The sequence below is a fragment of the Zalophus californianus genome, chromosome 2, assembly GCF_009762305.2.
Source record: "Zalophus californianus isolate mZalCal1 chromosome 2, mZalCal1.pri.v2, whole genome shotgun sequence".
NCBI lineage: Eukaryota > Metazoa > Chordata > Mammalia > Carnivora > Otariidae > Zalophus > Zalophus californianus.
In genome coordinates this window covers 7887244-8031422 of record NC_045596.1, presented here as the reverse complement: position 1 = coordinate 8031422, position 144179 = coordinate 7887244, and the positions used below count along the sequence as shown (strand labels likewise).

General features: G+C 43.6%; 1 protein-coding gene and 1 non-coding gene across 7 annotated transcripts; one reads left to right on the top strand and one right to left on the bottom strand.

The window, feature by feature from the left end:
- Positions 1–32906: 32906 nt before the first annotated feature.
- HS3ST1 (heparan sulfate-glucosamine 3-sulfotransferase 1) lies at positions 32907–95984 on the top strand. Of its 6 annotated transcripts, XR_003520792.2 has the most exons (4): positions 39252–39453; positions 67443–68521; positions 95407–95722; positions 95883–95945. XR_003520792.2 is itself a non-coding variant. In XM_027598930.2 (3 exons), the coding sequence occupies exon 2, from the start codon at positions 67540–67542 to the stop codon at positions 68485–68487; it is 948 nt and encodes a 315-aa protein (XP_027454731.2). In that variant the 5' UTR covers positions 39252–39453; positions 67443–67539; the 3' UTR covers positions 68488–68521; positions 95407–95984. The 6 variants fall into 6 exon arrangements, 5 of the variants coding, with proteins under 5 accessions (XP_035582055.1, XP_035582056.1, XP_027454731.2 ...); XM_027598930.2 differs by having other exon boundaries at positions 95407–95984; XM_035726162.1 differs by lacking the exons at positions 39252–39453; positions 95407–95722; positions 95883–95945 and adding an exon at positions 32907–33021 and having other exon boundaries at positions 67443–68545.
- A 4775-nt stretch (positions 95985–100759) lies between these two features.
- TRNAK-UUU lies at positions 100760–100832 on the bottom strand. The gene has a single exon. It is a non-coding gene; the product is annotated as a tRNA-Lys (tRNA).
- Between the last annotated feature and the right edge of the window lie 43347 nt (positions 100833–144179).

Genomic DNA, 144179 nt, shown 5'->3' with positions numbered 1-144179 from the left:
CTCTAATCAGGCTGTATCTCATTAGCTGTGATTCCTTTCTTTTAGATTCTGATGTTTGCCGAAGCTTTTTTGTGGGAGCATTATTTAAAACATGTCCTCCCCAGTGTACACCTGCTTCTTCCTGCAGATTATTCTTCCTCGATCTTTCTGAGTTGAAGGAGATTCTTTTATTCAACTTAATCTAAATCTCAATGAAGAAATTTTTCTTTTCATCCTTCCCTTTTCAAAAGAACACGACAAGCTAGATTTGCCTAGACACAATTATAGAGGCCATGCCATTCAGTTTTCATGTTGACAATGGTAAGAGGATCACCTAGCTTCCTTGGCACCCCAAATAGTGAGGTTCTTACACCTCCCAAGATAACTAGTCACTGAAAAGGATTCACTCTTGTATCAGTCAGGGTAGGTTAGGTTGTGCTGTGATAACAACCAAGCATTGCGGTCATGGTGGCTTCGCAGAACAGAAGTTAATTGCTTCCACACACAGAGTCTAACGTGGTTTGTCCAGGATGCTTCTCCATCCAGTGACTCAGGGATCCAAGTTCTCTTCATATTACAATACAGCTACCTTCACATGTCATTTTCTTATATCAAGTCTTTATTTAAATTTCAGTTCATTAACATAGAGTGTAAGATTAATTTCAGGAATGGATTACATACAACAGCCAACCCATCCCGCTGCCCACCTCCCTCAATCAACCCTCAGTTTGTTCTCTCTTGTTAAGAGTCTGTTTTATGGTTTGCCCTCTCTCTTTTTCCCCCTTTTGTTCATCCGTTCTGCTTCTTAAATTCCACATATGAGTGAAATCATATGGTATTTGTCTTTCTCTGACTGACTTAGTTCACTTAACATAATGCACTCTAGCTCCATCCACATCCTTGAAAATGGCAAGATGCCATTCTCGTTGATGGCTGAGTCATATTCCACTGTGTGTATATACTACAACTTCTTTATCCATTCACCAGTCGATGGACATTTGGGCTCTTTCCATAATTTGGCTATTGTGGACATTGCTGCTATAAACAATGGGGTGCATGTGTCCCTTTGAATCAGTATTTTTGTATCCTTTGGGTACATACCTAGCCATGCAATTGCAGGATTGTAGGGTAATTCTACCTTTAACTTTTTGAGGAACCTCCATCTTGTTTTCCAGAGAGTCTTCACATGTCATTTCTAAGGTCGCTTCAGCACAGTGAGAGAAGAAGGGAGTGTACCAGCTTGTAATTGCCCCTGGAAGTAACATGTGTCATTCTGCTTCTGATTCTTTGTCCAAGAGGACTCGTGTGGCTTCCACTGAACTGCAAGGGAGAGTGGGGAATGAGGAGGGATGCATGAAATAGTTGGTGAGCAATAACAGTCTCTGCCTCAATTACACGACTGATTCAATGCGGTGCTGAGCCAAGTTCAGAAGAAGCACATGGGGACCATGGAATTTTCAGCACGTTGAAACCGTTGTCCAGAAAGAATCTGGAGTGTAAAGTATACGTGTTCTGAAGATAGTACACATACTGCCTGGCTTTGACCATTCTCACAGATACTCTGAGCCTCAGAGTCTTCATCTGTAAAATGGGGAGAATACTGACACAGCAAGGCAGATTGGGAGGAGTAGAGTATTGATTGCAAAACATCTAGAAAAGGCCAAATACGCATCTAGCTTTAAAAGTAGCAATTATTTTTGTATTATAGTGATAATGATAAAATGGCAATATTATCATTATTCAAAACAATTAGTTATATTTAATTTAACAAAAATAATGAAAACAATTTTGAAACAGAAGCATCCCTGAGACTCCCTAGTTGAGTTCAGAATCAGCTTTGACCCTACATTTAATTTACTTTTAGCAGAAAAGGTAGTATATTATTACCTTTAGAATTTCTCATTTCAGATGGAAAAAAAAAATAAGCTTTTAGAGTAATTGCAAAATTTTTAAAGGGACCTCAGTGAAAGCAGAGAGGGACGTTTCCATGGCAATATCTGAACAACACAAAGAGAAAGGAAGAAGAGAAGGGGGAGCATTTAATGAACACTTACATGATGTTAAGTGGTGTGCTTGGCATTTTACATCCAGTGTCTGTCTAAAACAAGGGGAAAAGCTATGAGATCAGTATGATGGTCACAGTTTTATAAGAGAACAAACAGACCAAAAGGTAGAAAGACTTTTCTCAGTCAACTGTTTAGAACATGGCCTGAGTGGGATAGGAGCCCGCCGTTGCCTGCAGCTGGCGCTCAGGCTCTCTCAGCACCACTGGGCCTCCTGCAACTGGATCCTCTTTCCACTTCCCCTGCTAAATGTCCCCCGTTTCCCTGGACTTATTTCTCTCTTTGTTCCCAGCCTTTCTTAGGGCTTCTCCATGGTTAACGTACAAAGCTATCTCCAACCTGACCTCTCACCAGCACACCAGGCTCCCATTTCCTTCCGACGATGGGTTTCCTTAGGTCCATTGCCCTGCCTACTCAGAGCTCCTCCTTCTAGGAAGAAGCCTATGAGACAAATGGACAGAGCAGCGGGGTTAATGCAGTCTCCACAGGCAACCATCCTAGCAAGGATCCCTTGGGCAAGAATTATCAATGACGCCCAACCCAGGAGAAAATGTGATGAGGAGGAGAACACTTCCCTGGTCTCAAAGGGTCTCCCCACAGATTGATTATTAGTTGAAAGGGGAAAAACAGTAACTGTGCAGTAGAGAAAGTAGATGGCATTTTGTGTGATCAAAATTAATGTTAGCAATGAGGAGCAGATGGCTATCACATGCCTCTGGGTGTGACGTGTTGAGAAGGAAAGACCATCGCATATGAGTATTGCTGTCGGGAGGCATAACATGTATCTAACCACAGGGAAACGGCCGACAAACCCACACTGGCCCGAATTCTTTCAAAATGTCCATTTGTGAAAATGAGATGGACTAAGGAAGCTTCCAGATTGAAGGAGACAAAGCAGATGTGACCACTAGATGGACCAGATCCTGTACTGGAAGAGGAAGGGCTTTAAGGACATTTTTGGGACAGCTGACAAATATGGGATATTGGAATGTTGTAGCAATGTTACATTTTCAAAATGTAACAAAATTATGGTTAAGAGAATTTTCTTATTCTTAGGAAGTACACACTGAGATATCTGGCGTAAAAGGGTGGAATGTATGTAACCTATTTTCAAATGGTTCAGAAAAACAATCATTTTGGAATTTATAATTTGCACACACATTGCGTATGTATATGCAGACGTGTGTGTATATGTATGGGGGGAGGGAGAGAGAATGAGACAGACGAGTTGATACAACAAATGTAGCAAAATGTTAAAAATTGCTAAATCTGGGAAAAGTACATTGAGAGGAAAAGACTGTATTCCCAGCAATTATGAGCTTTCCAAGTTTAAACAAATTGAAGTTTCTATTAATAGCAAGCAATTCCTATGTGCCCATCGTATGCTATGGATTGTCTCAGGCAGGTCACTGGCATTCCTTCTAAACTAATTTTTAGTGGTTCTGGATGTAGAAATTATGTCTTTATTTTCATGTTTAGACATGAGCAAATTGAAACAGGCTACTCACTGCAGGACGTGCCAGGGTCCCAGATTTGAATTCAGGTCGGGTTTATTCCTTGTCACTGCATCAGGGGACAGTTCATGCGATGTCAGGCAGGAAGAGGTAAGGCTCCAGCCTTCAGCTCACAGCCCATTGAGAAGGTAGAGAAGGAAGGTAGATAAGTAGCTAGATTCCATAGTGTGCTATGGCAAGTGCTGTTAAATTCTTCCACCCAGTATTTATTTGGACACCTACTATGTGCCAGGTGTTCTGCTAAGCCCTCTGGGACCAGAGCTGTGCACAACAGAGAGCCAGGCTCCACCCTCCCAGAATTTCCGTAGCAGTGGACAGACATGGCTGACACTGGTCAGCACAGGTGCTGGGGGCTTTCAGGAGGGGCACCTAGTCCAGACCAGGAGGTTAAGGCAGGCTTCCCAGAGGGTATCTGACTGCTGTCTTAATAGATTTTCAGAGATGGAAAAACCTGGGAAATCTTGCCCATTCCTGTGGTCTAAAAGCCTGGCACACCGGGAATCCACTTTTGGGGAATCTGGAAAAAGGATCTACAAGTGTTCTCAATTGTGTGCGGGCTATACTGGTCCTGATTGCATGAATGAATGAATGGATGGAGGGATGGATGAGTGGGTGAACGAGTGAATCCCCACCTGTGACTGCAAGGAGCCTAGTAGGATCAGCTTTCCTAGGAGATTAGCCTCCCTGTCATTCTTCCAGGCCTCCAGATCAAGTAGGTACGTGCTAGCAAGCTTGTCCTCCCCTGACCCAGCAGTGAGTGGCCGTGGTGCAGAGAGCAGTGTGGTAACTAAGCACAGAAACAGGGGCTCCTGCTCTCCCTGGCTTCTGTGTTTTGCTTTTCGATGAGAGGAAATGCTTTATTAAGAAAAGCCATTCAGATCTCTCTCTTTCTCTCCCCCCACTCTTTTTTTTTTCCTGAGTTGCTCAACACTTTTTTAGGCTCTTGTGTTCACAGAAGAGAACAAGGCCACCTTCCCGGAACTGTACCTTGGGTTTCATTCTTGCCAATGCCAGACAAAGCCAGCGACCCACACGCCTTTGTAGGCGAGAAACAAGTGCCCTCCAGCTCCATCCAAAAAGTCAGAATCAGCTCAGGAACGACACAATGTGCTTTCGGTTTTACTTAGTGCTTTCCCTGGCATGATCTCATTTCATTTACAGAGTAGACGTACACAATGTTAAAGAATCTCGCGGATAAAATATTCTGGGATTTTCACACTCCTTTGGGTGATGCCCCAGGAACCTGGGAAGGAGCCTCGGGCCTGCTCCCCAGGGGCAGAGGAGGCCTCCTCAAGGCAGGAAGCCCAGCTGGCTCCTTTCTCTGTCCTTTGCTCAGACAATCATGCCAACTGGAGCCAGAGCTTGTTCTTGTTCTGTACGCTGGAGTTCCCGGATACATTCCATTTGAAAACTACATCTCGCAGCTGGGGGAATTAAAAAAAAAAAAAAAAAAAAAAAAAAGGTTTGGAGACTATCGATCAGTTTAAACATCTTCACAAACAAATTCAGGCCAAGAAAGGGAATCATTTGCGAAAATCACAAAGCTAATTAGTGATAGAGCAAGCAGGGAAGCACTCATCCTGGGTCTCATTCTGTTTTCTACTCGAGGGCATGAAATTGCTGGATCTGCCTAAACCAATTACGGTGAGTGGAAAGACCCAATGATTTGGCCCAAGAGGGGAGAAAAATAATAATTAATAATAATGATAATGATAATAATAAATGTTTCTAAAAATCCCTGAAAGCTGACGTTTCTGGCATGCCCCCTGCTGTCCCCCCCCCACACACCCCATGTGCTTTATGGGATCTGAGCTCCCTGACTCTGGAGGTTGTAGACAGCCTAGCCCATGCACCTGTCCCTCCAGGAGAGAGGGAGCAATATCACTTTCCCTTCCAGAAACTGCTCTGGGCACAGTAGCTCACCACCACCTCTCTTGGTTGCTGAATATTCTTGCAGGTCGATAATGATTAGCAGCATTTAGCCCTGTCCTCACTCACTAAAAGACTGAACCTGAGGTGTAACTGAAACCACAGATGGGAACACTTTCTTTCTAACATAAAGTGACAAGTGTTCATCATTTTCAAGCTGCTCCAAGCTGCCCTGCTGGGGCCACAGAAGGACAACCAGCTTCCAGGGGAGGGGATCGAGCCTCTTCCGCAACTTTCAAAAACCACAGAAGAGAGCGAGTCCCCAAGCTGCACAAAGTTCCTTTGAGAAGGAAAATGTGGGTTTATTTCAGGTCCTTCCCGAGAAGGAATCGTGGGCTGGGAGACGCTGCCCGAGGGCACGGCCACCAGGGCGTTACTCTGGGCCATCTAGAGGTGCTGGGGCAGGAGGGGGGAGGCCAGGTGGTGGCTGCACTGAACCAGCAGCTCTGGGACCAGGAAGGGACATCAGGCAAACCTAACCCACCTAAACACGCTTCCTCCTCCCATAGAGACGATGTCTGATCGTTTCCTCACTTAGAACTTCTTGGAGTGGTTTTCATACTGTTTATTCTTTCCTTCCTTCCCAGTGATCTCTCCCTCTCCCTTTCTCTCTCTCCTCTGTCTCTGTCTGTCTCTCTCCCTGCCCCCTCCCTCTCTCTGTCTGTCTCTGCCTCTCTCTTCCTCTCTCTCTTTGTCTCTCTCTCTCTCCCTCCTTCCCTTTGTCTCTCTGTGTCTGTCTCTGTCTCTGTCTCTCTCTTCCTCTCTCTATCACTCTGTCTGTCTCGTCCCCTCTCTCTCTGCCTTTCTCTCTCTCTGTTACCAAAACTTACCACTTTTTCCTGCTCAATCCCTGCAGAGAGCACCAATTTTATTTATTTATAAAACAGTAACAACAATGAAATTACTGAGAACCATAAAAAGCAGTTAAAAAGTAAAAGCTTGAAGTGTTGATGCTCTCTGAAATTATCCTGATTTGATAGATTCTAGAGCTGGCATTGCCTTCCTCTGTCATGTGAGTAAAACATTATCTTTTTGTTTTTAAAGAAGGGGTTATATTGGTGTCTCTTTGATGATGTCTAAAGATTGTTTCCTTTCCGTTAAGATAGAAAGTTCATTTTTGTACTCACAAAAGAAATTAAGGAATATCTACTCAATGTTTGCAGCTCAGGATCTGTACTAATACTCCTTGTTACTTTTCTGCTCTGACTGACCAGCTGAGCAGAAGATAAACACATTTTGTTATTTGTTATATTGCAAGTTGATAATATTAACGAAACAAACAAATGGAATGACCTGTCCAATTCTCCGCATGAACCGGAGATTAGAGTTGACCCAAACATCTTACTTCCTTTTTTCTTTTTTCTCCAAATCACCTGTTTTGGAATTAACCCAGGTTTGACTCTCCTTTCTTACACTTGCTGAATTTGTGAAGCAAGCATGTTGCCTTACTCCTCAGAGCCTCGCTTTCTGAACACGGAGAACAGAGGTAATACTAGTACTTCCAAGTGTTGTGGGCCGGACTGAACAAGAAAATATATATTTTAGCATGATATTTTGCATATAATAAGCCTTCAATAAATGTAATGTCCTTTAATTTCATAGAGCTACTGATAAGGTTTATGGTACCCGGGCCAAGTTGCAAGTCCTGCTCCACAGAGCAGGTCACGGAGCTCAGAGGAAGACAATGAACTGATCAAGATCACATAAATGGTAGGCATCAGCGGAAAGCACTGGTTCACAATCAGGGGTCTTTTTGCCTCCAGGGGACCTTGGGCCAGGTTTGGACATCTGGGGCTGTCACCACGGACGAATTACAGTATTGGCATCCAGTGGGCAGAGGTCAGGGATGCTGCTAAACACCCCATGATGCCTAGAACGGCCCCTATAGCAAAGATGTGTCTGCACTAAGATGTTAATAGTGCCAAGGTTGAGCCACCCTGGTTTCAGATCTATGTATTCTGACACCAAATCAAGAGTTATTTTAATTCACCTCATATGTCCCAAAGTACCTCAAAGCACATTGTAGGACTAAAGCACTATTTTTGTTATTTGAATGGCAGTATAATATGATAGAAAACTTTAAGGTTTGACATATTGACATATTTGGGTCTATTCTCAGTTCTGCCACTTATTAACATTTAATCTGAGTGACCTCAGGCAAAAATTAACTCATCCGAGCCCTGGTGTCTCTGTTTGTGAAATGTAACAGGATGCTTCAAAAATTAGAAAGAATATAAGTGACTGAGTACGGTGCCAGTACACAGCACAGGTCCCTTTGTGGCAGCTATGACAAAACTATTATTCTAGATGACCTATCATTTATGGATGTGGGTGTAGATACATGGGTTAAAGTCCATTTTTGTCAACAAATATTTACGAGTACCTACTATGTGATAAGCACCGAAGATGCAAAAATGAACCAAATGGAAACGTTCCTGTCATGATGCAAGTTACATTATAGATGAAGGGAAATGGATGAGACATAAGGATAAAAGAAAGAAATCTCAGATAATTATAGATAGTGGTCAGGGCTGTCTTCTGGAAGGAGGCAAGTGGAGTAGAGATCTCAAGGGGGGAAAGGCACAAGAGTGAAGGGAAAGGAAGACCACCCAAGAGAGAAGGACTAACAAAGACAAATGCACCAGGAAAGAGGCATTTGGGGAAGGAAAGCAAGGATGTGGGAGCATGGAGCCGCCAGAGGAAGGCTGTAGAGCAAGGTCTTTCACCCTTCCGAGAACGATGGGAGGAGTGTAAGAGGAATAATGAATTGTTGCTTGGCCCCAAATAATGCCCTTTGCAGGTTTCCACCTCCAAGAATAAACCATGAGGTTTATCACCCCAGAATCCTGCCTTGAAGAGAAACCATCAATTGACTTGAGTTCTGGTGCTGGATCTCTATAGTCAGGCTTTGTTACAAAGAAACATACTGTTCTGAGTTCCCGTAGGTTTTGTGGAGATTGAGAGCGAAGTGGGACCTACTTTTTAATTACTGAGGTAGACAGAACTCAGGGCATGGTATAGTGAAGGTTGAAATGTGCCTCTTTGGACCCCAGCAAATTTTGGAGAATTGATCAGTGGCAGAAGTAGACCGAGCAACTAAGATGGAGTGGTCTTCATTTGGTCCCAGCAAGAGTGAGGGCTTGAAACACATTCAGGAAGGTTTGGGGGAACTCAATATAATGAGGAACCAATGACATGGTTCTCCAGGGAAAGCTTCAGAAAGCAGCCAGCCCCCAGGAGAAACACTCTCCATGGCCACACTGCATGAGCAGAGGTGGGTGAGGCTGAACAGAAGTGGAGGGAGAAGGCTAGACAGCTGGCTCCAAGGAGCTAGTGACAGTATCCAGAAGTTCCCCACCGACACGAAGAGGGAATGGAACATTACTGAGAGCACAGATGGTCCAGCAGATGCTGAGAGTCATTCCCTGAAAGAGGTTGCAGTGTGAGAGGATGCTTGTCTCTCAGTAGAAAAGCCAGGATCTGGAACTCCAGGCATGAGGTTCACATGCTGACCCCTGGGCAGTCTTCAGTTCAGGGAGCCCCCCAGACTGGTTATTGGTTCTTACCAGCGCAGACTCATGGATCTATGAGCCCCTCTTCTACATCTTGGTGAAAAATAGGGATATGGGGAAAATACTCTGAAAGACAATTTAATGCTGAAAACATTTAACACTAAAGAAATGTGTTATTACAAAAAGATCACTTCAATTATTAGATAGGACTTAGCTTTCCAGATTGGACTAAATTTAGATTCTCTTCCAGGACCCACTGGAGTAGAAAGACTAAATAAGAAATAGAAATAGAAAGGTATTTTTTTTGTTTTTGCATATTTTAGTGTACTACGAATGCATGTGACCCCACAACAAGGGAAAAAAAAAAAAATAAAGAGTTGAGCTGATAGCAACCTAGAAGTTTCCCAAATTTGAGTTGAGCAGAAAAGCAAAATTGTCTGTTTTTCTAAATAAAAGAAGAAAATCAGGTCAACATCAGATAGGAAAAGAAACTATCCTTTTTGTTAGAGGGCCAACTCCTCTATGAACACTGGAGATGTTTAATCTTGTCCTTTGTAACTGGTACCTGTCTTTTCCTTTTCTTTGTCTTTGGGGCAGTCACTGAGGGTCAGCCTGGCCCTCTGTCTACTGGCCTATTCATATCTGATGTGTCAGTTCCCTGTTAGGAAGAGCCTATCTGTGGTGAGAGCTGCCAATTCTAGACCCAGGGCTTATGATCAGGGTTGCTAGATAGAATAGAAGATGTCCACTTATATTTGAATTTCAAATAAATAATTTTTTTATAAGTATGCCCCAATGTTCCCTACAAATATTACATGAGACATAATTTTACTTAAAAAACATTGTTTACCTGTTTTAAATGTAACTGGAATCTCTATATTTGTATTTGTTAATCTGGCAACCCTACTCTGAGCAATGGCAAACCTAGACCCTGATACTGAGCCGAGTGGAAGGGTAAATGGGTGCCCACCTCACTGTCCATCCACACTCTGCCCCAAATTGAGAGACAGGCCAATCTTACCTCTAGTATTTATAGATGTGTAAATACCAATGTAAATATAATTGTAAACACAAATATATGTAAAACCAGGTTTTTGGGACATAGTAGCCTGGAAGTTTGAAAATGCCCAGCCACCCTGAATTTCACCATGGAAAGAGGAGTGTCTTTTCTTCATATCAATGTCATTGGATGCACAAGGATCTCCTGGTAGGTATCATTATGATTATTTCACCAAAAGGAAACTTAGATTCAAGGGGTAAAACGACAGTGAATCATTGTAAAAAGTGAACTAGATTTATAGTGAATAGATTTATAGCTTATAAGACCAAAATTCAAATTTCAACTCTACCCAGATATTACTACGAGAACTAGCTTGACATTTTTAAGTCTCTAATTGTCATCTTCAGGAAAATAAGCCATGGAACACTGGGTAGAGGGAGTATTTCATGTCCTGATGTACACAAAGTACCAAATAGCACTTATGGAGGTACTCAAAACATGATAGCTACTGGCATTAATTTCTATGTGGTTAAGTTTCCCATAAATAGTGATGCCATGACTGAAACCAGGAACCTGGTACATAGCATAATCATGGGCACATGAATATATTTTGAAAAGCTGATTTGAACTCATGTCCAGTATTCAGATAACTCTTTCAGATTAAGCATGTGCTTTCTTTATAGCCCTATTTTGAAATGCAAATAGTAATGGGGTACTCTAGTAATATCTTGAATCATGGACACTTTTAATGAATTAAATTTATTAAATCAATTTTCTCATCAACAGCAGACTCTGGGCCAGAGAAATTTCCTGGGTATACTATTAATGTCTTCTTGTAGGGTGAACCCAAGCTTTGGGTCACCTCTGAGTAAAGATGGATGGAGAAAGTACTAGAAGAGGGGGTAGTGACATGAGCAAAGTTAAGGGTGTGGGAAAACCTGGAGCACAAATGGGGCTGTTGAAAGTCAGTGAGTGATTGTAGGAACAATTTTATTCAAACCACTTTGATGGCAAATTATCTTCCCCAATCCCCACCCCTTTAAGAAATACAGGGATAGCCACAGTAATTCCTAGTGAGGCAGGATCAAAGGAGTAAAGTTAGTGAAATATATATTTGAGTGAAACTCAGCCTCTTTTTTTACACTGGAATTAACAGCCAAGAGTCCTGGGAAGTGGGAAGGGGAGGACTGGGTGTGAGGGCCACGAGTTCACACCACATACCCCTCTGTGCCAAGGACTGTTGACATCACACCTATTTCCAGCTCCAAACCACCTCTGGACTCCTGCTAGGGGAATTACCTCTGAAGGGCTTTCTGTGTATGTAGAAAATCAAATATGTTACCTGCACTTTCTTTAGTGTTCAATGTAATTATACTTATAAGTATATTAAGTGAAATTTCTCTAAACATTTAAGCTTACGCAACTAATAAATCAAAGTGTAAACTTTATTAATCTTCTTACACATTTAAAAGTTAATTACAAACCTTAGTCAAATTCCTGTGTCAATAAAAGCATAAGCCTAATGTGCCACATTCCCTTAAGTGCTTCAGACACCTTAAAATAGGCATGATATTCACAAATTATCACAACAATTATAAAACATTTATATTTATACTCAACCTATGGGAAAATTAGTAATTTTGTAGATTTAGCTAATTTCTTATTTATTTATGTACCTTAATATATTTTAATGCATCTTTCCAAGTTACAGTCCCCGACCAAACAGAATGATTACAGTAGACCTACTGAACTTGTAGAGTTATCTGTGAATTGATTATTGACCAGAACAAGGGACACCATTGGGACTTCAAGGTGACTCAAACCCTAGCAGCTATTTCTTACCTGGGTTCCTCTTAGAATCATGTTTGACTTATTATGTCAATACGAATGTCCCCAGACATGTCTGTTCCTTCAACCTGATGTCTTTGTACTCTTCCTTCATTACATCTGTGATATAGAATATGTTATAGGCCAAATTGTACCCTTCCCTGAATTCATTTGGAAGGCCCAACCCCCCAGGACCTCATAATACAACTGTATTTGGAGATAGGATCTTCAAAGGAGTAACTAAATTTAAGTGAGGTCATTAAGGTGGACCCTAATCCAAATGACTGGTGTTCTTTTTTTTTTTAATTTTTTAATAAGATTTTATTTATTTATTTGACAGAGAGACAGCGAGAGAGGGCACACAAGCAGGGGGAGTGGGAGAGGGAGAAGCAGGCTTCCTGCTGAGCAGGGAGCTCGATGCAGGGCTCAATCCCAAGACGGTGGGATCATGACCTGAGCCAAAGGCAGACGTTTAACGACTGAGCTATCCAGCCATCCCATGACTGGTGTTCTTATAAGAGCAGGAAATTGATCTTGATGGGGCTCAGGGCAAGCTTCCCCAAAACACACCAAAGTGGCATATTGATTACTTTGACTCAAGTTACTTGAGAAACAACCGGTGCAAGAAGGACATTCTGACTCTCCTCTCTGTCCCCGAGAAAGCAAGAATAAATCTCTTATGTTAAGGTTCACCTCCCTGCACCAGGAGGTAGAGAGATATCCTTATCACCAGAAACAGAGAATTCAGGGCCCAGACACTGCATAAATAAACTCTGCTTAGTTTCTTCACTAATTAGCACTAATTAGTACCCAAGCCTAAATGTTTTGTCTTGTAAGTTCTACAAATTTATTGTTTCTTTGTCTAAAAAGTATAAAAACTGCCTGCTTTGGTCACTTCTTTGGGTCTCATATTTCTATGACCTCCCATAAGTGTGAAGTAAATTTGCTTTTCTCCTGTTAATCTGTCTTATGCTACTTTAATTATTAGACCAGCCAAAAGAACCAAAAGGGGTAGGGGTAAATTTTCCTCTCCCTGATGGTCTCCAAGGAGTGTTGGTTCTCTTTAGTTCAAGAACTACCTAGGACTGTAGAATGAGATGTGGTTGTTCAGTGTCCTTGCCATGCTTTCCACGTGAGTGCTGCAGCACGGGAAGACACCACTGCCAGACCACTCTAGGGACAGAAGGGAAAAAACCTATTTCTAGTCAAGGTTATGAAGTTCACAATTACATCTCTAATTTAACTTTAGGATTAATAAGTTATTTCAATTTATTTCCACTTCAGTATGGCTAACTTGAATTTTAACCCACCACCCCAACTGAAATTGTGTCTCCTTTTATTTTTATTTTCTCTTTATGTTCCATTAGCCACCATTTGTATGACATTATTGGCCCTAAAGAATTCAAAGCACCTCATAAATTGCCTCCATTTATTCTTTCTCAATTGTTAGTATAGATACAAAGTAATTCAGCATCTTACACAGATGTTATGAACACCATCCATATAGTACTGGGTCCCCTAGCATTGTATTTCCCAAGCCTGTGGCCTAACTTTCTAAGGATGCAATTTACAGGTTGAATGACCTTTACCCATTCTCGTCTCTGGACCTCACTTAACTCATCTTAATTTTTTTTTATATATATTTTATTAATTTAACAGAGAGAGAGAGACAGCGAGAGAGGGAACACAAGAGGGGGAGTGGGAGAGGGAGAAGCAGGCTTCCCGCCGAGCAGAAAGCCCAATGTGGGGCTCGATCCCAGGACCCTGGGATCATGACCTGAGCCGAAGGCAGATGCTTAACGACTGAGCCACCCAGGCGCCCCTATAATGTATTTTTTTTTTTAACAAACAAACAAACAAGAAAGAGAGAAAAGAAAAGAAAAAGAAAAAGGCAGATCCCAAATTCTGTGGTTTGGGAATGAGCTAAGTCTGGGATCAAATCTGCTTCATTAACTAAAAGATCTTGAGAGAGTGAATATAGAGCTGAGACATCCCCCCTCCTATAAAACCAAACACTGAATGGCACTCAGCCATTCTTTCCCCATCTGAACCTGAAGTTTAAAAGGATTAAACTGTGTGAAAGCACTTTATAAACTTAAACCATGTGTAAATTGTCTGCATTTTTATGACGAATTGCCCCTCATGAGTTATTTCAGGCATTAAAGTGTTAAGTTTCTCACCTAAGTACGGGCAGCGAGGTCCTCGTCCTCACAAAGTCTGCGTATCCTGGATTTCCGATTCAGTGCTCTATCCACCCCCAGATTATGCGGCATTTCAAATATGAAAATGAATTCCATGGATGAGAAGCAATCATTCACCCATGGGCCAGGCTCTCATCTTTCCCTGCGCACCTGTCAGGAAGAAATCCAACTGGACAGGCCCCACTTACCTGAGATAAAGGCCAGTCCACGAAAGACTGTGATGCCTGGTGCTCTGCCCTTAAGCTGTGCAGCAGACAGCTGCATTAAGGTTGTAAGGCACGCAAGCCTTCCTGGTCTATTTTATTCATGCCGGTTCCCAAGGATGACACTCCAAACTCTGAATGAGAGGCACACCTTTGTTTCCATTCCAGTATAACCAAAGAAAGAAAGCTCATGCTACAGCAGTTTAATTAGAGTATGCAAATCACTATGCTCCCATTTCCCTCCTGTGTGTTCCAGGTCCTGCCTTCTTTACAAGAGAAGAACACAGCTCAGAAAAGGGGAGGCTGGAAACAAATAAAGCGAGCAGTCTGCACGCCTCCACAGCAGTGTGGCGGAAAGGTGGTGAAGGGTGAAGGGCTACAGACTCGCTGCCACAGGGTGCCGTCCCGTGACATCAGTCACCTGTTGAGCTTGTGAGGTGTCTCTGGCGTGGCTGAAAAGTGAAAAGCATGCCCTGCAAACAATATGTGACTTTTGTAAATTTATTTTTAATAAGCATACATTACAGTATTCTCTTTTATGTACAGTTTTATGAGACTGGACATAGGCCGGTGTAACCACCACCACAATCAGGATAGCAGACAGCTCCATTAACACACAGCAACTGCTTTCTATTCAAACCCTTTGTATTCAGATACTCCACCTACCCTGTAACCCTGGCGACCACCCTTAGTTCTTCATCCCTATAGATTTGCCTTTTACACAATGTCATATAAATGGAAATCCGGCTTTGTTCATTTGCATAATGTGTGATGTATTTGAGCTTCATCCCTATTGTTGTGTGTATCAGTAATTTGCTCTTGTTTGTGGCCCTGGGGCATTCTATTGTATGGGTACACCAGTGCTTGTTCATCCATTCATCAGTTAAAGGACATTTGGGTTGTTCCCAGGTTTTGGTGATTATCAATGAAACTGCTATATATATTTACATACATGTTTCTATGTGACCTAAGTTTTGGTCCTTAGGTAAATACGTAGAAGTGGAATTGCTGAATCATGGGATGAGTACATGTCTAACTTTGTAAGACATTGTGAAGCTATTTTCCAAAGTGATTGTACCATTTTGCATCCCCACCTGCAATGTGTCACAGTACTAGTCTACCACCTCACCAAACTTAGTATTGTCAGGCATTATTATTGTTGTTGTAGTTATAGCAATTCTAGAGAGTGTTGAGTGGCATTTCGTTCTGGATTTAATCCGCATTCTCCTTATGACTGATGATGTTGAGCATCTTGCTTACTTGTGATCATCATCTTACTTGCCATCATCTATTTTCTTTAGTGAAATGTATATTCAAACCTCTTGTCCGATTTTACTTTTTTGCTCTTTTTTTTTTTTTAGATTTTATTTATTTATTTGAGAGAGACAGAGATAGTGAGAGAGTGCACAAGTGGGGAGGAGAGGGAGAAAGCAGGCTCCCCGCGGAGCAAGGAGCCCGATGCGGGGCTCAATCCCAGGACCCCGGGATCATGACCTGAGCGGAAGGCAAACGCTTAACCGACTGAGCCACCAAGGTGCCCCTATTTTTGCCTGATTTTAAATGAGTTATTTTCTTATTCCCAATTTCAATAAATATTTCTAAGCTTACATTTTTATTAACTAATTTTTATTAAGTAAAAGCCGAAGAGTCACAATTATTATAAACATAATTTAAATCACTGAGAGCAAGAGAAAGCTAGATTTTAAGAAACCAAAATATTTATAGTTCTAGAACAATGCTTCAGAAAGTTTAGTGTGCAAATGAATCGCCTAGGGATCTTGTTAAAAATGTAGATTCTGACTCAGTGGGTCAGGGCTTGAGCCTGAAAAACTGTATTTCTAATAAGCTTGCAGGTGACACTGATATCCATGATGCCTACATCACATTTTAGCTAACAAGTGTCTAAAAGATCTTGGTTCAAATCCCCTTTTATAACCCCAAAACTGGCCAACACTGATCATGTCACTGAATCTTCCTTTACTTTTGGAAGAAAAAGGAATATGAAATTAATGAAGATCTCTAGATGTACTGCTAGAACTTGAATAGGTATGTCACAGAGTTCCTGTGCCAAATATCTGTCCAAAATTATGCTGTCATATTGGTTGATTTTGCCAATAAAGAATAGAGGGATGTCCTCATTGAAGTTACTCCAATAAAGAAATAATTATCTATGTCCCTTATTAGAATCGATTATTTTTTTAACCTCAGAATACCTTGTTGTAGTCACTGGTTGAAGTAAAAACTTTTTTTATTTTTCTCCCCCTTACGTGGAAGCAGGTGGGCTGTGTTCAACTAGGACCTTGTTTTATTGTCCAAGTCTTTTTGAGGTCTGGAATTTCTGTCTAATTTTAATTTTAAAAGAATTGGAATCCTACTAGCCAAAGGAAAAAAGTATTTATGATTTTGAGAAATCCAAACACTTATTGTGAAAGGGGTTATATACACTTTAGTGGGTAACCAAGATGAGCCATTGAGATTTAGGAAGAAAATATTGAAACTTCTATTTTCATTCATTTTTAAATTAAAAAAAATAGGAAAATTGCATTTCACTGTTGTTGAGTATATCAATGGACACATGGGTCTTCATTCTGTCTCTATGCCATAAAGTAGAAGATAAAGAATTCAATTTTGGACCTAAGTTTTAAATATCTGAGAGATATTTTAATGGAGATGTTGAGTAAACAGACTAGCAGTCACAAGAGAAGGAAGGCTGGACACATAAACCAACAAGGAGCCATAATGGAGAGAGAGTAGGTAGGATTGCTTCAGTCACAAAAGAAGGCATTCATGGGAGGAAGTTCTAACACTTAGAGTTTCAGTAGAAGAGAAGGAACAATCAAGAAAAACTGAGGAAGAGGCAAAGAAGTCAAGAATGGCAGGGGGAAGCAAGCAGGCTCCCGGGAGAATGGTATTTCAGAGAATATTAGACAGATGGGGTGCCTGGATGGCTCAGTCAGTTAAGCTACGCGTCCAATTCTTGATTTCGGCTCAGGTCATGATCTCAGGGTCATGGGATTGAGCCCCCCCCCACCACCACCACCAGGCTCTGCACTCAGCACAGAGCCGGCTTGGGATTCTTTCCCTCTGCCCTTTTCCCCACTTGAGTGCTCTCTCTCTCTCTAAAATGGATAAAAGCTTCAAAAAATTAAAAGAAAATAGTAGACAAAGTGTCAAGAAAGACTGATTAACCCTGTGAATTACTGTTGGAGGGCTTAGTAAAATGAGGGCAGAACATGCCTATTGGATTTGGTTACTGGGACCAATGCTACTGGTGACTTCAGCAAGAGGGGGGCTATCTCTAAAGATCCCACATGCAAAGTGGAAGCACATTTATGGTTGTTGTAAACAAAGTTTGTTTTATTTGTGTGTAAATAAATACATCCATGCTCCAAGTAAAATTTGGGGGAATTAAAGAATTGCAAAAGGTGACAAGCAGAAATGTGCTTTAAATTGATTACCAATAACCCTATCATCTAAAGGCAATCTCTGTCATAATGTTGTGTATCTAACTCCTGGGTCTTCTTACTTGGTACGTTTTTTGTTTTTTAAAATCTCTTCCAAATAATTGCGAGTATATTTAATGCCCTGATTTTTCACTTCACTTTTTAACAAACACATTTTAAATGCTTTGTAAGCATAGCATACCGTGAAGTGAACATACCATATAGATACTCATCCCATTTAGGTTGTTTCCAATTTGAAGGCTATTATAAATAAAGCTGAATGAGCATCTTTCTGTACAAACCTCCCCCCCCCAATTATTTTGGATTATTTTCTCACAGACGAAAATCCATCAGGTAATTTTTAAGTCCTATGTTATGAGGACCTTCAAACTCTAAGGAAGGACCAACTTTAAACGAATATTTGTGTGCTATGGATGAAGAGAAGGATCCCAAATTGACCCTAATCCTTGGCGGTTTTAATTCAGCAACTTCCATGAATACAACTTCTAATTTCCTTTTTCTCATGATTTGGAATATTACATTTCCATCTCTTCCTCCAAAGGTCTAAAATTTCCCTAGTACTGAGAAAGAGAGCATCACTTCCAAGATAAATGAGAAGGGAAAGTCCAAGACAAGAAGAAAGAAGAGAAGGCTGTTTGCTGTCATTAATTTTAAGAAAGTCTTTGAGTTTTATATAAACTTCTCTTTTTCTCCAAATATTTGTATTGTCAAAAGCTGGAGCACTGGCATGGTAGACACTTATCGGTTGTAGCTTCTCTGACAACTGACCCTCCCTGCCTGCTCTCTGCAGTCTCCCGCTTGGGAAACCTCTATTAATAGAGTCTTAGGGAGAAGCACACGCCCCTCCCTAGAAAAGGAAAAGCAACCAGAGTTCTTCTAGTCCTGGCTTGAGTCACCAGGGGGTTAGTACATGGATTGGGCCCAGCAAGTGGACAATCAATGCTAGGGTTTTGCTCTTGAGAGAGCAATGCAATCATATGGGAACAGAGGTCAATCATCATGGCCATGGTGGTCTGAGCAGACCAGCTCATGCCTGTGTTTGATCTCTGCTGCAGTCCTTGATGGTCAGCTCTTCCTGGTGATTACCCATCTCCACATCTGGTCCTCCTTGTTGTTCTATGAACCCTGAGAATCCTTCAATAATCCCTCGCCTATGTTAGCATGAGTCAGTCTTCATTGCTTGTAAGGAAGTCTCTGCTTAGTCCCAATAAGCAGAGTCAGGCCACATGTAGGATTTTGGACTTTGTCTTTAGAACAGTAGAAAACCACTAATGGGTAAGAATTCTTTCAGCACAGGACAAATTATCTGTGGCTAGGGGAGGAGGAATGAATGAGCATTAGGTAGAAAGAGTGTCAGCAGGAACAAAAGGCATACATAGGTGAAGTCTTCCAGTCTGCAAGGAGCAGAAAGTAGGCTACTTACCAGGAGCAAGGGCACTCTCACTTCTGCCTCATTCAGAGGCTCTGGAGACCAGGGAAGGAATGTCAGGGGACAACATGTGTCTGGAAGCAGTTACAAGGACAAATGAGGATGCCTGGAAAGGCTTTTTATGCAGCTCCTGTGTAGACTCATGCAGCTGTGTTTCATCCACTTCACTGGGCCAAACATAATGAATAATTTCATAATAATCTGTTCTTCTGACAGCTTTCAACCCCTCAATACTCATCTCTGACATGGTGGATAGAAATAGGCCACACCAGCCACCTCTCCCACCTTCAAGAAGAGTTTCCTAAGTTTCACTGATAAGATTCATCTGCAATTCTGATTAAAAAATTAACTTCCCAGGCTCTTCTTTCAAAAGTTCTGATTCAGGGGGACATGGGTGGAAACGGAGAATGATTTATAACGAGTTCTGTCACATGATACTTGTCATCATGGAAGTTTGAGAAATATCCTGTGAAGTCTCTTACCTGATGAAGGTATGGAATAGACACCTCGCAGGGATTTCCCTGGTCATCTGTAGTTTCATCCCACAAAGTGGTGATTTGAAGCCCAGAGTAAGTGTTCTTGATTTTTCATGCACCAGCATCTCTTGGAGACTTGTAACAATGCACAGTGCTGGTCACACCCTCAGAGTTTCTGATTCAGAAGGTCTTGGTTGATATCTGAGGATTGCTAGGTCTAAAAAACTCTCAGGTGCAGCTGAGGCTTCTGGTCCTGGACCACATTTTGAGAACTACTGACGTAGAAAGAATACAACATGCCCAGGTGCTCAACACAAAATTATTACTTACCGATTCCTCCAGAGGAAACCCCGTCCCAATCAACAACCCCTCAGAACAGGACAGGGGATCCTCTCTACAGAGTTACAAACCCCGAGGCCCCAGAGACCTAGATCTCCTTCTCCACAATACATCAGAAAACAAAACCTGAAATTCCCAGTGTGGTCAACAAGGAGACAAAGAGATGCAGTTCCAGCCCTAACCCTTTATGGAATAAATGAAAGCAAAGCAGGAGATCAAAGGGAGATGTATATCTGTAGAGAGGTGATGTTTCTACAGTACAGCTTTGGGAGACCATGGCAGAGTTAAATTGATTTAATTCTGATTGGGATTCTTTCCCTCTGCCCAAGGAAACTGAGGCAAAACTACCATAGCCGTGAGACACATCTGTGCATGTTAGGGAGAGGATAGCTGAGATGTAGGGAAGGTTATGCTGAATGTGGTGTCAGGGTCGGGGCCGGGGAGTGTTGACAGATTCAGGTTGGAGCTCCCTACTCTCCCAGGCCATATGCCACACTCTGGTGGGACACAGAGCGTCATGCACAGAGTTAGGACCACAGGGTCCGAAGGATCTAACTTCGGGAGGGCTTTGGGTAAATGCGAGACAGTGCAATGTTCTAAGCACTTTTCATGAAATAACTCTCTTAATACGCTAACCCAACAAGTAGATACAACAAACATCACGTTCTTCAGATTAAGAAACAGGGTCACAGAGAAGCCACGTATCCTGGTGGAAGTCACAAGGTGAGCGCTCAGTGGAGCCACACTTCAAATCCAGGTTGCTTGACTTCAGAGACTACAGGCCTAACTCAACATACTGCTGTTGCTTCTTAACAGAACACATATTTCTTGATCACCTGCTACCTTCAAGTCATTATTTTAGCTGCTGTGGATGGGGGCTAGAGGAGGGGCAAATAAAATAGATACTTCCCTTGCCTTGAAAAGAGTAAAATCTGGTAGGATGGACAGACCCACTTACAGCGAACTCTGAAACAAGGCAGATTGCAAGTGTAGGCTTCTATGTTCCGTTAAAAGCTACAGGGATACCGGGGAACAGAGAGAGAACCATGGGGCGGGGGGGTGATAAGTCGTGGAGACCCTGGGGATCCTTTAATCTAGGCCCTAAGTGGATTGTAAGGGAAAAAAAAAAAAATAAAAACCAGTCCCTCCAGTGTTGACGCTCGAAAGAGGATATCTGGGAGGAAGGGCCAGCTGATTCTGAGGCTCTGACCTCATTTTTCAGATTCTCCGTTCCTTTGCACCCTTCTTTGGTTCCCGCTATCACCATCCTACTGGATTCAGGGGGTAGTAATCTTTTTCAAACACTCTGGCCCAGACAAAAACACTTTTCTATTAACTCCCCACTGTACAGCTGAGGCCAGGCTGGAATTAACAATAATGAAAATCAATAAGCCCTTCACTAAATGCTTAGGCACAGAAACAAGAAAATAAACTGTCTTACACTATCAAAACTCTGTCTAAGAAGACTGCTCTGTCCACACAGAACCCCCCTGGGGGAAGGACATGATGCCTGCAATGATACCTGCTCTTCTTGGACCCTGGAATCCTTGAGTTCACAAATGCTATTCTCGTCCCTGTCTGTTATCTGGACTCCTCAACGTCTAGACGAGGAGATGGAGAATTGTCTTTCTTGGATCTGGTGCCTGCGCTCTCAGGTCCAACCTCCCATGTTCTAACTCACCTCTGCTCCAAGCAATTGGAAGTAATGGACTTTCTCCTCCAGACTTTTCTTTATGGCCTTTCAAAGAACACCATGGCTACCTTGCCTGAAATCAAGTCTAGACGCTGGTTAATTAACTGCCTGAGTTTGGTCCAGGTACTTCATCTTCCTGAGTTACTATTTTTCTGTTGGTGAACTTAGGGGTGTGAATTAATGGTTAACGCAGTCCCATTTCTGACCTTTCTGTAATTCTAGGCCCATTTGTGGCATGACTCAAGTTGCTCATTGCATATATTTTGCCTCAGCAGTAATACATTAAGGAAAATTGCCTGAACCTGAAAGGTCAAGTCTGTGAGGAGGACCCATGTGCCTAAGCTCAAAGATCCATTGCTTTTAGAGAACTAGACTGGGTGAGTGGGACCCGGGCTCCTGGATTCTCTATGTTTACAAACATAGTATTGAAGGTGCATTAGGACTAAGGGAATCCAGGGGCCCTTTCCATCTCTGGCAAGCTCAGCCACATGTAAAAATAGTGTGGACGGTACAAATACAAAGGCTGAGTCATCAGCTTTTCCCTCAGGCCCCAGCGTTCAGTCTGTGAGCCATCAGAAATGACAAGCAGGATTCAAGCTAGTGCTTTCCTATGTTCTACAAACCATTGCCCTGGCCATTCACCACAGGGCCATTAGCACATGTATGGAAGTGACAGAATTTTATTTTATTTATTTTTTAAAGATTTTATTTATTTGACAGAGAGACACACAGCGAGAGAGGGAACACAAGCTCGGAGAGTGAGAGAGGGAGAAGCAGGCCTCCCGCTGAGCAGGGAGCCCGATGCGGGGCTTGAACCCAGGACCCTGGGATCATGACCTGAGCCGAAGGCGGACGCTCAATGACTGAGCCACCCAGGCGCCCCAAAAGGCACTTGGGTTGGGCGCCTGGGTGGCTCAGTTGGTTGGGCGACTGCCTTCAGCTCAGGTCATGATCCTGGAGTCCCTGGATCGAGTCCCGCATCGGGCTCCCTGCTCGGCAGGGAGTCTGCTTCTCCCTCTGACCCTCCCCCCGTCTCATGTGCTTTCTCTCTCTCTCATTCTCTCTCTCTCAAATAAATAAATAAAATCTAAAAAAAAAAAAAAAAGCACTTGGGTGACTCGGTTAAGTGAGTGACTTTTTTTTTAAGATTTTATTTGGAAGTGACAGAATTTTAATATGAGGATGATGATGATGATGATGATAAGGCTCAAGCTCAAAGAGGATAGAGCCCCAGTGGAAATACAAAGTGGCCTGAGGTGACATTATTGACCTCACTGTCATCATATCTACTATGTGTTGAAGGCCACACTATTGGCTGGAGGTATTTCACCAGTAAGGGGCCTAGAATAATGCATACTTCCTCTTTGGCAGGGGGTCTGGGAGAGCCAGACCTGGAAGATAACAGAACCAACGTGGAAATGTCCCTCAATGAGAATAAAGGTGGGCTCAAAGCCAGAATCCAAGTTAGGAGACCAGGACGGCAGGAAACAAATATTGAGACCTGGGCGTAGAACCAAAGCATCCAGAAAGTAGAAGAAGAGGGCGAGCCGGGACCATTGGATGAGATAGATGAGCAGAAGGTTATTCTGGGCAAATACTAAACAAAACAAAACAAAACAAAACAAAACAAAACAAAACAAAAAACAAAAAACAACTCTATTTCTGAGATTGGATATCAAGGTGCTTTTTACATCCTGGTGGAATAGTACATGGGAATCATGAAAGTCTCTGTAAGTCAATCCAGCTCATCAAAAAGAGACAATGGGCTTGTGTTTTCTGGGTTTCATGGTGCATTGGCTTCTAACTGAATTTGGTTTCTTTCTTTTTTTTAATGATTTTTATTGATTTATTTGAGAGAGAGAAAGAGAGAACAAACACGAGCTGGAGAGGGGCAGTGGGAGAGGGAGAAGCAGGCTCCCCGCTGAGCAAGGAACCCAATGTGGCGCTTGATCCCAGGACCCTGGGATCCTGATCTGAGCTGAAGGCAGATGCTCAACCGTCTGAGACACCCAGGCATCCCTGAATTTGGTTTCTACCACATAATTGCATGGTATATTAGCTACATATCACTGAGTAACAATTTACAACAAACTTAACAGCTAAAAACAACACACATCTCTTTTATCAGTTTCTGGGGATCAAGAGTCCAGTCCCAGCTTCTCTTGGTTCTCTGCTTCAGAGTCTCCCCTAAAAGCTACAATCAAGGCGTTGGGCCAAGGCTGCAGCCTCACTTCAAGGTGTGACTGGGGAAAAAGTCCTCTTCTGGCCCCACGTGATTGTTGGAAGCATTCTGTTTCTTGCAGGCCATAAGAGAGAGAACCTGAGCGTCTTGCTGACTATCAGTTAGAGGTTACTCTCATTTCCTTGCCATGTGGCTTTCCCTGAAGGGCAGCTCACAACATGTGTGGCTTCTTTGTAGCCAGCAAGACAGTCTCCTAGCAAGGCAATTATAATCTCATGTAACATAATTGTGTGCAGGCAATCACCTCTATTCGATCACCTTTGCCATATTCTAGTGTTTGGAAACAAATTAGAGGACACATCACACTCAAGCAGAAGGAATTATGCAAAGGCTTGAATACTAGGAGGTAGAGATTATGGGAACCATCTTAGCCTCTGTCATACGTAAATAGACCTGCTAGTTGGGACTGGATCTCAATGCTACTCTACTGTTCTCCTTGAGAAATTAAACAAAGACACCATAATATGTGATACAGTTAAGCACAGGCTCCTGAACCAGACAGCAGATCTCACTAGGTGGGCCAGAGTTGATGGGATAAGGTTGTTTCTCCTTCCTGTTGGCTCGTAGGTGAATTTCCATCCCCAGGAATAAATCCTTCCTTTTCCCAAATAGACAGGAACCATGGACCAGATGAAATGAGGCAGAGAACTGAACAAGGACAAGTACTAGGAGCTATATAGGGGTCCCCTAAACCTACTGCACGAGTTGAAGCAAATTTTGGTAATAAAGGCTTGTGAATAAAGCTTAAGGGATTTGGTTGACTCAGTATGAGTCAGCAGTGTGATGTGGCTGCCAAGAATAGCAAAGGCTGTGTTAGACTCAGTGTAATTAGTCCAGATGGAGGATTCGTCCAGAGGAGATGACCCTTTCTCACTTTGTGCTGCTGTGGCCCACACATGAAAGCTGATGCTAATTCCAGATTCCACATTCTGGGAGGGACATGGTCAAACTAGTGTACCTGCAAAAGGGAGTCCTTTGGTTAAAGGTTAAAGAGGTTGAAACCACGGAAGATAACAAAAAGAATGAGGACTGGGAATATTTAATCTGCAAAGGTAAGCTCCTGAACTGGATAAGAGTGTTGTTTTAAAACACTAGAGGGCTGTCTTAGGGACAAGATATTGGGGGAGGAGGGACTTATATGAGCCCAAGGGATAGAACCAATGTCCATAGTGGAAGTCTTGGAGTATCAGATGTCTGCTCAGAGTGAGAAACATTTCCCAGTGGGCACAGCTGCCATAGCAGAGGACAGATGCTTCTCACTGGAGGTCTTCATTGTGTCATTCAGTCATTCAACAAACGCTTCTTAGTGCCAACTGACTGCCAGGGACCAAATTTATGCAGATGCCCAACAAAGAAAATGCATCCCCTGTTTTCAAGGACTGTACCTTGAAGACAAGAAAACAAACCATTTCAAAGAAAGACTGAAAGTAACCCCCAACCCCCAACCCTCAGACATGTATTTCTTGGTCATGTCATATGCAGGAGGCCACAGCTAGCTTCCTGTGGCTCTATGCACCCTCTCATTCTGGGACTTGGGACAGAAGAACAAAAGTGCTAGTGGAAACTTGTGATGCCTTTGAAAGTTTCCGCTCCAGGGAGGCTAATTGATCTGAGGCTCACATTGGCACCGGCCACAGCGTGTCAATGCCAAATCTTGCCACAGGGGGCACTGTGAGCCACACAGCAATAGGCATGTATGCTCCACAGGGAAAAGGAAGCAAAAGATCAGCAAAAACAGCAGTCTCCTACAGCGCCCTAGGAGTCATTCTGAGGGTGTTGAGAGGACAAGATTTTGTGGAAGACGCAACTATTTAGAAGGTCTTCAAGGAAGAGGGAGATCACTCTTGACTGTGTTGGGCCAATCCCTCTCTCTTTCTAAAATCTCTCTATGCTCACACTTTTATGCGGTATGATCCATATCAGTGTGAGTGTTCATAAATTAGTTAGCTCTGGTCTGAGCGGGATAGTTTCCTTGCCTGGGGAGAGAAGTGAAAAAATAAACAAACTTTCCACTCGGGGAGCAAAATCTACAGAAATTTAAATGAGGTAAATGAAATTTAATAGTTGAGAAATTACAACTGTGAAGAAGTAGATTAATCCAGGGACGAAAGGGAATGAATCAAGAGAAACATATAAGAAGCTGAATTTAATTAAGGGACCTAGAAAGAAGACATTAGTAGCCATTCTCCATGAGGAATAATAAATGAAAGATTGCATGTCGTTTTGGGTTGTAAAGGCCTAAATTATGGTCCTCCTCACGCTCCACTCCAGAAAAAAAATATTTATTTAATCTGTCTGTGAGAATTTCACAGATGGAGGGAGCAAAGCAGGCTGATTACAGTGTGTTTATTTGTTTGCTTATAAGGAATTCTTATTGCCTTGGCCACCAGGAGCAAAACAATTCCCAGTACAGGAGAAGAGAAAAATGGTCCTTTTTTTCCTAAGTGTGGCTGGTGAACCAAAGGAAGTTGGATGAGGTAGGAATGGGCACGTTGCCCAAAATACTTCATTGCTCACGTTGCACGTCCTTTAATTTTTAATACATTTTATTTCTGTGTTCGGCAAGGTTTTGTTTTTTTAACCTCCTGGTGCAAAATCATTCTGTTAAAACTTCTGGAATTAACATGCCAAACGCCAACTGCAATGTGTAAGGGCTGTGAGATGCTTCTTCAGTAATTTTCAATTTGAAAACTTGAAAACCTGTTCTCCTCAGAGGAAAAGCACGAATTTAATATTTTAAAAATAGTGTGGTGAGGGTCATAAAATGATAGCAGTGTTTCCCTCCATAGCTACCTTTGGGGTCCTGGGTGGGCCCAGTGAGGGGTGAAGGTGGTGAGTGCCAGTCCTTCTGGCCATGCTAGACAAAGTCACATAAATATAAGCGACCACCAAGAAAAGAGGCAGATCTGAAGTAAGACAAAAGCATTTATTTGGAGTTCTCAGAATCACAATTTGGGGAGCAGAGATTTGGGTAGCAACCCAAGTCGTGTCCACTAGGGAACAAAAGTCAAGGGTTTTTAGAGACAAAAAGGAATGCTTGTATGCATTGCTTACAAAGAATTTGGATTGATGTTGGTGGCAGAAAACTAATCTTGGCTACCTGTAATTGGTTGCTAAGGCTTTCATTCACTAAGGAAAAGGCTATTACTGTGGCAACTTGCAAGTTTTTGTGCAGAGTCCTTGGATTACTTGCCATTTGGTGCAGTTCAAAAGTTCGTGGTTCCATCCAATGAGAACATGCATAAGGCCCACCCCCTTAATGATTTCCTGGCTCCATCTTAAACATTTTGACATAAGTAACTCTATTTTATTTCAACTCTCACAGAAGGAGGAAGGCCTCTTTGGAGTTCTGTGTCCACAACCTGCTAGCAGTGGTCTTGGCTAATAAGAATAATAAATATGTATTACACATGCTGAGTGCCACATATGGTTCTAAACTTTTACATGGATTCACTCATATAATCCTGGTGACGATATCATGTGAGATAGATATTCTTTTCTTCCCCATTTTCTAGATGAGAAAACTGAGGCCCAATAACTTGTCCCAAATATGTAAAGATCTTCTATAAGTTGATAACAAAAAGATAAACAATGCAATAGGGGAAAAACATGGGCAAAAGATATGAATTGGCACTTCATAAAAGGGGATATCCAAATAGTCTTTAAATGCAGGAAAATGTGATTGACCTCACTGGTCATCACAAAAATCCAAATTAAAACCAGAGTGACACACCACTGCATACAACTGAGTGCCTACAATTAAATAGACTGATGGCACAAAGTGCTTGAGAAGAAGCAGAGCAATGGAAACTCACACACTCCTGTGGGGAAGGAGTTGGCCCAACCTCTCTGGAAAACAGATATTAACCACTCAAGTCCTACATTTGCAAGTCCTGTGATACAGCAATTCCATTCCCAAGTGTGGAGCAATGTGCACCAAAAAAATCATGCACTAGAGTGTTCATAGAAGCATGATCTGAAAAGTCCTAAATTGGAAACAACCCAAATACCATCAACAGTAGGATGACTAAGAACATTCAGTATTCACATACAGTATAATGCTTTTCAACAGTAACAATGAACTTCAGCTCCATGAAACAGCATGGATGACTCTCATAAACATCATTGAACAAAAGATTGAAACACAGAAGAATACTGTATGATTGCATTTAAGTAAAGTTCCAAAGTTTGCAAAATTAGTCTCCAGTTTTAAAAGTCGGGAGAGTCATGACCTTGGGGGAAGACAGAAAGAGTAATGATGAGGACAGGCACTGGCGTCTTGAGGAATGATCTCAGTGTTCTTTGCCTTGACCTGAGTGGTAAAAGAAAACCTCTCCATGTGCCTTGAACCACTTCTTTATTTCTGGTTCAAGAATTAGGTTAGGGGTACCTGGGTGGCTCAGTCAGTTAGCATCTCACTCCTGATTTCAGCTCAGGTCATGATCTCAGGGTTGTGAGATTGAGCCCTGCCTCAGGCTCTGCACTGGGCATGGAACCTGCTTAAGATTCTCTTTCTCCCTCTTCCTTTGCCCCGCCCCCCGAAAAAACAAGTAATAATTGGGTTACAGGTCTACTTGACCTTCTTCAGAATTCCATGCACAATCAGACAAGATTTTTTTTCCCTCACTAAGAAAATACTGAAGAATTATACAGTAATTGAATTTTTTAAATCAGACACCTTGCCCCTGCTTGCACCTGTTTCTAAGAAACTGGGCACCTAAATGTACAAGAAATGTTATGCTTAATAAAGTTAAACTTAGAAATTCTAAGTACAACAAACTGGCAGTTTCAATTTCATTTTTTATTTCCCTTATCATTTACCCAGTCTTAATCCAGGAATTGCCTTTGGTTGGCTAGTGATATTATTGTCTTGTTTTGTTTTTTCCTCCTTTCTCGTTTTCTGTGATTTTCCAAATTAGCTATAATGAACAAATATTACTTTTGCTAAAACAAGTGAAAAGTGTACTTTAAAATGTAGTTTAACCCCTGAATAGAGAGAGGTGGAGGTATAAATGTACCTAGTATAAATGTCTCTAGTGATTCACTCTGTGTCGGCAAATGCTTCTTTTTCTCCTCACTTCTGCGGTAAAGTCAGTAGAGAATTTTGCCATTTCAAACTCCTCTGCTGAAACCAAGCCCATGATCCCGGGACTCCGGCCCAGGTCCCACCTCTTTGTGAGGTTTTCCTTCCCTGACCGGCCAGCTGGAAGCTGAAAGTCCCTAATGGTCAAGTTAAAATGATCTTCTTTCTCCGAACACATCAAACATTTTGAAGGTTGGTACACATTCCTAGGAGATAGCAGTGTCCATCTCTTGACTGATGGGATGACTTACCAATCAACAGGTGCCTCAAAATTTGATTTTGTGTTTTTTACTTTCTTTATTCTCTATTATAACATGTAATTAGAAAGGTCATGTGGAAGTTATAGGAAAAAAGTGTTATAAAACACGACTTAAAGGTGATGTTCCCAGGATCTAAGAAATAACATATTGTATTTCATTGGCTTTAAGATTTTTTTTCTTTTTACATTTTATATATATATGGAATTGGATTATCTCACGATGGACCACATCTGACTGTTATTGTTGGCCATGCTTCTGTCATGACTCTGATTGCCTGCTCATGGATGGACTGGCCTCCATGCTTCCAAGCTGGCCTCCATGATCTCTGCTTCCTGAAGTTCATCTTCCCGGTGAATTCAACCCCTTCAGTGTGGGCTGGACTTACTGACTTGCTTCCAGCAAATAGAATATGACAAATGTGGCAGGATGTTGCTTCTGAGATTAGGTTATAGAAAGATAATGCTTTCCATTTTGAGTGCCTTCTTAGGTTGTCTCACTTGTTCAGCAGGAGGAAGCTGACTGCTATGTTATGAGCATCCCTACGGATGCCAAGGAACTGAGGGAGGTCCCTGGAATGGCCGGGGAGGACTGGCGCTCAGTCTAACAGCCTGCAAGGAACCAGATCCTGCAGACAGCTGAATAAGTGAGTGATCCTCCCTCATTGAGCCTCCACATAACAACAGTACTGACACACACACACACACACACACACACACACACCTTGCCTAGAACCTGAGCTACTCTGAGCCAGAGAACCCAGGTCAGCCATGACTGGATTCCTGACCCACAGGCATCATGAGATAATAAATGTGTGTTGTGTTAAGGCATGAACTTTGGGGGCAATTTGTTATGCATCAGTGTATAATTAATGCATCCACTTGCTGTCCCTTCCATTGAGATATTAGCGTTATTTGATGTACATGTGGTAAATATGATTATTTTTAAATGTCTTGAAAAAAATACTAAGAATTAACACTTGGAATAAAGAGTAACATATATGCAAAAGAAACAGAAACAGAGCATTGGGGTAATATGACTGTAGGGAGACAATATCCTTATTTGTAAGATTGACCCAGAGTTCTACATTCTCTTACAGAGCAACAACCAAATACTTTATGAGACTACATTAGTTGTCTAGGGCTACCCTAACATGGTACTACAGACTGGGTAGCCTAAACTACAGAAATGTATGTCCTCATTATTCTGGAACTTAGAAGTCTGAGATCAAGGTCAGATGGTAGGGTGGATTTCCCCTGAGGGTTTCTCTCCTTAGCTTGTAGATGACCTCCTTCTCCATGTGACTTCATATGGCTATTCCTCTGTGCATGTCTGAGCCCTAATCTCCTCTTCTTATAAAGACACCAGTCCTTGGATTAGGGCCCACACTAGTGACCTCATTTTCACTTAATTACCTCTGTAAAGTCTCTAATTTAAAATGCAGTCACATTCTGAGGTCCTGGGACTTAGGACTTTACCGCTTGAATTTTGGCATGGACACCAGTCAACTCATAACACAACACAAGGTAACATATTCACCTTCTAGGTATTAAGATACAGACATCTTTGGGGGTCATTATTCTACCTCCATTTGGATGCATGTTGGATGAAAAAGCATGGAAAATTTCCTACATGCCCCAGCATGAATGTCATATCCCACCTGTGAGGGGACTAACACCGGCCAAATCAAAGGTAGAGTGATATGCTCTGTGCAAGAAACAGCTCCAATTCTCAATTATTCCAAAGGAGAGAAGCTAGTTGCTTGATTTTCCGTGGGGCTCTCTTCCTCTTGCTCCACTGTGCTCGTTCAGCATCACTTGCTTTTCAGGTGAATGTAAGTCAGCTCAGGCAACATCAACACTCTGGTTAATGGCATTATTTAAAATCAGGCACAGAATGAATATTTTCCGTATTCAGCCACTCAATATATATTGTTGACCTGCTATGTGCCGCAGAGTAGCTGTGTCGTCTTACCTCAACCTCAAAGTACTGCATTCTGCATAAGTACCATTGCATTTGTTTATTTTATTTTTTTAAAGATTTATTTATTTAGTTTAGAGAGAGAGAGTGTGCAAGCGAACACGAGCAGCGGTGGGGTGTAGGGGGAGAGGGAGAGAGAGAATCCTCAAGCAGACTCCCCAATGAGTGCAGAGGCCAGGCCTGGCTGGATCCCAGAACCCTAAGTTGAAACCAAGAGTCAGACACTTAACTGACTGAGCCACCCAGGCGCACCACATCTGTTTGTTTTCTAAAGGAAAAAATGAGCTCTGAGCGGATATGCAAATGGACAGGAATGGCAGAGATTCATACTCAGCTTTGTCTGAACGCAACTCTTTAGAACTTGCCTTCTTTTCTCCTCTGTGATTTTTCAAGCAACAATGACTTCTAGGCAGATGTTGTCTGTTCACGAGAAGAACTGTTCCCTTAAAGGGCCTGTACTCCAGAGCTCATTCAGGTTCTTATTAGGAAAGTAGATGGGTTTTGTTGTACTGTTTCTTGCTAAGAAAGCAAAGACTATCTGATTTAATTCCTTTTTCTTAAAAGATTTTATTTATTTATTTGACAGAGAGAGAGAGCACAAGTAGGCAGAGCTGCAGGCAGAGGGAGAGGGAGAAGCAGGCTTCCCACTGAGCAGGGAGCCTAATGCAAGGGCTCAATCCCAGGACCCTGGGAACATGACCTGAGCCGAAGGCAAACATGTAACTGACTGAGCCACCCAGAGGCCCCTGTTTTAATTCCCTTTTATAATAACAGTGCACATGTCTTCAGTGTGCAGTATGCGCCAGGTGCTTTACAAGAGAAGGGTGTCATTATTTCCCCCCTTTATACAGGAAGAAATGGAAGCTAAGGAGCTCGGGTGAAATCATAGAGCTAATACTGCACCACCCCAGCAATCTGATTCTGGAATCTGCCCTCTTAGGATTTGTGATATCTACTCAATTCTGGGGGAGTTCACTTCATGTTCTTTTTCAAAGCCTGAATAGGGCGGAAAGACAGACTATGAACACAATAGATTTATAACCAGGAAAAGACCATGGCCATGGTAACAATTAGAGAATAGGACAGGGCATAATGAGCTTTGATTGTTGGCACGGGGTCCATGAATTAGCAGCCAAGAAAGAAAGGGATCAAGGGAGTTAATCAGTTTTGGGGTTTTAAACTGGCCTCAAAAATGGCCCCCCTCTTCCCTGCCCATGCAACAAAGACTAAGACAGATGAGAGCTGAGGAAGTCTGGTCTCACAGATAGAAGCTAGGTTGGAGAATGTAACCCTGCGAGAGCCAGGAGGCCCAGCTGGCTCAACTCCAGAACGAACAGGGCACACTTCCCCAGGGAGGAAGAGACACCCCCAGACCAGAGTTGACCTCTCTCCCACAGCAAGGACCCGGGAGGAGAAGTGAAGCCTTGCAGGTTGGATGCTCCCTGCAAGGAGCTTGCTCCCAAGAGGAAGAAGGGCAGAGCTGATGAAGCATCTACACTTTTTCTCCCCAAGTTTGCCAATAGGTTAGTCCATCTGTCTCCCTAGGCAGGCAGAGATTTCCTGCCAAACACGGCAGCTTCCAGAAAGAGGTAAATCCATAAAGGCAGGCTAAGGGTACATAAGGAATAAGAGCTAGGTAGGGTATTACAGCCGCCGCAGGATACCCCGACACCTTTCTGATTTCCAGCTGCATGGGGACTGTGTCCAGCTCACTTCTGATCTCCAGGGCTGGCAGAGAATAAGAGCTAAAGAACTTGGTGACGCTGGAATGAATGAGCAGCGACGGCAGCGCTGAGATCTGAGGCACCACATGCAATCGAAGGCCCCAAGGTGAGAGAAAGTTTTCCGGGAGGTTGCATCTCCATAGCAGCTTTTATTTTTAAGGGCTGATCATATGTGGGGAGAGGAAGAAACAATTATACCGAGAACTGAGTTTTGTAAGCTTGGCATTTCACTTTGTCAATGAGTTTACTAAATGCAATTATAACAATATCATGAATATTGGATTTAAATACCTTATGGATAGTTACATTTCTAGAATGTAAGTACCTTTTTCAAGGCATGAAGAGGAACCCAGATCTTTGTTCCTTCATTGAGAGATAAAATATAAAATACACTGGAGACCTCTTTCTAGTTGTATAAAGTGAACACACGCAGGAAGGAAAGAGGAAAGAGAAAATTATATCATGAGACAGAAAGAAAGCATAGAAGGATTTGATTTTGACCTGGTTCTAAATCTAGCATTGCTAGCTGTGTGAACCTCAGGAAGGGTTTTATTTAACTTCTCTGTATTCATATGAAAAATGGGGATAAAAAAGAGAATGCATTCAAATCGCCTAGCATAAAGCTAATCAATAAATATCATGATTTTTATTTACCTCTACATACCTCTTCCTTGTTTCCCATACTGTGTGATGGATTTTCCTAACTTTTTACAAGTTATCCAACTTTACAGTAGTTTACAACAAATATTTCTCCAAATAGACTGAGATATTCTAACTTGATCATTTAAAATATGAAATGCTGGTTGTTTTTTTTTTTTTTATTTAAGAATTAGGTTGTCTGAGCTTCAAAGCATGCTACAAAATACTACCACCATAAAGGAGAAAATATTTATATATATACACACATAGAGCTATCTCCTATGAATGTCATTTAAACCTTTTCATAGGAACAGTATTCCAAAAATCTGGGGAAAGAGCACTCTAGTTAATCTTTCAAGAGATGCTTGCTTTGGCTCTGTCTTAAATCTGGAATCAAAACAAAGCTTAGAAAAGAGAAGGCAACACTTTCAGTTTTCAGGGACAATAGGGTCACCCTGGAGAACTTCAGGGAGTACTCCCAAAAGAGAGAGCTGCTAGAAAGGTGTGCTGCTTGAAGCTGAGCACGGGGAGGATGTGAGGGTTTGATAGTCACAGTCCAAATGTTCCTTGGATCTTCCTAGTGTTCAGAGAACCAGGAGCTCATGAGAATTATCCAACTGAATTGTAATTCTTCTGTTCATGCGTGTCTGTGAGCACCTTCAGGTAAGGGATTAAATTTAATTCCTCTCCATAAATATACCCACTAAAGGGCCGTGATGCTGGACGGACTTAGCCAGCATGTAGTAGAGGTTTCAACTCAACTGATGGGGCTGGCGGGCTGGAGAGAAAGGAAAAGATCTTATTATTATTATTATTATTATTATTATTATTATTATTATTATTACTATTATTATTTTGAGAGTTGAACTTTCCAGCATCCTTGAATAAGTCCTAAAAGAGAAAATCAGCAAGACCTGCTCATCAAAGCATTGGTCGGCTTTGGTCCCCACAAATCTAAAATCAAAGGGAGTGCCACAATTTCCCAGGGCCCTGAAGGCATTCCAGCACTCAGCGGGTCCTAATAATTTGAACAAGGGGACCACTTCAGGCCTGCAATATTGCAATTTTTGCAGCGCTGATGCGTGTGATTTGGGGCAAAATTTGACACAGGATCAGAAATAAAAGCAATATGTCGTCTAGGGTTGTTTATCCAATACAACAAATGGGCTGTAAGATAGGTGTGGGCAACTGTGTTTATCATGTATACTTTACCTGAATCAATTAAGCATTCGTTCTGTACAATATCATCTGCATAGAGCCCATTTCTTCCCCAGAAGTCACAGGAGCCCAAGGTACTTTCAGAGCCTCTCAAAAATGTTTTAATTTCTTTTAGAGCTTCTAGGCCTCAACAAATATGGAAATACATAGGAATAATATATTCATTTTTATGCCAGTGCAGTCATGGAATTTAATTTTTAATTTTTAATTAATTAATTAATTTTGAAGGCTAGGTCCCACAAAGGTCAAAGTTATAACTTAACCCTGCAGCCACACAGGCAGAGACTAAATCTGGTGTCATGAAGGGATAAACATCTTGTTTTCAGAAAAACATCAAATGATCTCTTAATCATAGGTGGGTGGATTGTTTTTGAGGACCTTGGTAAAGTTGGGGGTTAGGCTGGTGGGGGAGGCACGTGATGGGTGAGGTGAATCAGAAGGAACCTTGATCCTACATGTTCTCTGGATATGACCCTCCTTCTCTCTCTCCCAAGCCTGCTGCTCTAGCTAATTAGCAAATCAAAAGAAATGGAAACAATTCTAGACCTAAGTGCAATCAAATTAGCTGGAGTTATTTGAGGATACCATTTTCACACAGTGTAATCATGCTCTCTTTGTTTTGGTCAAACGAGTGAAAATCATCTTTCAAACCCAATGACCGCCCCCCCCCCACCTCTGCCCAGCCAGTTCTCTGGACGGCGGCCTTACATATCTCTTCTCATCAGTTTTGCACACGATCTTTTCTCTAAAGACAGGAATGCACAATGTACAATTAGACAATACCCATCAAGCTTCCCCTACAACAAGAACCTATTAAAAATATACCTGACTTTTCAGGTGATTCAGCAGTAAGAACCATTACTGTACCATCTAAATCAGGACTTGGAAAGTTTATTAAAATTGGATTTTTAACCTGATCCCAATTTCCTCTGCTTAAAAAGAATCCCACTGGACTCCTTAATATTCATGCTATTAACCTGAAAGATTCAAACTGTCATTATGGGAGGAAAGACAATACAGGATACGTAGCTCCACAGGCAGGAGTTACAGATAAAATCACACTGAGCCCAGGCAGGTGGAAGGAGAAGCAAACTCTGTCTTTTTCTCTCTCCCCTTCTTCTAAACTCTCTAGTCCATGACATATTTGGGGGAAAGAAAGCAAACAGAAATAACAAAAGCAAACATAAGCAAACCATTTAATTACAGAGAACACTAGACTAGGAGTCTAGTTTTTATTGGAAGGGTAGCTGCCTTGGATAAATCACCTCCACCCCTGGTGCCCTAATTACTCCCACTCACGCCTATCATGACTTTAAACTTCTGTGCTTTTGTTTTTGTAAAATGAGGAAATCACAGAGGCGCCTGGGTGGCTCAGTCAGTTAAGCCTCTGCCTTCGGCTCAGGTCACGATCCCAGGGTCCTGGGATGGAGCTCCGCATCAGGCTCCCTGCTCAGCGGGGAGTCTGCTTTTCCTTCTCCCTCTCTCCCTGCTTGTGCTCTCTCTCTCTCTCAAATAAATAAAGAAAATCTTTAAAAAAATGAGGAAATCATAATTTCTAAGAGGTCTGGTACAAGGACAAAATGTACACACCCTGTAATTCCTCTTGCCCAAGTACCTGGCCCAAAAGCCTTGGATGAATCCCAGCCAGTATTATTACTAATTATTGGTTGAAGTCATAGCTCATTTGCTTTTGTTTCCATTTTATTCCCTCAGCCTCTGTCTTCTGCAGAACATAGTTTGCAGCTTAACTGATGCCAGTGAGTTTTGGTAAAGCTGGGTGTTGGGGGTCAGTCTGGTTTCTCCTTGAGATAAGATTTTCTGCTCCCAGAGGGCTGTGGTTGTGTCTTCACTGTCCACTTCTTGCTCAGTATCTGGCATAGTGTTGAACACATACTAGGTGCTCAACAAAGACTCTGGTATCTTATGATATTAGCAGCTTACCGATCACCTATTAAAACCCTCTCATTTTCTAGTTGATGACAGTGAGTAAGAGGGTCTTGGGCCACACATGTAGGAATGGCAGCCAATCTTCAAGTGGACCACGACTGTGTCTCCTGTGACCCTCCATTCTGAAACTCACAGCTCTGAGAGGGAAGCACATCTGACCTAACCCAGCAGTCCTTGAGGGAATATACTATGTTTCAGACACCATGCAAGGTCCTGGGGAGACAACACAGAGTTCTCTGTGGTTCCCAGCATGGTCCCCACACTCAAAGCATTTCTAATCTATGGGTAAGCAAAATCTCTAAGCTGATATTTTAAATACAATATTTGTGTTGTTACAGCAGAACTGAGTTCTGGTAGTATATAAATGCCTGGTTAGGAAACTTAACTCATGCCCAGAAGAGGTCAGAGGAGGCTGTTTAAGAGAAATGACAAATGTCTTGGCAGAGACATAAAGCTAACTAAGAACAAAAGAGCCAAATATTACTCTCTTACTTATCTAAACACAAGAACGCTAATCATTGATCAATGAACATTGGCCGAAATTTTTTTAAAAAATGAGAGAAACTAAAAATCCAGTCCTCAAATTCTTAATCACTTGCCAGATCCACCTGGAGTTGCTTCCAGCAAGTGAAGTTTCTAGCAGAGACTCAGGGCTGGGGCCTAAGGTTCTCATTCCTTTTCAGGACTTGTAGTAGGGAACCAAGCAGATCAGTTAACCTGCCTTTGGCTCCCAGCATGCGAATGGAGTCACTACCAGCTTCCCTTTGCATCTGGCAAATGAGTAGTGAGATTCAGACTATGTAACAGAAGCACTTTGAACTCTCAAGGAAAAGTAATCATTCCAACTTAGAACATCAAAGCCGCTCCCTATTTTGAAGGACCCATGATCTGCACAAGGTTTAGCTGCTGGTAGGAGCTTAAGGATACCAGTAATTGGCAAGGGTTTATCTCAGACTACCTTTTGACCTGCACAACCTCCTACGTGATTTTACACAGCTTCATAGGATTTGGGGGGAGGGGGAACTCCTTTTAAAGATAATATAAATTTAAATGCTGAGGCTTTTCAAAGTGGGGCTTTAAAGTGACTTAAAAATTATATATATATATATATATATATATATATATATATATATATATATATATATATACCTAAAATACACATATCAACATTAGTCTGGCTCAGATAAGTAGCCAGGGTCACAAAAACCCCTAAAAGCTTATTTTCCAAAAACGTCTTGGTCTTGGCCTCCCAGATGCTCTTGGATTTATCAGATAGCCAGAAATGCTGGTCATTGCTTTGCTCCCTTAAAGGGCAATAGGTAACAACACATGAGTGAAGGGGTCAATTTCCTATGGCAACCATTCCATAAATGGGAAAGTATTTTTAAACCAAGCAAAATTAATGACAGATTTTTTAAACTAATGACAGATTAAATGACAAAGTCAAATGCTTCCAAATATTTATCTTCCAATATTTAAGATATGGAAGCTCTACTGAAACCTCACCTAAAATCAATTACTTTGATGTTCATTTGGCAGTTTTCTTTTCTCCTTCCTTCCTTCTTTCTAACATGTTTGCTGACCTGCCTTTGAGGGCAGCTTCCTTTGGCTCAGGTAAGCAGGTAAGCAGGCCATCCAGCCTCTGCAAGGAGATTCCAATCCCACGCCCCTGGAAATCTTAAATCTGAAGTTGAACTACTTGGATGCTGGTGGAGTTCTCCCCCAAAACCTCCAGCTACAGGATAGGGAGATGGGACAGAGGAAACCTGCTTCATTTCAGAGCTGGCGTTTACCACCCTGGGGTGCTAACAAAAGCAGAGGTGAATTCTCCGCGCTCTCCCGGTAAATCTGCATCCACTCCAGGGCGCGAAACCAAAGTGGGCGGGTGTGTTCAATGGCGACCCGGGACGCTCCGGAGCCGGCTTCCCCGGCGGATTCCGGCTCCAGCGGCCTGGCTGCTGGCGTCTGGGCCCAGCAGCGGTGTGAGCTGCAGGGCATGGCTCCTTTGGCCTCCAGGGCGGCGCGGGGAGCACCAGCACCTAAGGTGGGTCACCTGCCGGGAAGGAAACTGACGGTGCGGACGCACGTGGGAGGGGAGCAGCCCCGGGGACCCTGATGTGGGAAGAGGTGGGCTCGAGTTCGCACCTGGTCTTCCCCCTGCAGGGGAGAGGGAGTAGACAGGACGTCCCAGGTTCGCTGCGAAGGCAGCATCACCCAAACCCACAACCGGCCCCACCCGCTCGGCCGCGCTGGTCCCCTCCCCCAGGACTGAAACCCGAGGAGCCGCCGGACAGTTGGGCCAGATCAACTCGTGCGAGACCTGTCCGCGGGAGGCGAGAACCCGGCGCGGCCACACCGAGCCGGCCCGACTCAGGGCAGCACCGGAGCGGGCCGGGCAGCAGTGGGCGCTCGCGATCCTCCTCCGCCCGGCGCGCTCTCCCTCGGGGCCCGGCCTCCTCCGTCCCCTCCTCCTGCTCCGGCTCCTCCTCCTGCTCCTCCCCTCCGCGGGACTGATCGCCGAGCCTCCCGCCCGCAAAGTCCCCGGCGCGCGGGCAGCTACCAGCCGCCGCCACTGCTGGGTCTCCGTGGGGGTCCGCATCCCCTGCCTCGCCCGCCTGCGCCGAGGCGCTCCGAAGCTCGCTCCGCGGGCCGCCGGTGCTCCGCGGCGCTGCCCATGGCTCAGCCCGAGAGCCGACTTCGGGCGCCGGACCGGCTCGACCGCGGCGCTGCCCAGGTGAGAGCCGCGCGCTTGGGGCGGGGGCCGCCCAGCCTGGGGAGTAGCAAGACGAGGGACCGTCGGGGTGCCCTCACCTAGCGTCCCTGATTTAGGGAGAGCGCAGAGCCCAAGGTGAGTCGAGGCTGGAGCAAGTGAGTGGATGTAAGGGGAACAAGGAAGGAGAGACCCGGGGTTTTCCATCCTTCTCACCTCCTGCTTTGCCCTCTCAGCTCTGCAAATCCCGAGGGACTCTGTGTGTGTGTGTGTGTGTGTGTGTGTGTGTGTGTGTGTGTGTGTGTGTGTGTGTGTGTGTGTGTGTGTGTGTGTGTGTGTGTGTATTTAATGGACAGGTAGGTATTCGGGTTTCTGACTTTGTGGATTGGATCCTCCCCAGCAAAATCGGGCTCGCTCCTGCCTGCCGCATCTCCCTAGGACGGTACGGGGCAGCCGGAGCGCAGCGCACAGCGAAGCCCGGGTACCACTCTGGCTGGAAACTGGGGCAGGGATACAGTCAGCAGAAGTCAGTGGGTCGAGAGAGCATCCCGGGTGGGGAAACCTAGGTCTAGACTGCCTTTGCATTTTGTCGGAGTGGAGAAGACTTGGGACATCTCCCGAGGGGTGGGGATGCTCGGGAGGAGAGAGAATAAGGCAATGAACTGTAGGTAGCCTCTTTTCCGAATGCCAATTCTACACCGTCCTGCTTTTTCATTTTACTTTTTACCTATTTTTTTTTTTCTGCCTCTGTTTCTATTTCGAGCACCTTGGGTGGTGGCGGTAGATGAGGGTGCGGGGAGGCGGGGCGCCCACCCGCGGAGGGAGCTAGTAGACCCCCTCTCCGATCCCGGAGCAGACTCGGCAAGCCTGACGTCTTCAGGTGCGCTCTCCGAGCCAGACCGCGGACCGCGCGCTGCTCCCCCTTCTGGCCCCGGCCTGTCCCGGGAGCCGGAGGGCCGGCTTCCAGAACCCGGAATAGGATGGAGAAGCCGGCGAGAGCAGGAGCGGGGATTCAGGACGCGGGTGTGTGGGGTGTGCTTTGCTTCGCTCCGCTGTTGTGTGCCGGTGCTGTGCGCCTTCCATTTCATCTCCTCCGCGGGCGGGCGTCCGCGCTTCCTCGCACACCCAGGCCCCTCTTTTGGGAGTGGGGTTGCATCGCTCCTCCGGTCTCCACTGTGCAGGACCAGACGTTGCCTTGCCTTGCCTTGCCTTGCCTTGCCTTGCCTTGCCTTGCCTTGCCTTGCCTTGCCTTGCCTTGAGCGCGTCTCGCTCCTCCGCCAGCATTATCCGCCGGCTATTTTTATCCACTACTTGCAGGAAGATGCTTTTGGGGGGATTCTGGGGAGGCGACTCCAAATCCACTCTTCACACTGCGCTCCCAAAAGCGGTACCCTGCTAAGAGAGAGCAGCTGCAAGGAATGGCCAAGGGATTGGGGATGGAGTGTACCTGCTCCTCCTCCCGCAGTCAGAGCTCTCGAGACCTCGGCACCACGGGCTCAGCTGCGCCGCCCGCTGCTCTCCCGGGGAGCGGGTCCCCGGAGGAGTCCCTGGCGTCCGGGGCGCCTTCCTTGGCCGGCTTTTGTGGCTACAGCAGGAGCGCACGCATGATCCTTTGGGTCCTAACTCGTGCGTTCGCGCTTTGCAGCCAAATCTCACTTTATTTTATTGAAATGCAATTACCAACTTCCACTCAAGGGTTAATTCCAGGAATTCCGTCTTAAAAGGGGGGAGGGGGGACATAACCTAACTTCTGCCTGCCTATATTTCTAAAGCCCATCCTTTGGCATTTGGAAGTATTCTTGCTTTCAGCGTTTTCACTAAAGACTGGGCGCAATTAGAATAAGCCTGACCTCCTGAAATGCCAGGAGATGGACGCTTCAGCTGCAAATCCCCGCTTTACTCTTTGTACTTCCAGGGCTTACATTCTTTTACTCCCGTAGGATTGCAGAAGTAACATGTTCAAATGGACCATTGTGTTACATAAGGTTTTCTCCAGAGCTAGGAAGAAAGAGATCAGCTTCTCAAGGAGACTTTCGGGGCTTCCATGGGTCCCTCTAACTCTCAGCTGAGTTCGGGGTGGGGGCATCAACAACTTCGTGACTAAGCATTCCTAAGTCCTAGCAGTTAATTAGGACAGTAGCACTGAGTGAGGATTGGTGAAGCTGCCTGGTGTAGGATGCACTGTAGCTTTAAGATGGGAATTTCCCCCCCCTCAGGAAACTGGTGAGAAAGTGGTACCTTGAACTTGTAAATGGGATTGAGAAAAGCCCAGGGCTCTCAGCTCTGTCATTGGTACCCCTCCTATGAAGCCAGAAGTCCTCCAGCTTAAAGTCCTGCTTTCCACAGTGTAGATGTTCAGGAACCCTTTACTTGGACTCCACAATACAGTTGAGACTTGCACTTTTGTTGTCAAAAGAGGGAACTCCCTCACTGGAGAAGCCCTGAAAGAGCTCTTTGAAGGGAAAACAATGTGAAAGATTTTCTTACTTTAAATCACCATTTGATGGTGCCCGGAAGGGGCTGGAAATATGGACTGCCTTTCCCCTCCACCAGGGCCTCTACCCAGGGTAGCACGTGCCCACCATGAGTACTGAGTCCTGTTCTCTCTGTTGAGGCTAGAGGTTGGGGAGAGCAACACTAAAATGGATTGATGCCCTGACGGCGAGGAGCCCATAGCCAGGGTCAAGGCTCAGGCAGCAAGTTGCAGGGCTTGTCTCCAAGCCAGAGTCCTTGCAGTCTTGGAGGGGGTGAAGGCGAAGCTGGAGAGTAATAATGTTCTAGCGGCTATGTAGGAAATAGTAACTTTTCAGTGGGCATTGGGAAAAAAGGCGGCTGTTCCCCATCACTTTGGTTTATCTTCCTTCAACTCCAGCAATGACCTAGTGCTTCCTGTGAAGCTGCCCTTTCTAAGTGTGGAGGCTGGGGAGCCTGCTAGCCAGATTTGGAGCCAGCTTCTTGCCCCAGGCCTGAAGCAAAAGGGAAAGAATCTCTCAGCTTCTTCCTCTGAAAAATAGAGACTAAAAGGTTATTATGAGACAGTAAGAAAATGTATGTGAAGAGCATTTTGGCAATTCTAAAACCCTGGTGGAAAATGTGCAGGGCTACTGAATATGCTTTCCCTGCAAAGTTCATTTGGTCTATTTTAATGTTAATTTTAATTAGAATTTGTGTATGTCTGTGTGAATTGCATATGCTAAACATTAAATAGGGGAGAGGATTTCATACAATGGGCCAGTATCTCCTTGTGATCACCTGAAATCCATCAGTATCAGGCCTCAATGCTTCTCAGAACGATTAGTTTTTTGTTTTCAGGATCAGAGTTAATTTTTTAGAGTTTTTTTTTCTTTTTAACTTCATGGATTTTATATGTCCTAAATTGTATCTATCTATCTATCTATTTATATCTATTTGGAGAAAGGGCCCTGATACTGATTAATCAGGAAAGGAAGAAAGTTGCAGAGGAGTGTATCAGTTGGGGAAAAGTGATACATGCTCAGCTGTAGGAGATGCCCTTGGTCTCCCGTGTCTAAATCTGTAATCAGCATAAAGCAGGGGCTCTCTGTTGCATTTTCAGCATTCCAAATTTGCCCCCAGGACCTAGCTAAGTGCCTGGTCACTTAGTAAAGGCTCCGTAAGTATTTTTGAAATAAGTGAATGAATGATTGAACAGAATCTTCACAGCCACCCTGTGTTGTGCACGGGCAGATGGCATGATTTCTATTTTAAAGATTTGGAATCTGCAGATCAGAAAAAAAGTTAACTGATTTTCTGAAGGTAACAGAGGATTCCAGATTGGAGTTTTGGTCTGTCTGTTCTCATTCTGCTCCGCTGCACTGTTTGCCTTCCCCTATTCCTCCCATCACCACCTGAAATCCTCCTCATCCATAGTAGACTTTTGCGTTTTGGAAGGTGCCCATGGAGGGACTTCTCAGTGGGAGGTGGAGCTTTCTCTCTGCTTGTTCATCTCTCTGGGCCCTGAACTGAAGCTCAGGATGATCCAACCTGGGACCTGGCATCTTGAGGGACTAGCTAAAGGACGCAAGGACAGCTAAGTGTTCATTTACCACCGTGAGTCATGAATCAAGTGGCTTGAGCAACAGCATGAATCTGTCAGGATTTCCCCTGGGTTCTATTCCCATGGCATGATCCTGCCATGCTTCCTGACCCTAAGGTTCCCTTCATCCCTTCCCTTTTAACAAGCCTGGATTTTCAGCTTCTCCTCAATTCCTAGAGGTCACCCTTAGTCTTCAAGTAAACTCCTTTTTCTCTTTGAGTTAGCCAGAATTGTAACCAGCTGATGTACATCCTCTCCCAATCCATCTTCAGGCCTGCCTCTGGCATGAAGCTTTCTCAGCTTCCTCTACCGACAGGGAATTAAGCTCATAGCTTTTTCAGGCCGTTAGAATATTTACTGGGCCATAGTTTGTCAATAGTTATGTGGTACCACCAGAGTTCTAGAAAAAAATGAATACATATTCTTCCAAGGAATAGCTTGAACATAACAGAAATAGATCCCAGTTGGCATCTTTACTTTTTTTTTTTCTCTCTCCTCCATGCCGCCTGCTTTTTGGTAGCTTTCCAGCAGGGGTCGCACACCGAAATGCCTTCAGTGGCCAGGCAAGTCACTGCCTGAGTGAAACAGGCCTTAGGGCCTGTGCCTGGATAAGAAGAGGGGCTGGGACCCAACATCTGGTTGCCAGGAGGACCTCTGGCCCCGTCCTGCCACATCTGTTTCTTTCTTTCTTTCTTTCTTTCTTTCTTTCTTTCTTTCTTTCTTTCTTTCTTTCTTTCTTTCTTTCTTTCTTTCTTTTTCTTTCTTTCTTTCTTTCTTTCTTTTCTTTTTCTTTCTTTTCTTTCTTTCTTTCTTTCTTTCTTTCTTTTTCTTTCTTTTTTTCTTTCTTTCTTTCCTTCCTTCTTTCCTTCCTTCCTTCCTTTTTTCTTTTTCTTTCTTTCTTTCTTTCTTTCTTTCTTTTCTTCTTTTTTTTTCTTTCCTTCCTTCCTTCCTTCCTTCCTTCCTTCCTTCCTTCCTTCCTTCCTTCCTTCCTTCTTTCTTTCTTTCCAAGGTGGGCTGTAAGTTCACAAATTTATGTAGAATGTACTGAATTTTAAGTGCCAGCAGCTAAGTCAGTATTTTGAAATAATACCATGTGGGCCAAGCAGAACACTTCTGTAGGTAGGCCTTCTGTGCGTCCCTCAGGCCTCCAGTATATGGTCTCTGGTTTCTGGGGGTAGGAGAGAAATGGGTGAGAATATGAGACTCAGTGAAATCAGTTCCCGGGAATGTTGGGACAAGGGTGTATTAGGTGTGCTGCGTAGACAGCAGTCCAGTGAGTTGACCTTCATGTGTATGGAGTGTTTGCTTGGACTGTTCTTCCCTGTTTTAGGAGGCAGTTGCAATGATCACATTTGGATCTTTAACACAGGGGTACTGAGTGCCGACCATGGACCGAGGATTGTGTCACTCACTGGTGACACCGTAGCGAATAACACAGATGGAAATGCTTGCCATCATACTTAGCTTTTAGCAGACAGGACAGATGAAAGCAAAATAAATAAGTACGACCTGTCCTACCTTGGAGAGTGATGTGCTAAGGATAAAGCAGGGGAAGGGCGTCTGGAAATCCAGGGTTCTGGGGTAAAACCTCAGGCAAGTAGCCAGGGGTCTCAGAGTTCAGTCTCTGACTCAGCATATTCAAAGTGAAATGTCACCGTCTGACATAAAAGATTTCTGCATGTGGGCGTCTGGACCCTTGATTATATTCTCAGAGTTGCTATTTAGGTAAACCTCTGATAATAGACTGCTCTCTTAATTTTAATGAAATCGACTACTGAGCCCATTTATTGAGTGTCTACCATATGCCAGACCCTGGATTAAGTGGCTGGAATCCCTTAATGTACAAAACCCATCAAGGACCAGTCCTCAAGGAAATTGTAGACCAGCATGGAGGACATTAATAAATGATCCTGACAGAGTAGGTAACTAAGGTAAGCAAGCATCCTGGGGTGGGGGTGGGGGGTGGGGCTGTCTTCACTATTGAATTTGGGCACACAGAACTCGGACCTTCGGCACCTTTTTAATCGAGCATCTGATATGTGGTATGAAGAGTTTCCATCTGTGCTGCTCTACCTAGTTGAAACGAGGACCCCATCACCAGTAAGATATTTTGAAGCTTTAATTTCTTTACCTGGCAATGACATTTTGTATTATTACAAAAGTCCATTTTGCATCACAAAAATGAAGTATTTAAAAAATTGATTCTATGTGTGAAATGTACTTGTGCCCTTTGAAACTCTGATACACCCTCCCCCAAATTGTCCCAGGCTTTGATGTTGACTCGTGTCACCGGGGGTGGTTGTGCTGAAGAAACAACAAAATAGGTCTTGTTCTTAAGGAGCTTATCGTTAGTGTGGCAGTCAGATAAATTAGTATGTTTTTGCGTATGAGGTGGTGAAAGCATAGTGCTTGGGCCTCTGCCTGGGTCAGTGTCAGCCTTTCCTGGAGAACACCTCCCTGAATCACTATGTTTCTTCCTCTCATTGCAGTTCTTTCTCTCATAGCAGGATTTGTGGCCATAATGATTCTCCGGAGTCTTCTTGTTACTTAACCTGTCTGACTCCCCGTCAGAACCCGTGCCCTAGCCGAGCAGACATCTGGACCCACACCAGTGTTTCTCCCACCAGCTCCTAGAACAATGTGCCTCCTTCCAAGTGGTTGCTCAGAATAGAAACAAGAGGCATCGTTTCTGTCCGGGGGAACTAGGGAAGGCTTCATGGGGGAAGAAATATTTAAGGAAAGAGAGAGGCATGAAGAGAAGAGCCAAAGAAGGATGATAAGACATAGTCAACATGTGTATAGCCCCCACCAAGCCCTCGCTGAGGCTTCATTTGTCCCAGTCAGGGATTCCCCATGTGGTCAGCGCAGGTGAGTAACTAGCATATTTACACACGTCCCCCTTCACCGAGCAGATTTTGGCTATGCAAAAGCACTCTGGCATGCAAAGAATGAAAAAGATTTCAGAAGAATTTTTAAAAAGTTAAAGAAAAAAAGAAAAGAATGAAACTGATAATTCCCTATTTCTATTTACTGTGATAATATCCATGTTCTCCTTTTAATACCCAGCCCTTCAAGGGAGATGGGGCACGCTTAGCATCTTCATTTCCACATTTAAAGAAACTGAGGTCTGGGCAACTTTTCTTCGATCCTCAGAAAGAGGGCGGCAGACCCCAGATCCACAGATTCTCCACCTGCCGTGAGCCGATGGCTCAAGGTGGAGACTCCTTAAGTCCCTGGAGGACCGAGGAGCCCGTATTTTCTATAAACGAAGAAGTACATTTAGATTTAAAACATTCGCATCTCCTTTAATTCGTCAAGAACTTCCATGTCAGCACTTTCCGAGGTGCATTTTGTGTCCCGTTGAATTTCCCCTAGAATTCCTGCAGATTAGGTACACCCTGCAGTAAGCTGTTTTATGTAAATGTCTCCACTCCTTAGTTGAGGAGAGTAAATCAGAGTCCTGTATCAGCAGTTAAATACAGCGGGAGAAAGGTGATTGCAGATGCAGCTGAAATGAAAAGCATGCTTGCCTCGCTGTGCTCAGAAAAATAAATACTCCAGTGGCGAGGAGTGAGCGCAGGCTGGGTGCCTCCTCCGGGAAAAGGAAACGCGCTAGCACTTTATTTAAATTATGTCTTACACCAGGTTTTTCCCAGCGTCCTGGATAGGAAGGAGGAAGAAGATGACAGTGACAGATTTCTGGGATTAGATTTTGGAGTTATTCTTGTGGCGGAGAGAGCACGGCTTTTGAAGTCACATCTGTTTGCATTTCTGATCTCCCCCTTACTAACTGTGTCATCCTGAGAAATAAGACAGTTTTCTGGGCTTCAGTCTTGTCAACATTCTAATGAGAAGTATAGGAGATTGCCAATATAAAATGCTTAGCATAATGCTCAAGAAAACGTATATTCTTGGGTAGCGTTGCCAGATTTTATAAGTAAAAGTACAGGACATCCAGTTAAATTTGAATTTCAGAGAAACGACATGTAATGTTTTAGTACAGGTGTATCCCAGATACCGAATGTTAAGAAATTATTCATTGTTTTATGATATTTAAATTTAACTGGAAGTCTTGTATTTTATTAAACATTCCTATTCTTGTGGTGACGGTTCTGAGCGATTACTTTGGTGAAAGTCCCGTGACTCTAGGAAGTTAGGGAGGGGAGAGCACAGTCATCTTGATGGTGATGTAATCTTGACCTTGGACCGGGGTGTGGTCCAAGGAGAAAAGGAAGGGTTGTTTTCTCTTGTGAGCTAAGCATCCCACCAAACCAAGGCAAGCTTAGTTGTTTGCTCAAAGAAGCAAAAGAACTGCGGGTCAAACCAGATCTCTCAGTGCATTTAATAAGTGAGACAGGTTCTCTCCCAAGTGGTGGTGGCATGTGCCGGATTATTCCCAACACCCTCTGCAAGAAGGTGTTTCTACCCTGTGAGGCGACCAGCGTAGAGGCGAGTCCACCGACGCAGTGCCTTATTCTTCACAAACACTGCTCAGAGTGGGTTCCTGTGGGGCCGGGATTTCAAAGACGAGGCCCACACGAGGCCTCCACTGAGGCCACTGAAGGAAACTTTGTGCTTTGAAAACCCGCACCTGCAATGCTCCCTCATCTGCTGAATCCAAAGCTAATAAAACTGTTATGGGGCCTTCCGGACTCGTTCCTCCAAGTGGATGACCTCGGGTGATAAATTGAGTCAGAGAGCTCCCCTAAGACTGCTGGAGTAGGTTGTTCTGAGGATGGCAGTGAAAGTGTTGTGTTTCCATTTTAGGTAATAACCTGGTGGGGAACTAAATTAACAAGGCTTCTGCGGATGTTCCAAAGCAGTTTCGTGCTTTCTTCAGTACTGAGATATTGCTCAGGCCCAGATTATTAGTTTCTGTTGCAGAGCACAGAAACTCTTCATTTAACCTGAGCTGCTCACCAGCTATGTGTTTGTGTGCAGCCTGGACCAGAAAGTAGGTAGGACAGCAGCTTACACACAGGCTTACCCAGCCAGAGATCTGGTTAGAATCCACTGTGCTGCTTCTCAGCCACGCAGCAGGGGGCGAGTTACTTCTCTTCACTAAGCCTCCATCTCCACATCTGCAAAATGGGCATAATTTCAATTATCACAGAGGATCATTTAGTGCACATCAAACCAAATGAGTATGACAAGCATTGCCACAGTGCCTGAATCATAGATAACATTACAAAAAAAAAAAAATGCTGTTATTAAGATGACAGAAGAAGGCCATAAAGTCTAGATTGCACACCCACTATCATGTGTAGACGCCAGGACTGATCCCACATATCATATTCATGGGGGAGCGTCTGAGTCTTTTGCTCCTTGTTTCTCTTGCCTTAATTTATATAATTTAAGCAAAACTTGTTTCATTCTCTGGGCCGAGAGATGAGAAGCTGAAATGTCGAGAAGATACGGAAGGAGCTGTTAGGACAGGCAGCCAGTAGAGAGACGAGGGGGATCCCCAACAAGAGGGAAGGGAAGAAAGGAATTGGAGGAGAAGCCCCAGCAGGGAAACTATTAAAAACAGACAGGAGTTCGAAGAGCATCGTAAAGGCCCGGTCTTCAGGAGCCTCTGCCTAAATCCCCATGCTGTCATTTAAGTAAATGCCACCCCCTCTCCTTTCCCCAGAGCTTCTCAGGATCCCAACTGAATGTCCTCAGCCTTGAGGGAAGGACGCCAAGCTGTCATGGGGACACTGGGAAGAACAGGGGATATAAAAAGTGAAGCTCCAGCCTCTCTCCATTGTGTGACAGCGAAAATCACAGATAAAGACAGGAGACAAGGGGACCCAGTGCCATCTTGTGGAGGGACTGGCCATGGTGCCTCTCGTGGTCCTCTGCCTGCAAGGGGCTTTGTTGCTCTTAGTTTGGTTTTACATTTCCATTCATTAAGCATCAGTTCTTCTAAAGAGGGTTGCAGGGCGCCTCTCTCTGTCCTCTTGCTCTCTGTGAAGTGGCTATGCACTTCTGGTCTTTAAGCCCCGTCTACACACAGCACAGGAACCAACCCTTTCCGCGGGGATGGGCCCATCCTCCTCAGTCTTTCTCCAGGGGAGAGCATCCTCTGGAGTTCATGGTGACTCTGGGCACAATAGGACACCCCCTGCTCCAGATGGGAGTACATTATTTGACTTCGGGGAGATGATTTTGTTTTTCTAAACCTTTTTGCCTTACGTGTTCACTGGATTTATATGTCCTCACAGACCTTTGTGGTAAGAATCACATTATATGATGCCTGTAAAACACCTGTCTGGGAGCCTGGTATGGACTAAGCGTCCATAATGCAGTACTTTGTAGCACCCGTTAGCTTTTTGTGCTGGTCAGCCTGATTGTATTTGAAAAGCAGGAATGGCCTTAAGGATCCAGCCCTGTATTACCTTCTAGTCTGCCTCTTCCTTCTGGCTAATCTGCTCCAGGCAGTGAGAGGGCCATGGTGTCCCCGGGTGGCCTCTCTCATCATCCTGCTCTAATTTAGGTAGAGAGCAAGGTGGTGGTGGGGGGACTCTCTTCTTTTAATCAGGGAAGGAAATCTTTCTCAAAAGGCCGTGCAAGATTCCCTTGTAAGGGGGAAGCCTGGCTGGCTCAGTGGTTAAGCGTCTGCCTTCAGCTCAGGTCATGATCTCAGGGATCTGGGATCGAGCCCTGAGTTGGACTCCCCACTTAGGGGGTGCTTCTCCCTCTCCCTCACCGCCTCCCCCTGCTCGCTCACTCTCTCTCTCAAGTAAATAAATAAAATCTTAAAAAAAAAAAAAAAAGAAAAGATTGCCCTGTAGGTCCCATTAGCCAAAAACTTGGGTCACGTGCCCATAGGTCAGAATTACAGAAGAGGAAACAAGAGGTACACAGATATTTGACACAGTGAAGACAGCAATTAATCGAACACAGTAACCCCGGATTGGTCTCCCTTGCCTTTGAGCAACTATTACACTCATGTTTGTACATTGCAGTCGCGACTGATCCTGCTCCATTTCGTAATGTCTCTTGCATTGCTGCCTTCAGCTGAAATACAGATCTTGTGTTCTTCTGCTTTCACTTTTATTTTCTTTCCCAGCTCTGTAACTTTTACCATCCTTTGCAATCTGCAGTATTTCTCTGTTAATCCCTCCTTGTGACCCAAGCAAATTTTGCGAAACCTAATCAGGTCCCTGTCCTGCCCCCTGATGCAGAACTTCCCATGGGTCCCCATTACTTACTGTATTAGCATTTCAGTTCAGGGCCCTTAAACACAGGGAGAGATGTGGGGCCAGACACATTGCTTCATGGCAGCATCACCTTGGGCAAGGTAATAATCTCTCTAAACCTCACGTATTCTTCATGACTTTTAATTAATGGATTTTATACACTTATCTACTTAATGCTTAATCTGTTTCAGTAGATTACACTGTAGGAGGCTAGAGGTGTTGTCTAGAGCCCCCAAACCTGGATCCACACTGAATCAATGCCTGGCAGACAGTTTGCACCCGGGAAATAATTAAGGCCCCCGATACCTTGTGTTTCAGAGTCGTGGGGATGAAATGTGGTGATTCGTGTGGAATGTTTAATGTGCATCGTGGGGGACCAAAGGCGAGCTTTCCTTTTGCCATTTTGTTTTTTTATAATAAAAGTAATGAAAATTCATGTCCCGCAGCATGGCATTCGGGTTCCTATCTTTCAAACGTCACCCCTGCTGTTATCGGTTTGATGCAACACCTCACATTCAGACCACAGCACCACCAACCAGCCCGCGTTCCCCCAGATAAGCCAGGAATGTGGACATTCCGCCCCGAGCGGTGGACATTATTCCCTCTGCCTTCCTCCCCAGGTTCAGACTCTCCTTCTCTCGGACTTGTCCTGGATGCTCTCCCAACCCACTGCCCCCACTGTGCGATGAATAGCTATGCTTGTAGTTACCCCGTGGACAGACACGAGGGTTGCACTTTTCCCGTTTGGAGGTCAGTGTGGCCGTGTGACTTGCTGTGCACGTGGGAAGTGAGGGGAAGTGATGTGCGTCGCATCTGGCTCAGAGCTTTGAGAGCCACCTCACGCTCTGTGCGTTTTCTCTTCCCCTCTGGCTTGGTGACGGGCGTCATTTGAGACAGCAGGTGTTCTGTCTTTCTAGGTCTCTGAGAGACTTCAGTGAGCAGAGGCCTGGCACCAACCCACGCGGGACAAGCAGCTAAGGGAGGAGGCACTGCTTGGGGAGAGGCTGTTTATCTCACTTAGCCTAGTGTGGCCCAAGTGAAGCCCTCTGCCTTTTCAGTTGTCCTGGAGGGCACCTTCCCACGCAGGTGACATCAGTGTAATGACGTGCCGGCTCGGCTGCGTCCCTCAGGAAACAGCTTCCCCGGAAAGCAGGACACACCACTGCTTCTGGAGCTGTGCACACCTCGTACCTGGTCCAGGATGTGCACGTGTAGGATTGCTGAAGGACACGGGGACCCGCTTGCTGAGAAGGGGTGGCAGGGTCTCCGCTGCTGGAGCTGGGAAGTAAAAGTGCCAGTATTATAAATAGAAATAGCAGTTTCTGAGAGGAGGCTGGTGTTTTAGTTCAGATTTCTTGAGCTCAGATGGGCGGCTATGCTTTGTCCCCCACGGGGGAGTTAAGGTGTTCCAAGGAAATGTCCGCTGTCCTTTGTGGAACGCTCAACGGGGCTGTGGGCACCCTAGCCTCCTCCAGCCTCGCCCCACCCTGTTCCAGGGATATCTTTACACCTTCAGTCTTGAAGGTGGGGCCTGCCTTGCTGGCTTGTGATCCCCAGCTACCCTTGCTTCGCCACCCAGATTCCAGCCGAATTAGCAGAAGGGCTGTCGGTTGGCACTGGGCCTCCTGTTAGGATCCTGGTTACACAGGCCACAGGCCCTGCTGATTTCAGCTAACCCATGTGTTCACAAGCACCTCCACCTGCTGCCTTTTCTCACTTGAATCGTGCTTTATGGTTCTCTCCTAAAGATGGCACAAAGGCTAATTATCTCATAATAGTTGTCCTTTAAAAACATTACACTAAGAGCCACTTTATGCTTTGAATCCTGGCTTTTTCTTATCATCTGCATCTCTCTGCATAGCTATCTGCACAGCAGAATTTTCTGCTTTCACCGAGGAATTCTTTTTTTCTGATTTGCCAGTTGGGGGAATGATGCAGTTCTTTCTCATGACAATTATTTAAGCAGCCTAGTTGTTCTAAAACCTAAATTGTTGCTCTTGGTGTCCTTCAGTTCTTCTCTTCAAGCTAATGTCATCAAACTACTGTTGGTTGAGCAAATATTATTGAGCTCCTATGCATTAAGGGTCAGCCTACCCTGTGTCAGTGGGCTACGTTTTCTTTTTTTTTTTTTTTCCTGTAATATTTAATTCTTATAGGCACTCAGGGTGGTAGGAAAAGCATTCCCTTTCTTTGGTTGGGGAAACTGAAGCCCAGAGAGGAAAGTAACTTTTCCACGGGCAAATGACGGAGGCAGGGGCTAAATCCCAGTAGATCTGAGCTCACTTGCTTTGCCCTTCCCTCACCATTCATTCATTTCCCTATGTCCCTGTTCATATGCTTTATACTGGACTTCGGCTAAAAGCATTGAACTTGGTTTTTGTCCTCACCAGACCTCAGAATGTTTCTCAGGGGTCTCTTCCAAGAAGCATATCCCAAACTACTCTCTTCTTGGCTTGTTTTTAAGTTGCTAAAATAGTGTCTATCCCATAGCCGCCTGTGTCTCAGTGGGTTGGAAGTATTTGTCTCCGTATGTTTCCCCCTACACAGTGGGCCCCCTGGGGGGTTAGAGGGGACCCGTCTTTTTCCTGTGTCCCTGGACAATGCCAGGGAGAGGGCGAGCACGCAGGAGGCCTGGTGTCTGTGTCCTGAGCGGATGACCTAGACTCCTGGGTAGCGTCTGAAGGAAGAAGGAGGAGAGCAATGGTAAAAGGAAATCCTCTTGGAATCCAGTTCGGTGACTCACATTATTCAACGACTCTAAGCGTCTGAAGACAAATTATGGGAAGCCAAAACCAGAAACCTCAGCATGATCTTCAAAGCCTTATTTAACCTGAACCATTGCTCCTTGTCAAACCTACTCCTTTTTCGTGGCATGTTGGACACTAATAAGCCTGCTGGTTTAGGCTTGGTCGCAGTGTGGAGTACAAAGACCCGCCTGTGTGTTCAGACAAGTGGGTGCAGGAGGTGAAGGTGGTTGTCAAAGTCGAAAGACAACGTGGCTTCAGTCAGTTTTGTTCTTTTGACACCTCTGGAAACTCATCATCTTAGAAGCATCCCATGGGCTGGCAGATTGCAGGGCCTCAAGGAGTGTGTTGGCTTCATTGATGCGTTAATGGCCTTGAAGGGGTGCCCGAGTAGCAGGGAGGGAGCCTTGAAAACTCAGTTCATCATTGGAGTTATCACACACGCGTGCAAGCATGAACACACAAGCACTTGCAAACACTCATGCACACTCATACAGATTTTGGGCATTGGATTCCTTTTGGGAGGAATTGCCTGGGGTACCCCATGAGTGAACCCTACTCGGGTCCCTGCAAATCCAACTGACATAGCTCTCTGCAGAGTCCTGTCTCTCCTTCATTCCCTCCCCCGCCGATGACTCTGCTTCTTCCTTCTGGTTCACCAAGAGTTGGTGAAAAATACAGTCAATGGGACATGGTCATGCATTCCCACATCGATTTTCATTGATCTTGAAACACAAACATAAACTATTTCTAAATGTAGGTCTGTTATGGTTCTTATCCTATGACGCGTGAATGGGGCCAAATGATTTTATGTATGATGCATGTGTATGTGCATTATTCTGTTGGCTGTGCGTCTTTCCGCCCTTCTAAGAAGCAGCCTTCTAACAATAGCTCCCTTCCAGACCTATCTCCAGTGCATTTGCCACACTCTTTGTGCCTCCTTTCCCTCGATTTCCACCTCATGCCTGCACTCGGGCATGAACCTGAGGTATTTGAGGGAAGGGCCAGGATGTCAACCTTGTCTCCACTTCCAGTGCCAGGTACACAGCAAGTCCATTTAGGTCTTGACTCTGAATTGTGGGTATTCTGGGCAGACTGATGCTTTGGTTTTCTCACATCCTAACATTCTTCGAAGGTTACTTCCTCATTTATTTAGACAGAGGCTGAGTGTTATATGTGTTAAGAAGCAAGTAGCCAGACCCCGGTGGCAGCTCTCATTCTCCTCCGTTGTCCTAAGCAATTCTGTTCACTCCCAAACTTCCATATCTCACCTAAGCAAGCAAAAACCCTAAACTGCCTCCATCCAGCCTGGAAGGTATTAAGGTCATTAAGGTCATTAAGCTGACCCTTTGGGGTTGGGTAAAGGGAAATCTTCGCTAACTACATGCAACCCCTCTGCCCCCACCCCAGGCTGAAGGGCTTCTTCTAATTGTATATGTTATTGTCACTGAGAAACTTTTCATATAATGTTCATTTCTTCATCTTGTTTTGTTCCAGTAATGGCTAAGCATTCTTTATAGATCGTCCCCAAATCTAGCTGATCCACCTTTTAATCGGGTCTTAGGTTCAATTAATATTCACTGAAGGAACGCTGAATATGATCTGAATAGAAGCAAGGCAGCAGGTACTGTTAGGAGGATCTGACCCACGGGAACAGTCTTTCCCTGCTAGAAGCTCTCTTGTTTCCCATTATCCAAAAGACCTCAGCAGTGTAGAAATTTAATATATGTTACTCCCTTTAGCCTATGAAATGTTAGACTGATTGCCAGCACAAGTGACAAAACCGTATGGCTTACTTTTCATAGTAATCCTTCTCTTTGGAATTTTGTATAATAGTATCTTGCCATGACGAACATTTGTATTTCTTGATTTCTCTAAAGCCTTCACAGTTTATTTTAGGTAGATATAAGAGGGCAGGGGATCTTCGGATTTATGACCCGATTGTTTCCTGTTGTAAACAAGGCGTCGAGTATTTCTGCGTCCTCACCAAGGTTACACAGAAGTGTCAGGGCAGAACTTGGGCTAGATCTCAGCTCCTGAAGTCCCAGCTCAGCATCCTGTTCACTCATGTGTATCACTGGCCCTTTCAAGCAAAGAAGACTTTGTGGAGATGCATTTTATGTGCCGGAATGATCTGTGTTAGCAAAACGATATAGACTACCTGAATAGGACCTTTCTCAGCTAGGACAATGGAAGCTGGAGATCAGTGACAATAATAACATTTGGTAAGGGTTTTCTTCTTAGCACTTCATGTGTTAAGTTTCCTTTAATCCCCGTGACAATCTACAAAGTTGGTGCTGTTACCAACCCTACATTTCAGGTGATGAAACGAGGCCCACAGGGTCACATAACTTGCTCTTGGTCACCCAGGGGGAGTAAGGGATGAGCCAGAATTTAAACCCACCCTCTTAACCACCAGCCTCCCTCATCTGAGCTCTAATAATTCATCATGACGATTCCTGAACGTCTTCCCCTAATGCCAGGTTGTTTTATGTACTTTAAGTCATAAGAAATGAATAATATTTTAAAAGTATAAAATATAAATCATTTTGCATCACCATTCAGAAAGAATAAATGATCAGGCTGGTGATGATTTAACTTAACATGTAGTATGATATTGAATCTGAAGATACTGGAACAAGATAACAAGAGATCACAGAGAAGGTTGTGTCAAGTGCAAGGTCTTAGTGTTCTTCTGGGTAGATTACATGGCCCTTTAAGAGTGAGATAGACCGGTACTCCTGTTTAAGTAAACTCCTTATAAAGAAGGTAAAGCCCAGAGGCAGAGGGTATACTGGCTCATTTTATAGAACCCAGAGCTTCAGAATAAAGGAATATTCAGCTTGATTGGTGTTTTTTTTTTTTAAGATTTATTTATTTATTTGACAGAGAGAGACACAGTGAGAGCAGGAACACAAGTAGGGAGAGTGGGAGAGGGAGAAGCAGGCTTCCTGCGGAGCAGGGAGCCAGACTTGGGGCTCGATCCCAGGACCCTGGGATCATGACCTGAGCCGAAGGCAGACGCTTAACGACTGAGCCACCCAGGCGCCCCTGATTGGTGTTTTTAAAGTTTGTCAGGTGAGGGATAGAAAGAAATCATAGTCGCGTGTGTGTATGTGTGTGCAGTAGAGGGAAAAAAAAAAGTGCTCTCGCTTTATCCCGTGCCATCACGTGGACAGCAATGGTGTAATTCAGGACAGGATGAAACATGGGCAGTATAAAATAAAAACCAACTACGGCATTCTGCTTTAATTGTCCCCCTGCCCGTTTCCCCCTCAGCTCCTCCTAGGCAAGCCTGGCTTTCTCATTGAGCCGCCGGTGCGTTTCCTGGTCCCTGTCAACGCCAAGTGCTCACTTAAATGTCTGTTTTTTCATGATCCCGTTAAACCAAGAACAGGCATATTCAAAAGGAAAGATAAACTCTTGGGCCAAACATGAGCAGTAGTTTCCAAGATTTTCCATTAAGTTTCCACCCCAACTTGGAGCGTGTAAGTGATGTTGCTGGGATTCAGGCTCAGGACCTGACGCTTCCTTCCATCTCCGCGGCTCTTTTACCTCCCTGTCTTTCTAAATCCCTGAGCCCGAAGCCTCTCCAGACACCGCACCTGCTGGCTGGAGCAGCCTTACGTGTGCCACCGTGTCCCACAGACGGCACCTCCAAACCAACCCCAGCGCAGGGGCAGACCCCAAGTCTCCTCCCAGATGGGGCCCGGACATTGGCTGCCTTTTCTGGGGGGGTCATACAGGGGCTCCCCTGCTCTTCCTCCAGCTCAGTGTCACCCATAGCTGCGGCCAGATCTGCGGCCAGACACTGAACATGGTGATCACTGTCCTTAAAAGTGTGTCTTCTACTTTACAGGGTGCTTTGAGGACAACGGCTGGACTCTTTTGATATCCCCCATAACTCAGAACAATTTTAGGAACATTGTGGGTGCCTTGCAAAAGCAATCACCTCTGGGCAGAGTCTGACCTCAGGCATCACCAGTGTCTGCAGGCTTACCCATCAGTCTTCCCCACCCCCCACCTTCACCTTACTTGGCAGCTAATACCTGTCTGGGACCTTCATAAAAATCAGGAGTTTTCACATAAATATCCACAGTTGAATCTTGAAAACTTCAAAGGTCAGGTCATGCTGGTCCTTTGTCTCCAACGAGACGAGTTGGGGGGTTGACAGCAGCTGTGTCCTTAAGACAGACCCATACGTGACTGCCAGCTACAGTCCCCACCAACCAGCCAGCTTTGTGCCTAGATGTCACCTGTTACCCCAGGAAATACACAGCAGTCCCAGGAAAACCCCTTGTCGTTGCTTTTACCAGTAAGGGCTGGGTATTCGTCGGCACGGGCAACTGTAACAGAGACCACGTGGCTAAATCAACAACAGACATCCTTTCCCACAGTTGTGGTGGTGTCTGGGAAGTCCAAGATCAAAATGGCCCCAGGTTCAGCTCCTGCCGAGAGCCCTCTTCCCGGCTTGCAGGCTGTGCCCTCACATGGCAGAGAGAGAGAGCCCTGGTCTCTCTTCTTCTTACCCCATCACTAATCCTGTTGGGGCCTTCCCTTATGACCTCATCTAAACCTCATTATCTCCTAGAATCCCCACCTCCAAATACCATCCCATTGTGGATTAAGGCTTTCACATATGAATTTTGAAGGACCAGAGATACTCAGTCCAGAGAAGCACGTTCAAGAAACGAGATAAATCCTCCCTCCACTTTGCTCATCTAGGGGAAGAATTTCCTTGGGTTTGCTCATATTTATTTTCAGCAGCAAATTATTCTAATGTTCTCTGCCCTCACACGAGAGAAACACAGATGTCCATGCGTCTCGCGTCCGGTGGGGTGGGAATCAGGTGAGCTGGATTTCCAACTCAGGTTAGCCCCTGGGCTCCCCACGCTCCTCCTACCTTACCGCCCCGCCTGCAGGGCGATAAGGATGGGACAAGACGATGGCACGTGGCCCCTGGGCTTCTGATTGCCTGGGGGTCTTTGCCGGCTATTTCTGGGGAAGTGCTAGGGATTCGTGGCTGCTGGCCGCCTGCGGGGTGATGATGACTGTCTGCCCAGCCGTGGAAGCGCCCACAGTCACGTGGCCCCCCGTGGGGAGGCTGGGTCGCACCTGGGGCAGGGACCGAAGCTGCACGTCCCCAGGTGCCCCAAGGCGGGGGGTCTCGGGTCTTCCGTCTGCTAGCACGGCCCCTTTTCCCGTCAGCTGCCCCGAGTAATAAGAGAGGCCCGTCCACCCTCCTGTCCCAGAGCTCTGCTGTGTGTCTCTGCTTCTAATGAAGGATTTATTTAGGTCACCGCGGCCCTTCTGTGCACAGCCAGGCAGATTAAACACGTTGAGGAGCTCGAGCTCCTCCTCCTCCTCCCTCCCCCGGGCTCCGCCGAGGCCGCACACCTGGCCGCTCCTCCTGGGTGCAGGGGGCATTTATGGGGGGGCCCACCGCGTGGCCCTTCACAGACAGAGAGCCTGCATCCTTCCTCCACGTCACTGTCCTCTCTTCCTCGAGCCTCTCTCTGGTTGAGTCACTGCAGTACTTTGGATCATGAACAAATGCGTTTGACTAATTATCATCCCCAGATCCCATTTATACTGCACAGCCTGCATTTTTTTTTTTTTTAAGGGACAAAAATAGCTACCATGATTTGAGGGCTTGCCATGGGCCAGGCAATATGGCAATATCCTCAGCTTCCACATAGACCGTTTTAGTTAATCCTTGCAATTAGTATATAGAGCCAATGCGTTCTATCTAAGGCTCCAAGTTTCAATGCCATCTTATGGATGTGAAATTATAGAGCTGAGATTTGAGCTGGCGTTTTTGGCTCTAAATCCTCTGTTCATTCCAGTATGTCCCCTCCACCCCCCTCTGCAGCTAATTCCACCTCTGTGGCCAGGCTGATCCCTATCTATTTTGTCTACCACAGTGGTTACCAATCCTGGAATTAAAAACAAACTGCCCCAACAATAGGAAGAAACAAAAACCAGAGGAACACTGGCCGCCCCCGGCCCCAGGACAAGGCGATCAGAATCTGGACCCGAATGGGCCCAGGCATTTGGAACTCACCGGGTCCTTGCCATTCTAAGGGCTGAGGGTGGTCAGCCCAGTTCCCTGGGGAGCTTGTTAGAAACACAGACTCTTGGGCCTCTCTCCAGACCTCTTGGATTAGAAACTGCGTTTTGAACCGGATCTCCCGGGGACTGGTGTGCACGTCTGAGTTTGGAAAGCACTGTGCTAGGCAGTGCGGCATCCAGAGCTCCTGGGAAGGACGCTGAACTCACCCCCCACCTGCAACTACTCGTCCAGATCCTTCAGCCCTAATCTCTCCTCTCATTTGGAGAAGAATGTTATGTGGATTGGCTTCAGACCTCCTATGGGACAGGTTGCATTTATCATCCTCATGGTATCCTGGAGTTCTCAGAGGCTCAGAAACAGCAGTGTGATAGAAACTTTCTGGCCCCAAACCCCTGCCACAGCATGCGGCCCTCCCTGGCTTGCCCAGGTACCTCCTTCCTTCAGTCCTGCGGAGTTCTGTTCATTATCCAGGTAGCCTTTTGTAAGTATGGAAACTCCCAGCACTGCTGTGGATGCCAAGCAGCGTAGAAAGGCTGGAGGAGTCAGTGTTCAAAAAGTCCTCTTCTTTCTCGAGGGGAAAATGGGGCCAACTACACTTCCTTTCCCCAGACAGTAAGTGTGACCTGGGGAAACTTATTTACATGATGTGGACTGACCTTGGGTCTTTTCTGCCCTGCACCCTTTCAACCCCATGTGAGGTAGGCCTCACAGCAATTACCATAAGCAAATCCAAACAAAGGTGGGTGTCAACATTTGTTGAAGAGTGTCATGTGCAGGCAATTTCAAGAAAATAAATATTTATGGAATTCTTGAGATATCACAGTCCTTTCATAGACTGACAGGCACAAGCTGAATCTGTTTCCTCTTTCTCAGTTTCCAAGATGACCTGCCAAGGGTGGAAAGTTGACACTACGGCAACATGCCCTTAAGTAGTGGTTTCAAGGTGAAAGTGAAGAGATTTTTGACTCCTAAAAGATGCACCAAAAAAATAAATAAATAAACAAAAACAAAAACACTGTTGATTGCTCAGAAGTTTGGTTGGTTGTGGAAATGACAGTTCTGTTGTGCTTACTGAGGTTTCAGTACATTCCAGAAAATTAAATCACTCAGCACCCTTGGATGCTTGTTTTTGTCTGGCAGTATAATAGCTCTAGTCCTTTCTCCTCTTCTCATCTTCCTGGGAAGCTCTCTCCTCTGCCTGGAATGCACACCCCACTGCCCACAGGGGGGCATCGCCATTCAAAGAAAAAGAAGCACAGGGGGCTTTAGAGATGGCCCATGGAATGTTCCTTCTCTCACTTCTTAGGTCTATGACCTTGAGAAGGTCATTGAACCTTAATAGCATGTTTGCATATCTGTCATGGGGAGAAAGGCCGGCCATTCTCATTTGCTGAATGTCTGCTGGGTGCCAAGCCCTGTGCTTTATATTTGGCAAGGGTAATATTACTTAATGTTGATAGGCATCCACGTGGAAGTACGTTTTGCCCATCTTGCAGAGTGGCATGTTGAGCCCCAGACAAGGAAGACACTTATCTGAGTTCAGAGAGCTAGAAGAACACTAGCCCGCTTCTGCCCAATTGCAAAAGCACCTTTGCTTTTCCACTACTATACGTTACCTTTTCATTGATTCAAAAAAGGAAGATAAAATGAGAATAACTACCTCTTGGTTTTGTTGCTAGCATCAGAAGAGATCATTTATGCACTCGGACTCGCCCCCTGGCACACACCGGGCGCCCGGTTGGTATCCCTTTCGTTAAATCCCTTCAACAACTTGTGGTTGAGTGTTTTGAGTATCCCTGTTACCCTAGAGGAGCTTCTGGTCTGTGCCAGCTATGTGACTAGTTCTTGTTGAGGGGCTGGAAGGGTGTCCTGCAGACAGAGGGATTACATAGGCCGTGCCATTTCTGATGCATTGAATTTACCGCTCATGGAATATTCTAGTTATTTCACTTTCTCCACGAATATGTTGCAGTGGTGGGACTGAGGGAATACATTGTAGTTAATTACATTTGAAATCTAGGTCATGATGTGAATTATGTAATAAGAAGACTTAAGGAGAAAATTAAAATATCTTGAAGGGTTATTTCACTGTTTCCCCTCCTTTTTTAATTAAAATATTTTCTAGACTCTCAGGTGATCTTGTCCAGTCACCATTAGGAATCTTGACACCTGGTTTCTGCCTGATTCTCTCGGGATGAAGCACTCACTACCGTTTGATACGGTCTTTTTCGTAGACAAACTGTTCAGGATGTCTTTCTATTGAATTAAAAGCCTTTCTAGGTACCGTGGGCCATTTGCTTAACCTTCCGCTACATTCGACATGTTCATTCAGCAAGTAGGATCTCTAGCACCTCCTGTGCACCGAAATCATGCCAGGCCCTGGGGGATGCAGCAGAGAGAGAGTCAGGACACTGTTGGGAGGCTCTGACATTGGCATTGTCGGGCGGAGGGGCAGACTGCAAACAAGCACATATAGTTTTGGATAGTACATGAGGAACATAAAACGGGATGATGGGAAAGAATGTGGTGGGCCCGTGTTGTAGGGAAAGCCAGTGTTTGAAATAAAACCGGAATGACAGGAAAGAGCCAGCCCCAGAAAGCCTTGGACCCAGCATCCTGGAAAGAAGGAGCAGCAAATGTTGTCCCTGGCATGTGGTCAACACCTTCACGCTGCGGCCCAAGGAAGCCTGGTGTTGCTGACGGGGAAGACTCTTGCCTTTTGAATTTTTGCAGCTCAGGGCTTGGTTTAGCACAGCAGGACCAAGAAAATAGCATCTTTGATAAAGGAGAGTGAACGGAGAGGGAGCTAGATCTCTTTTTGGGACCTTTTAACCCGTCTACAAAGGGAAGGGGAGGGTTTGTTTTGCTCATCCTTCCAAGAAATCCTCATCAAAGGATCGTTACTAGGCATGAATTTCAACAGGACCAGAGAAGCGCACCGTCAGGCCCAGGAACTACTTGTACCCCAACTCCAGGCATCGCCAAGGAGTAAAAGGGGCAGCAACATCCCTGGCTTTGTCTGCTCAGACTGAGTTTGGATCCTAGGTCAGCCTCTACCTTTCTGGACAACCCGCTGAATTTCCCCGAGCCTCACTTTCTTGTAGTGAAATCAGTTCTCTTGAGGACTTGCAGTTAGCATCAGAGGGGCCCCGCGTGCAAGGTTGCCAGCCTAGTGTCTGCTCAGTAACAAGTGCTGCAGATGGGAACATTGCTTTTGGTGAGGCAGGTGGCCTGGGTTCCAAGTGCTGTTGAGCATTCTCTCCTGGCCCGTGCCAGCTCAGGGCTCCAAGCTTCAGAAGGTTCCATTTGGTCAATATTACCTGGTTCACTTCTGGAGCAAGGATGATCAGTTTGCCTTTGTGCTGCCTGTAAGTTCAAACTTGACTTCCTCCTAATTTGTGAGTGGGGTGGGGAGAGAGCCCTTTCTTCACTTAAATTAAGAATTGCAACTCTGCTCAGTGCTGGGTACCTTTGTGCTGCCCCTCCAGCTTCCACCAGCCACACATCATAGCCTTGAGATGTGCTGTAGGGGTAAATGGATACTCGGATTCTGGATTCTCAAGACTTGGTAAAAAAAAAAAAAAAAATGCAAAATATCCCCTTAATTTTATATAGGAATTATGTGTTTATATAGGGATTATGTGATATTGTTTTGGATCTTTGGGTTAAGATAAAAATATTTCTTTTTTTTTTTAATATGGCTCCTGGGTCATTTGAACATTTATAATAAAAGCTATAATAATAGATGCTTTGTCATAGGGCAAGATGTGACTAAGTGTCAGAGACATAGAAATAAATGGTGGTTGCTGTCACCTTTGGGAGGGGGGACTCTTGCCTTCATGAGCATCTCTTGATTGCCTATGAATAATGGAATGTTTCTGGGAATATAGTAAAAATGTATGTTATACTTTTATTTATATGATTCATCTGCTGCATGACTACTGTGGGGAAGGTGCTGTGCTTGGCATTATGGAGAGGAGAAGGTATTGGTAAGAACAGAAAGTTAATCTTATAACTTAGTGAAAGTGTCAGATAGGTAGCTTATATTCAATAAATTTGGATATTTGTCTGATAAGTGAAAAAGTGCATATGTGGCTCACATTAATGTTTCTGTTGAAAGAGTGCTTATAGATATATGTCACCTCATTTCAGTCTCAAGGAAACCATTTGAGGTGGGTGGACTTATTACCATTTTACAGATGAGGAAACTGAGGCTAAGAGTGGTTAAACCGCTTTGACTGAAGTCAGACCCAGAGCCATGTTCCTGACGCCAGATCCTGGCTAATTCCCGTTGACTCCCCTACTGAGTAGAACAAATGTGTCAGTCTGACTCCGTGCTGCTCTCTCCCAACCCTTCGTGTCAGCAGATTCTAGACTCGGTGGCCTGGGACTTTGTCATGGCTTGCTAGGTTTTTGAGGGTCTTCCTTCTTTAGGTCCCCCAAAATATTGCCCTTATTAGTCTATGAAGGCCACATGCTAGGGAGAAGGCAATAATGGCAGGTAGATAGAACTGGAATTCCGGAGCCATGAGGTGTAGGCCTGGCTTTTCTATGTGACCTTAGATAAGCCATCTAGGGCCTCCTGGCTCTCATGTGCTCTGACGTCAGGATCAGTGTGGCTCCGGGGTCCTGGCTCACAGGTTCACCTGAGCTTGAGGGTCATCTCTTTTCTGAGAGTGTTACTCAAAGGCCCAGAAATTCTGGCTGTGCCACTGAGGCCAAATTATCCAACTACCACAGGAGGAAGCTGGCTCACAGTGACCACTGTGTGTGTGTAGTATGTATTATATATATTTAGATGTCCATATACATATGTGTGTGTGTGTGTGTGTGTATAGCTCATACATATACACACTTCTCTCTATATATAGTGTGTGTATGAGATTTTAGCTAAGTCTTTTTCTATATACCTCAAATATTTTTGGAATGTAGAAGGCTTTAAACATTTAATATATTTTTAGAAAGTATTAAAGTAGAAGTGGGGAGCTTTTAAATTACTAACTGCCCATTTTTTTGGTAAAAAATCCATATATATATGTATTTATTTATACATACATATATATGTATGTATGTATTTATTTAGGTTCTTCTCTGTTGATAATTTCCTTTTAGGAAAAAAAAGAGACTCAGATGTGCACTATACTAATCAGTATGCCTCATAATAGAGTAGAAAAAGCGTGAATAGTTAGACCAGATGAATTTCTGATCTGGCCTCTGATTCTGTCCCCTTAGGTGTTGAAGGATTGGGATCTGTGGTTGTTTTCTGAGTCTGAATACACAGCTAGGAGATGGGGTCAGCAATACTCATCACTGAGAGTAGTGTGATCTAGGGCCACCTGGGGGGCTCAGTCCGTTAAACACCTGACTCTTAATTCAGCTCAAGTCATGATCTGAGGGTCATTAGATCGAGCCCCACGTCAGGCTCCACACTAGCTTAATATTCTCTGTCTCCCTCTCCCTCTGCCGCCCTCACCTCGGTCTCTCTCTCCCCGACTCTTAAAAAAAAAAAAAAAGAATAGAGCTATTTAGTATGGAGTGGTTACTCTCTCCTGTACTTCACCCACCTCCCTGCCGCCTGTGTGCACACACATACAAGAGCACACACACGCATGCCTATGCACAGGTGTACATACCGCACAGACCCACACAGACATGCCTATGCACAGGTGTACATACCGCGCAGACCCACACAAGCATGCCTATGCACAGGTGTACATACCGCACAGACCCACACAAACATGCCTATGCACAGGTGTACATACCGCACAGACCCACACAAGCATGCCTATGCACAGGTGTACATACATACCCCAAACACGTAAAAGGCAAGCACAGTGGCATCCATTTGGTCAACCCATATGGGTCAGACCCACATTGAGAAGGAAATGAAATTTGACTGAAACATACTAAAGCATTCAGTTGAGTAAGGGAAAGTTCCATTAAATTGAGCTCATTCAATCGTAGAAAACTTTGGACCACATCTTGATCAGTCATCCCATCCTTCTTTGTTTCCCTAAATAGTTATGCCAGCTGATCTTGCAAGTCCCTTCTCCAGTTCTGTGATTCTCTAAAATTGTCCAGTTTTGAATTGTTTTTTTAAATTAAGACATTTTAATATACATTTTTCAAAGCAGCTAATACAGTTGATATCTGAGGGAGGTAGTGCAATTGGTTTGATAATAAAAAATGGAAGACCATAAAAATTCTTCGTTTATACATTCTAAACAGACAAGTTTTAAACTAATAAAGTGAATTTTAAACATGGCATAAGGAAGACGATGGGCCCTTTTGCTGGAGAACATTTTTACTGGCTCTCTAAAGCCCACAGTCCCCAAGGCAGGCCGGTCACTCACCCTTCCCTAACTGTGTTAGGACAGATTACTTACAAGAACTTCCAATGCCCTCTTCCTGGGAGACGGTCAAATACCTCTTAACGATGGTAGTTTATCAGTTCCCTGAAACATGGACGTGACGCCTCTGTCCTTGGGAAGCCCCTGCCATCTGGCCCAGAAGTGGCTGTGTCCTTGTGGGACTTCAATGCCAAGATGTTACAAAGTTCAGCTAGATAAAGAGGAGAAGTTATAAAGGAGGCGGTTTGTGGAAAGAGCCCTGCGTTCAGCATTCTGAATTTGGGCTCTGAATTTTGAAGTGGACTAAATTCTCGTGTCCTTGGGCAAGATTCCTATCTGTATCTGTCCCGTTTGCTACCTTGCACTGTAGGCTCACGGTGCCAATCGACTGAGCAGACTGCAAAACCACTTCATGAGCGGTACGACTTTGCACACTGGAAAGAGTTTTGCTCTTTCCAGCCACCTCCCCGTTTACCCCTCTAGGCTCACTTCAAACACTTCCTCTACCTTGAAGCCATCCCAGGTTGATCCAGGAGAAATGAGTGAACACATGTCCTCATATTACCCTGCCTAAACTATAATCAGAGCATATATGGCACTGAAGCCTGCAGTCAGGTGATATCAATTAACCTTGGCCACATTTATTCTGCAATACCAACCGCCCCAAAATTCAAAGGCTTATAGCCACAGTGGTGGATTCTCACTCACGAACCAGGATGGCTGTGTTGCACACAAAGGGCTTGCATGTGGCTCTGCTGTACATGTCTCTCACCTTCCTTTGGAACCCAGTGGCTGGCCGGGGCACGTTCTGCTCACAGTCATGGCAGAAGCGCAAGAGGGCAAGTGCAAACACACAGAGCTTCTCGAGACCAAGACTGGGGAATGGCATCTTGTCATTTCCACTCACAAACCATTGGCCAAACCCAAATGAAATCGCTGGGGAGCACACTCACCCCACGGTGAGGCCATAGCAAGAATTGGATGCAGGGAGGAGTAAAGAATGGGAGCTAATTATTCAGTCTTTCATACAGGTTCACCTGCCCTATTAGATCAGGAGCCCCCAGTGGGTGGCTGGGACAGGAACAACATCTGCTTCTACTACCTGCCAGCCCCTCTGTCTGGGACTGGCAGGTAGTAGATATTTCAGTGATGTTTGCTGAGGTCCAAAAGACCTTTCCCACCCTTTCCTTTACAGCAGAGATTGGCAAACTCTGATTTTGTGCACACAGAGAGCTGAACATATGAATTATTGAAAAAAATCAAAAGAAAATCATATTTAATGATGCATGAACATTATATGAAATTCAGATTTCAGTATCCATAAGTAAAGTTTTATTGGAACACAACGACACCCATTCCTCTGTGTACTGTCTATGGCCACCTGAGCAAAACAGCATACTTGGAGTTGCCATAGAGACTGTGTCCTGCAAAACCTAAACATTTCCTATCTGGCCCTGTACAAAAAGTGTTTGCCACTCCCTGCACGATAGGATAAAGAAACGGAGAGAGCCCCAGGGAGGTGACTGCCGTACCCAAGACTACAGAGTTGTCAGCTCCAGTAAGCCCTGTATGTATTTGGGGTTAATATCTTTCCCCTTTATTTCCTAGTAATTGGCGGCCTGCGACACCCATGTGTCACTGATTAGGAGGCATTCCCCAAGGCAGCGCTTCATGACCCAGCGGCGCCGGGCCCAGTGAAGCCACCATGGTGTCCAGCACGGCCGCGCTGCTCCTGGGCGCGGTGCTGCTGGTGGCCCAGCTCCAGCTAGTGCCTTCCCGCCCTGCAGCGCCCGGGGACGCGCCGGGCCAGCCGGAGCTCGCGCGCAGAGCAGCCACCCTCCAGGGTGAGGGCCGAGAAGGCGCGGCTCCCAACGGCTCGGCCCAGCAGCTGCCGCAGACCATCATCATCGGCGTGCGCAAGGGCGGCACGCGCGCGCTGCTGGAGATGCTCAGCCTGCACCCCGACGTGGCAGCCGCTGAGAACGAGGTCCACTTCTTCGACTGGGAGGAGCACTACAGCCAAGGCCTGGGCTGGTACCTGGGCCAGATGCCCTTCTCGTCCCCGCACCAGCTCACGGTGGAGAAGACCCCCGCGTACTTCACGTCGCCCAAAGTGCCTGAGCGTGTCCACAGCATGAACCCGGGCATCCGGCTGCTGCTCATCCTGCGGGACCCGTCCGAGCGCGTGCTGTCCGACTACACCCAAGTGTTCTACAACCACGTGCAGAAGCGCAAGCCCTATCCGTCCATCGAGGAGTTCCTGGTGCGCGACGGCCGGCTCAACGTGGGCTACAAGGCGCTCAACCGCAGCCTCTACCACGTGCACTTGCAGAACTGGCTGCGCTTCTTCCCGCTGCGCCGCATCCACATCGTCGACGGCGACCGCCTCATCAGGGACCCTTTCCCCGAGATCCAGAAGGTCGAGCGGTTCCTGAAGCTGTCCCCACAGATCAACGCCTCGAACTTCTACTTTAACAAAACCAAGGGCTTTTACTGCCTGCGGGACGGCGGACGGGACCGCTGTTTGCACGAGTCCAAAGGCCGGGCGCACCCCCAAGTTGACCCCAGACTCCTCAGTAAACTGCACGAATATTTTCACGAGCCAAATAAGAAATTCTTCGAGCTTGTGGGCAGGACATTTGACTGGCACTGATCTGCAATAACCTAGGCTCGGAACCTTTCCTATTGTAAGTTCTGGTGTACATCGGGGGAGGAAAAAAAAATTTTAAAAGGGCATTTAAGCTATAATTTATTTGTAAAATCCATAAATTACTTCTGTACAGTATTAGATTCACAATTGCCATATATACTAGTTATATTTTTCTACTTGGTAAATTGAGGGCATTTTGTATTGTTTTTCATGGTTGTTAACATTGTGTAATATGTCTCTATATGAAGGAACTAAAATATTTCACTGCAAAAAAAAAAAAAAAAAGTCCTGGAGCCCCTGTCTTTTTTGAATATAATTAACTTGCCCCAGACTCAAAATAGCTGTCTGTGTTGTACTCATTGCAGAATCTATATTCCTTTGTTACTTTAAAAAGAAATGTTTTTCATGGCTATTATGCTTCTCTCTCGCCCTCTCCTTTCTTCATTGTTCATTTTAATTTTTAATGTCTCTCTGTGGTCATCAGATTTATTTTTTTTACTTGCGTTGTGAGATTTGTCTTCACTGAGATCCCCTATTATTCTGGAGTGGCAGGTTCACCCACTCCCGATTTCAGCAGGTCCCTGAGCGTGGATTTTAACCCCCTGTTAACTCAGAGTGGACAAAGCAATATTGAGACTGGAAAAGTAGTTAATACTAGCAAGAAGCTCCCTTGCCACACATCTTTGCCTCGAAGAGTGCTTGCATACATTTCTGATCTTAGCAATGGGCAAAACCTACAATAAAGGGGATGAAACCACTGGCCTTCAGAATGGTCTCGGGGCTGTGTACTTTGACCCAGGTGGCAACGGGTCTCTGGAAACCCACTTAGAAAAGAGAAGTTGCAAACTGTATGTGTTCCTATCTTGTAGATTTTGTGGAAAGCCGACTCGTGGTATAGACAACTTTTGCTTAGGTTGGGAGTCTTTTATCTATTTCCTGAAAGATCGATATGCATTTATAGACACATACTCCATATGCATTGAGACATAAGTATGTGTGTGTTTTAAAATCAACTCTGAATGTGTAATCCTGAAATGGAAAGGAAATTTGAACTCCCAGGGGAGTTTGACCCAGGGGTCAAAATGGCAAAAAGAAAAGCACAAAGCGGAAGTAGAGCCTAAGGCAACCCTTGTACCTGCACCTAGGGGAGAGAGGCCTGATTTCAGTTTCACTTCTACTCCTGAACAGCTATCTTGTTGGAGGTGGTCATGCAAGGCCCCTGAGTCTTGGTTTTCTCAGGCATTCTTACTCAGTCAGCCTTTTACAGAATTAAATACACTGGATATGTTTTCTTATTATGAAAGCAAAACACAATCATTATGTAAAACAAAAAAAGAAATACAAAGAAGCAAAATAAACCCGTTTCCTGACAGAGTTTATATTTAATGCAGCGAAGTAAAATGGACATTATATATAAGAACTCATTGAAAATGCCCCCATACAACCCCAGGAAGTAGTAATTATTATGGCGAGTTCGAGGAGGAAGAAATAAGCATGGAGGAGATAAGGAACTTGCCAAGGTCACATGGACTCCAAGCCAAGGCTGGGAGTCCACTTAGAGCCAAAGTTACAGATTTGTGGTGTTTTGGTTTTGATCCTGCCCTACTCTTTCTGAACTCAAAAAGAAAGGCCCAGACTCAGAGACAGTATTTCCTGACTTAAACCTGACAGATTTCCTTCCCTGGTGCCAAATGTCTTCCACCTCAAGAGGTGTGTCTGAGCAAAAGGAGAGGGGCAAGAAAGAGCCTGCACTTTTCTCAGCAGTGCTATCAGGGAAGTGAGTCACCTTGGTTAGGGGCAGCAGCTGCAGCCTGGCCTGACCTTGGCGTGGCCCAGGCCACACCCCTGGCCCTGCAAACACAGCAGGAAGAACACCTTCCCCCTCCGAACACATTAAGGTTGTCATTACACAACCAACTCCCCAGAGGGTGTGACCAAAATATTTATAGCAGGCTTCCCATTGACATGGCACTTTGCAATCTGGAAAGTGCTTCCCTCCACAGAACATCATTAGACCTTGCTTCATCACACTCATTAAGAGCTGAAGGGAAGAGAGGCCCGGAGAGGTTAAAGTGAGTTTCCAGGATTGCCCAGGAATTTGGTGTGGAGACTCCAATGTGAGTCTTCCGAATTTTCAAAGAAAATTTTTTTGCAGAATACCCATGGATGCCTGTGCCCTAATGCGGATGCTATGCTTGAAGCATGCAGTGTTGGCGTCAGAGGTGGTGGGCGGGGATGGAGGAAGGAAGGACCGAGCACTGGGGACATGCCCTAGTGGCTGGGGCTAACACAGTTCCTGGTAGGAGTGGTCCAGTGTAAAATGATAAGTTGGTATAAATTAAGTAATTGTTGATTTGGGATGCGGGGTCTTGACTGAGGTTGTGTTCATGGAGGTCTACACGGGTCAGGGGTCCTAGTGGTTCTCGGTTACTCCATGTATGGCAAAAGTCCAGCCAGTCCTTAGGAAAATACAAGGAGCACTTGTACTCCAGCAGCCCAGGCATTTCAATCTCATCTGTGCACTCCCAGATTCAGAGGAGGCCCTACAGGGGACCTGGGCCTGCCTTCCTAGGGGCACAAATGCAGTGACTTGGGAACCAGATGGGCACCTGATCTCTCTCCAAACACTGTATCAGTTCTGTTAACAGAGAGATGCCAACTAGAGGGAGTGAAGTTCCTGTCCCAATTGGCCCACGAGCAGGGGTGGCCCGGGAGCCTCCAGGTGGGATGTTCCAGAGAGGCACCTGGGAGCAGCTGAGCACAGAGCCTCAGCTCTTGTGTTGGGAATATTCACGGCACTTGATGTTTCTGAGTCGGGACAACCCCTGCCTGCTCCCTTCCCCTAGGAATCAGGTAGTGCTGAAATCCCATTGACAGTATTTAGTTATCAGCTCACAGCCTAAAATTGTGAGCACCTCTGAGCACAGGGTGGATTGCTCTTTCAATCCTGGGAGACTGTTACTTAGCTGAAGGGCGATGCAGGGCAGAAGCGTCCAACGTGCAGGGTGACTGCTACTTAAAGAGGTAGAATCTGAGATCACCACTCAGAGTTCAGGTGTTCACTATAATTTCATTTTTCAGCTGAGCCCTACTATGGGCTTCGCATGGTGTTAAGCCCTTAGGAGTGTAAAAGAAAACACAGTAGGAACTAATAATCACTAACTCTTCTGGGTTTAAATAAAAAACGTGGAGGGGCCACGAAGATAAAGGGATGACGCTTAACTGTGCTTGGACTGGCCAGTGCAGTATGTTCTATACTTTGTCGTGTCATTTGGGAACGTCCCTGGGAGGAGTCCGCTAGCCCCACTACGGAGAGAAGGAAATGGAGATGGAAGAAATGGGCCTGCCCGCGTTGTTCGAGAAGAAATAGAGAGATGTCACTTGGTCCAGGGGCATAGTCGTCCCCAGGATGGGGAATGTGGCACTGAGAGTCATCAAAAGAAGGTGAGAGATGGCAGAGGTGTCTCTCAAAATGCCACTATTCAGAAGTAGGAAGAGAAGAAGGGTCTTCCCAAAGGGCATGATCACTTACGTCCCGGGTCACAGGACCCTGTTCTTTCCACAGAAAAGCTTCTTGGAGGAATTGCCATGATGCTGGAGAATGGAAGCCAAAGGATGTAACCAAAGCAGGGCATTCTGGACAAGGGCAGCTTGAGGAATCAAGACAGTGGTGATGGGGAAGGGGCAGGAGGAAGGGGATGCGGGCAACAGACTTGAAAACACATTGAGAACTTGCTATGTGACAGACACTTGTGGCCTTGGCATCTGCTCTCCAAGTGGTGGAAGCTTTCTTAGAAAGCACCTGTGTATCTCTGTCTCCTGTGCAGGTGTATCTGTCACAGAAAATAACTATCCTTTATTGCACACCCACTATATGCTTAGTGTTTTAAATATGTTGCTTCTAATCCACGTGACAATTCTGAGAGGTAGGAAATGCCATGGTGCTGATTTGACAGAGGAGGAAACTCAAACTCAGACCATAAAGGGCTTGCCCAGGATGCCAGAGACAGTGATCTGTTACAGCTGGAACTTAGTCCCCAGTGTCCTTGCTCTGCTACTTTGTGGTCCCTGCAATCCTGAGTGAGGGGAAGGGGAAGTAAAGCGTAAACATTTATTACGCAGAGCAGAGTGTGTAGAGAAATATGGGCACACAGGATGTGAGGATGCACAGACAGGGTTATGCCAGACGGTCTTCAAGCGAAAGAGTGGCTGGGGACTTGATACAACAGACACACGATAAAGCAGGCTCCTTCCTGGCAGACCTTCATTTAGGAAGCCTGCATTTGAGTTGGCACGGAGCAACATGGCGGAACTCTCCAAATGGCAAACAAGGAGTGAGGACCAGAGCTACAAACACTTCAGCAGAGCTTTGAGCTGCTTGGCTGAAATACCTAGATGTAGGAAATGGCTTTGGTTCTTCAATTCATGCTCATATCAATATCTTTACTCCTTTTCCTCCAAATTCCCCTGTTAGGTCACCTGAGAGAAAAAGCATTTAGAGCCAGGAGCCCCGGGTGTGTATTTCCAACTTTGCTAGTTTTTGGCCATGTGGCCTTGGGTTCAAATTCTCAGAACCTCAATATCTTTCTCAATCTAAGTGGGTTGATATTTACTTAATTCTGTTTTGGGGGGAATTCAATGAGATAAAGTAGGTAAAACACTATGGGGCTATGGCATAGTGGTTAAAAGCATTTAGGATTTTAGGAAACAAACCAAAACTGGTTTTGAGCCAGTCTGCAGGCACCGACTGCCTTGGCCTCCCTATCCTCTTCTTGGGTAGGGACTGTAGCCACTGCTGTTGGCTATGGGACTGTAGCCACTGCTGTTGGCTATGGGACTGTAGCCACTGCTGTTGGCATCCCATTACTAGGAAGTATCCCACCTCCAGCTACCAAAAGAGTTGGTTGCTCAGGGCTCACCCTGTACTGCTTTCTGGAGGATTTCCCTGAGTTGAAGGAGTTGCCTTACCCGGAGGTGCCTGGGGAGTTGAACTCACTCAGCTTCTTTGCTTTCTTGGGGGTTGCCTGTGACTAATGATTGACAGATGTGGGGAAGCAGTAGGGTTGAGGGAGCCTCTTGTTTTTGGGGCAGAACGACCTCTGTGGTACAATTCATGCTCTAGAACTCCTTGCAGTATCAGGTCGACACCAGACTTCTCCTGAAACCACACTCTGATTAGTTTCTTTCCCTACTTTGTCCTGCGTCCTTCGTTGCCTTACCCATTTCTTTCGTAATCCCATCCTCAGTAGGTGACTTGCCCGAGAATACAGGGATTCCCCATCCTAGGCTTTGCTTCTAGGGCATCCAATCTAAGATAGTCAACTTGCAGAAATGTTTTAGTCTCTCTGCACTTCATGTGGATAGTCTGACCAACCCACAGGATTGTGATAAATCTTCCAGTTAAACGAGAGATGAGAGGGAATGAGTCTATTTTATTGGCTGATACACAAAAATGCTGAATATAAGAGTAGATGCATTTGTTACCAAGTACTAGGTCTCTTTTTTTGACTTACCAGACTATCAAAATAATGTTAATGCCTCAGTATAAACATAAACTCCATCTTCCTGAAAACTTCCTTATTCTCACAAATATGAAGGCACTGCTCCATCTTACTTATGATATAGGGCATTGTGTCTCTACTGTTCATCAAATATTTCATATGGAGCTTGTGCATAGATGTCCTTTCCTCTTGATTGCAACACCTTAGCACTTAACACAGTGCCTGGCATGTGGTAGATAGGAAATACTTGTTTGTGGATTAAATAGTAACTCCAGTCCGGGAGTCAGTCTGATGTAAAAACTCCCTCTACCATATCCCAGCCTCGTGGTCTGGCTGGCCTCCTGGGAACACCTTCTCTCACGTTTCACAATATACTGCCTCATTTGATCCTAACAAATCTCTGAGCAAAGAATCAATCCAACCTCTATGTTTTTGCTGGCCACCATATCCCCAGCAAATAGGGCAATTCTTGACATAGAAGGTACAAATAATTACTAAATAAATGACTCACGGAAGTGCCCAGGCTCTTTCTACTATGCCATACTGCACAACATGCTCTGAATATTGCACTAATGGAGAACCTAGTATCCTCCAAGGCAACCCATCACATTTCCAAACTGGCTATTAAAATTCACACTTCCTGTACCTAAACTTCTATTTCCTAGCTTTCTCCCATAGATATGAGTTCTACTACAGGCTATCATGAAGAACAAGTCTCATACCACTTTCTCATGTTGACACACTGGAAAGAAAGAACACTGGCCTTGGATTCGAAAGACCTAAACTTAGGGGTTTGGTTCAGCTTTTTCCATAGCTATGTGATGTTGGACCATTCCCTTAACTTCTCTGCATTTCTGGTACTTATCTGTAAAACAGGATAAACGATGCCTTCTTTGCAGAGATTCTATGAGTGTTACATGGCTAGTGGACAATGTGAAAATAAAAGAGATCCTAATTCTACAAACACCCTCTTAATATTGCAAAGTAACTCAGCTCTCATGATAGGTGTCATCCCCTCTAGAGAGTAATGGGATAATAGTTGAGTGTTTACCAAAAGCTAGGCAGGTATTATCTCATTTAATCTTTACATCAGCCTAAGAGACAGGTACTACTATTAACCTTTTATGGATGGGGAGTCCAAGGCACAGAGCTAGTAAATGTCACATGGCTAGTAAATTGTAGAGCCAGATTTGTTCCCTGGGTAGTGTGTCTTCATGGCTAGCTTACTTCACCTCCAGGCTACTTTCCCTTTCAATGAAAAAGAGACCTTCTTCAACATATCTGCTCATTGAAAGGGTTAGAGCACAAAGAAAGCAAAAATAGAAATCAGGAACTTAAGACAAATACCAGCAAAACACTATCGTAGGCAGAATTCATGAACTGTTCCCCTATGCTCCCAGCCCTTGCTGAATGTGCTCTGTCTAGTCCTCAGCCCTTGAAAGTTCACAGGACTTGTAAATAAGATGGGATATCTACTATCTTAATTAGGTTACTTTATATGGCAAAGACAACAGGGTGTGACTATATATGATATATGAGACTAACAGTGGACTGGAGAGAGAGAGAGTCTCCTACTGGCTTTGAAGAAGTCACCTGCCATGTTGTGAGAGACATAGGAGGGGGTTCAGTGTAGCCAGGGACTGTAGGGGCAAGTAATGCTGAGAGTGCTCCACCCCGCATGCCCCCCATCCCCTCACCACCAGCCAACATCCAGCAAGAAAACAAAGCCTGCAGCCCCACCTTTGCAAAAAACTCCATATTCCAACAGCCTGTGAGCTTGGAGGAGGGCCCCAAGCTCCAGATGACAAAGCAGCCTGGCTAAAACATTAGGAGCTGCCTGGTGAGATGGAAGCAAAGCTAGCTAGGGTTTGTTCAAACTCCTGTCCCATGGAAGAGAGGTACTACATGTATGTTGGTTTACACGGTTCAGTGTGGGCAAGGACTACATAAGGAGTTGAAGAATAGGGGGTGTGGTTCTCAGGGGGCCCTCTTTGGAGACTAGTTACCATACCTGGTTGTTCCTTGACAATCAGATGGACAGAACACCTACCTAATGGATCTTTGGTTGTACTTAAAAGGGAGATTAATATAGGTATAAGCTTTCCTGAACCTCAGAGTCCATTATACTAATGTAGGTTGTCATTATCTTAAGTCCTTGGTCCTGCTATGTAATTTCGACTATTTTGACCTAAGGTATTTGACTATTTTCAGTCCATTCTTTTGATCATATGTGATGGTGACTAAGTGATTTTGCATAAATCATTTGTTCCATAAGTAGGATGCAGTTTTGCACACCGTGTTGCTTTCACTGTATTTTGACAGACCCCAATCAAACCATCCGAGAAAAAAGGATATGCTCAGAACAAACTGTGGACGGGGGTCAGCATGGAAAACTTTGTCTTATGTGGGTGCAAACCCTGGCAGACCTACGAAACCTCTTAGATTATTTGTCAAACATGAGAGAATGTTGCTGAGACATTTAACACTGCATGTTAAAAGCTGTACACAGCATTTAAAAAAGAATGCATGGCAGACTCCATTTCCACTTTCCTTAATTTGGAAGTTCTATCTTTAGTAGCAATTTGCATTTTCCACACAATTAAAGACTGTACCTAGTTCTGATTTGCACTTCAAGTATCCAATTCAGCTGTGATTTACATTTTTTTCCCTCTATTTATGTTTATCAGCTTCCCAGTGAGAATGCTGGGTTTCTCAATCTTGCCATAATCACTTAAAATATGGGTAACTCTGGACAAATTTGATTAACCATCTCAGAGGGTCAGTTTGCTCATATATTAAATGGGAATTAGATTTTATTTAAGGAATTGCTGTGCATCTTAAAGGCCGTGAGCACATCCAGGGACACAGTAGGCATTTGATACATGTGCATTCATTGTCCTTTTAATTTAGCCTCTGTGGACCCATCCACAGGATCTGTGAATAGAAACTCACTGTTGGTAGTAGAATCGTCTATCAGCTATCACCTTCCATCATGAACATCAAAACCAACACATCTGGTCAGTGAGTTTTTCTGTGCCTCTAAACATAAACAATCACGTAAATCCAAGCCATGGGCAAACAAACACAATGTTTGAGACAATTACCCGGATAATAAAGGTCTGTTCCTTTTCTTGAAATATTCAAATAATGAAGAAGAAATTTTGAATGGTCTCTTTTCTATACATGACAGATGCAGATTAAAGGTAATTTAAAAATAAAATTTCCTCCATTAAATAGTTTAGAAATTTACCTGTTTGGCTAGAGAAGGCTCTTAACTGTTTCCCAAAGACACAAAATGACTATTTTGCAGTGAGCTCCCGTATCTCTCATTTTTACCAAAATTACTCCTTTAAAATTCAGTTTCTCCACTTTCCTGATGTACAATGCCCTACCTGATTAGTTTTTTTTTTTTTCCCCCTTAGGGCAGGGGGATGGGAGTGGGTATGGCACTTTGGAAAAGAAACCTAAAGAGTTCTAATGTTCAAGGGATATTTTACCTATGCCCATCTATTTGTTAAACTCCAATCTTATTCACAATCACCAAAAAAGCAGAAGCAACTCAAGTGGTCATCAGTGGATGGCTGGATTAAGAAATGTGGACTGACCGTACAATGAAACAGGATTCAGCCATGAAAAGGCAGGAAGGGGCATCTGGGTGGCCCAGTCGTTTAAGTGTCCAACTCTTGATTTTTGACTCAGGTCATGACCTCAGGGTCATGGGATGGAGCCAAGCCCCAAGTCAGGCTCCACACTCAGCAGGGAATCTGCTTGGGATTCTCTCTCCCTCTTCTGCTATCCCTCTGTCCACGTGCGTGCACTCTCACATAAATAAATAAATAAATAGGATCTTAAAAAATAAAAACAACAAAAAACAACAGAAAGTTCTGACCTGTGCTAGGACATGGACAAACCTGGAAAACATTATGCTAATTGACATAAACCAGACAGAAAATGACACATATTGTATGGTTCTAATTATATGGTAGGTCTAGAACGGGCATATTCTTAGAAAAGAAAAGGAAAGCAGAGGCTCTCAGGAGCTGGGGAGAGAGGAAGCAATGAAGGGCCATTGCTTAATAAGTGCAAAGTTCCTGCTCAGGTTATGACAAAGTTTTGGAAATAGACAGTAGTGACAAATACACATTTTTTTTTATTATGTTATGTTAACCACCATACACTACATCATTAGTTTTTTTTTTTAAAGATTTTATTTATTTATTTGAGAGAGAGAGAATGAGAGATAGAGAGCACTAGAGGGAAGAGGGTCAGAGGGAGAAGCAGACTCCCTGCCGAGCAGGGAGCCCGATGTGGGACTCGATCCCGGGACTCCAGGATCATGACCTGAGCCGAAGGCAGTCGCCCAACCAACTGAGCCACCCAGGCGCCCTACATCATTAGTTTTTGATGTAGTGTTCCATGATTCATTGTTTGCATATAACACCCAGTGCTCCACGCAGAACGTGCCCTCTTTAATACCCACCACCAGGCTAACCCATCCCCCCTCCCCCCACCCCTCTAGAACCCTCAGTTTGTTTTTCAGACTCCATAGTCTCTCATGGTTCACCTCCCTTCTGATTTCCCTCCCTTCATTTTTCCCTTCCTGCTATCTTCTTCTTTTTTTTTTAAACATATAATGTATTATTTGTTTCAGAAGAACAGATCTGTGATTCAACAGTCTTGCACAATTCACAGCGCTCACCATAGCACATACCCTCCCCAATGTCTATCACCCAACCCCCACCACTCCAGCAACCCTCAGTTTGTTTCCTGAGCTGAAGAATTCCTCATATCAGTGAGGTCATATGGATACATGTCTTTCTCTGATTGACTTATTTCACTCAGCATAACACCCTCCAGTTCTATCCACATCATTGTAAATGGCAAGATTTCATTCTACCACATCTTCTTTATCCATTCCAGATACACATTTTTGAATGTAATTGATGATCCCAAATTGCACACATACATATATATGTATATATATAAAATATAGAAATAAAATATATATATCAAAATAGAAGAATAGAATAAAAATCCAATCTTGGGCTGCATTTAATTGCAAAAAACCCAACACTGTTCTTGATTCATTGGTAGTATATGCAGAAGGACTTCCATGAAAGTGTTAACTCTATGCATCATCTTTGCATGACAATTCCAGTTTCCAAATTGCTGCATTATTTGACAGTTTATAGATTGGAAATAAACATGATAATGTGAAGCAGACCTAATTACACCCGCTTTTCATGTGCCTAACTTGTGACTTAGCTTCAAACCAAACAAATCATTCACAGTCATCATTGAAGCTACTGTACACAATTTTCAAGTTCTCCCACCCTGAGAAGGATATTATTGCTTATCTAGATGATGCTGTTCCCTATATACCTGGGAAGTGTTCAGCATCAAAACTGCAAGGTATATGCATCATCAATCAAATCTTTCCATGGTGAAAATTAACCCATGGCCTTGTCAGTGCTGTTTGACAAAAATTCACCATCGTGGGCTGAGCTTAGCTGACCAAACTGTTTGAAATAAAGGCTAAACTGATGAGGTCCTTAGTAAGCAAAGACAGATAATAAGCTTAACCTCTATTAAAAGTAATGGGAAAAAAATAAAGAAAAAAAGTAACTGAAAGAACAAATTAATGGTGGGAAGCACATTAAAATACCAGTTTTTGGTTTTGTTTTGTTTTTATCCATCAGTCATATGGGCAAAGTGATTGGATAGGTATCATTATGTCTCATATACCAACTTCCTAGATATTGAGTGGGAAAAAGTTATAGAACTAGAAATAGCACTGCTCTATATTTAACTTCATAGAGAGTTAATCGTGCAAATATGCATAGTCTTATAGAGAGAGAATTTGATACCTTGGAGTTTATAGTGTGATTTCTATATTAGTTCAGTAATTCAAAAGGAGTCCCAGGCATGGGGGCATTTCTCCTAAGACAGGTACCTAGGTATAAAGGGTTCCGGGGATTTGGGGCTGGTCAAGGAAAATGATTGTTTACCAAGTGGCACTTGGAGAGGGTAGCGGGGGGAAGTCTACATAACATAAGCAAGGGGATCACCAACCAGAGGGGGAGGAGGGCAGGGGAATCTTGGGGGAGAGGGGGATCTGAATGGGGCTTAAAAGTCTAGGGGATGTCACTTAGCAGCATGACCAGGAGTCACTGAGTCCGAGAACTCTGAAGGGCAGCATCTTCCTGAGGACTTGCAACCATAAGGCTGTCTGTTATCAAGGGCTAACAGTTGCTGGCTGAGGTTTTCTGGGGTACACAAAGCAGGCAGTGTCCACATGGCTGAAAATCTGCTTGTTTGGGTTATGTTAAAAATAACTGGATGTGTAAAAATTTGAGTTAGGGACCAGTGGGTTTTTGAGCTAATGAGATTTTGAGCTACCATGAAGAAGTAAACAATCTAGGTGCCAAAGCACACAGGCCATCTTTGGGTCATTTTTTATAACAGTAAGATCCCAGAGTATATGTCTTGTATAAGAATGGGTTTTTCTCCTACAAGAGGGTGTCTGTTAACCCAGAAGATCCAGCAAGGCACCTGCATTAATTTCTTATCAACACTAACAAATTACCATACACTTGACTAATGGTGTAAAACGATGCACATTTATTATCTTACGTTTCTGGAACTTGGAAGTCAAAGTCAGCATCAGTGATCTAACGTCCAAGTGTGGGGAAGGAGTTGTCCCTTCCAGAAATTCTAGGGGACAATCTTTTCTATTGTCCTTTCTAGCTTCTGGAGGCTGTTCTCCTTCCTTGGCCAGTGGGTCCCCATCACCGCTCTTCTTCAGACCCCTGCTTCCGTCTTGTAAGGGCCCTTGTGATTACACTGGGCTCACCCAGATAACCCAAGATAATCTCCCTACCTCAAAATTTTTACCTTGATCACATCAGCCAAATCCCTGTGCCATGTAAGGTGCCATCTTCACAGGTTCTGGGGGACTAGGGTGTGGACGTCTTCGGGACCATCATTCAGCCTCCCACAGGGCTTTAGACAGAACTCTGATGTGCCCCGACAGGCAGACTCTAGATCTCTGAAGGGTCTCAGGTTTAGAACACAAGATAAAAGGAGGATCAAGGGACACCCAGTAGCCACACCCACAGACCTCTGGAAGGGAAAGCAGCTGTTTTGCAAATGGAGGTGGTGAGGATAGAATTTACGTTTTTTTAAGGAGTTCTTCCAGTTTGGGGCTTCTTTCTGACTCTCAGCCCCGGGGGAGTTTGAGAGGTGGGAGTTGGAAAAGTCAAGCTAGTGTTCGCTCAGCTTCTTTCCTTCCCAGACTATCCTGTCTGTCTTCCCCTTTCAGTTTGGGTCTTTCTGTCTGCACCCTAAAATCCTACTGTAGGATCCTACTGAAGAACTTCTGGACACAACTTCTTTCAACACATCACATGAGGTTTCTGATGTATGCAAAATGGGGACAAATGGCTCAGACCGTCTCACAAGTGGAGAGAAGACAGAGATGGAGGAAGACCATAGTTCAACCGGATGGTCCTGGGTTTGCTTCCATCCCACGATGGGCCACAGACCCCATTCTTCAGTAGATTCCTAAGGTTGTCTTAAATTCCATGTCCGCTCCTGCATCAGTGTTCTAATCATGGCTTATACATACAAGGCATCAGGGAGCTTTTTAAAAAAGTTTAACTAAGGAGGTGCCTGGGTGACTCAGTCAGTTAAGCGTCTGCCTTGGGCTCAGGTCATGATCCTAGGGTCCTGGGATTGAGCCCTGACTCAGGCCCCCTGCTTCTGGAGAGCCTGCTTCTCCCTCTCCTCCCTGCTCATGCTTCTTTTCACTATGCGTCTCTCTCAAACAAATAAATAAAATATTTAAAGAAAAAAAAGTTTAACTAAGAAGACTCCACTTCCAAAGATTCTGAGTCACAGGGATGGGGCCGGGCTTTGGGAATCTGACTTTTTCTTTTTTTTTCCCTAAGCGCCACAGGTTATTCTGAAACACACAGAGTGATTCAACATCGTTCTATGATTTGGATCTGAGGAGAGATACTTGAGAGTGTCTCCCCACTTGATGGAGTTGAGGCAGGGCCCCATGATGGTGGAATCACAGCCTGAGTCAGGCTGCTGGGTTCAAATCTCTAGGTTCAAAATTGTGTGTTTTCTGTTCATTCCTGACTCCTTGGGCCTAACCCAGTGCGTGGTCTATGCTGTCACTACTTAATGAATGAATAAATGAATCATCTTTTTCATCTGGCACATAGGAATGGACACCAGAGAGAACAGGAAGGCAAACTTCAAAGATCAGGAAGAGACAGAGAACTTGGGTGATGGGAAGCATCTCATGTTTCACCCTCCTGATTCCCTGTGGTCTGTGCTTGTTCCCTGTGGTCAGCGGTGGAAAGTGAGACTCAGAGACAGTGAATGACTTCCCCAAGGACACACAGCCAGACAGGGATAGAGTCGGAATTCTAATCCAGGTCTATTTGACCAACCCCTAGCTCCATGCTTTAGCTACTGCATCTGTTCAGAACGGCATAAACCTGGGGTGCCCGAGTGGCTCCGTCAATTAAGTGTCCAGCTCTTGATTTCAGGCCAGGTCATGATCTCAGGGTCGTTAGATCCAGCCCCAAATCAGGCCCTGCACTGAGCGTGGAACCTGCTTAAGATTCTCTCTCTCCCTCTCCCTCTACTCTTCCCAGACCCCACCAAAAAAAAAAAAAAGAAAGAAAGAAAGAAAGAAGAAAGAAAAAGAAAAGAACAGTACAAATGTACCGCTTAGTGAGAGAAAGGAATAGTGAAGGATTGGCAAAGACCTCAGTCACGCACGAAGTCTCTGCACTGTGGGCACCACCACACAGTCCGTGGAAAATTGATAGATATGCTGGGATTTCTAAACAGCGAGGGTTTAGATACCTGAAGAGAGAAATCACTTTGGGATTTATGAAAGAAAGAGGAGAGGAAGAAAGAGAAGAAAAATGGGAAGAGAAGGGAGAAGGGGGGGCAGGGAGGAGAGAAGACAGGAGGGAAGGAGGAAGAAGAAAGAAAGTAACAAAGTAATGTATTTAATTGACTTTGTTCACATTAGTATTTCATCCTTGGCCAACAATTATGCACTTGGAGTCCTTTACCATCCTGGAGGGATTTCTCAATAGTTCCCTGGGAAGGATTCCTCTGTGCTCCTCAGTGGAGAGCCAAGCGTCCCCCCAGCTGGGAGACTCCTTCCCTTTCCCCTCGGTCCCCCTGAGCCCTTTCCAGAGCACTGCTTCTCTGGCCTGTGGCCAGTGGCTCCAACAAGCACGGTTCTCTCAGCACAGAGACCACGTCCCTTTGTACAGACGGGTGGCTGGAATCTCCGGTGCAAACCTGGGAGAGATACTCATCGGAGCTGGTGCTTCTCTAGACAACACGGGGCTGTGCAGAGTGCGGCACCAAGTTTTAGTTCATCTATTTCTGGCTCTGTGATTTGAGACAAATACCTCCACCTCTCCAAGGCTCAGATTTCCTCCTCTGAAAAAGGTCATAGAACTAGATATCTTGAAGGTCCTGGCAAGTTCTGCAACGCTGTAACCAACCCCAGGTGAGACAAGGAAAGGAGTTTCGTCTGTTCTCCACCCTGTCTGTTTTTCTTTTCCTCCCTTCCTTCCTTCTTGTTTCTCTCTTTTTTCCTTTTTCTTTCTTTCTTCTTTTCTTTTTGTCATGTGCCAAGATTTTAAGTAACAGGCTGCTCTAGCTGAAATTAGTACCTTAGATTTTTTTTTTTTTTAATCATCCTGGATAGGAGCCAGAAAAATGATCTCTGAGAAGCTGTGACCATTTTGTTATGCTCTTGGATGAGGAAACTGGAGGACTCCTCTGCAGCTGCTGCCTCTGTCCTGAGAGCCATCTATTTACAAATATCATTCTCAAAAAGTCACCCCAGCCATCCAGAAGGTTTAAGTGGAGGCTTCTGCAATGGTTTGGGAGTGCGAGCCGGTTTTCATTTGATACAGGACCTCCATCAGTCATTTCGCAGTGGGAGAGGCTAAGTCAGCACCGTATGGGTCTCCAGCAGGGCCTTGGCAAGGACTGGCAAGAGGAAATGCATGTAGGATGTGTTCAAACTGTGCTGTATCACTGGGGAAAGGGAGCTGGTCCTTGAAAGTCTGTTTTCAGAGATTTGCATGCAGAAAAGGGGACCTGGAGGACATCAGCCCAAGGAGCTGGTTTCATGAGAGATTTTGTGGGATTGTGGGTGGATCGGGGCTTCTTTAGGGTCCAGCAAAATAGTAGCTCCATGTGCACCGTCCAGCCCCTGTCCTCCCTAGCCGTATAGACAGCAGGGACAAGTGGCATGGGGACAACTGTGCTGAAGTCCTTGGATGCTCTGTGGATTCCGTGTGAGTTAGAAACAAAGTTTTGCATACAAAGCATTTGAGATTCAGGAGCACTGCTATGGTAGAAACCTTAGGCTATATGACACAACCTGAGCTTAAGCAGACAGACAACCCACAAGGCAGTGACGGCGGGCTGTTCACTGTGAGCACGTGATATGCTCCTGTTGGGGGTGGAAGAGAGTTGGAAGTCTTGGTGAGAGGAACCGATACCCTGCAATCAAGCTAGGGTTTCGATGGCACTATTGTTTTGGACTAAATGGAAATGTGACCTTGCCTAGAGACAGAGTTGACGTCTTTGGTGTATTCTGTTTCTGCGAACCTTGACAACGACTCCCTGGAGAAGAGGAAATTGAAGCTGGGGTTTGAGCCCAGGGCCATCTCCCGCTACAACAGATTCTCTGTATCACACAAAACTGAATTGGTCCTCCATTTCTCTCGCTCTGCTCGCTGCACCTGCACGTGCCTCATTCTCATATATGCATCTAATATATGCATTATATAATAGCACATTTTGTATTTTACTATCACTACAATAGAGACAATGGACCTTTCCTGCCAAAGGCCCCCGACATTCATGGCATACAAAGCAACAGTTAATATTTGGAGTATCTCAAGTTTGGGTCCCCTTCCTTTGGAAAATGCTTGAAGTTTGAAAACCCTGAGCTCTTGTTCCAAAGCCATGGAGCCGGTAGAATTGAGAGGATTTCAAATGTGAAGGAATTTGATTTTCCTTGGCAATCTCATCATTATCAAATAATCTCCAGTTTTTAAACGCTACACTTCTTTGATATACTCTAGACTGTCATTAATAAACATGAACCGGTTTTTAAAAAAAAAATATTTATTTACTTGAGAGAGAGAGAGAGAGAGAGAGCGATGGGGAGGGGCAGAGGGAAAGAAGCTTCAAGCAGACTCCGTGCTGAGCCCAGAGCCCTACCCAGGGCTGGATCCCAGGACCCATGAGAATATGACCTGAGCAGATACCAAGAGCGGGGTGCTCACCTGACTGAGCTACCCAGTGGCCCCCATGAACAGGTTTTTGAGGTTTACATAAATGGCAGTGAATAAGGGATGGGAACAGGTATGCAGAAAGCAGGTGGTTGTGTCAAGAGCTCCACTTCCATGGCTGGCTGCCATGTGCACGGTGTTCAGCTTATCTGTATGGGCTGTGATCTTCACAGGGCATCCACTCCCCTTTCCGGCTGATCACTGACGGAAGGCCAGTTTGCTTTTTGTTTTTTGGTTTTTGAATGCAGCATTCAAGGCATTTGACAAGCTTGGCCTGACTTTACCCTCCTGTCCCCAATTCTCTACTCCTCCATGTACTCAGCCACATTTCAAGCCACAAGAATGCCAGGCACACCAGCCAAGAATCCCAGACCATAAGTTTTCACACCTCTATCCCTTTTTTGCTCAAAACATTTTCCCCTTCTTGCTATAGTGACCTATGTGACTTTCAGAGCCCATCTGAGACACACCTTTTGGATTTAACTTCATAGGTAGAAGGACAACACCTTCATGACATCTCCAAAGCAGTTTTTAAGTGTGGGCCTGTGGGGCAGTCTTACATTTCATTCTGTGCCATGGTCACTTCTGGCCAGCGTCCCCAGCCAGGCAAAGCCCAGCACTCTGCCTGTGTCTCCTTGTCTCTCTTTTACTTCACACGGTACTGGCCTCATAGCAGGTGACCAACAAATGTCTGCTGAAAGAATATCTGAATAGCTAATAGAGAGTGGCTAAATACTGGTGTTCCTCCACCTGCTTACACTTAATATTTCTTTCTCCACACCTGGAAGAGGACTTACTTCTGAATCCAGTGGTACCAAGGGCAAGACAGAGGGAGCTGTCTGCCCTGGGTGCTGTCACTGATGAGCACGTTGTCTGCACAGAATTTAAAAACAATAGTGAAAGAGCCCAGATGAGTAGATAAAGAAGATGTGGTGTGTGGTGTGTGTGTGTGTGTGTATGTTGTGTGTGTGTGTGTGTGTGTGTGTGTGATGGAATATTATGCAGACATCAAAAAGGATGAAATCTTACCATTTGCAATTTGCAATGATGTGGATGGAACTGGAGGGTATTACGCTAAGTGAAATAAGTTAATCAGAGAAAGACAATTATATGATTTCACTCATATGTAGAATTTAAGAAACAAAACAAAAGAGCATAGAGGAAGGGAGGGAAAAATAAAACAAGACGTAATCAGAGAGGGAGACAAACTGTAAGAGACCCTTAACTCTTAGGGACCAAACTGGAGGGGAGGTGGGTGTGGGGATGGGGTAGCTGGATGAGGGGCATTAAGGAGGGCACGTGATGTGATGAGCCCTGGGTGTTATATGCAACTGATGAATAACTGAACTCTACCACTGAAACTAATAGTACACTGTACGTTAATTAATTGAATTTAAATTTTAAAAAATAGTGAAAACAAGTAAAAATCGGTCTGCTTTTGATTAATGCTAAGCCCCGCCAGCAATAACATATTCCTCCATATAGACCAGTCTTACCCCTCCCCCCACTTTACAGGCCACTGTCTGGATCACTCATGACTTCTTCCCCTTGCGGAGTGTTTCAGTCCTGTACCCTGCTTCTTCAGGGCTTTCTCCTTCAGCTCATCCATTAGTTCATTCATTTATTCACTCGATAAATATTTATACAGTTACTAGTACATGGGAGGTATCGGTACCCAATGATGAACAGGAAAGAGGCATTCCGGATCTCTTGGGGCTTGAATTCTAGTTGGGGGCACAGAAAACAAAATGAGCATGCAAGCACATACAATTTTAGGGACGATCACTGCTCCGAGGACAGCATCCCAGGATGATGTCATCACAGTGCAGGAGAGATACCCTTACATAGGGTTATCAGTACCAGGGAACGCATCTGGGGCAAAGTAAGATGTAGGCTGAAGTCTGAGTGCTGAGAAGGAGCCAGAGACTTGAAGTGCAAAGTCCTGAGGTGGGAAAAGGTGCTATAGGATGAGACCTACAGGAAGCATCTGGAAGAGGCTGTGGACTTGATCCGTCTGCTACGCCCCATACTCAGGCCCATCTCTTCAGCTCAGCTGCGCTCTGCACACACTCCTGATCTCCTACCTGGGTTGCAGAGCAAAGACTGACAATGACAGAGAACGTGTTCTGTCCCAGTGCCATTTCCGCACAGCTAGTTCTTGTAGGAGGTAGAACTGGGGCAACCGGGCATAGGAGTGCAGACAGAGGGTTCAGTGTCTCCCCTCTCAAGCACCGTCTCTTGTTCTCCATCATAAGGCCCAGATGAACAAAGGATGTGGGTCCAATAGCTCCCCAAAATATCTGGAACTCTGACTCATAGATTCTGACTCCATTCAGATTTTGCTTGAATATTTTGCAAGCATCAGACCCATCAGCATCCTATCTCGTCCAGGGGGCCACACTTCAAAACTTGATACCTTGAAACTTCGGGTCAGTAACCATGTGTGTAACTGGTTCAGCATCAGCCAAAACCACAAACCACACCAGAGAGGTTGGAATGGGAACCTTAGAACCAGTACCCACCACCCAGCTGCAAGCTGGATATTCCCCTTCTGTGGTTTCCATGTTATCTATTCTCTTCAATTTGAAAAGTGGGAAACTGAAAGGTGGTATGGCCAAATATGAGGAGAGTAGGGACACTTGTCATCAAGGTCTGTAGTTCTAGGAGCAGGAAGGAAAATTGCATGCTCCCCAAAGGTAAAATAATCACTATGCAAAAATAGATATAATTGCTCAGACACTGTGGGAATATTTTTAAATTAATTGTAATAAAAGTGAATGACTATTCCACCTAATTACTAAATATTTAAATTATACACATATATGTGATTTATATTATACATATTTATATATATATAATTTATATTATTATAAATATGTTTTATGTATGCAAATTATGTATATAAATGTATAATTTATGTATGCGTGTATAATTTTAAAATTATAAATGTGATTATTAAATATTTAAATTGTATATGCTTCATTTATATATATATACACATATATATGTAATTTATATGTATATAGTGTTTATTTTTTTATTTTTTCTTTAAGATTTTATTTATTTGAGGGAGAGAGAGAATGAGAGAGAAAGCATGAGTGGGGAGAGGGTCAGAGGGAGAAGCAGACTCCCTGTCGAACAGGGAACCCGATGAAGGGCTTGATCCCAGGACCCTGAGATCATGACTTGAGCTGAAGGTAGTCGCTTAACCAGCTGAGCCACCCATGCATAATGTTTATGTTTAACACTGATGTATGCAATGTTTAACACTGATACAGATCTCTTGATAGATTAAGAGGTGCTCCTACAGGGGCGCCTGGATGGCTCAGTCGTTAAGCGTCTGCCTTCAGCTCAGGTCACGATCCCAGGGTCCTGGGATCAAGCCCTGCATCGGGCTCCCTGCTTAGCAGGAAGCCGGCTTCTCCCTCTCCCACTCCCCCTGCTTGTGTTCCCTCTCTCGCTGTGTCTCTCTCTGTCAAATAAATAAATAAAATCTTTAAAAAAAAGTGCTCATACAATCAAATTCAAATGGTACGAACATTCCAGAAAACAACTGAACAATATGTATTAAGGTCCTTAACAATGAGTAGAGTCCTTTGCTGCCTAATTCTGCTGCAATGAATCTCTCTCTTTTTTAAAGATTTATTTATTTATTTTTATTGAGTGAGAGAGTGCATGCATGTGGAGGGGGGAGGGGCAGAGGTGAGTGAGAGAAACTCCAAACAGAGTCCACACTGACCATAAAGCCCATGGCAGGGCTTGATCCCATGACCCTGAGATTACGACCTGAGCCAAAACCAAGAGTCAGACACTCAACCAACTGCACCATCCAGGTGCCACTCAATGAATCCCTTTTAAGGAAATAATACCCAAAACAAAGACAGTATTAAAGCAATATTGTAATAGTGATACTGAAAGCAATAGAACTGTCTATTAAGACATATTTTGCTATATTTTATATATAAAATAAAAAATGTTATTGATCATAAAATATATAAAATGAAATATCTTGTTTGAAAAGTTTATAAACATCAGCCCATCTGGCACAGAGTTTGGCACAAATCCTGGTCTGGAGAAGACACTCTCTAAACTGTTAACATTCTAAGCTTTGAGGTTAGTAATAGTTTATATAACTTATTCAGCATTAGCCAAGACCACAAACAAGGCCAGAAAAGCTAGAATTGGAATATTAGCAGGATTTGCATTGATGGCAGCATCTCACTGGCCAAGATGTGGATTATGCAGAGATTCTTACACATTCCATGGTGCTTGAGATGGATGATTGTTTAAATGTTTTGGTAGCCAGGGTTAATTCTGAAAAAGAAAAGAAAAGAAAGAACAACAAAGGGCAACAATGAAACATCTTCCAAAGACATTCACAGTAGCTTTGTTTCTTTTTTTTTAATTTTATTTTATTATGTTATGTTAATCACCATACATTACATCATTAGTTTTTGATGTAATGTTCCATGATTCATTGTTTGCATATAATACCCAGAGCTCCATTCAATACGTGCCCTCTTTATTTTATTTTATTTTATTTTTTTAAAGATTTTATTTATTTATTTGACAGAGAGAGACACAGTGAGAGAGGGAATACAAGCACGGGGAGTGGGAGAGGGAGAAGCAGGCTTCCCGCGGAGCAGGGAGCCCAATGTGGGGCTCAATCCCAGGACCCTGGGATCATGACCTGAGCTGAAGGCAGACGCTTAACGACTGAGCCACCCGGGCGCCCCTGTGCCCTCTTTAATACCCATCAGCAGGCTAGTTTACAAACAAATCAAGTAAAAATAACCTGCATATCAAATAACAGGATCTGGTTATGTAGCTTGTGGCAGAGACACCCCATGGTGTATCATGTCATCTGCATGGAGGATTTTTCATTTATAATGTTAATTGGAAGATGTACATAAAAGTAAGTATGTAATTGCAGTAAGTAAAAAAAAAAATACTTTTCTGTACACTAAGACTATAAATCACTCAGAAAACTGGTAACTAGGTGATATGTGGAGGGAGGGGGTTTGCAGATATCTGTCTTACCTTTTCTCTGCTTTCTCCTTTTCCGCACACCCCCATCCCTGACTTTCTTACTGGTTGTTTAAAATGAAAAATTTAATAACATTAAAGATGTATAATTCATCATCAGAGGAAGCTTGAGCACAGTCAATTGAGGACAAATTAAAGGCTACTGTGCTTCCTACGACACACTCAGGGAGAGCATGTAGCCTCACAAAGGTACGCACACAGGGAGTGTGTTTTCTCAAAAAGTGGCAAGGATCGAAAACATAAGTAGGTTGTTAAAAGACCTGGATGATTTTTTTTAATGGAAGGCATACAAAGGATGTTGACCCCAGCAGCATATCTAGGGAAAACACTTAGTTCGAATTTGATTTTTCACAAAATGCCTCTCAAAATATTTGTCACAAAAGCTTCAGTGTGAAAGTGCCAGTGTCCAGAGTTTTAGGTCTTCATTGAGATCTAGTCCGTGTGGACTTGAAGAGCTACGGTTTGGAAAGATAGGCGAGACCCTTTCCGTCTGACAGCAAGGGACGGAACAAGGGGTCCATCACCTGGATAAAAAGGAACTTCCTATTAGGAACAGTGTATGGCGGTCAGGGTATCAGTAAGAGATAGCAAACCTAAGTTGGGATGACTTGAGATGGGCTTATCCATGAAATTACACAAGTGCAATTGCATAATATGGTCACTAGCCTCAAGTCAGGAAAATTGAGTTATTTTTCCCTTTTATAGAGCAATAACCTTTTCTAGCATCCACGTTGATTTTCCTTGGAAAATTTTTACAAAACAATAAAATCAATGGTATATTTAATTGAAGTATAAAGTGATGTTGATGATCAACGGGCCCAACCTGGGAGGAATATGTAATTAGAGTTCTTTCAGTGTCACCCAAAGACCACAGTGCATGATAAGTACATTTTAATAAGAGCTAACATTTATTAAGCACTCACTGTGTGCCAGGCACTGAACCATGCACTTTATATTAACTCATTTAATCTTGCCAAGGGTCTTTTGAGCTATGCACTATTGTTGGTTTCTCCTTCTTCTCTATGCACAGAGCAACCAGGGGAAGGTACTCTCACTGTAGGATGTACAATTTGCTCATAGTTCCAGCTGCTGCCCCTCTGAATCCATTACCATGTCTGATAAAACCACACTTTGCCTGGACTACTTCTAATCCAATGACCAAGAATGGCAGGACATTCCACTTCCATTCCAATGAGATGTAAAATTGCTCCAATGGGTGACTGGCCCAAGAATACCTATTAGCCCAGCCAAACCTTCCCTGAAACTGTGTTGCAAATATTCATCCTCTCTTCTTCTTCCTCTCTTCTCATCTTTCATAGATATCAGATCCCATAGACTTCAGCAGGTTCTTTCTCCTATTCCTTCCCTGCTATGGACTGAATTGGGCTCCCTTCCACAATTGTGCAAAAGTGCACAATTCATATGTTGAATTGCAAAGTGACGGTATCTGGAAATAGTCTCTTTAGGAGGTAATTAAGATTCAAGGAAGTCAACTTGAAACTACACAAGTGCAATTGCATAATGTGATCACTAGCTTCAAGTCAGGAAAATTGAATTAGTTTTCCCTTTCATAGAGCGATAACCTTTTCTAGCATCCACGTTGATTTTCCTTAGAAGATTTTTACAAAGCAATAAAATCAATGGTATATTTAATTGAATCCCTAATCCAATCCCTAATCCAATAGGACTGTGCCCTTGTATGAAGAGGAAAGAGGGAAGAAAGGAGAAGAAGAAGAAGAAGAAGAAGAAGAAGAAGAAGAAGAAGAAGAAGAAGAAGAAGAAGAAGAAGAAGAAGAAGAAGAAGAAGGGGAAAGGGAAGGGGAAGGGGAAGGGGAAGGAGAAGGGGAAGGGAAAGAAGAGGAAGAAGAAGAGGAGGAGAAGAGAGATCACACTCTCTCTGTCATGTAAATGTATGGCAAGAAGGTGGCCAAGAGCCAAGAAGGGTGTTCTCACCAGAAACCTGAATGCCCACCACATTGATCTTGGACGTAGCAGTCTCTAGAAGTTGTGAGAAAATAGATTTCTGTTGCCTAAGCTCTCCAGTTTGTGGTAGTTTATTACGGCAACCCCAGCTGGACCCTAATACACTCCCTCAATAAATGTCTTAACACATCTAATACCATATTGGCATCATGTTCTCAGCGGACCCAAACAGACACATGACCACCAGGAGTTTCAGGGCTTTGCCTAAGACCATAGGCCCAGGGCTTGGCAAAGCTGGGGCTCAATCCCAGGCAGCTGGACTCAAGGCTCTACATTCTTTCTTACTGATCTACCCCGCCTTGAGTCAGTGACTGCCTTGACTTGCTCTGGGGAAATTTAGGGGAACAGCTTCTACCCTCCCTTAACTAAAGCATTTCTGCTGTTACCTGTTTTGTCTAACTTGAAGGCAGACACCCATCGTATCCTATCTGAGACTTCTTCACTCCAGCAAACCCCTCTAGTACTTTCTTTCATTCTTTGTGATGACACAGGGCTCTGATGCTTCCTCAGTCTCCCTCCTGCTCTCCAGAGGCAACTGAGACAGAGTGAGTGTAAATGGGCTCCAACATTTCCCAGCTGTAAAATCTCAGACACCCTTACTATTGTGAAGTTTTGTTTAATTATATGAGAAAAATGAGAATATCCATTCCTAACTCATGGGTCACTTGGAGGACTAAGTGAGTTAACATTTAAGGACCCAGGACATCAGCTAATACACAAAGCCATTTATAAATAATAGATCCCTGTCCGATTTATTTTTTTATTATTTTTTTAAGATTTTATTTATTTATTTGACAGAGAGGGACACAGCGAGAGAGGAAACACAAACAGGGGGAGTGGGAGAGGGAGAAGTAGGCTTCCCGCTGAGCAGGGAGCCCGATGCGGGGCTCGAACCCAGGACCCTGGGATCATGACCTGAGCCGAAGGCAGACACTTAATGACTGAGCCACCCAGGCGCGCCTAATCCCAGCCTGATTTAGACCCATCTTTTGATTTATTTGAACCGGTGGCTCATTAATCTGTTGCCCAGAAGTGCATAAAATACTTTCATTTGAGATGATGGCCTTTTCTACCCCTCCCTTGTGGTGAGATTTCCAATAGACAGACTCAAGACATTCCGTTCAGCAGCTCTGCCTAGCGTTTACATTTCCCCATATATTCATGTGAACCAAAAGGAAATATTTTTATTTCCTAGCGTGGTTATCTCATTCCCAGAATTTCCCATGAACTTAGTAATCAAGTCCTGACTAGTGCCTGAGTTAATGTCAAAGCCTATGTCAGAAGTTGCTTGTTTCGGTGGGTGGGAGGTCAGGGGGAGAGTGTGGGAAGAGTTAAGGAAGTCATTCTCTCAGTACAGTTCTGATCTTCCAAGAAGTATACTCTGCTTTCCGTTATCTCTAATGGTTCTTTATCTGAACCCATGTTGAAAAGTTAAAAAAAACAATTGTTTAAGCCATTTTTAAAATTGAAAATGAGAAGTAGTGTGCTGTCCTGGGAATTGAGTGACCTTCAGAGTAACGTAGGTGAGAATTTGGTCTGCTGCTAAGGAGCTGAGTTACCTTAGTCCATTTCCTTAACTTCTCTGTGTTTGTTTTCTGCAACTAGAGAAGAATGAGCTTCCCTTCCTGAGACCTCCTGTGGGGCTAAAATGGGGTTGGAAACCTAAACTACCTCCATGCCAAAGGTACCTGTGTGTATGGCCATTGTGCAAGGATGAACCTGATATTTTTGTGACTCTGGCACCCACACCACCTCTTCGCCTTTCAAGGTGTTAGGTGTTCAAAGCTCATCAGGGTTTTTGAGAGCATCTGGTAGAGAATTTCCACTGTTTTATTTTCAAGAAAGTCTAGGTGGCTTGTTAGAACTTGGAAGTTCCTCTCATGATTAATATCATCAGTAGACACTGTTATAGGTTTTTGTTCATTTGTTGGCTTGTTTCAAGTAAAAAGAATTGTTCATTCTCTCCATTAAATGTAGGCTTTATTGAGAAATCAAATTTTAGTTTTCACGTAATACTTGTTTGGCTGTGTTTATTTACTTGATTAACTGATCTTTAAACTGATTCTTTGGAATATATGAGAACACCTGGAAAGTCCCGTTGGATTGAGCCCTTGGTTATTAACTGCATTGCCAAATACCTGTGGCAGGTACTGTTTCCTGTCACTTACCATACATTCTGGAAAGAATGACACTATTCTCTGAAGGACAATGTACCTCATCCAATTATTTCTTTTTTTTAAATTTTTTATCCAATTTTTTTCTCAAAAGTAATCTTGTTGAACATGTCATCATGTCTAAAAAAGTATTTTATTATTATTTTTTTCTCTAGCTCCGCTCTTCACATGTCTCTGAATGACAAGCTCTGATGTTGGCATGCATGTGTATGTGCCAGGCTTCCAGAGGGTTTTGGCCCCTGAGTAGGTGACCAATCATGATCAGATGCACCCATGGCCAGAGTGCAAGGGCTTTGTGATATGTTATGATAGGTGCCTTTCATGAACCATAAGTTTGTGCTGATGGTTCTTCTACGTACTGTGGTATAACAGTTCATATTTCTTTTCCACATGTGTTGTCCACTGAAAGATAACAAAAATTCAATAAAATACTTATTTTAGGCCCATGAGAAGAATCCATAAATGCCAACCCCTTAGGCCCCTGAGAAGAATCCATAAATGTCAACCCCTGCCTTTGCCTTGCTCACATCTGGCTCCTGAGTGGACCTAGGACATCCTTCTAGAACAAGACACGTCCCTGTGTCCGCACTATTTCTGCTCGAGTCAGGACAGGTGTTGGCAGCCTCAACCCGTGACTCCAGTGGGAGTCTAGCAGAGTGGTAGTGATCCTGGAATTCTGCTTCTGTCACCTGTTAGCTCTTTGAACCCAGGCAAGTTAACACATCGTCTGTAAAATGAGAACAATACCTATTTCAGTGGTTTACTTTGAGGACTAACTGGGGTATTATTACATGTAAAGTGCCTGACACATAATAAGCCCTCGGTAAATGTAACATATCTTCATTATTATTTTTCCTCTTCTTCCAGGTGGCCCCATTACTGAGTGAAGCTCATCTACTCTGTTCCAAGCCTGCCCCCATTCTTCTACAAGGAATTATGACTGACACACGGGGCCAGATTTCATGGGACCATGCTGAACCTCATCACTTCTTGGTGACTTTGAAAATTTATCTCATCTGCAACTGACTTTCTCATATGTAAAAGAGGCGTCATATCACCATTAGTGGTGCTGTAAAGATTACATGACCTGATTTATGTTAAGTGTTTAATATGATTCCCTGGGCAGCATTGGTACTCGACAATTTTTTTTTATGAAAATGAGTGCAAAACTGCGTACGTATAGGTAAAAGTTTTGAACCAACGGTATATTGGGTCTGGTCTTTTAAGAATCCTTCCCTTGTGGACACATGCTGGGGATCACTCTTGCTTGCCTGCAGCAGTTAGCTTACTAATTCATTCCCAAGCATTGTGTTTGGTTTTGCTTTTGCTTTTGTTTTTTACAGGCCACGGTTCTAAGAAACAGAGCCTTCACTTTTCTTTGGAGACTGGAGGCACAGAGAAGGTATCACCACCTCGGTTCTTACTGCTTTCCACAGAACATCACAATTCACACAGGGGCACTAAATACATTAAAATGTGGAAAAGTGAAACTCTGCTAAATAAATATTCATAAAGCACAATTTGCCAAATGAATATCTGTGCTACGTGAACATGCATAAAATAAAACCTCATTGAACAGGTACAGAATTTAACCAAGTTATAAAATTCATTAACCAGTAAGTACACCCATCCATTAACAAATTAATCAGCTTTCCCTGCTTTAAAAATGAGTTCATAACTGAATAGCTTATTATACTGATCTTTCCTCATTGAAGACTATTAATATAGGAATATCGAATGTGGAGAGAAGGAAGGTATAGATAGCATTTTTTTTCTTTTCTTCTTAATTGGTCTAATGATAAGCTGACTCTTCAGTGAAGACCCTTATGTCAATTGTACAGTAAGGAAAAGATACGAAATATTTTGGTTTTGTTGGTTTTTGTTTGTTTTTGACATTTTCTAAATGCCAATGAACATATCTCATTTAATTTTTTAAAAGATTTTACTTATTTATTTAGAAAGAGAGAGAGAGAGAGTGTGTGTGTGTGTGTGTGTGTGTGAGCGGGGGGAGGGGCAGAGGGGGGAGAGAGAGAGAATCTCAAGCAGAGTCCCCATAAGCAGACTCCCCTGTGTCCTTACAGGGAAGTTCCCCACATTAATTGGGGAATTTTGTAAATTTTGTAAATTCCCCAATTAATGTGGGAGACAATAAAGTACATCATTTTGGTGTGGTAAGTATTCCAGACAAAATTAGTAGGGATTCAAAATTTACAAGAAAAGTGATAAAAACAATTTAAAAAGTTAACATAAGTGCTTTAAAACTGAGCATTTTTTCTCCTCCCCTAAACATGCCTCTCTTAAGACAATGCAGCGCCTTCTTCACTCATCCCTTATAGCCTCCTGTCAACCCTTCGCACCTCAGCCTGAGGCACAGTCACGTTATCCTGCACATAGGACTGATGAGTGCCTCCCTGCTAAGTCCCGGCCAACATCTGTATGCCTTCGTATGTGTTATGGGTTGAATTGTGGTCCCTCAAATCCTGATGTTGAAGCCCTCACCTCCAGTTCCTCAGAATGGAAACGTATTTGGAAATAAGATCTTTAAAGAGGAAATTAAAATGAGATCACTGGGGGAGCCTTATCCGGTAAGACTGGTGTCCTTATAAAGAGGGAACATTCGGAGTTGGAAAACCCTGTAGGCAAGACCACGTGAAGAGACGCAGGTAAGAGATGGCTGACTACAAGTCAGAGAGAGAGGCTAGGGACACATCCTTCCCTCACAGCCTCAGATGGAACCAACCCTGACAAACCTTGATTTTGGAGTCTAGACTCCAGAACCCTGAGACAAATGATTTCTGTTGTTTAAGCCACTCAGATTGTGGTGCTTTGTTCCAGTGGCCCTAGCAAATTGGCACAGTGCAGCTCAAGGATCTTGTCGTGCTCTGCCCTTACCTGCCCTAATCCAGTCTCCTCTTCCTCTACCTCCAAGGCACCATCTTTATCCCCTGTCAACACTGTCCTTTACCTCTGAACGTCAGCCACTTCCGGCACCGTGCTTGCCCTAGAGAGGGTTTTTAATAAATACTTATGGAATGGATTTCACTTGCAAAGAGCACAGATTGGAGCAAGGAATCTTAAGAAACCCAAGGAAAGGTCTACTGGTCCCGCCTAGGTCACACCTCAGAATGAAGTGTTGCACAGAATAAGGTGGTTCTGCATCCTAAAAGCAGTTTCAAGAAACAGCTCTAGGAAAAGTGATTAATATGGTCTTTGCTGTTTTGGTTTACATTTGTTGTTGGTTCCTGATAACTCTTCAAATGGGAAACGTCCGTAAAAGATGATTACAAGGGACGCCTGGGTGGCTCAGTTGGTTAAGCGACTGCCTTCGGCTCAGGTCATGATCCCAGAGTCCCGAGATCGAGTCCCGCATCAGGCTCCCGGCTCAGCGGGGAGCCTGCTTCTCCCTCTGACCCTTTCCCCTCTCATGCTGTTTCCCTCTCTCTCTCTCAAATAAATAAATAAAATAAATAAATAAAAAAAATTTAAAAAAAAGATGATTACAGGGATTGGTTGTATTTCCAAATACCATGGTGGACTGGAGTGGATGTCCTTTCTGGCATCTTGGAGACCTTGGGACCTGAGAATTTCCTGGGGATCCTGTGTAAGTCACTATAACTTACATTCTCTTACCCTATTCCCCAGATGGTTATGCCTGAGTCATACTGTAGGTAGAGTAAGTTTGTACAGTGCTCACCTCCCTGAGTCTCAGGAAATTACATTGTCTAAAGTGACTAAATTTTTTTGGAATTGGTAAAACTTGGCTCTTTTAAGCTCTTACATTTAGAATGATAATATTCCCGAGGATTCTTTTGCAGCAATAAAACACATTTTCCCATGTTTGAAGGTAGGATAATTCTTTCCTGAAAAATTATTTTCATACTCTCATCTTGAGGGATCATCATATGTACTGTTACGCTGCACGGGAATGCAGTAGTACCCTATTGGCGTACATAGGTAAATAGGACCTTCCCTGTGATTGTGCTGGGCTACTATTATTATTTTTTAAGATTTTTTATTTATTCATTTGACAGAGAGAGAGAGCGAGCACAAGCAGGGGGGTGGCAGGCAGAGGGAGAGGGAGAAGCAGGCTCCCTACTGGGGAGGGAGGCAGAGAGCCTGATGACGTGGGGCTCAATCCCAGGACCCTAGGGTCAGAACCCAAGCTGAAGGCAGAAGCTTAACTGACTGAGCCACCCAGGCGCCCCTGGGCTACTATTCTTTTGGAACTCTGGTTTCTTTGTGGAGGTAGCTGTGTTAATGGAGAGCTCACACATGTTGGAATACACACTTGAAGTCAGAGGAGTTTTGTTAGACAGGAATGTTCTATTGTAACCGTAAATCATAAACACAGCGCTAGCATGTGTCCTTGACTCTCAGCCTGCTTGTAGGTGGGTGCTGAGCACAGTGCTTCAAGATAGACCTGGGACTGAATCCCACTGCTTTGGTTTGTTAGGGCTGCCATGCCAAAGTACTACAAACCGAGTGACTTGAACAACAGATATGTATTGTCGGGCTGCTCTGGGACGCCAGAAGTCCAAGATCAAGTTATCAGCAGGATTGCTTCCCTCTGACGACTGTGAGACAGAATCCGTTCCACACCCCACTCCTGGTTTCTGGTGCTTTACTGGCAATCTTTGGAGTTCCTCGGCTTATAGAAGTATCACCCTGATCTCTGGTTCATCTTCACGCAGTGTTCTCCCTGTGTGCATACCTGCCTCCAGATCTCCTCGTCTTCTAAGGACACCAGTCATACGGGCTTAGAGCCCAGCCTAATGACCTCATTTAACCTAATTAGCTCTGTAAAGACCCTGTCTCCTAAGTCACATGTGAGGTACTGGGCATTTAGGACTTCAACACAGGGATTTTCAGGGAAGGAACACAATTTAACTTTTAACATCTGGCATTATAGTGACTCGCTCTGTTGCTGCAAAAGTCACTTGAGCTTTCCTGAGTTTCGGTCGTCTCATAAATGAGAGGAAGCAGGTTCTACACGCCTCCCAGGGGGATGTGAGAATTTCTAATGAAATAGGGAAAAGCATTTTGCGACAGCCTCTGTGCTGCTTGTGGTTCGTAGGCTAGAGTGATGCCACCATGCCTCGGTGGAACAGGCATGTTAAAGCAGGTATGTTAGGGCCATTGTCAGGGAAACCATATTTCAAATCCTCATGAGGGAAGTGAACAGCTTTTGATAAGTGCCTACCATGTGCCAGGATGGTGCTAGTTGAACTTGTGGGGAACTGGTTTATTCGGCTCTGTCTAAAAGGGGACGAGCTGATCGGGCTGTAAACATCTACCTGCTGACACTGGACATGTTCCTTTCCTTGACTGAAATATGAGGGGGAGGAAAGTACATTGGGGTGTCGTAATGACAGCCACCATCCCAGCCTAGGGGTCCCACTTAAGAATGGAAGAATCTCAAGCAGCACCTAGAGGAGCCCCTCTCTGGACGCATGCTGGGCCCGAAGTCTGCACCACCCCCCGGGGCACCTGAGGGTTTGTAGGTGTGAGGTATCCTGGAAGGGGTCTCCCTAGCTGGGCAGCGTTACCTTGGAAGGACAGCAAGAATGGGAGCTGCGGGTGTGGCTTGGGTGCTGGGGACACACACCAGGGGGCGCCAGCACGGGCTTCCTCGTTCCTGATGTTACGAGCTCACTTATGAGCACCTTAGGGCGGAGGCTGCTCAGAAAATTCCCAGAAATCATGGTGGGATGGAGGGTGCCCTCGGAAGGGGCCTGAGGTCTGGGGATTATGCTGGAAAGGAGGGTCAGTAAGACTTACGGGATTCCATCTGCATCCAAAGCTGAGAAGACTGGAGGGGTTTCACATTTCTCAACTAATTTCAACATCACAAGATCCTGTGAGGCAGCTATAATTTCCCATTCTGAAAATGAGGAGACTGAAGTATTTCCAGACAGGCTATTTGTCTGCCCAAGTGTTTCCTGGGTGATCGCTGTATCACCTGCATAGTCTGGGCCACATGTACCCATCACTTATGTTTGTTTGTACTCAGAATTTTCTTTCAGCTGATTTTATTGTACTTAGAGTTGTCTTTTTTATTATTATTATGTTCAGTTAGCCACTGTATAGTACATCATTTGCTTTTTATACAGTGTTCAGTGATTCATTAGTTGCGTATAACACCCAGTGTTCATCACATCGCGTGCCCTCCTTAATACCCGTCACCCTGCTACTCCATCCTCCCCCGCAAAGATGTATCTGATGCCCGAACAGGGACATGAACCCTGGACCCTCAGGTTAAAAATCTGACGCTCTACTGACTGAGCTATCCAGGCCCTTGTACTTAGAGTTGTCTTGAGGAAACAATATATTTGCAATCAAGGGCCCACTATGACATATACAGCTTTAAAAAGACACATCAAAATAAATATGTAATATTAAAAATTAAAATTGTTGCCCAGCAAATCCACTCCTAGGTATATACTTAAGAAAATGAAAATATATATCCACATAGAAACTTGTATGTGAGTGTTCAGGGCAGCATTATTCATCGTAGCTCCAAAATGGAAACAAAACAAATGACCATCAGTGCATAAGTGGATCAATAAAAAGTGATATATGTATGAAAAGAAACGTTATTAATCCACAAAGAGAAATCTGTAGGGGTACTTGGGTGGCTCAGTAGGTTAAGTGTCTGACTCTTGCTTTAGGCTCAGGTCATGATCTCAGGGTCGTGAGATGGAGCCCTGAGTTAGGCTCCGCGCTCAGCGCAGAGTCTGCTTGAGATTCTCCCCCTTTCCCTCTGCCCCTTCCCCCATTCACACTCTCTCAGTCTCTAAAATAAACAAATAAATAAAATCTTAAAACAAAAAAAAGAAATCAGTAGTACTGATTCTACAATGTGGGTGGGCCTTAAAACACTATGCTAAGTAAAAGGTCACATATTGTATGGTTCCTTTTATATGAATTATCCAGAATAGGAAAATCTGTGGAGACAGAAAGCAGATTAAAATTTACCAGGGGACAGGAACGAGGAATGATTTCATGTGTACAGGTTATTTTTGTGGGATTATAAAAAAAAAAAAAAAGTTTTCAAACTAGAGAGAGATGGTGGGTGCACAAAATTATGAATATATTATGCCAAATTATTCACTGTAATGTGGTTAACTGTATGTTATGCGAATTTTGGCTCAGTTAAAAAACTGCCGTCGATGTGTCATAAATTGCTGTGTGTACCCACAGAGGCATCAAACATGTACTTTCGGAAACACGGGCCTTGGGTCCCTCGCCCCCAAAGCAGGGCGACCGTGATTCAAAGCTTTTATTTTTGGTTCCAAAGCTCTGCCCTACTTTGCCTGATGTTGCAACAAGGTTGGAAATGGAACCCTCAGCTTTTACTTCAGTAGAACATTCTCAGACAGCGAGCTCCACAATTGTATAGGATGGGAGACGGCAGGTGCAAGAGGGGACCAAAGAAAGAATTGGTGCCAAACTGGGGAAACTTGCCCCCAGCCAGAGCCACCCAAGGGACCGACCCCCTCAGTGATTGTCACCTCTGCTGACCTCATCAGTTTCAGATGCGGATCAATCATCGTCAGGCAGACTGGAGGCGAGAAAGAAAGACTGTGGACCCGTCCCAGTTGGCTCGTCAGGCAGCCAGACCGATGGAATCACTTTGGACGCACACAGACAAGTCTTATAATTCCAAAGTCTGTGGGTTGCTGGGGGTGGGGTGCAGAACAGCAATTTTAACACAGGATCCCATAACCTCATGCTCCCACCTGTTACCTGTCCTTGCTTTTTAGTAAAACTTTCCCAAAGGGTTTCCCAGCCCATCAGCTTCTATTTCCTCCTGTCTCCCTCATTCCTCAATCCAAAGGTACCTGGAGTGTATCCCCAGTCCTGCAGATAGTGTCTGTCTTTCCTCTGTAGGAGGACCCCCTACAGCAGTATCTGACCTTATCCCCACACCCTCTTCTATGGAAGGCTCCCTTTCTTCGAGCCCATGATACCTGTCTCCTGGGGCTTGTCCCCTCCTCTGTCTCCTCCACTGGACTCCAAGCAAAGCATGGCAGGGAAGATGCAGGCTTCATTCCATATCAAAGTGCCTGGAAGCTCCTGAGTCCTTCCCTTGGGAGAAGGAACTAATGAATACCTTGATTCTTCCAGCTGAAGGACCTGGATTCCGTTCTCTAAGATGTGAAAGGCTTTTACACAGAAGCAGTGGACTGTGTCATGCTTTAAATTCCCCTGGACAGCATCCAAGCTCTGAAAATTTTAGTTGGAAATCTTCAAATGTGCTGAGAAAAGCTGGCCCTGACTCTGTGAATCTCCTGTGTGAGAAGGAAGAAGTAGGTGTCTTCAGCTTTGGAAGCACCATGACGGAGAATCACAGGGGCATCAGACGGAACAGGGTTTAGTTTCAGCTCTGTCACATCGTAGATTGGTGACCTGGAGTGACCAGAGCCCTGGTTCCCACATCTGTAAATCGGTGAAAATAACACCCACATAGTAAGTACTGACAAAATACCCGCCTGCCATGATGAAGCTAAATTAAATGAGATGATGTGCAGCCACTTTTGTTATAATGTGATATGCACTCTCATGCCATAAAAAACCCCAGGCTCAAGGGAAAAATGGATTTGCTGGCACAGCACTCAAAAACCTCATCGCTGACACATTTTAACCAAAAAGGTAAGAACGTAATAAAAATGATAGAACAGTTTTACACGTAGTAAGTGGATAAAGAATAAAATACTTCAGTAAATATGGCCCTTGACCTTGAAAAAGACTCCGAGTTTGGAGCTCGGGAGTGATTGAACAGTATATAAAATTGGGGGGACAGTTATAGCCCGGGATGTGGACCGGAGAGTGTGACTCCTGGCCCACGCGAGGGACGGGGGCGCCGGAAGGTATCTGAGATGTTTGATGTGTGCATTCTCTATATTCCCATATGGCTCTGTTCATGTGGATGCAGTTTTCTTTGTTTATTTAGCATTTCTTGTGGACAAGATTCCACTAAGCAAACACAACGTGCGTGTTAAGCTCAAATTGCTCCCTGGTACATCGGTTATGCTGCAAAAGGTTTGCATGATAAAAATAAGCCCGGTACCGGAGCTGGCTGTAAGTAAAGCACTAGTAGTGTCCCTGGGTGCAGTAAACATTCATTAGACGGTTTCTATTTTTCCTTTCTATTTCCACCCCCAGCCCCTGTAAAGTCCGATCTTCTTGAGGGCGGGCGCTATGTTTTGCCCACATTTCGCCCATCGATAAGTATTACCAGATTTCGTAAGAGCAGGATGGGCTGCAACCTTTGGGGAAGAGCCTCCTGCATTTGACAGGGGCTCAATCGCAACAGGCAGGTTAGAACAGGAATCCGGATACCTGAGGGCCCGCGGGTGAGTGCAAGGCCAGACCGAGGGGAGCCTGTGCTGGACCCTGAGTACTGACCTCACCGGGAGCTGGGTCTGCAGGTGGAGGGGTAAGTGTGTCTCACGGTGGGAAGTGGAGGGCTTCAGAAGTAAGAATCAGCCATGCTGTTAACTCCCCTAGGGTAAATGAAGAGTCTTAGAGAGGTGACAGTGTCACAAATTTGGTAAGTGACAGAGTCAGGACTTGACTTGAGGAAGAACTGGCTACAAGCCCGTGCTTCTCCCTTCACATCACTGTTTATTTACCACCTGCGACAAAATCAGCCGCGTCTACAAGGTCCTACCATGTAGAGTGAACTTTCCACCTGGCATTCCACCAGTCATCCTATCTAATCCTCGACACCATCACGTCATGTAAGAGCCTTAGCCTCCTTTTACAGATGAGAGAAACGAGCTCAGAGAAGGAAAGTGACTTGCCCAAGGAGACACACGAGGATGTGGAGGGCTAGCTGTGCTGTCCTGCAGAGCAGGGCGAGGATAGAGCAGGCTGTCAGCCCTGCAGGGCAGGGGAGGGTGGATGAGGGATGGATAATGAACACCAAGTACCGTCAGCACAGAGCATCATTCTGCTCTTGCCCTAATAGAAGCATAAATATGGCCCTTCCCTGCAATGAGCAATTTCCTTAGCTCTGCTGACACAATGGGAAATATCCTCAGTGAGAAAATTAAATATCGGTATCACAGGACTGTTAGAGAAACAAATGGCATCACAAACTTCCTCCTCCCGCTGCAGTCCCACCGCTCAGGCTGGCATGAAGCTCTGCACAGGGGTCTGGTGTCCCAGCTACCAAAGCAGAGATTTTTGAGATGTCTGGAACTTGGTTTTGTAAGGTGATTCATCCATTCGCATTTTTACACACTTCTGTTTGAATCAGCATGAGCTTTTACCTGGGATTCACATTCACCTGGGCCAGACAGGGCCTCTGAGCAACGGTGAACTTGGGCAGGTTACTTATTCTCTCTGATCTCCAGGTTCCTCTCTGGACCTGTTTCCTCATCTGTGAAATGGAGATCAGCATCATCACTATAAGCATCATCACGGAAATACTTCCTTCACTGGGTTCTTTCGAGAGTGAACTGTGTTAACGTCCCAAGTCTAGAAAACAGTGTGCATACAGTAGGCAGATGCTCAAGAATGTGATATTCTTTTCTTTCCCGGGGGGTCCCAGAGCCTGTGCTCAGTGAAGTGTGACACGTAGAGCCCTGTCCTTGTGGAGTTCATTGTCTGGCAGGCACAGGGACCCACGTGCCTGCCTCCTGGCCTGTATCTCAGAGAACAGTCAACTTCTGGAGTGTAACGAGCCCTTTTAAAAGTCTGTTTTGCAACCACTACAGGAAAGTGTTTATAAATTTAGCATCCAAGTATTGAAAAAATACAGTGACAAAAGACTGCCATGAATTAGTAACAATTTAAAATGCATCTGGATTTTATTCCACAAAACATCATTCACATGCATTTGAAGACAAAATATCAGAACTTATGAAGGGCTGGGCATTTTATTTGGGGTCGAGACAAAGCACCGTACGTCTATGGGTCTGAGAGTTCAGAATCACTCTATACCTCCCATCCCCACGGCCTCCAGACTGAGAATGCTGCCCCGAAACTGGTCCCAGAGAGACATCTGCCTCCCTTGCCTTTTGAAGAAAAGCCACAGTGACTGACAAATTCTGTGACGAGGAGATGAAACCCCAAGAGAAATGAAGTGTCCAAAGCTGTCCAGTGACGCCCAGTGAGTAGACAACAAATTCAGGGCCTCAGTAGCATGCACAGAGTGTTTGCAGGAAATTTAGGAATGGAGGGGGGAGCTGCTCCCCAAATATATAATTACGCATCAGTCCCACAGATGGGGAAGCAATACATATAGAAACTAATGCTCTTTGGTAAGATCACCAAAAAAATTAAGCAGACATTATAAAGTGAGTGTGACATGCATTTCTCTTTTGGGGGGAGGAGAAAAATATGGTGGCAACACATTTGACATTACAGTTTTTAATTTTTCCTTCTGTTTTGGCTCAAAATGTACAGATTTGGCAAAGTCTAACATCTAAAGTTCTGTTGAAGTAGAAAGCTGAGCTTCTGAGGGTAGGAGTATAAAATCATTCTGGAAATAATTGTTTAGTTTTCACTCTGGACTGAGGTTCACATGCATATATGGGCACAAAAAGAAGCATCTGATGTGGTTTCTGATAAAGGTGGTGGTAAAGATTCGACATTCCAGGTGTGGGCTCATGCCAGGTATCAAAAGATGCCTTGCAAACATTAGGCCCTATGTGTTGAAGGCATCGCTGTCCCTCTAAGCTACAGTCTGAGCTAGAATCAGTTTGCATTTGGATATAAGAATAACCTAATTGGTCTCATCACCTTCACCTAGCTTCCCCTTGCCCCCAACGCCACTGTCATCATCCACCATCTTTGCAACAGCCAGAGGGAGCTCTTTGACTTTCTCATCAGATCACACACTCCTCTGCTGGCCTGGCCTCAAAGGCCTCCTTAATCCAGGTCCCCACTTCCTCTCTGACTTGGACCTGAACCTCCATCTCCCTTACTCACTGGTTTTCCTTCTGTGCCTCAAATACCCCAACCTTGGGCATCCTTCTCATCATTTGAATTTCAGCTTCAGAGTCACTTCTGCTCAAAGGCCTGTTGTCTAACCAACAGATGCTCATATGGGTCATCTTTTTTGTCACATCTCTTTATTTCATTGTTTTCCTAGCAATTGTCACTATCTGAACTTATTCAGTTTATTTATTTGCTAATTTATATATTGTCTGTGGATACCCTACTGGAAAGCAGGACCTCGTCTGTCTTGTTTATACCACATACCCAGTGCCTGGAATGTACAGAGTGTGCGATAATGAGTGAAATAGTAGAGCCACAAGGCTTTGGAATGGTCTGGGGAAATCTGCGAAGCCTTTATAAAGAAGAGAAGCTTGAAGGCCAGTGGAAACATGGTTAACAAAGTAAAATGTGTTTAGCTCCCTCAACTGAGCCATTTAACTTTTGTTTTACGCTTGGTCTCTCACAGCCGCAGCAGGAGGTAGGCAGGCCATGCATAGCATCAGGATGTCCACTCCAGACTGCATCCTCACAATCCCAAGATTATCACCCTAACTCAACAACGCAAAGGCTGAGAGAAGTTGAGAGAGGGAAATGGGGCTGTTCTTCATAATGGGTTGGCTGTCAGGGGCTCACAAAGTGTTTCCACATCCAATTCAGTCTCTGCAACAGCTCCAGGAGGGAGTGACTCTCCCCAGCGATCAGGTGAGTACCGCATAGAGGCAGACACAGAGGGTCTGGAGCTGGAGCAGGGTGCTTAGGTCACATTCCAGCTACTTGTATTATGACTTTGGGAAAGTAATTAAATAACTTTGTCTCTCAGCTGCCTCTTAGGTAAATGAAAAAGGTACATAATCTCATAGTGTGGAGGTGGAGATTAAGTAAAGCAACCCATGTAAGGTGGTTAGCATGGTGCTTGGCACTTAGTGTACAATGCAATTTTTTTTACATTATTATGATTATTTTTGTACTAAACCAAGGCTCAGAGAGTGACGAGACTTCCTTAAGGTCATACAGTAAGCAAGTGGCAGAACCAGAAGTCAAAGTCCGATCTGGAAGATCTTAAACCTGAGTGTTGCCACTGAGCCACGTGGCTGCTCTCCTCCTAGAGATTCAGTCACTAACAGCCAATTCTGTATAATTCATACACTTGGACCATATCTTGATGTTTTAACGCATACATATTCATTTTTTTCAGTGGGGCAGTAAGCACCTGGAAGGCAGACTACTTGTATGTAAAGCAGGAGCTCCTGTTGGGTGCTCCAACATATCTTGTCAATTCATAAATTTTGACTTAAACTATGTCTGAAACCATCTATTCTTTTTATTGTCCTGATGATTCCAAAGGTGACTTTGCCTCTAAACCAACATCCTTAGTGTCCCTATGTCATAGAGTGCCTGATTTTAGTCTTTCAGGCTTTTTGTTTCAATACTAAAGAGGTCAGTAAATCAAAATAGGCCCCCGGGGTGGTCTCAGCCGTTAGGTAAAAACATCACTGCTATTTGATTGTTCAGAAAAAGTAATTTGTATAGCAACACAGATCAGCCCTTGCCTTGAGAGTGCTTATAATAATGAACCTGAGTTGAGCACATGATTGTGCACCAAACATTAAAATGCACTTAGGAGACAGGGATGACTCCACCCTCAAAACCTAGAGTCCCCTGAGGAAATGGGTATCTGTGAAATAATCACAAGATGGTGTGCTAAGTCCCACAATAAAGGGAAGTGTAGGAAAAGCTCACAGTTAGTAATGCTCAGAGCAGGCATCTGGAGAGGCTAGGGGAGAGGAAACGGGCCAGGTATGGTCTCACGGGTGAGCTTTCTGAAGAAGCTAATGCCCAGATTGAATTTTGTAGCATTCCTAGAATTACTCCATCTCATGAAGGTGGAAAGACTATTCTGTAGCTAGAGGTGGGAGGTATTCTGAACAAAGGCGTGGAGGCCTGATGCATGAGAAATGAGGTGGGATCAGACATAATCAGTTCTGAATGGTTGGACCATGAAGTGTCAGGATGAGTCTCCGAGCACTCTCTAGGTCATGCTAGGAAGCTGGGGCATTTCCCTGTAGGTAGAGCAGGATTATGTGAACAAGAGTAAGGCAAGGCAGAAACACAGCAACGGCCTCATTTATTCATATTTTACTATGAGTCAACGCACAAATTTATCATCTTATAGTTTTGGAGGTCAGAAATCTCAAATGGATTGGCAGAGCTGGTTCTTTCTGGAGGCTCTAGGTGAGAGTCCATTTCCCAGCCTTTCCAGCTTCTAGGGGCGGCCCACACCATACATCCCCCCAGCATTCACTTCCCAGATCGCTTCTCCTTTTCAAATTTGAACCTTTCTGCCCCCGTCTTAAAGGACATTTGTGACATCTTGGACCCTTCTGGAAAATCCAAAAATGATTCCCATCTCAAGATCTTTAAAGATTTGTATTATTTTAAGCCACTAAGTTTGTGGTAATTTATTACAGCAGTAACAGGAAGCTAATACATGGAACCGGATATTAAACATTGTTTTTATCTTACTGATGAAGAAACTAAATCTCAGAGGGGTTAATTTGTCCAAGGTCACAATGCTCAAAAATGGTAGAACTAGTGTAACGATGAAACAGTGCAAATCCATTCTCTGGTACTGCTTATTTCTGCGTGAACCCACAATTCTCTTGACTGAATTGAATGGAGGTTTGTTCTTGTCAGTTTCTTCCTCTCCTCGTTCTTTATGAAACACCCTTTATGCGGTACTCATGCTCACCAATATGTCATTCTCTACAAAATAAATGAGAACGGGGAGATCTTTTACTCCTGCCAAAAAACCTAAAAGAGAGGAGGAAAAACACGGGTTATTAACATCTCAATGAGATTAGAGAATCTGAGTTTAAAAATTAGATTGGGTGATAAAAAAGCACATTCTTCATAAATATTTAACCTCCGTCAGCATGAGGGTAATTAGAGAGCTGAGTAGAGCTCACTGCTGGCAACAGGCTGCCCCTATCTCTGAAAGGGAAGGTCTCGTTTACAGCTTTATCATTCTTCTTTGAGAAATAAATGATTGGAGTTCAGGAAGATGAAATACTGCATCAGCCACCAACATTTTATTTGAGATGTCCCCCAAAATGATGCTTTTTAAATTGTTGAAACCCCAGCAAATCTGCCTTCTATTCTAAGGTTATAATGGACCTGAAAGCTATATATAGTCATCTCAAACAGTTCTCTCATTTCATTCTTCTATATTCTTTTGCTATGCCCCTTGTGGTGGATTGATTTCAATAATGGTCCCAATTTGCTCAAGCCTCTTGAATGCATACCCCACAGCAATGCCTTTTGACATCGACTCTGACTCCAGGCTTGGCCATTACCTTGCTTTGGTCAAAAATTGGTAGCAAACATGAGGGAAGACTTGAGAAGTACTTGCACAATAGGGCTTGCCCTCTTCCTGCTCTAAGAATCCTGAATGTGACAAGCTTGGACAAGCCTATTAGATGATAAAAAGCATGTAGTCCAGGTGCCTTGTCAGCCTAGATGGGAGATAGCCAACTGGCCAACTGGCACAACTGGGAAATTTGGCCATCTTACACTATCCAGCCCCAGAAAACCACCAGATGGCTGCTGACCGCTGATAGATAAATGAGACCAGCTCAGTCTAGCACAATCATCTGGCTGAACCCAGCCTAAATTGTCAATCTGCAGAATCAGAAACTAAAACAAAACATTGTTTTAAATCACTAACTTTTAGATTGGCTTTTTATGCAGAAAAGCAAAACTAGCATACTCATCTGCATTCAAGCATACTCTTGCTTGCATCTTCACTGTTAAAATAAGCACAATAAAATAATACAAGGAAAAGGAAACAGCTCATTCTCCCAAGGCAGCTACTTTGCAGCAACTAATCTACACCACTGAAGGCGACAACACCACTGGTGATCACTAGCTGTCTCTATCATTTTCCCTACCTACTCTTTCAGCCCAGCTTCACTTTTATAGCACATTTCTTGAAGAGGTTGCTACTCACACTATTCCACTGCCTTAATTCCCACTCTCAGTTCACTCCAGTGTGATTTCAAACCCAGTACTTCACTGAAACTGCTTTTACTGAGGTATTTTTTAGGACTCTACCATTTAGTGACAAGCAACAGAGACCCAAAGTGAATAAACTCACCAGGTAAGAAGGAAAGTTATAGTCAGGGTATAGGGTGTCTCATAGAACCCAAGAATGGAATCCAACAACACCTCAGCCTCCAGTGGAACCGCATGTTGTTCTCCGTGTATCCCACCGTTGGCTCCCTTCACAGGTTTACCTTTTTCTTCTCGGTTGCTGCAAATAGACGGTCTCTATTTCTGAGCCCGCAAGACAGAAGAAAGGGCGGCAGTGAATTGTCTCTGTGTTGCATCGCTGTAGTTCAAGACAACAACCAGGCCTGTCATCCCTAAGATGGATTCTACATTCCCTGAGGACCTTCTCAATTGGCCCAACTAAATTGAGGCACCATTTGCTTCACTGACCAGTTGTGGCCAAGGTTTGGTGTCACGCTATGTAATCACACAAAGTCTCTTATGACAACCACGTAGATAGAATGGGGGGGAGGTAGGGACAGGTCTCAGAAAAGGAGAAGATCCAGAAATGTGGTGGATACTAGGCAGACAAAGCTAGAATGTCCACTGTAATTCAGCTCTTGGTTTCTGATCGCATATTCTTCCCATACATCCAATGTTAAAACTTCCCCACTCAAAATGAACAAAAACCTTCTTAGCAGGGGTTTTGATAGCAACTCGCAGAGTTGCAGTTTTATTCTTTTTTTTTAATATAACTATATAATTAATGTCTGTCTGCCCCACTTGTTTATATATGCGTGAAGGCAGGGACCAACTTGTTGCTTAGCTCAGAGTTTGGCCCGTGATAGGAACCCAAAACTATGTTTGTGAATGACTGAATGAACACCAGGTAATTTTTAGGTTTGGTATCTAGAAATAATATTGTGGGTGACTGTGTTCTGATCCACAGGATATCTTTGTGTGTATCTGTGTGGAAAGCAAAGTGAAACATCACCGAAGTTCACATGGCTAATATATTGTCTTACTTTTATACGTATGGTTTAATTTCTATACGTGTATATATATATTTTTTATTTCAGAATCCACATATTTTAACTATTTTCGTCTATGGATTTTCCAAACACACTGATATACAATAGTGGAGGAGACACAGGATAATGACAATAAACTTCACCAGGAAAAACAAGAAGGAAAGTTATTGTAATTTATGCTGGTCATTAATCCAGAACATAAACCACATTCTGTTGGACAAATACAGGGGATCGATGGCAGAATGAATGGACTCATGGAGATGAATTTTCTGAATCATTTCTATGATCGAGGAATGAGATTCAAGTTCAGCTATATGGCTGCACCCAATTCTGTGCACTGGGAGATTTCTTTTGCACATAAGCCTTCAGGGTTTGATGCCGGAAGTCCTTATCATCGACTGTAGAACATTGCCCCTGCTTCGAGCCACATTCTGAGTGATTAGGGAAAAGATTTCAAAACTTTAGTCCCCCAAATGAGGGGCATAGCAGTTCTTTGGAAACAAATGCTGGTTTTGATTTTCCTAAGTCACCTCATGCCTCCCAGATACCCCTAATCCACATTTCTATTATCATACACAATTGCCTGGAGTCTCAGATCTCTAATTAGGAGTAGAAAATCCTTTCCTTAGTAAAGATATCTTCTTGTCCGCATATTCAATTTTTTGCTTTAATTTAAAACGGCTTAAATTAGAGAATATTCCTCTTATTGTATCTTACAGAATGCTATCAATAACTGCACACAAACATTATGATGATCTGATAAAATACTTTTAAGCTTTAACTTCATTACATACATCCAAGACCCCAAATCAACAGATAATAGTTTATAATATTAGCTTAGTACAACACAACAAATATGGCAAGATCCTAGCCCAGAATGAATACTTTGTCATTCCTCCCCACTAACCATGACCCTACCAGTTTGGAGCACCTGCTACTTAGACTACTACTTGTGGTAAATATATGGTATGGTGGTTTAGTGCATGAAATGGGGATCCAAAGTGCATGTATTAAGTCCTAGCTCTGCTACCCACTAGCTGCATGACATCAGGCAAGTTACCTGAACTTTATGTGCTTCAGTTTCCCTGTCTGTGATATGGCGTTCATAATAGGGTTAGTGTGAACATTTAAAATTAAATGGTGTGTAACTTTTTCATAATGTATGTTAAAACTAGCATAGCATAAATTCATTTTTTGTCAAAATATTCTTATAAATAAAAAAATCAAACTTGAACTAGCTGAGGTATAAAGAATGCTTTATTATAATGATACAGGCTTATGGAAACTAAAACTAGCATGAAGCTAGAACACGGGAGGAGTGGGACATACAAACTCATATACCATTATACATTTTTCTTGCCGCAGACAGGCTTTCTCTTTTTTTTATGATTTGAATGAAGCAAAATGGCCACAGTCAACTTTCTCGGCTAACTTCTCCTCAATGCAAGATAGCAGCCAAGCTTGGCTTGAATATTGATTTAATTCCCAACTGGTAGCTACATATTCTTATGGGTAGGGTTTGGGCTAGGGACTTACCCTTGACTCAAACAACTGTGGTCAGGAGTCAAGATGAAGCTATACCACTGGCCATCACCCAAAGTAACCATATAGATTGAATAGGGAGGGAAGGAGATCTTTCACACAGGAGTAGAGGTAGAGGGAACAGTTCCCAATAAAGACGAAAAGAACAGTAGTTTTCTACCCCAGACTCAGATAATATGTGGTGAACTAAGAAATAGTTTTCAGTCTTCCTTTGTTTTCTGCTTTATTTATTTAAATTTTATTATCTTATGTTAATCACCATACATTACATCATTAGTTTTTGATGTAGTGTTCCATGATTCATTGTTTGCGTATAACACCCAGTGCCCCACGCAGAACGTGCCCTCCTTAATACCCATCACCAGGCTAACCCATCCTCCCACCCCCTCCCCTCTAGAACCCTCAGTTTGTTTTTCAGAGTCCATTGTCTCTCATGGTTCATCTCCCCCTCCGATTTCCCCCCCTTCATTCTTCCCCTCCTGCTATCTTCTTCTTCTTCTTTTTTTTTTAACATATAATCTATTATTTGTTTCAGAAGTACAGATCTGTGATTCAACAGTCTTACACAATCCACAGCGCTCACCATAGCACATACCCTCCCCAATGTCTATCACCCAGCCACCCCATCCCTCCCACCCCCAACCACTCCAGCAACCCTCAGTTTGTTTCCTGAGATTAAGAATTCCTCATATCAGTGAGGTCATATGATACATGTCTTTCTCTGATTATTCAGTCTTCCTTTTAATTGATTTCTCAATAGTGACACAATTAATCAAATTCCCTTGTTTATTTGGAGGCTGTGACGTACTTCTCTCTCTCTCTCTTTTTTTAAATTTTTTAATTTATTTGACAGAGAGACAGTGAGAGAGGGAACACAAGCAGGGGGAGTGGAGAGGGAGAAGCAGGCTTCCCGCGGAGCAGGGAGCCCGACGTGGGGCTCGATCCCAGGACCCTGGGACCACGACCTGAGCCGAAGGCAGATGCTTAACGACTGAGCCACCCAGGCGCCCTCTCTCTTTTTTATTTTAACTTTTTCATTGCCCTTTCTATGCCTGGTTCTATGCATCCTCTTCAACTATCCCACACTTGAATGTTGAAATTTCTCAAGATTTTATTCTCTTTTAAGTACTTGTGTCTTTGTTTATTTCCTTCTAGGTGATATCATTCACCACCAGCTTCAAAAGTCATCCGTTTGCTAATGGCTCCAGATTTAGCTCTAGAGTTCTAGACTATCCACTCAACTTCTACACTTCAATTTTCTCAGAAGCATCACGCCAAACGTATCCAAGCAGAACTCCAGGCTTCCCTTTTGAACTTGCTCCTGATCCATTATTCTGCCACTTGGTATTTTATGTACACTCTCTCCAGAAACAGGTATAACAGAGCATAATTGATTTCACCAGGGCTTCTATTTTATTGAAAGCCCCATTTATAGCAATTCTCGAAAGAAAAGGAATTCCTGAATTCAGAGTAATAATTTAGTGGAAAAGATTCCATCAAACGTCAAAGAGGTAGTTCCTTTAAGGTCATTAATGTGGATTTGTTTCTCCAAAGCTGAGATGCTGCCTGATAGCATAAGTATATATAGGAGATGTGACGTCTAGTCATTTACAGACTGTAAGTTTTCATGGAAATTCTTACATAAATTAAGAAGGCTCTGTGATATTCAGAGATGCTAGGGGACATAAACTACATAGTTAAAAAAGCGGTAGAACTGGGGTTTGAGGCCCTGTTCATCCAGCTCTAAGGGAGATGTGCCAAAAAATAAAAAAATGAGGGGGTTTCAGAGGCAGGAAATTCACAGGAATGTCTAAACCATAATTGAGAAATTTCTCCAGTCCCTGTACCCAGGTCAGGATGTGGTCCTTAGTAGCAGCTAAGTGCTTGTGTATTAGCTGAATAGGGAGCCACTACATCCTAGAAGTCCCTGAAATCCATCATGGCAGCACAGGGGTGCCAATGAGGCTTAGAAAGGAGGGTCCTGCAGATAGCTCTCAGACTGGCACTTCAGGTGGAAGAGAGGTGAATTACCACTATGGGGTACATCTCTTTCTGTGACTGAGTTTTTGATTTACAGAAAACCTAAAGGAAAATATTTTTGCATAGGAAACCCCAATGCATTTTCTAAAAGTGTGTATTTTTATTGTAGGAAAATAGATACGTGATTATTGGGGCAAAAATGAATTTTTATTAGGGAAGATGTATTTTAGCATTTAAATGACACCATTTGAATCCTGAGATGACACATTTGGAAGTTAGCCTAGAAATAATCCAACTCAACCCCCTCGTCTTACATTAATGAATATAGCCAAGAGAACTGAGGCATGGGACAAGGCTGCGTGCAGAGAGAATTGTTGTGCCACCTTAGACCCCAAGAATTAATGTGCAGACTTCCCCCTTCCATCAGCTGGTTAGAGCAAGTAACACAGTTTTGTTACATCTCCTCAAATGTGTAGCAAAGGAATCCATCCTAAAAATAATTGTGTCCCTTAATTTTGCTTATTTTCCCATAAGACAAAATAATTAATAATTAATGCATTCATTACATACAACTTAGAAAATACAAAAATAGGGGCGCCTGGGTGCCTCAGAAAATAATTTTGGGGGCAACTTTAAAAAATAAAAACTCATCTCTAGTGCTATCACACAAAGATATTATTATTTGGGTGTATATTATTTCTTCTAAAGATGTGAGTCCAAAAGCATAGGTTATGAATGTTGGCTTTCCCTTGAGGGAAATCTCAGCCTCATGCCTAGAAGCTCTTGACTTTGGATGTGCATTTTGATGTCTCTATGGTGGTTTCCTCATCTGTGAGGCCAAGGTACTAACAGGGTTATGAGGATTTTAATTGTGAAGCAGTTAGTCCATTCCAGGGACAAAGCATGTAGCGTTTTTTAGCTATTGTTATTTTAATATATGCTTCACAATTTACACTTGAAAAATATAGCATGTATTAACATCCGTAATATATCTTAATATGTACATGCCTAACATCTATATGCAATTGCATGTTCTACTTTAAGTTGTGATTTATGATAAGAAATTTTCATGATATAACATCCACATTCAAATATCATTTTTATAGCTAAAAATAAAGAGATATGAGTAATCAACCCTCTTTGTTGACATTTAAGGTCTTTCAAAATTTTTGCAATTACGAATAATGCTGCAATGAATATGTTTATATATACTGTCTTTAAGGATACATTTCAGAAATGGAACTGTCATGTCAAATATTATGGATATTTATAAAGCTTACGATGCATATTGCTGTATTGCTCTCCCAAGAGGTTACAATTTACACAAAAATTAGCAATGCATGAGATTTTTTTCATCTTTTAGTACACTTGAAAGCATTCCATACTGACATTTAAAAAAATCTTTGCAAATTTGATATTTAAGCAAAGAGATTTCATTGTGATGATTTCAATTTTGTATGAGTTTGATGACTGGTGTGTTTGAACATCTTCTCATTGCTTTTTAAACAAATGGATTTCCATGATGGAAGAGATATGATTTTTTCATTTATCTATAGACATCCAAGCACTTTTCTTATTGATTTGTTTGAGCTATCTGTTCAATATTGATAACAACCCTCTATTGTGTTTGCTACAACTATGATTTCTCGGTAATTCATTTACATGATTTCTTTCTATACCCTAGGTTTCTTTGTTTATTACTGATCTAAATGTTCTGACAAACTCATGTACTAAATGCAAAATTGTTAAAATTTAGGAATTATATTCCTGGGGTGTATATTTTGTTCCTTTCATCTGTTTGTTTAGGCCTAGGTCAGAATCACACCCTTCAAATTTTGTAGCTTTATAGCATTTTAATATCTGATAAGATTAGTTCTCTCACAATGGACTTCTGTTTCAAAACAATTTTATACTATTTTTACATACTCTTTTTTTAACAAGATAAATTTGGATGAACTTTTCCTAGTTAAGTGGACAATCTGTTACGATTTCAATAGAAATTGCATTCTACTTTAAAACTATTTGAAAATAAAAAACAGTTTAGAGTCTTTAGTCTTCTCATCCAGAAATATGATCTATATGCTGATGACTCGTTATTTTATATTTTTCAATAATATTTTGTGGTTTTACACGAATAGTTCTGCATATTTCTTATTGAAATTATTTCTGAGTATTTTATTCCTCTGGCTGTGGTTAATGGGTTATTTTCTGATTACGTATTTTTAGATCTAGTTTTGCTGAATGTATATCTACTGTTTGTTTAGTTTACTGAGCTCTCATTGACCCCAACAGTTCTTTGGGTGATTCCTTTGGGTAAAAATTGCCTGTATTAGTTACCTTTTGCTGCACAGCAAATTTCCCCCAAACCGAATGGATTTAGACAACAAAATTCATTATCTCACATTTTCTGTGGGTCAAGCGTCTACCTGCAACTTAGCTGGGTCTTCTGGTTCAGGGTCCGCCAGAGGCTGTAATTAAGACAGAATGACTTGTGTCATCTTAAGTTTTGACAGTGAGATAAACCTCTCGGAAGCTGACTCGCTTGGCTTTTGGCAAGATTTAGTTCTTTGTGGGTGGTTGGGCTGAAGGCCTCAGTTAATTTGCTGGTTATTGACCAGTGGCCACCCTTGGTTTGCTGCAACCTGGTCTTCTCCATAGGCAGCTTACTTCCTAAGAATGAGAAGAGTCAGATAGACAAAGTGAGGGGGAGAGAGAGAGGGGAAGTCAGCAAAATGAAAGTCGCAATTTTTATAACCTCTTCTGGGAAGTGACACCCCATCATCTTTGTCATATACTATTGTTTAGAAGTGAGTCACTGGGTCGGGTCCCACCCACACTCAAGAGGAGGGGATTACACATTACACATGTAGCGAAAACCAGGATGGTGGGAACCAGTGGGAGTCAATTCAGAAACTGCCTACTACAGTAGCTTTTGAATGACTTAACAAAGGAATAAACCCAACCGTAATTTTAAATTCCAATTAATCTACTACATTTACTGCCAGATAATCTAAACAAGAGTTCACTTTCTCAGCAAAACTCATAAAGAGTGGGCATCTTCATATAGAAAGTCCATAGCTGGTTGTCAAAATCTTTGGCTGTTCTTGCAGAGCTTCTCACTGGGCTGACCACGAAGTCCTCAGATCACACCAAACCCAGAGGATGGTTAGCTCTCAAGTTATCACAGTGGGCCAGAACATTACCCTGTTCTCTCATACAGTTTTAAATAGGGAAAAGGGAGTTTAGGGTACATAGTTGAAGAATTATGCATAAAACTGCAGTGTATATAAAGTGGAGATGGTGTTTTCCCCCAAACCAGAGCTGGATTGTACTTTATTAGTGAAGAATTAAGTTGCTGTCTCTTTCATTTCTTTTGAAATAGAGAATCGAAAGTTCAAGGGGTCTCTCCAGCGTTCAGAAGTTTGCAATCCAGGACTCTATAAGCACTACACGAAATGATACTAATCGCTTAAGGGAGTTCTTTGAAACTGAGTGCTTTATTCCACCTTCAAGGAGAAAGAAATGGAGTCAATGATTCCCTCTTGCAATAATAGATACTTTCTCCTGCACCCAGTTAAAAGGAGAAAATGAAAGAAGTGTTAAGTGAGAATTGACAGTGCTCGCACTGGACTGCCCAAGTAGGGTGATAATGAGCTGCAGAGTTTTAAAAGTGTCTCTCCTTATTATCATATTCATACCATCATAATGCATATTTCCTGAATCAAACAGACACCTCACCCCAGACTTTTCCTTTTCTCTTGAAAAGTAGGAGGTTGAGTTTAGGAATAATAAGAGTGACTTGAATTGAGTAAGAAAAGACAATGCAATGGAGGCCATGAACTGGGAGATGTAGACTCCGGATCTGGGTTTGAATGTAGCTGCTCTTCTCCAAGTTCACTGTCTGTGCAACCTTGGACAATTTTGCCTGTCTGAGCACGTACCCATAGCCAGCAATGATGACCCCTTGCTCAGAATTCATTCATCCAGCTATTCATTCCTCACACATTTGCTGAGAACCTATTATGTGCCCGGTATTCTTCTTTATTCTAGAGATATAGCGGTAAGCAACCCAGTGTCTTAGTTAAGAGATAAAATTCATGCTTACATGGATTCAGTAGTGATATGTGATAAATTATGGTAATGTGATGATACAGGTGATCGGGCAAAATTTCTCTGAGGAGGGGCGCCTGGGTGGCTCAGTTGGTTAAGCGACTGCCTTCAGCTCAGGTCATGATCCTGGAGTCCCGGGATTGAGTCCCTCATCGGGCTCCCTGCTCAGCAGGGAGTCTGCTTCTCCCTCTGACCCTCTTCCCTCTCGTGCTTTCTATCTCTCATTCTCTCTCTCTCAAATAAATAAATAAAATCTTTAAAAAAATTTCTCTGAGGAACATAATATATGTAAGACAATAAACACGGTGCTTAGCACGTAGTAGGTGCTCAAAAATGCAAATTCCCGTTTGTCTCTAGAATCATGCTATCAGCTAAAGCACAGCATATAAGAATCACTAGCTATTCCATCAATATTACTTTATATTTTGTCAAGCTCTGAAAATCTTAGAAGCAGCATCAGCATAGCCTAGCCTCTTATACTTTATAGATGGGGAAACTGAGGCCAGGAGAAGGAAAGTGACCGAGCTGAGGTAACAGAATTTGATTTTAGTCCAGAATACTCAGCCCCCAGAGCAAATTGGGTTTTATATTGATGCATCAGACTCTGCTCTGAGCAGCTGAAGATATTCAAGTCCTGGCATCTGTGAGATTGGCTTTTCCTAGTTCTGGAACAAAGGAAACTCTGGACTGGAGTCTCCTGACTCCTGGGTGATGACGCTCACATCCTGCCTAGCTCCAGCCCAGTGTGCGGGAGGAGCAGCCGTGGTGAGTGCAGTAAAGAAATGAGTTGGGGACAGTGGAGAGAGGCATGGGGAGTCCTCTCATCACAGTTCTGTCTCTTCTCATCCACTTTGTCCACCCAAGCCAGCACAACATCCTTCTAAAGCTCAGATGTGACTCATTGCTCCCCTGTCCACCTGCTGGCTCCTCTTCACCATCAGGACAAAGCCAGGTTCCTTCTGAGAAGAGGTGACTCACGACCTGGCTCCTGTACCATCTCCACTTGACACAGTTTGGAAAACCAAGCTGGCTTCCATTTCCATGCTCCCTCATGCCTTTTGCACTTGTTTTATTCTATGGCTATGATATCCTTTTTTCTCCTGATTCCCCTAAAAAATGCCCGTTCATTCTTTGACCCTTGGCTATAACATAGCCACCTTTGGACAACCCACAACACTCCCGCTGGCTGGCCAGGAGCTTACCCTTGTGATGAGTACTCCCTTTCCCCTCACAGTCCTAACACAGTACCTGCCACCCTGCACCCCTGCAAGACCTTTTGTCTCTTTCTTGGTCTGTCTCCCACTAGACCAAAATAAGTTCCTCTAAGCAGGGACTGTGTTCAGTTCACTGTGGAATCCCAAGGGCCCTACACTGTCCTTGGCATAGAGTGAGACACCAATGAAATATTTGTCGAATAAATAAAGGGATAGATGATTGGATGGTAGCCATAGCCATTATTAGGTCTGGTCACTAAGTTAAGAGTCGGAGGAGTCAGGGCAGAGTATGATTATGGGACAGTTGTCAGGGTCTGTATTAGTTTTCTCTAGGATCAGACCTTGATCCGTGGACCTCTAGCAAAAATTGTGTTGGACTATTCTGATCTGAAATGTAGGCCCATGTTTGACACTGTCTTGGTCTCTCAGGGCTGCCAGAACTGGATCTATTCCTTCTCAGGGGAAGGCCTGGTCATCATCTACCCCCTTTCTGTTTCTTTGACTGATCCTTTCTATATTTATTTGCTAGGGCTGCCATAACAAAGTACCACAAACTTGGTGACTTAACCAAAAGAGCTTTATTGTCTCATAATTCTGGAGGCCAGAAGTCTAAGATCAAGGTGTTGGAAGGTTTCGTTCTTTCTGAGGGCTCTGAGGGAAAGATCTGTTCTAAGATTGTCTGCCCTCTGTACCTGTCTGTGTCTAAATTTCCCCTTTGTATAAGGGCACTAGTCATATTGGATTATGGGCCCACTCTACCCCAGTATTACATCTGCAATGACCCTATTTCCAAAACATATCACAATCTGGGGTAGTAGGGGTTAGGACTTGAGCATATGAATTTTGGAGGGGATAAACTATAACACGGTCTGTAGAGGGTTAAATAATGTTCCTCCAAAATCCATGTCTACCCAGAATCTCAGAATCCGGACTTAGGTGGAAATGCTGTTTTTGCAGAGGTAATTAGTTAAGAACTGCATGACAGTAATTTACCATTCTTTAAGCCCCCAGTTTGTGATGCTTTGTGATGTTCTTAGCCTTGAGAAATTGCTACAGGCTCTAACAAGGGCCTGCATTTTAGATGAGAGAAGTCCAACACAGTTTTTGCTAGAGGTCCATGGAGCAAGGTCTAGTCCTAGAGAAAGGGAACATAGGAACCAGGTTCCATGCTCAGGGTTCACAGATTGAGTATCAGACCCGAGAGGAGGACAAAGTGACTAATGGTTAACAGTGTGGTTTGGGTGTCAGTGCTCTGTGTTCATATTCTAACTCTATTACAAAGTGGATGAACCTGAGAAAATGATTGAACCCCTCAAGGAGTTTGATTCAACAGAAAGTGAAGACAACAGCCTCTGCCTCCTATGACCAAAGTGAGGAATAATGTGGGGCACCTCAGTGCTCAGTGGTTCAGTCAGTTAAGCATCTGACTCCTGGTTTTGGCCCAAGTCTGATCTCAGCATCATGAGATTGAGCCTCAGGTCAGGCTCTGCTCTCAGTGAGGAGCTTGAGATTTTCTCCCTCTGCCCCTCCCCCAACTTGTACTTGCTCACTCTCTCTCTTTCTCTTTCTTAAATAAAGAAATAAATAAGTAAAGTCTTAAAAAATTAAGAGATAATGTATGAAAAGTATTTAGCAAGCACGTGGTCAAAGTGACAGGGATAGACAGGGAACTAGGAACTTCCCCAAGGTAGACTGGCCATGGTGGAGATATTTATATAGGGTCTGCAGTGTAATGCACCACAGGCAGAAGGACCCTGGGCCCTCTCCAGGCCCCAGTAGGGTGGAGAAGGAGCCCTTTATACTAGCAAGTGGGTCAGGCTCTTCCAGCTGTGTGGGGTGGCTGGGCATGAGCCAAATCTTCAGGAGGCTGCCATATTTTCTGCTTCTGGGGAAGGCAGGAGAGGTATCAACACTCTCCTTACTGAGCTCTCCACCGTCCACCAAACAACAGAAGGGTAAATAATCCTAACCCGTGCAAAACCTAAAACAATCCTTTTTCCAGAATAATAGTCCCTCCTCTCTTTGTTTGTTTGTTTGTGTTCTAAACTCCCAGGACACTGTTTCCATGCACATTGTTTAACAAAGACAGAAGCAGCCTCCATAGCAATGACTGGCCCAGGGTTGAAGCCCTTTGTCAGAGACACTTTGTCCTAGGCCTGATGGGGTCTGATTTCATCGTCTCCATGTAAATGAACCTCCCCTTGCTACTGAGCCCTGGAATGGTCTGGGGGATTTCCCAGATAGCTTCTTTTAATAAGAAAAGTACTATTTTGTTTATTTTATTTAATTTTTCTTAACCTCCTCCCCCCACCCTTTTGGCCTCTTATTTCCCTGGAATTTTCTTTAACACCACTTCCCTCTTACCCTAAAACTTCAGGGAATATAGGAAATTACTAGACAGGGTAAGAGGATTTGGCACTAAATTTTACTGTTTGACAAATTTAGCGAACCACAAATCTCCCACCCAGTGCGTGATAAACAACTTGAAATTCCTTCCACACTCAACAGCCTTCACCGCCACCACAGACACGTTCTTCAAGGCAAGATGGTGAGAGGTGTCATGAGGCTGCTCATTCACCCTGGGAAAAAAAATGATCTGAATGAGAAACTCATCCCAAGGAAGTCAGACAGCTCTCTCAAGGGCTCTGAAGTCAGAGTCAAAACAACTTCACCCCTATCAACTGTGTGCCTGTAGTCCTGCCATTCTAAACCAGGGGCGCTGACAGAAAATAAGAGTTAGCATTCTACATTGGCAGTCTACAAAGAAGGGCGTCTCTGCCTTTACAGCAGAACTATGAAGCCTGGGTGCCAATGCACCTGAGACCCACTGGTTTCAATCTAGGGCAATGGGTGGTGGTACCTTGCTGAGATAGTCATAATAACAATCATGATAACAATGCTAAACTTCGCACATTTACTTATCGAGGACCTATGGCATGTTGGGGACTGTGCAAACTGTTTTGCAGATGTGTTCTGTTCGATATCACCATGGCCATTTTATAGACAGGGAAATGAACTTGACCAAGATCACACAGCTCTGTTGATCAGGATCAATCCTGGGCCCATCTGATTTGAAAACCTCTGATCCCCCAGTCACTATTCCATCAGAAGGTAGTGGAGGAGAGTGCTAATGTGCTCAGATCAGGGCCAGGTGGCAGTGGCCTTTGAATAACTCTCCCTCCAGTCACTTGCGTATGACGTTGGTCAGCCATCAATTATGTTTCCGTGTCCTCATCTATGAAATGGGAGTTCATTTGTTCTTGCTTCCTACATTTAGTGAGTGCCTACTCTGGGCCAGGTGCTGGAGACCTAGGTAGAGGCAGAAAAGACTCCAGCTCCTGGGAGAAAGAACAGCAAATAAAGCCTAAACCCAGCAGGAGAAGAGAAATAATAAAGATCAGAGCAGAAATCAATGAAATAGAAACCAAAAGAACAGTAGAACAGATCAACGAAACTAGGAGCTGGTTCTTTGAAAGAATTAACAAGATTGATAAACCCCTAGCCAGACTTATCAAAGAGAAAAGAGAAATGACCCAAATCAACAAAATCATGAATGGAAGAGGAGAGATCACAACCAACACCAAAGAAATACAAACAATTATAAGAACATATTATGAGCAACTCTATGCCAGCAAATTAGATAACCTGGAAGAAATGGGTGCATTCCTAGAGATGTATCAACTACCAAAATTGAACCAAGAAGAAATAGAAAACCTGAACAGACCTATAATCGCTAAGGAAATTGAAGCAGTCATCAAAAATCTCCCAAGAAACAAAAGCCCAGGGCCAGATGGCTTTCCAGGGGAATTCTACCAGACATTTAAAGAAGAATTAATACCTATTCTCCTGAAACTGTTCCAAAAAATAGAAACGGAAGGAAAACTTCTGAACTCATTTTATGAGGTCACCATTACCTTGATCCCAAAACCAGACAAAGACCCCATCAAAAAGGAGAATTACAGACCAATATCCTTGATGAACATGGATGCAAAAATTCTCACCAAAATATTAGCCAATAGGATCCAACAGTACATTAAAAGGATTATTCACCATAACCAAGTGGGATTTATCCCTGGGCTGCAAGGTTGGTTCGACATCTGCAAATCAATCAATGTGATAAAATACAGTAACAAAAGAAAGAACAAGAATCATATGATCCTCTCAATAGATGCAGAAAAGGCATTTGACAAAGTACAGCATCCTTTCTTGATCAAAACTCTTCAGAGTATAGGGATAGAGGGTACATACCTCAATATCATAAAAGCCATCTATGAAAAACCTACAGCGAATATCCTTCTCAATGGGGAAAAGCTGAGAGCTTTTCTGCTAAGGTCAGGAACGCAGCAGGGATGTCCACTATCACCACTGCTATTCAACATGGTATTAGAAGTCCTAGCCACAGCAATCAGACAACAAAAAGAAATCAAAGGCATCCAAATCGGCAAAGAGGAAGTCAAACTCTCACTCTCTGCAGATGATATGATACTGTATGTGGAAAACTCAAAAGACTCCACCCCAAAACTGCTAGAACTCATACAGGAAGTCAGTAAAGTAGCAGGATATAAAATCAATGCACAGAAATCAGTGGCATTACTATACACCAGCAACAAGACAGAAGAAAGACAAATCAAGGAGTCGATCCCATTTACAATTGCACACAAAACCATAAGATACCTAGAAATAAATCTAACCAAAGAGGCAAAGGATCTGTACTCAGAAAACTATAAAATACTCATGAAAGAAATTGAAGGAGACACAAAGAAATGGAAAAACGTTCCATGCTCATGGATTGGAAGAACAAACATTGTGAAGATGCCAGTGCTACCTAGAGCAATCTACCCATTCAATGCAATCCCCATCCAAATACCATCCACTTTTTTCAAAGAAATGGAACAAATAATCCTAAAATTTGTATGGAACAAGAAGAGACCCCGAATAGCCAGAGGAATTTTGAAAAAGAAAAGCAAAGCTGGCGGCATCACAATCCCGGACTTCCAGCTCTATTACAAAGCTGTCATCATCAAGACAGCATGGTACTGGCACAAAAACAGACACATAGATCAATGGAGCAGAATAGAGAGCCCAGAAATGGACCCTCAACTCTATGGTCAACTCATCTTTGACAAAGCAGGAAAGAATGTCCAATGGATAAAAGACAGTCTCTTCAACAAATGGTGTTGGGAAAATTGGACAGCCACATGCAGAAGAATGAAACTGGACCATTGCCTTACACCACACACAAAAATAGACTCCAAATGGTTGAAAGACCTAAACGTGAGACAGGAGTCCATCAAAATCCTAAAGGAGAACACAGGTAGCAACCTCTTCGACCTCAGCCGCAGCAACTTCTTCCTAGAAACATCGCCAAAGGCAAGGGAAGCAAGGGCAAAAATGAACTATTGGGACCTCATCAAGTTAAAAAGCTTTTTCACAGCAAAAGAAACAGTCCACAAAACCAAAAGATAACCGACAGAATGGGAGAAAATATTTGCAAATGACATATCAGATAAAGGGCTAGTATCCAAAATCTATAAAGAATTTATCAAACTCAACACCCAAAGAACAAATAATCCAATCAAGAAATGGGCAGAAGACATGAACAGACATTTTTCCAAAGAAGACATCCAAATGGCCAACAGACACATGAAAAAGTGCTCCACATCGCTCGGCATCGGGAAAATCCAAATCAAAACCTCAATGAGATACCACCTCACACCAGTCAGAATGGCTAAAATTAACAAGTCAGAAATGACAGATGTTGGCAGGGATGCGGAGAAAGGGGAACCCTCCTACACTGTTGGTGGGAACGCAAGCTGGTGCAACCCCTCTGGAAAACAGTATGGAGGTTCCTCAAACAATTGAAAATAGAGCTACCATACGATCCAGCAATTGCACTACTGGGTATTTACCCCAAAGATACAAATGTAGGGATCCGAAGGGGTACGTGCACCCCAGTGTTTATAGCAGCAATGTCCACAATAGCCAAACTGTGGAAAGAGCCAAGATGTCCATCGACAGATGAATGGATAAAGAAGAAGTGGTATATATACACAATGGAATATTATGCAGCCGTCAAAAGGAATGAGATCTTGCCATTTGCAACGATGTGGATGGAAGTGGAGGGTGTTATGCTGAGTGAAATAAGTCAATCAGAGAAAGACATGTATCATATGGCCTCACTGATATGAGGAATTCTTAATCTCAGGAAACAAACTGAGGGTTGCTGGAGTGGTGGGGGGTGGAAGGGATGGGGTGGCTGGGTGATAGGCATTGGGGAGGGTATGTGCTATGGTGAGCACTATGAATTGTGCAAGACTGTTGAATAACAGATCTGTACTTCTGAAACAAATAATGTAACATATGTTAAGAAAAAAGAAAAAGAAGAAGGTAGCAGGAGGGGAAGAATGAAGGGGCATAAGTCGGAGGGGGAGATGAACCATGACAGACGATGGACTCTGAACAACAAACTGAGGGTTCTAGAGGGGAGGGGGGGTGGGGGGATGGGTTAGCCTGGTGATGGGTATTAAAGAGGGCACGTTCTGCGTGGAGCACTGGGTGTTATGCACAAACAATGAATCATGGAACACTACATCAAAAACTAATGATGTAATGTATGGTGATTAACATAACAATAAAAAATTTTTTTTAAATAGATGAATTAGTTCTAGAGGTCTGTTGTATGACATTTTGCCTGTAGTTAATAAAATTGTACTGTGAACATAAAAAAAAAAGACTCCAGCTCCTGAACTCTAGCTCCTGGGAGCTGGAGGAAGGGGAAAGTAAACAAACCCTTAAGTAAACGATGCCACGCATCACTTGGGTGTTGGGGTTGTGTGGAAATTAAGGTGGGGGGGATTGATGGTGTGGGGCAGGGAGAAAGCAGTGGTGCAGTCCTGTAGACAGTGTCTGGGGAAGTCCCTACAGAGAGGCTGGCATCTGAGGAAGGGGGCGGGGGGAACAGAAGTAAATGCCCCGGCACTTGTGGGTACAGCACTCCGTACAGAGGGAATGGCGAATGCTCCAGAGCATACGTGGCAGAGTTGAGGAGAGTGGGGGAAGCCAGTGTGGCAGGGGAGCGGGGTTGGAGTCAGAGATGGGAGTGAGGTGGCCAGCGTCTGCACAGAGCTGCCATGGTTAAAGTTCACTCTACGATGAGGAACCACCGGAGGCTTTGAAACGGCAACCGATGAGATGTGACTTATATTTTTGAATTATCATTCTGGCTTTTAGGTGGAGAAAGGACTATAGGGCAGTAAGCTCAGAAGCTGGGAGGTTGCAGCCATGAGCCATGCAAGGGATGATGGTGGCTTGCCTCCAGGTGAGGTGATGGCTGGGGAGGGGTGTGTAGGGGTCAAATTCTGGATATAACATGATATCAATCGAATGCACTTCACAGGACTGTGGTTGCAAAGAGTAAATGAGTTGACACAGATAAAGCATTTCCAATAATATCCTAAGTAAGTGTTAATTGTGTTTCTCTTTGATAGAAACACTGTTATTGGTGATAGCACACCAGGAAATTGTTGTATTATAAAGTTTGTCCTTCCTCCTTCCCTCTCACTTCCCGCTTTCTTCCCTCCTTCCCTTTCTCCACGTATTCACGTGTTCCTTCAACCCTGATATTTATAATGGTTAACCTTGTGGGATCTGGAGTCATACTGTCCGGGATTTAAGGCCTGGGTATGCCATTTAATAGTTGTGTTACTTTGAGTAAGACTACGATTTTCAACTTCTTTGAGCCTTAGACCCTTCATCCCTAAAGTGGGCAGAACAGTGGTACCTAACACAAGGGATTGATTTGAAGATTGAACTGATTTGTGTAAAACAATTAGTCTAGTGCCTCATGCTGTAAATTCTCAATAAGAGCTGGTTTTCATTATGTATTGTATTATCAAATTTGTGTTAGCAGCTCCTAAGTGTTGTGCTATATGTAGAAGGTGCAACAATATATCGAATAGCCCAGTCCTCTAACAACTCATATCCAGAGGAAGCAGCCCAGAGAAGCAGCATGGAGTAGGAAGAGATTAAGTCATACATACAACAGCATAGCGTAAGAAAATACAGTGTGCTGCCCAGGCATTACCCAGGGGTACCTAGTCCAGTCTATGAATTCAAGGAAGTCTTCTGGGAGAAAGTGACGTACAAACTCAACCCTGAGGGATCAGTAGAACTTAGCCAGGGAAGTTGGGCGTTGTGAGAGGGTTCCTCACAACATGTAGGCAAAAGAAACAACTTGAGCAAAGATCCTGAGGCAGGATAGGGCATGATCCAGTCAGAAATGGTGCGTTGTCTGAAAGATCAGTAGAGAAGCCCTCTTGTCAATCAGATGCTTATCAAACTGGTGCAGTGAATGAAACGTTTAGAAGTTGTGAAGCCATATCTCTGCTTTCACAATTACTCTGTTTGGTAGAGTGGAGTTTCAGAAGGAATTCATAATTGTAGTACCTGTCCTAGCTAATGTCCAAATAATGATGTCAATTAGGAGAAAAGAAAAACTGATTCATCACCCTCCCCCCAAGACAACAACCTCCCACCACCATTTTGCTAATAGCTTCAGTACCACCCTGTAGTGAAAGCAGGTCTGCTCGCCAGCTCTTTCTCCTGCCTCTTACAACACCAGGACACACACACATGCACACACATGCACACACACACAGCACGCGCACGTGCACACACACACACACACACACACACACACACACAGAGGCACACATCCTCATTTAACTAGACACAGAACTGTGTCATTTACACCTCATAATATCTCCTATCTTCTCCCTGTCTTTCTAACACCACCGCCATGATCCCCGGCTGTGGCCTCACTCACCTAGAGGGTTACAAACCCCCAACTCATCTTCTGGCCCCTTCTGCTCCTTGGCAGGCCGGTGGCTAGAAGGCCATTACCATCAGATTAATCTTTTTTTTTTTTTTCAGGTCAGAGAGTAAGTATCTTAGGTTCTGTGGGCCAGAGGATCTGTGTTGCAACAACTCAGCTCCACCATTGTAGTGCAAAGCAGCCAGAGACAAGGGAAGAATGAATGGGTGTGGCTCTGTGCCAATAACACTTTATTTACTAGGTCAGGCAGAGGCCAGATTTGACCCTGTTCTGAAGCAAAACTTAGCATTACCACACAACTGCTTCCCATGCCTTCCAGAGTAATGGCTTTGGCCTGAAATTAAACACATGTAATACCTCTTCTCATCTACTGCTTCCATCACTTTTCCTCTGGAGGCTCCCTGCCCACACCACCACCACACCCCACCTGCCACCTCCTCTCCCCATAGGGCTCTACCTTCCTGCCCCACTAAATACTCTCTATCTTCTGTCTAATTTGGGCACCTGTCCTCTAAAATTGGCTTGTTAAAATCTTGCTGATCTCTCAAGGCCATCTCTGACCCTGGTTCCACCTCCCGGAGGTCTTTTTCACAGTGGGAGTTCATCGCAGGGTGCCAGAAATAAACTGTCGGGCGTTGATGCTCCTCCTGGTCGGCTTCTGTGGGGAAGGAAGTTTTGTCACCTTAAGTGAGGTATTAAGATCCCCTACTCTTGCCTGAAAATTCTTGACGCTCCTCTCATTGAGAATCAGTGTCTTTGAACCTTTCTCTTGAATCTAGACATGCTCTGGGACTACTATGACCATAGAATACGGCAAAAGTGAGCCTGTGTCAGTGTCTGGGCCCAGGCTTAAAAGACTGACATCTTCTACTTTTTGCCTATTGGAACACTGCTTCTGGGATCCCTAGGCAGCCATATCCAACTCTGACACTATCCACCATCATACTGGAGAGACCAGATGTTGACACTCAGGTCAACAGCATTAGCTAAACTTAGCCATGCTTATCAAGGCACCAGATATGTGAGTAAAGTCATCTTGGACCCCCCACACTAGCCCGTCCACCAGCCACATATGACCTCCATCAGCACCACATGGAACAGAAGAATTATCCAACCAAACCCTGCCCAAATTCCTCACCCACAAAACCATGAGATTAAAAAAAATATATATACGGTTGTTTTTTTAAGGCATTGCATTTTGGCTTAGTTTGTAACATAGCAATAAATAAGGAGGACATGACCTTCTAGATTAGCCACGCTGTTCTCTTCAACTCTTTTCCAAGCCAAAAGAATTTTCATATCTCCATTTATTTTGAAGTTTTTCCTTTTGCCTGGAATTGTCTTCCACTGTTATGATTTTCTTATATTCTTCCCTTTTTTTCCCTACTAGAATTTTTATTTTATTTTTTTGTGCATCCATGTAGAATATTACTTCTCCTGTGAAGCTTTTCTGATTTTTCCAGCAGTTATTCACCAATGCTTTGACATTCTTCCAGTACACGGTTTTAAATTCATCATGGTGGTGATCACCATGTTTTCTAAATTTTCTTTTAATGTACTTGCCTTCCACAGTAGCCTGTGATCTCCTCAGAGGCAGAAACCATGCCTTATTCATCTGCACAGCGTGGTTCTTGATGTGGTTGCTGACAATTAGTAGCCACTTAATAAACACTTATTGAATGAATGAATGCAAGAGCTGAGATTTGCATGCTGGTTGTTGACATGTTAGATTAAAAATGTTCAAGGAGACTTGCTCATTTCCTGACACATTTAATTCAAACTTTCCATTCCTTATCCCAGAGGAAAAGATAAGTAAGGTTAGCTTATTTCTAACATATAACATACGTCAGGAATGGAGATTGAGGCTAAGTTTTGCTGTGATAACAAGTAAATCCTAAATCTCAATGGTTTAAAATGGTAAAGGTTTATTCCTCATTCATGTCACAGTCCAATGAAGATTAGGCAGCTTTCCTGACTCAGGTTTTCAGCCTTCTATTTTACAATTCTGCCAATATTGGAGTCCTTTCCTTCTAGGCAAGTAGATGGAAGAGAGGGACTATGGAGAGCATGTACCACTTTTAATTGCTTGAGACAGAGCGACACATAAATTTTTAAATTTTTTTTTATTTTTTTAATTTATTTTTTTATTATTATGTTCAGGTAGCCAACATATAGTACATCATTAGTTTTTTTGTGTGTGTTATGTTAATCACCATACATTACATCATTAGTTTTTGATGTAGTGTTTCATGATTCACTGTTTGCGTATAACACCCAGTGCTCCATGCAGAATGTGCCCTCTTTGATACCCATCACCAGGCTAACCCATCCCCCCACTCTCTAGAACCCTCAGTTTGTTTCTCAGAGTCCAGTCTCTCATGGTTCCTCTCCCCCTCCAATGTCCCCCCCTTCATTTTTCCCTTCCTGCTATCTTCTTTTTTTTTTTTTAACATAGAATGTATTATTTGTTTCAGAGGTACAGCTCTGTGATTCAACAGTCTTACACAATTCACAGCACTCATCTTAGCACATCATTAGTTTTCGATGTAGGGTTCAATGATTCATTAGTTGCTTATAATACCCAGTGCTTATCACAACACGTGCCCTCCTTAATAACCATCACCCAGTTACCCCATTCCCCCACCCCCTCCCTTCTGTAACCCTCAATTTGTTTCCTGGAGTCCAGAGTCTCTCATGGTTTGTCTCCCTCTCTGATTTCTTCCCATTCAGTTTTCCCTCCTTTCCCCTTTGGTCCTCTGCACTATTCCTTATGTTCCACGTAGGAGTGAAACCATATGACAATTGTCTTTCTCTGCTTGACTTTTTTCACTTAGCATAATCCCTCCAGTTCCATCCACTTCAATGCAAATGGTAGGTATTCATCCTTTCTATAGCTGAGTAATGTTCCATTGTATTTATGCTCACATTCCGATTGGCAGGCACTTAGCAACATGGCCTTCACCTAGCTACAAAGAGGAATGGGAAATGTAGTCTTTCTGTGCAGTCCAGGAAAAGGAAAGGGTATGGCAAGTCCATTTTGTCTCTTTTACAGAGACTGTATTAGTTAGCTTTTGGGAATCAACAAACAATCTCAAAATCTAATGGCTCAAATCATTTACTTTTTTTTTTCATTATGTTCAGTTAGCCAATATATAGTACATAAGTTTTTGTTTTAGTGTTCAACGATTCATTAGTTGCACATAACACCCAGTGCAAATCCGAACACGTGCTCTCCTTAAAACCCATCACTTGGTTACCCCATCCCTCCACCCCCCTCCCTTCTGTAACCCTCAGTTTGTTTCCCGGAGTCCAGAGTCTCTCATGGTTTTTCTTCCTCTCTGATTTCTTCCCATTCAGTTTTCCCTCCCTTCCCCTGTAGTCCTCTGATCTATTTCTTATGTTCCACATATAAGTGACACAATATGGTAATTGTCTTTCTCTGCTTGACTTATTTCACTTAGCATGATCCCCATTTACTTTTATCTTATAGTTGTGTGAGTCAGCTGAGTGCTCCTTCAGGTCTGAAATGTAACAGCTGGGACTTGATGGTCTAGAACAGTAGTTCTTAACTTACTTGCACCCATTCATGGACAACTTACACCCATCCTGACCACTTACACCCATCCTGACCACTACCATCAGAGGACACTTGACAATGTCTGGACACATTTTTAGTTGTCATTACTAAAGGTTTTTATTGGCATTTAGTGGGTAAAGGCCAGAGATGCTGCTAAACATCCTATAGTACATAAAACAAACCTCTGCAATAAAGAATCGTCTGGCCCAAAATATGCATAGCAGAGAGATTGAGAAACTTTCATGTAGGGGAACCTAATGCAGAAGTCATGGGCTGTTCAATGTAGGGTCTCAGCTGGAATGGTTTACCTCTCCTCCATGTGACCTTCCATCTTCCAGGAAGGTGGCAAAACCTTCTTTACATGTCAGTCTCAGGGTTCTAAAGAGCAGCAAGAGAGAACAAGTTCCAAATGCAACCATTTTTAGTCCCCTGCCTGGTCTGTTTGTTAATGTCTCATTGACCAAAGCACTTTAGCTCTTGAGGAGAAGAGCTAGAAATGTGATCATTTTTGCAATCCCAACGATCTTGTGTGAAATTAGGGTTATGTCTCTAGTCCATACTCTCAAACTCTACTTAACAAATATCAATGTTTATTTATGTGTATTTTTTATTATTTTTAAAGATTTTATTTATTTATTTGACAGAGAAAAACACACAGTGAGAAAGGGAACACAAGCAGGGGGAGTGGGAAAGGGAGAAGCAGACTTCCCACTGAACAGGGAGCCTGATGCAGGGCTCGATCCCTAGACCCCAGGATCATGACCTGAGCTGAAGGCAGACATTTAACGAATGAGCGACCTAGGTGCCCCTATTTGTGTGTATTTATGAGTTCCCCTTTCCTGAGTTCCTCAGAACACTCATGGTGACTTGTGGTGGTTCAGAGTGTGGACTCTGGTGTCAGATTTCCTGGATTCAAATCCCAGCTCAATGACTTCCTACTAAACATAGAACATATAGCATAACCTCTCTGTACTTCTGTTTCCTCATCTGTAAACCAGGAATAACAACAGTAGTAACTCCTGATAAGGTTTTTGAGAAGATACAATGAGATAATACATGTAAAATGACGGTGTACTCTCCTGAATATAGTAAGAGCTCAATAAATAGCACTTAATTATTGGTAGATGGTGCTATTTTTCTGACCTGGGAAAGAGACACACATGGGTCCTAAGTCTCTGTTAAGGTGACAAGACTTTGTTTTTTTCTTTCCTCCTGCTCTTTTTCAAATCACAGATGAAGAGGTGGCAATGACAACCCATTACTGCTAGCTTCTGGTAATTCAAGTGCTGGGCCAGCACAATGATTCTCATTTAAGTCCTTGGTGATTTGGAGAAGTGAAGACTACTATAGCCACCATCAACCATCTGAAAGTCAGCCAAGTGGAGGGGGATTAGATGTGTGCACTGTCACTTTGGAGGAGAGAAGAAATCTATCTTTTGGATAGAAGTTATGGAGAGTCTGAGTTGTACTGAATAGAGGGAAAAACAATTTACTGAATGTAGGAGAAAATAATTGGGGTGTCAAACAATGGATGGGTTGCTCTTGTGTCTTAAGTTGGTTTCCCAGAAGCAAGCCCTGATATGAGGATGGGTATGAATATGAAACATAGAAATAGGAAGTAGGACAGGAAGGAAAGGAGGCCAAGGAAGTATATGATATCAAGTGTGGGATATCAACTCATGAAGAGTGACTTTGGCTCAACTTTACAGGGAAGCCAGAAATAATGAAGGTCACGGCCCAGGGACTCTGAATCAGGGCCAGAGAGCTGGAGTGTTTATACCACTGCACTCAACCTGGTTACACCCCAGGTGTGGCATTCATTCCCAGGTACTTCTAGGTATTTGCACTTTGGTGCCTATAGGCAATGAGGGTGCTGGTGTCTGAGTGTGGCCTCCAATCACTGCTTTTGGGAGTGATGGCACACTGGAAGCTGGTGAACACAAACATGGTAAAAGGGATATAAGGGAATATAGGTGGAACACTGACATCGTCTGCTAAACTTTGTCTATAGGGATATCCCATTTCTGAGAACGTCCGAGCAGAGCTAATAACTAAAGATATGGCCTCTCCACACCTATTTTTACTCTGAGGCTCATTTAACAAAGGCTTTCTTTAGAATAAAACATTACCATTGCTTGGTTGTATTTGTCTACCTCTAAAAAGAACATGCCTAGAGAAAACCTTCCCCCAAATACCTGAGCCTGGTCTCTGGTCTCCAGTTGACCTATGTTAACTGGGCCTTCTCTGTGGTTATTCAGTGGACTCTGGCTTCAGACAGACTTGGTTTTTAATCCCTGTTCTTAAGCACAATTTGTAATATATCCCTTTACAGGGAAAATGAGATAATTCCAAATAGAGTGTAGAAAAACAATAGGTTAAAACCCAGTATCTTATATTTCCTAGCTACTGGACCCTGAGAAATTACTTATGCTCTCTGTACTTCAGTCAGTAGTCCTACCACAGACCATGAGCTTAGGCTACGCAGACAAAAGGTCCCTCTGGTTCTAGCTGCCTATGATTCCAGGAGGCAAAGATGGGAAGAGAACATGTAGGGCCTGGAAGTCTAAGTGTAGTGACATCAGTGGAGTCATGCTTACGCCAGAGGTAGAGAGCATTTGTTGCCCACACGTGGAAGTGATAAAACATAGCCCACCTAAGATGGTACTTGTGTTATCTGACTGATGGCTGGATTTAGAATTTATTTGTTTGTTTCTCTTAAAGGTTATTTCCAATCCTGAGGTTTGGAAATCTGAAAATAATGAACAAAATCATAATGCTAATGAAAGTTACCTGAGAGGTACTGAGTTTGTGAGGGAAGAAAAGCAGCCACAAATCAAGTAGAATATTGTGCAGTGAGCTGATCTTCCCGCCAGTGCTGGGAAGTTACAGTTACACAACTGAATAGCTCTTTGAAATACTTTACTAAATGACTCTGTTGGGTACCCCTTATTAAGCAATTTGCTTCAAGAAGTTTTCTCCCCCCCATAGCTGGCAAAGTCTCACAATTTCATTATGCTGGGGGGCTTGGTACTGTCTCTTTTGAGAGATTTGTCTGCCTGGCAAGTGGCCCGAATTACCTTTCTTGTTGGGCCTTGATAAGTGTCTCCGAATGAAGGGAAAACAATTTGTACAACTCTTCCTGTCAATTGGAAGCTGAACTGTGGGACTGAACAAAGCTTTCCTCCATCCCACAGTGCCAATTTACCCTTATCAAGTGCAACAGAGAAAATGTGGTGGTGCGTTACTGTGAGAATAGGAAAGTACTCCCAACAAAATGAGAAAACAGTTATTGGACCAGTTTTATCAACCCAGAGCTAGCTCTGCAGCAATTTTCATACAATTACACCATGTTAGAATCGCCTCACCATATGGCTGGGCATTGATCATTTTGCTGTGATGTTAATTTAATATTTAGTGTGGATATTTGCTTGTTTTGTTAATAAAATTTTCATTTTGGTATTCTGATTCTGTTATAGAATGTGTGAGCATTGACAGTTTTTTAAATAAAAAATTTATTGATATTTGTAAAATAAAAATCTCTTTCACAAACCCCACACTATTTGAACTTCCATAAGAAGCCTGGAGAGGCTCAGGCTAGCTTTGTTGAGTCCCAGAGAAAAAAACTGGCTGAGTTAAGAAGTTCTTAATTTTCCCCAAGGTCAAACCAGTGGTAACTGTCATGTCAGGATTCAGTCCAATTTTTTTCCAGCAAGATACCCTTTCCATGCTGGGGCACTGACCTTCTTTAATGGAAGTACTTTGTAAGGATCTTGTTGTGACATATCCAAGAGCTCTCACAATCTATTGGGGAAAGTAGGTGTAATCAATGAGTGGACATCCCCTGTCCATGATGTGAGACCTGGGGGCAAATCATGTGCCCTGGAAGTAAGTAGGTGTAATCAATGAATGGACATCCCCTGTCCATGATGTGAGACCTGGGGGCAAATCATGTGCCCTGGAAGCCAGAGGCCAGCTCAGGCAGACAAGAGAAAGTCACCAATGAAACGTGAAGGGATCATAGAAAAGGCTGGAGAGGACTGCTGAGAAGCTCTAGTTTTGAAGTTGTGTTTCGCAGATCTACTAAGATTCTGTGAAGGCATCTCAGAACCCAGTGAGGGGTTTGATGGTTTCTACTCTCTGCTTTAGCTAAAGCTGTCCCGTTGTCCCCTGGTTGTAAAAAAGAGTTTTCACAAACATTTTCTTTTGAAAAGAAAGTCTACCATGGGACAAAATGTTTGAAATGTTTGATCTAATCTAATGTTCTCTCTTTCTGATGGTGGGAAAAACCAGCTCTAGAGGGGAAAAATCTGCATCCTCGAGGGTCCACAGCTACATCCCATCTCCTGATTCTCTGTTCCACGTACCATTGTTGGCAAGGTCAATGAGTGAAAACAAAGACCCAGTATTTCACTAGTGTTAATGCTTAGGCTTACATTAGCCCTACACTGCAGACCACATTTGAAGGCTGGGGGTGTAGGGTTGTTGGGAAATATGTAATTTATACAAAAGCAAGAAGTTCGAAGTGCTGGGGAGGAATGTTTAAGTGCCTTCTAACTCTCTAAGGGCTTTTTCTTCACTAAGATTTTATTATTAATTTATTTAAAATTATTATTCTTGATTAATTTCCATGTTGTCTGTCCATTCTTGCCATCTAGCATCACCTCTTAAGTAGTCTCTCTGTCTTCTACTTTGCCTACATCAAATTCATCTTATACACAATCACTAAAAAATACCTTTGTAGTATGCAAATCTGACCATGTTACTTTCCTGTTTTGGAACCTGCTTTTTCTTTGACATGACATCCTAACATCTTAGTTGTACTATGGAATGGCTTCCCTTCCCCTATATGCATTATTACTTCTGGCTTCATCTCCCACTGCTAATCCCTTTGTTCTACATATTCCAACCACAGCCATTTATTTTTTCCTCCACACACTCATCCCTGCTTCACACATGGACTCTCAGGCACATGCATTTCCTCCTGTCTGAAATACCCTTATGGCTTTTCTATATCCGGATAACTTAAGCTTTAAGATTTAGATTAAGAATTGCCTATATGAGGGAACTTTTTTGGTTTTGTTTTGCCTATACTTCATGCATTAGATAGATGTTCTCTAACACACCTTTGTCTAACAATTGTTAAACTCCAGTAAAATCTACACCTGTGACTATATCTCCTATTTGTGAACATTTCCGGGGCAAGGGCTGTATGATACTTTCTCAAACCTCGTAACACCTAACACAGGGCTTGGCACATAATAGGTGCTCAGTAAACATCTGGTGGTCTTAAATGAATCTATTTCTTTTTTTTTAATTAACATATACTGTATTTTTAGTTTCAGAGGTAGAATCTGGCGTTGCATATAACGCCCAGTGCTCATCACAACACGTCCTCCCTAATTCCCATCACCCCGTTACCCCATTCCCCTTCCCAACTCCCCTCTAGTAACCCTGTTTCCAATAGTTAAGAGTCTTTTGTGTTTTGCCTCCCTCTCTGTTTTCATCTTATTTTATTTTTCCTTCCCATCGCCTCTGTTCATCTGTTTTGTTTCTTAAATTCCACCTATGAGTGAAATCATATGGTATTTGTATTTCCCTGACTGACTTATTTCACTTAGCATAATACACTCTAGTTCCATCCACATCATTGCAAATAGCAAGATTTCATTTTCTGATGGCTGAGTAATATTTCATTATACACACACACACACACACACACACACACACACACACACACACACACTGCATCTTCTTTATCCATTCATCTGTTGATGGACATCTCAGTTCTTTCCATAGTTTGGCTATTGTGGACATTGCATCTATGAACATTGGGGTGCAGGTACCCCTTCAGATCACTCTGTTTGTATCTTTTGGATAAATATGTAACAGTGTAATTGCTAGGTCATACGGTAGCTCTATTTTTAACTCTATTTCTAATCCCATGTATTTGTCAAGCCTCTTTGAAGGAAATAAAACCCAGCTCACACAAATACAGGCCAAAGGAGGGATCCAGTAGAGGTATACAGGAGTATGCTATGATATCCTGTGGTTGCGGGTTTCGACAGGGCTTCATGGAGGTTGGAATGCTAGGGGAATTAAGTCCCATTCTCCATCTCTCTGTGGCCCCAGGCTCCCTCATCCCTGCTTCCTTCTGAGGGTCTGATGAATTCTTTCTTCCTTTTTCTCTGAAGATCACTTTTTTATGTTTCTAAATACATGTGGAGGTAGATGATCACTGTAGCCCTAGCTCAACAAACCATCTGAGCTGGGCTTAAAACTCCTGAGTGCCAATCTGAAAGACAGAGAATTTGATTATTTCTACTTTCCTAGCCAGGCATCATCAGAGAGGCTAGGCATGGTTGTGAAGCTAACATGGAAGCCACACTCACCTATTTGGTTGGGTCTGTCCAAAGCAAAAAGGTTGTGGACTGCACGGATATTTCAAGTGTATCTGTTCTAAACATGCAATGTGTATGAAGATGAGATACTCTACAGCAAGGCTAGTATTCCCCATAGTGTTTTCCACCAAATACTAGTTCCACAGGGTTATAACAATTATATGGAAAAAACAGAGTGATATAGTCCAATAAATTTTAAAATAGATGTTCAGTTAAACAAACTTAAACAGATTTCTTTATTGCAAGAGTGCTCAATGACTTAACATGCAATGTGATTTGTGAAGTGGAAAAAGAGAGGATGACATTTGTTGCATTCCCTAAACTTATTTGTCCACCGAAATAGTTTATTTATTTATTATTTTTATTCCAAGAAACATATTTTAGCATTAAGGTTCTGTAGAATATACTTAGAGGATACTGTAGTAGTCCAGGGCTAATTATCTCACCTTGTTGATGGAAACGCATACCAATCAATATGTTATACTCTACCAATTTATAGTAATGACATTTCCCGGACTGTATTTAGGAGTCTTTGAGGAGTTATAAATTCCTCTTCTTTTCTTCCCTCTTCTCAGTAAATGTGAATGGTGATTTCCCCAGTGACCATCCCTCAGGTGGAATTTCTCTCTCTCCATTCAGCTTTGGGCCTAATTAAATGTCTGCCATGGTTTTAACAGATTCTGCCTAGGATGTGAGCACTAGTTCTTTTTGAGAAGCGTTGTTTCAGCAAATATAAATGAGCTAGGAGAATAAAAGCAATAGCTGTGTACAGGGGCACAACACAGTGCATTTACCTGACATTTCCATGTTAATGATTGGCTCAGATCCATTCATCATGTGCTTATTGAGTACTTGCTTGATTTTAGATTCCAGGCTAGGCTTTGTTGATACCAAGATAAATAAGACCAGACCTTAACCTAGGGCAGCTCAAACTTCAGTGGAAGAGACAGACATGTCAGCAGATAATTTCTGAATGTGAGAAACACCTCAGTAGAAGAAAGTGAATGACAAAGAGCTACCCCAGAGACTGGGATGATTTACTCTGGGGGAGGTTATAGAAAACACTCTCCAGAGCAAGGGACACTTATTCGCTGTTTTGCTGAAAAGGTAAGTGTTTTCTATAAAGATAAGAAAGGAAAACTTTTTTTTTTTTTTTTTTTTAATGTGTGAGTGAGAAGGAAAAAGAATCAAGGACAAAATCCTGGATTAGGTTAACAATTAAGTGGCTGGCAGAGGAAATGAATTCAGCCCAGGGGCCTAAGAAGGAATATCCAGAAAGTTGGGAGAAAAATTAGGGAGAAAGATGTCCAGGTAGACAAGGTAAGGGAAAGTTCCCCCCCAAAAAAGAGGGTCAAAAGAACCAAATGCTGTTGCAAAAGATCCAACAGCCTTAATCATTGGTTTAAAGTTAATATTCTCAGTCTTGGGCTTGAGTATATTGGAGCTGTCAAAGGCAACAATTTGGACTTCCGTCAACTTTTTCCATTATAGGCACCACTCAATGTAAACCTTAAATGTACCTATAATAACACAGTGTAGACGATTGTTACTGAATAAAAGCAAACTTCAGTTAACAAAACCATTTCAAAATATGAGAATGAAGGTAAAGGAGGGATGGAAGTTTAAAAAATCCTTGGTGGGATAATGCATTAGGGGAGGAGGAGCAAGATGGCGGAGGAGTAGGAGACCTAGATTTCGTCTGGTCTCAGGAATTCAGCTGAATAGGGATCAAACCATTCTGAACACCTACGAACTCAACAGGAGATCGAACAGGAGAGTAGCAACAACTCTCTGAACAGAGAAGCGACCACTTACTGGAAGGTAGGACGTGCGGAGAAGTGAATCCGAGGCGATATTCGGGAGGATAGACGGCGGGGGAGGGGCCTCCGTCGGCCGCTTCTGGCAAGTGCTAGAGCCGCGGAGCACAAAATCGGACCTTTTAGAAGTTGGCGCGGTGGAGGGACGTCGCTGCAGTGGCTAAGCGGGGGGGTGGAATCCTCCCGGGACAGTGTGGTCTCAGGACCCTTGGGGTCACAGAGAGACCGGGGGTGCCTGAGTGCGCCAGAGCTCCCAGGTATCAGAGCAGGGAAGCCGGCTGCAGAGACGGAGCAGAGTCGCGGGCTCTCAGCTCGGGGTTGCCATAAACTGTGATCTGTGGCCCAGTCGGGGCACGGCTCCCCCAGCAGGGACCCAACAAGCAGCAGATCCGGGGAGACTCCCCTTCCCGGGGAGGAGCGGTGCTCCGGGAACGCACTGCAGGGATCTGCTGGGTTTGGAGACTCCGCGCAGGGTCGGGTGCCAGAGATAGCAACGCTCGATCACAGGCCGGGTGAGCACGGAGTGCGGCCGGAGACCGGGGACACGGAAGTGACTGCTTTTCTCTGGGGACGCACTGAGGAGCGGGGCCCCGAGTTCTCAGCTCCTCCGAGTGGACATTGGGAGGCCGCCATTTCTGCCCTGGTCCTCCAAAGCTGTACCGAGAGCTTGCAGGGAACAAAAGCTCCTGAGAGCAAACCGGAGCAGCTTCCTTAGCCCGGACCGACAAGGGCGGGGCAATTCCGCCTCTGGCAAAGACATTTGGGAACCACGGCAACAGGCCCCTCCCCCAGAAGATCAACACAAACAGCCAGCAAGCCAAGACCAAGTTGATCGATCAAGGAGAATAGGAGAACTCCAGCGCTAGGGGAATACTGCACATAGATTCATGGCTTTTTTTTTTTTTTTTTTTTACCATGATTCATTATTTCATCAAAGTTAATTTTTGTTGACTGTTTTTTTTTTAATTTTTCTTTTTCCCTTTTTCAACCAACATCTTATAAATCCCTTTTTAAAAAAAAAAATTTTTTTTATTTTTCATTTTTAGAGTCATATTTTATCCCTTCATAGTAGTTACCCTTATTTTTGGCATATATATATAAGTTGTCCTCTCTTTAAAATTTTGAGGTACAGTTTCTTCTAACAGATCAAAATATACCCTAAATCACTAGTGTATGGCTTTGTTCTAGTCTCCTGCCTGATCACATTCTCTCCCTTTTTCCTTTTTTTTTTTCTTAAATCTTCTTTCTTTTTTCAAACAACTTATCTTACCAAGTCCTTTTATAAAATCTTTTATAATTTTCATCTTTACAGTCATCTTCCATCCCTTCATTGTATCAACCCTTATTTTGTACATATATGTCTTTCTTCCTTTAAAATTTTAGGAGGCACTTTTTTCTAACAGACCAAAATACGCCCAAAATCTAGTGTGTGGCACTGATCTATGCACTAGCCTGATCATATTTGATCATATTCTGCCTTTTTTGTATTGTTTTGTTTTTGTTTTTATCTTTTTTTTTCTTTCTTTCCCTTTCTTTTCCCCTGGTTTCAGGTCTTTTCTGATTTGTATACACTATATTTGCTGGGGACGTTGTAAACCTGTTAGCATTTTGTTCTCTCATTCATCTATTCTCCTCTGGACAAAATGACAAGACGAAAGAAATCACCTCAGCAAAAAGAACAAGAGGTAGTACCGTCAGCCAGGGACCTACTCAATACGGACATTAGTACGATGTCGGACCTAGAGTTCAGAATCATGACTTTAAAGATACTAGCTGGGCTTGAAAAAAGCGTGGAAGTTATTAGAGAAACCCTTTCTGGAGAAATAAAAGAACTAAAATCTAACCAAATCGAAATCAAAAAGGCTATTGATGAGGTGCAATCAAAAATGGGGGCACTAAATGCTAGGATAAATGAGGCAGAAGAGAGAATCAGCGATATAGAAGACCAAATGATGGAAAATAAAGAGGCTGAGAAAAAGAGAGAGAAACAACTACAGGATCACGAGGGCAGAATTCGAGAGATAAGTGATATGATAAGACGAAACAACATTAGAATAATTGGGATCCCAGAAGAAGAAGAGAGAGAGAGAGGGGCAGAAGGTATATTGGAGCAAATTATAGCAGAGAACTTCCCTAATGTGAGGAAGGAAACAGGCATTAAAATCCAGGAGGCACAGAGAACCCCTCTCAAAATCAATAATAATAGGTCAACACCCCGACATCTAATAGTAAAACTTACGAGTCTCAGAGACAAAGAGAAAATCCCGAAAGCAGCTCGGGAGAAGAGATATGTAACCTACAATGGTAGAAACATTAGATTGGCAACAGACCTATCCACAGAGACCTGGCAGGCCAGAAAGGACTGGCAAGATATCTTCAGAGCACTAAACGAGAAAAATATGCAGCCAAGAATACTATATCCAGCTAGGCTATCATTGAAAATAGAAGGAGAGATAAAAAGCTTCCAGAACAAACAAAAACTAAAGGAATTTGCAAACACGAAACCAGCCCTCCAAGAAATATTGAGAGGGGTCCTCTAAGCAAAGAGAGAACCTAAAAGCAGCAAAGAGCAGAAACGAACACAGACAGCAGACAGTTAACAGTCACCTTACAGGTAATACAATGGCACTAAATTCATACCTTTCAATAGTTACCCGGAATGTAAATGGGCTAAATGCCCCAATCAAAAGACACAGGCTATCAGATTGGATTAAAAAACAAGACCCATCCATATGCTGTCTGCAAGAGACTCATTTTAGACCCAAAGACACCCCCAGATTGAAAGTGAGGGGGTGGAAAACCATTTACCATGCTAATGGACACCAAAAGAAAGCTGGGGTGGCAATCCTTATATCAGACAAACTAGATTTTGAAACAAAGAGTGTAATAAGAGATGAGGAAGGACACTATATCCTACTTAAAGGGTCTATCCAACAAGAAGATCTAACAATTGTAAATATCTATGCCCCGAACATGGGAGCAGCCAATTATATAAGGCAATTAATAACAAAAGCAAAGAAACACATTGACAACAATACAATAATAGTGGGGGACTTTAACACCCCCCTGACTGAAATGGACAGATCATCTAAGCAAAAGATCAACAAGGAAATAAAGACTTTAAATGACACACTGGACCAAA

Excerpts from the sequence above, each read along its gene's own strand:
- HS3ST1 (XM_027598930.2), top strand. The coding sequence starts at position 67,540 with ATGGTGTCCAGCACGGCCGCGCTGCTCCTGGGCGCGGTGCTGCTGGTG.